The sequence below is a fragment of the Accipiter gentilis genome, chromosome 14 (assembly GCF_929443795.1).
Source record: "Accipiter gentilis chromosome 14, bAccGen1.1, whole genome shotgun sequence".
Taxonomy (NCBI): Eukaryota; Metazoa; Chordata; class Aves; order Accipitriformes; family Accipitridae; genus Astur; species Astur gentilis.
Window position 1 is genome coordinate 13151831 of NC_064893.1, and position 131342 is coordinate 13283172.

A 131342-nucleotide genomic window follows, 5' to 3' on the forward strand; every position below is an offset into this window, starting at 1 on the left:
TGCAGGAGTGAGAGGACAGACCGACGTCAGGTAAGACTTTGCTCTAACTAAACATCGCTGGTCTTTTGCACTCATGAAGCCTCTCTTGTTCCTCAGCAGGATGGCAGCAGCCCCCGACCTCCAGAGCTCCCCACCAGCCCTTTTCCTTCCACCAGAACCAGCCTGGGATCAGCTCAGCTGGCAGGGCAGGAGTGAACCCCGGATCCCAGCTGTCCTGCACCCCCTGCTCCAACATTCCCCCCAGGAAGGAAATCAGGTTGCTGTGCTTTCATAGAAGGCCTATTATAAAGCCATTCACAGAGGTGTCAAGGCACTAATGCCTGATAAATAAAGAACTAAAGTTCATTAAGGCCTCTTGAGGATCCCTAGAAGGATCACTGTTATTATTACTTGCTAACACAGAAGTAGGAAACCTTTATGTTAACAAAAAACATCCACACACCTCAGCGATGCAAAGGATCTCTTTCCAAAGAAGCAAATCTAAAAATAAAGTAAGCATCACCTCGAAAACCTAAATATCTGTGGTTATATGGGGTTAAACACAGATCCTGTTTTGCAAGTTGTATTTTTCACCTAAAAGGACTGGACCTGAAAACCAATAAAATATCGAAGTATAATAGCTAATAAACCAATGAAAATAAAGCATGCTTTTTTCAGCCAACACAGAACTGTCCTATTCAAAACTGCAAATGTGTACGCATATGTGAACTGAAAAGCTTCTAGTCTGGGACTCACAAAATACAGTTTGGACTGGTATAAAAAAAAAAATTCCCCGTAATCCAAACCATTGTAGCTTGCCAGTAAGGAGGCTTCCACTTAAAAAACAAAGCTGTCCCATCCTCACCCTTACTCTCGGTCCATTTGACACTGAAAACAAATTGAACGACAGCAAATCCGGGTTCCTTGATTTACCTTGCAGAATGAAGCTGCTGAATTCTTCGCCTGCTCTCTTCCCAGAATCCCTCATACAGGATCTGTCCAAAAATTCATCCAAAGTATCCTCCTGGCAAAGGCTGTTTAGTTGTTGGTACAATTCATAGCAGTCCATCACCAATTCATTAAAACAAAGATCTGATGACACTGTTTTTGATAGCAGGTTTTGAATAATGTATTGTTTTTCCTGCTATGTGGAAAAGTAGTAACACTGGCAGATAGCTCCAAGAACTAACGCTACAGAAGAGACAGCACAGAATACAGCAGTTACATCATTAAAATACACATGCACCCCCCATGAAAGCCCCTAACCTGAAAAGCTTTAAGCAATAGTTATGTGCAACTAAGGGGCAAAAGTCGCCATCGGTGTACACCAGCTCAAATCCATTGAAACACACAGGAACACCCTCAGAAACACCAGCAGATCTTTTAATTTCAAAATATACATTTTGGAAGATGTTCGTGAAGGAATCTTTGCCGATGGCAAGTACGTACGAGCTTCATTTAATGTTACAGAAATCTGTTTGTTTTCCTTAAAAACTGGATTAACAACCAGCAGAAAATATTTTAAATGGAGAGTAGGATTTTCAAAGCTAATCACTGCAAAAGCCTAAGTCATACCATTATTTCACAGAAAGTGATAACCTAAACCCCTTGTTGGTGGCTTTTAAGATCCCACTCTCATCCCACTCTCTCATCATAAAAGAAATACAGGATCATTTTCAGTGACCTTCACATTCAGCGGTCTGTTTTGGCAATTAGAGAACCGATTCATTTTCCTGGTCATGAAGGGTCTTACCTGCATATCTTTGTTCAAATTTCCCTCATATTTCCTGCAGCCTTTCCCCAGGTGAACTGTGTACATACACACAGGTTTTAGAATACACTAATTTTACAACCTTACCAGTTATTTGCCATTCATTTATGTGAGGCTTCATCTGCCAGGAGAGGTTTATTACTGTTACATTCGAGCATCCAGCTCTGACTGCTTATCCCTTCAACATTAACTGTGTGAGTTATGAAAGCTTTTAAAAAGAAACTTTCATAAAATTCTGGTGTGGCTGAATAATTGCTCAGAGTTATTTACATGGTGGAGCAGTTTTGCTTTTATTTCTTTTAAGGGATTCTCCTCCTGTCCCATTGCTAGGGAATTACAATGCAGGTAGGATAAAGCTAGCACAGAAATAACTGGGGAACCATCACAGGAATGTTACACCCTGGCAAGGGAAAAGACTACTTTTTTTTATTATTATTTCACTCATACAGCTTCGTTAGATTTGTCCACAGCATTTTGGAAAAAGTTCAGTTTTTCTTCGTCTTGTTTTTTTTCCCCCCACTTTTTTCTTTTGTATTATTTTTTTTCTTTCAAATGGTGAGGGGCTATTTTACATGGTGTCTGTCTCTCTCTTTTTAAGGTACACAGAAATAATACCCTATCAGGACACATGCTGACCTTTATTTAGCCAAACAGCCAACATACTCGCATTTTTAAGGACACAACTTCCATTTGAAATACTGGTTGATAATACCTCTTTCACCTATCAGTCACCATGTGAACATTATTTTGGCCAGCATGTTTCCAGCTAAGCTGAAATGAATAAAATGTATTTGATTGCAGTGGGTTGACCCTGGCTGGGTGCCAGGTGACCACCAAAGCCGCTCTAATCACTCCTCCTCCTCAGCTGGATGGGGGGAGAAAATATAACAAAAGGCTCGTGGGACAAGATAAGGACAGTTTAATAAAGTGAAAGCAAAGGTCGCACGCGTGAAAGCAAAGCAAAACAAATGATGTTATTCTCTACTTCCCATCAGCAGGCGATGTCTAGCCGCTTCTCGGGAAGCAGGGCTTCAGTACGCGTAGTGGTTGCTCTGGAAGACAAAAATGCCCCCCTTCTGTCTCCCTTCACTTAGCTTTTATATCTGAGCTGACATCATATGGTATGGAATATCTGTTTGGTTAGTTTAGGTCAGCTGTCCTGGTTATGTCCCCTCCCAAGATCTTGCCCTGCCCCAGCCTGCCATTGAGGGGAGGGCAAAAATGTTGGGGAGACAGCCTTGATGCTGTGCCAGCACTGCTCAGCAGTAGCCAAAACACTGGTTGTGTTATCGACACCTTTCTAGCTACCGATGCAGAGCACAGCTCTATGAGGGCTGCTATGGGGAGAATTAACTCCCTCTCAGCCAGACCCATTTAGTTCCATCCTTACACTAAGCACATAGGTTTCTTTTGAGCATGTCAAATAATAAGTTTATATGCTGAAGCATTACAATGTCATTAAAACTGTCAACATTGCAAGCTGGGTAGTTGCAATTGCTTTGGATCACAAAAATGCATTCTTTTTGAAAATCCAGCAATAAGGTTTGCTTGACAACTTACCATAGCAGTTAATGATCACACTTCCATTTTCTAGAAAACTTGTTTTCATTGCTGAAATCCTTGACAAGTAAAGATTACCTAAAATGTTTTATACTGAAATTCTTCATGAGAAATTATGCCTTCTTACAATAAAATGGTTGTCACTGAAATCGAGAAAGCTTTACCAACTAACACAGCAATGACGATGCAGGAATAAACTTTTGTTTATGATGCATCACATTTTCCTAGTGATTAGAAGGAGCACCCCTTACTCAGTCCTGCACTCCCTATGCAATATAGCAATTTCAAACACTTTTGGAAGCTGACTGTTGTAGCACCTACTTATCTCTAGCAATGTACTGCATGGCTCGGTGTTCTCGCTAGGTCAAATATTGCTTGAATTGCTGAAACACTTACTACAGGAATAATCCTGCATTTCTCTAAATCTTTAGATGGTTCCAGCTCTTCATTTCATTTTCTGAATTCAGAAAACAAAATATATTTCCAGAGACAGTTTAAGGTTATTAGCTTTACTTTTTTTGTTCTTCCAATTGCTACATTATCAAAACAGCTCTAATTTCAAAAGATAAAATTCTGCAGGAATACATCATCTGTTTGTAACTCAAGGCAACAGAATTAATCAGCAAACTGGATGATACAAGGGGTCATCTCTTCTTTTCCAAAGAAATAGCATGTAGCAGTGACAACTTTAATGGCCCAGTTTTTAAAAAATATTGCTGGACTCTGACTTTAACTACTAGTGACACATGAAACACAGCTGAATCCTACTCCTAGCAGCAAATCATTACATCAGAATTAATTAGCTGCCTATACATACCATGTAAATGCAGTGCAAAAAAATTTGTGATTATCATAAGTCAGTCATTTCTTACAGTCTACAGTTATTCTAAGAGTAGTGAGGAGGCTGCCTCCTCTTTTAAGTACCAATATGTAATAAATGAGAGCCTGTACTAATTCTCACTGGTAGCCACTTTATCACACATGCTGACATCCAGAAAACATTTTTTTATTTCTACTGCTTCAGCTGATACTGCAGGCCTGCAGCAAAATACCTTTTTTAATAACAGAATGAAAATATACACAAGCTACTAAGAAACTGTGTCCTTTGAAAAAGCCACTTTTGCAATCAATTCTTTCAACTAGGATGCCTGTTTCCACAAATAATGCAAATATTTTTCTAAACAAACTTGAATTTTACAGAATAAGGATTAATGATGGGAGAATTCAGTTCTGTGTGCATCAAGCTTCAACGAAGTTAGCTCTGCTTGTCATGATTGCTCTAACATCATAGAAGACGTGATTAATGCAGAACAGGGACAAAAATGGTGTTAGAATGAATCTCAGTTCCAGTTTTGCAAAGAATTGTATTGGTTTTGATGGGATGACATGCAGCAGCAAAGAAAAACACATGTAAGCATTCAAAGGACTGCAGCACTAGAATGGGACCTTCTAAGTGTAAATGAAAGTACACGCAATACTTAATGAAACTGCAAACTTTTCAAAACAAGCATTTCCCAAATAGATGAATTATCAGAAGAAAAAAAAATCCCAAAATACTTGGCTATGCAATTGTTTCCCCATTTATTGGAAGGAATATTGAAGTATAACATCCACTAAATACTTTGCCTTTATTGGGGTGGGGAGGAACAACCACTTTTCTGCTGAAGTATATAACATATTTTAATTTAGAAAATTATATCTTCAGCCTAGTTGCAAATAAATCATATTGTAGAACAAACAGAGCCAATATACACTGTCAGCCCAGTTAAAGTGCTCATATTCCCTTCAGGAGTAAGAATGTCAACAGTAAAGATTTGTACTGGTAGACTCAAGAGAAGACAGAAAAATGCATGCCCAGAAACATAAAAAACATTTTCCATACATTGCTTTTAAAGAGAACTCTAGGCGACAGAGGAAATGGTAGAAGAAAGACTTCAGACTGATAACTTACTTGTCTTTGGGAAGATCAGTTCATAAGCACAGCAAATTTAGTATATTCTCAAGCAGACTGAATACCACCACAAATCTGGATACTTGCAGAACAGCAAGCAGTCAGCTCTGGAAATTTCACTTTCACAATAGGACCATAACCCAAAAGGCCCAAACTCAGAGGGTAACATCCCACTACCTCTCTTTCACCCTACAGCCAAAAAATTGCAGTAACAGAAATATGGAATGCCCACCTATAATGCCAGTCAGAATAGAGATGGCAGATTTAATGGGGTTTGAGTTCAGCTATTCCCTAGAGTAGCTAAACAATCTTAGATGAAGAAGAGGGATCCCTGAATAAAAGAAGTTAAAGTGTCTGTGTCTCAGAGGAAACAGAGTCTCTGCTGTACTGCCAAGTTTCAATCACAAGCCTCTTGGGGACACATTTTTAGATATTAGGTGACTAACAATACCAGCAAGGACCAAATTCCCATTGTTCATTTTAAGGCAGTTATGCACTATGCAGTGTGAAACACTAGTATCTCTTGCACACTTTCAGATGCCTAAATACTTTCAAAATTTTTTGCTCATTTCCTACAGTGGCACCATTGCTATTTCCCATTCCTAAGGCCAGAATTTCCTGAAGAAAAACATTAATTTGTGAAGATTTCACCATCTTTCAGTAATGGGAGTCATCCAAGAGAAGAGAGGTAGATGACAATAGGTAGATGACTGGTAATATAAAATAGCTAGGTGAGGTCTAGGATCAACGAAGTGTAATAGCATACATGAAAGTGAAGAAGTGGACCTTGGTGGACAAATGGAGGGGGAGATCCAGGGACCACTTTATCTTCAGACAGTGGAAAGTCTACCACTGGAGGGAGCTACTACTTCGTTTGTCAGTCCACAGGCAGTCACTAAAAGCCTGGACTTAAATGTTCAGAAATTCCTTACACAGCCAAGGAAAGTTTATGATGCACAAAGCTAGTAACACTGGCTTTCAAGGATGTTCAAAATGCTTCATAGGACATTTTGGCTGATCTCTGGGAGTAGCACATCCTCACATAGACCCCAGCTATCCTGCAGTGACCATCTTTGTCACTACTGTAGTTGAAAGTTTTGACTATGCTTTAAAGTGCTGACCCAGTAATAAAAAAAAAACCCAACAATATAATAAAGCAACTCTATGAGGCATGTGTGTCACTAGGAAATGAAATACTGATGACCCAATTCTATATGTTTGGATCCTGGTGCCTCAAAATTCTGAGAAGTCTTACAGTTAGGGCATGAAAATATGAGAGTGTGCTTAAAAACTGCAACCAACTAGAGAATAGCCAAGCCTATGGGTAAAGATGACAGAGAGTCAAGGTCTCTGGTTTCTAAATTGAGAAAAATTTTGGAATGTCAATACCAGGTATGAAATAAACCTGGAATAACTAGAGCTCAGTCAGGATCTCTGGTTGTAAGATAGGAAATCAACCAACACTTTTAAGAGGCATGAAAGGATTCCTACTCAGCTGATTTGCAAAAGCTTGCAGGAAACAAACAGGTTCTTCCCTTCTGTTGCCTTAGACTTAGCAAATCCTCTGTAAGTGGATCTTTTCTATTCAGGTCTGCAATATGAATTAGCTTTTGGGTCGGGTTTTTTTTGTTTTTTTTTCGTGGTGGTATATTCTGACTTTCTTCATAGTTAGTACCTAAGGAGCTAGGGACACTGTAACTTGTTTTATTCAGTGGAATATAAGGCCATATGAGAGTAAATCAAAGATTTAATGAAGGGCAAGGAGGGATATTTCTTCTTCCTAAGGAATCGGCAAGAACTTGGTCTCTGTGAGACTTTAATCTTCCCCAGCTTTGAGCTTCCTCAGACTTCCTGTAGACATCAGAACCAATCAAGAAATGCAAGCGTAAGGGGAAGATGACTGTAGAACCCAAGGAGACAGTAATCTTTAGAAAAAATCTCAGGAAAGGAAGCAAGAACAGCAAAAATTCTCATTCCTAGAGTGTGAATTTGGTTCATGTATCAGAAACTATCTTACAGAGTGTAAAGATCAGGTCTGTGTTGGAATGTCATACAGTGGGAAGAGAAAAGCTTGAGAAAAGGCAGTAGGAGATGAGGGGACACTGGAGATCTTTGAGACCAATAGGGGATATTCACCTTTTTTTCGTCTGAGTCCTCTCTAATCTTACAAACTTTCAACATCAGCAAGCAATGCTTGAAGCTGAGCTCTCCAAAATTGTATGTGTTCTTACTGCCTCAAGCAACTTAAACCATAACGACTGGGGACCTAGACTCCTTAGAACTGCACAGAGGTAGAGCAAGAATTCTGCAAGCAATGGGAGAAAAGGAATATCTAAGTAGGAGAAAGAAAGAAAAAGGCAAAAACCCTGAGAAGAACCTGGAAGCTTTTTCAGCCTCCAACCTGAAGAAGGAGGGCCTAATGCCAAATGTCTATTAGCAACACCAACAAACCAGTCCCTCAGCACTGCCACAGCATGGTTTGTACTTACAGATGCAATGTGGTGACAGTACACAGCACAGTCCATATCCAGTCTGTCTGGGACCCAGAGAATGTGAGAGAAAAACAAAATCTTTGAAAAAATACTTACTTTTATATTTATTACAAGTAAATTCTCTATCTTCTGGACTATGAATGAGGCTGTAAACAGGTTCGTAAAGGTGAAAAAGGCAACTCATAACAATCTCCAAACTGTCAGATTCACTGCTGATAAAATATTCTTTTTGTCACTTCAAACTTTATTTCTAAATGACTATATTAAAAATAAGATAATTACAAAATATTATATTGCAAGTCAGAAGCTATTTTTCCAGTTTCCTACCCAAAATAGACTTAAATTAACAGAGGAGAAGTTATTACTAGTACTCAAAGACCACGCAATGCTTTTAGAATATTAGGTTACACATAGCCTTAACTGAGGAAAGCACTTAAATCCATTCTTGTTTGCAGGAAAAGGGAAAGTCTTCCTGACTCAGGGCCTCTAAAGGAGAGGTATGACATATCATATAGATACTGCTTGGGCATACAGTAAAGATTTGACTGGTTTGTTTCACAAATTCTTGAATTCCACAGCAAGTCTTATTCCAATATGTATTAAAAATAAGCCAGTTCAATTGAAAGTGCAATTCTTCTTTAAGAGCCAAGCTGTCTCTACTTTTATCCATCATTTTTGCAGCAAAACAGTCACAAGTTGAAACACAAACATGATGACAGTACCCCACACATTTTGGTAATTCAGAAAGTTCACACAAAATATTAGCACTCACCAAAAATAACATTCTGGTTCATATAGTTATGAAAATGTTCTACTGATTCTGAAATGTTTCTGACGTTTCTCATGAAATACATAGGCAGAGCAGCAGCTCTGCAACTGTAAAATACCCTCATTCATTTCTACAAGCTATGAATTCAATGCTAATACCACTGATATTTTAACATCGATATTATTTGCTAGTGCATGGAACTTGTGGACAAAGCATTATAAAACAGACAACTCAAGTGATTTTTGGATTTGATTAGTTAACCAAAAATTCTGAGATCCAAAAGCTGTTCTAGGTCATGGCCCTTCTCAGGACTGTATTTCTTCCCCCAGGATTTCTTTAAAAATGCATCCAATCAAATTACAAAAAACATATGCAATGAAGAATCTGACACTTCCCCTGGGAGACTTTTCCATAGCCAACAAGTTGTTGTTTTTCCCCAAGTTGAATTGTAATGTAATTTCATTGCATTGCCCATTCTCATGGAAGCAAGGAGAAAGAGGCCCCAGAGAAGGCAACAGGGAAAAAAAAAAAAAACCAAAACAACAAAACCAAACAACCAAACAATTGCTAAACTACACTGAAAAAGTGTATAAAAGCAATTGAGCTGTGAAGTGTATTGATGAAAGGGGAACCATGAAGGTAAGGGTTAACTTAAGTCACAAAAGCAGATTCCCAGCTTTCTCTTCTCCATCAGCACAGAAGAGCCACAGATGCATGAGGATGTCTCCTAAGAAAAAAATAAGTATGAAAAAACACTTGGGTTATCATTCCATAAATACACCTTTGGGAAAAGAACCAAAGTTCCCTTAGAACTGCTTGACTTCCTACTTCCCAGAGTAGGAAGAAAAGCACTTTGAAAGCTGTTATTACAGTCTTGAAAAGGTATCAGCCATGATATCTTCCTACTTCTTCTCATAAACAAAACTACCATACTAGACAGCACTACCATAGTTTTCACAGATACATTGTACAGTCTATTGCTCTGTCCATGAGAACATCCAATGAAAGATGTTGCCAAGTGAGATATCATAAAATATCTGATTTAGTCTATAAAGATTTTTCTTCCCTCACAACTTAATAAATAGTATCTTGCTGCTTATTTAACATATCCTACAGCTAAAAATATAATTACTTTTTTTTAAATTCCTTCACCTTCTCTATTGCTAGCAAGAATCGGTGAAAAGACAGTTTAGAGAATTAGTGCAGGATGTGTAAGCAGACAGCTATTTTGAAAACATTATAAACACAAAACATTATAAACACAAAACTCCTGGAAGTTATCATACGAAGAGAGACAAAAGAAAACATTTCACAGTCATTGGTAGTGTCAGCCACAGAAGCAAATATTTGTCATCTAAAAGAGATACATAATGTAAAAGCCCAAATCAGTATTAAAAAAAATAAATAAATAGATACCCTCCAGGACATATCTAGTCCCCACTGCTGTCAACAGAGAGACTCATAAGTAACATCAGAGGGAAGTAGATGCAAATTTGATCTCTGTCCTTCAGAATCTCAGAATCAAAAAAAAAACCAGCATAGCAATGGCCAGCAACAGCTATACAATAAAGGCCCAATTAATTTAGAAAAGAAAACATAAATAATTTGTTAATCAATAAAAAGAAGACTAAAAGAGCTTAAAGACATTTCACGTGTCCTCATCCACAACTTCCTTCCGGCGCTGGGCCCGGAAATGACGCTCGATGTTTATTGTCACTTCCCTCTGCAAATTTCTGCTGTTAGTTTTTCCAGCTGTTCTGATCCAAGGGTGCTGAAGCACTTGTCGTGCTGTGTAGCGTTTCTGGGGATCCACTATCAACAGCCTGGTTATGAGATCTTTTGCTGCTATTATGAAAGAAAGAAAAGGAGGGAGGGGAGAAGAACAGTGACGTAATGAAGCTGACAGTTACACCTATACAAAAAGTCTTTTTTATTTTGTCTTATTAATTTTACCATAATGACTTTTGTGACTATCTCCAGGAGATACTCTAACAACTGAATTTAGAACTAGTGACAAAAGACATTAAATCTCCAGCATATCTTTTACTGATATCATTCCCCCCTTCAGAAAGAGAGGAGAAAGTGAAGGGGTTTTAATCTTGAAAGCATGCTGAAGGCATCAGGCTAGGTGTTCAGATTCACAGGAGTTCGCATTGGGTATCTCAACCCTCAAGGAGCATAAAAGTCGTAGAATGCTGTTGAGCATTTTCTTTAAAAAGATTGTATAGTAAGAGAGGGGTTTTCCGGTTTCCGACTTCAAAGAGTACACAAAAGACACTGTACTAGCCTATAAGAAGAAAAAAACTACTACGTGCAGACACCATTGATCTCAATAGAAAAATCCACACTGCGTTCTGCAGAACAAGGATTTCATTCTCAGCTTTTAGGATTTTTGCATACAACTTTACAATCTAACATAAACCTGGAGATTATTTTGGTACCTTTTTCTACAGAGACAATTCATATAAGCAAGGTGAAGAAAACCTTGCTCTTGCCTCAGAAAGGGAGCAATCAATTAAATCAATCAGACCTACTATTCAGATTCACAGCCATCGATACTACCAGAGGACTAAATTCAGATTTAAAGCAAACACAGAATCACACAAAAGAGACCTGTAAGACACCCCCAAGCTCATTGAGCTCACTGTCCTGAGCAAAAGGGCATTCTTCCCACTCCAGGAAGAAGTCTGTCACTTCTCAGATCTGCTATACACGCTGAATCTTACCTGCAGAAATATTGTCCCAGTATGGGGAAAGGAACTCATAGTGACCCAGCTGTATGATCTGAAACAGCTCTTCCTGATCACGATCCTGACTGCGAAAAGGGGGAAAACCGCAGAGCAGAATGTAAAGGATCACTCCAGCTGCCCACATATCTACTTCGAGCCCATAGCCTAAGGAAGAAAAGACAAACCAAAAGTCCTGTTTTAGAAAGAAAACTCACAACTGGTAGAGAACTGTTTCTTTTTCATTCTGTCTTCCAAGAGACACACAAGCTCTACTCAGTTTCTCAAAAAGATGAGGTCAGCAGAAGAATAAGTGGCTGGTACACCATGCTTAGAAGCTGAGCTGCTCTGCCTGTTAATAACTACAGCTCTCACAAAGTGCCTCTCTTCTTCGACATGTTTCACAAACACTGTCTCACAAGGCCAGTGTCAACTGGAGACTAACTGAGAAAACAGCATATATTTCTAAAATAGTTCTCCTCAGATTCTCTTTGAAAAAGCACTAAGAGTGCCAAGTTTCCATTGAAATTGGATATAACTGGAGATGTGCAACCCTGCTCCACAGAACAAAAACCATAAATACCTTTCCTTGAGTCATCAGCAAAACCAACTCCTTTCCAGGTCTGAATCTTTTTGCATATGCTATTTCCAAAATTTCATCTGATGCAAAACATGTTTTGGCTTCTTACATAAGTTTAACATACATGTTCACAACGTTTTTGCATCATTAGGGGCCTTGGAAAGTTTTTTGGGTTACAGTCATGAAATGGGGCTGACTAGCCTCAGGTTGCAACATGAGCTTTTGTTCACTTTCCCACTTCAGCAACTACCATCTATGATATTTTATGGCTTATCTGCTTGGAAATCAGTGTTATATTACCATAGACATTAATAATGCAAACATGACTGATGTCATGCTCGTGTTTGTCAGAAGCTAAAAGGTTTCCTTTCATTTCACAGATTACTCTGCTAGCCAACCTCCTACCCTGTAAAGACATATCAGTAGGCTTAAACATTCTGGAATATGTCCATGATTAGAAAGTGCAGAGTAATCATATGATTTACAACAAATTACATATATATGCACTCACCCTTCTCAGCAAGTATTTCAGGGGCAACATACGTTGGTGTTCCACACACAGTAAATATGGGTTTTGTAACTTGCTTTGCAAGGCCAAAATCTGCTAGTTTCAGTGTAGTAGACTTATCTGCATTATGCTGAACCTACACACAACAAAAAATACATATATTTAGTCCAGATGCATTTTAAGACAGCAAAAGATAAAGGAAGTAGTTAATAATAAACAGGAAGATGTTCTAATAATAGCACCTTCAAGTAAAGCAACATGAAATGGGATCAGTATTTTGATAAACAGTATTCAGAAAGTGGTTTTTTTCCCCCCATATACTAAGAGGGCACATATATTTAAGAGGGCAAGCAATAATGGGAAAAAAAACCCCAACCTTTGCTCTACTAACTCTGTTACACTGTAATTTCCAAAAAATGAAAAGGAGGAAGACAAAAAAAAATAACCAAGAGTCAATTACATGCTATTATTTCCTCTTGGGAAAGTAAATTCTTCTTTTCCCCTGGGAAAGCAAAGAAGAATGCTGTGGGTGTCTTTACACTTAGACATGATATTCCCAGGTAAACTACTGACTTTACAGTGTCACTTGAAAAGCGTATCTCCATCATACCAGTCTAACAAAAAAGAAAAAAATCCAAAACAAACAAAAGCTTTACTTTCTTTACAAATTACTCTGCTACTCTACCTGCTGTCCTGAAAATAAATAAGTCACAATCATCACATAATAAGAGTTGGAGAAATGGATCCATGCACAACGTCCTCCTAAATCGGTCTTTTCAGCAGTTCCCATCTCCTACATCCACCTGGAAAGTAATCAAAACACTTCTCCCCATTCTAATTTTGTACACATGGGTCTTTAGCATTAATCTGTAATACAGTTAATGAAACATTATTTTCGGAAACAAAATACATCAATGACAGAGAGAATGGGATCAAGTGCACCCTCAGCAAGTTTGCAGATGACACCAAGCTGAGTGGTGCAGTCGACACACCTGAGGGATGCCATCCAGAGGGACCTGGACAAGCTTAAGAAGTGGGCCCATGTGAACCTCATGAGGTTCAACAAGGCCAACTGCAAGGTCCTGCACATGGGCTGGGGCAGCCCCTGGTATCAATAGAGGCTGGGGGATGAAGGGATTGAGAGCAGCCCTGTGGAGAAGGACTTGGGGGTGTTGGCTGACAGGAAGCTCAACATGAGCCAGCAATACATGTTTGGAGCCCAGAAAGCCATATCCTGAGCTGCATCAAAAGTATCATGGCCAGGAGGTCAAGGGAGGTGATTCTCCCCCTCTACTCCACTCTCATGAGACCCCACCTGCAGTACTGCATTCAGCTCTGGGGTCCCCAGCATTGGAAAGACATAGACCTGTTGGAACGGGTCCAGAGGAGAGCCACAAAGATGATCAGAGGGCTGGAACACCTCTGTTGTGAAGACAGGCTGAGAGAGTTGGGGTTATTCAGGCTGGAGAAGAGAAGGCTCCAGGGAGACCTTATTGTGACTTTTCAATACTTAAAGGGGGCTTATAAGAAAGACAGGGACAGGCTTTTTAGTAGGGCCTGTAGCAATAAGACAAGGGGCAATGGTTTTAAACTAAAGGAGGGTAGATTCAGACTAGATAGAAGGAAGAATTTTTTTATGATGAGGGTGGTGAAGCACTGGAACAGGTTGCCCAGAGAGGTTGTGGATGCCCCATCCTCAGAAAAGTTCAAGGTCAGGTTGGACTGGGCTCTGAGCAACCTGATCTAGTTAAATATGTGCCTGCTCATTGGGGGGGGGGGGGGGGGGGGGGGGAGGGGGGCGGGTTGGACTAGATGACCTTTAAAGGTCCCTTCCAACCCAAACTATTCTATGATTCTATATTCAAAGGCCAAGTCATGAAGAATGTAGCAGTGTAATTAAACACATCAGTATTCTTAATACTGGTGACTGATATTCAAATATTCTTTAAGAGGTAAAAAAATGTCATGAATTTGCTTTAAATGAAAAATGGTCTGTCTCTGAAACTATGGGGAACAGATCAGCAGCTAAAATGTCTACAAGGAAGCCAAGGAAATCTGGACTCCAGCTTTGAATAGACAAACTGGTGGATAATGCAACAGGTATACTCCATATTTTAACGCCTCATACTTTGCCATCAGACAGTACTTGAGAAAGTAAAAAATTAAAGACAGTCTCTTTTACAAGAAAACTAAGGGCACAGATGGGACAAAATTTGCTCTCCTACAGTGCAGCTAAGTAATCCCTGTTCACCATCATTACAGAAACTGTAAGCATTCATCCAATTTTCATTTAGCAAAAAGTTTTGGGGTTTTTCCCTTTTTTTTTGTTTTGTAGAAAAAGTGTTGCATTACAAAATAAAACATTATAACTTACTAATCCCGTTTTATCATCTTTATAGAAAATATAAGCACTCTAGTTTTGATTAAGCAAAACATTTTGGGTTTTTTTCTATTAAAAAAATATTTTTCAGTATGAAACTGAAAATAAAGTTTACTACAACCATGAAGTCAAAACTTCTGCAGGAGAAAGCTAAAAGGCCATAACCATTTTCTCTAGTACATTAGTCAACTTCATGATGATTTTTGCCATGATGCACTGTGGACACAACAGCTGACAAAAATGAAAAATAAATTAGAGGTAACAGTTACTTTCTAGAGCAGCATCTATCCACAGGATGTTTATTCTAACAACAGGGGTAATAGTGGTAGAATGCTAAAAAACCTCACAATTTAAATACTCAATTTTATATATATTATGAAAATATGAGCATGACTATATTGCCCTATTGTATAAATAACACTTTTAAAATTATATAAGAAAACTAGGTCATGTGGAATTTCAGCTAATAGCCTGCATGCTACTGGACTAAGACAAATAATACTGAAATGTTTGTATAAATTTTTAGAAACCAGCAGGGGGGTGGGGAGAGTGGAGAACACACTGGTCTTAATCCCAATCCCAAAATCAGCAGGAAATGTCTTGCTTTCTAAAATACACTGTTGTACTTTTTCTTTTCTTGGGATGCCAGATTCCTAATCTCTCATCACAGCACAAGGTGGCAACACCACACCATCTGTTCTTCCACGACAAAACCACTGAGTTTTCATTTTACTTAAGAACCAAACAGGTAGGAACAGCATGCACCATGGGTCTATTTTCACAGCTTTGTGACAATCATTTCAGAGACAGCATGTAACCTGTCAGTACACCTGAAAACCTTAGCCCAGAACTCCTCAGCATCTTCACTAACGCTATGCTCAGATCAGCTCAAAGTCAGCTCAGGCAGAATGAGCATTCCCTTCATCTCCAGCTTTGTACTCTCCAGCCTACATTTCCATCACCTGGCATCACCTTGAGCATGCAAATATTCTTCACTGTAGAAACAAAATCTTCTCAGGTTGCTTTTATTCCTTCCTGAGGCCAGACTACTTACTCATAGCAGTTATCACAGAAATGTACAACCTGCTCAAGAGAAATCTAGCCTCTGACATCTACAGTATGTGCTCTATGAAATGGTGAGAACAAAGCAAAAATGGTAACATTAAACAAACACACTAGCCTTACTGTGACACCCAAAAGACAGCTATTACTGTTTCTGCATTCAAGACTACAAAGAATGGTTTCAAATGTCCGTTTAAAAGTGTTGCCTTGTCTCACCTGCCTATAGAGTTAATTGAGATAAGAAAGACCAGTATTCAGTAAGCTTTCTATAGACAACCAGTTTAGGCCATACAACTACTTCTGTCCTTCAACTGCAAGGGAAGCCAGTATCTGGCAGTCTTAGATTAAAGGCAGTCAGAATTGCTCACTACTCTCTCAAATACAGACACCATAGCATAATATTAGAATATTGTCTGAGTATTTCTAGCTATCCCAGCCACACATCCAGAAGATTATAATACACTAATACAAAGCCAAGTTCATCTTCAAAGAAGGGATGAACTAATCTTTTCCTTTTCTCCTCTCTGTTGATGACTCCTAGTACTTCATAGTCTTGTATGTTTTCACACCTACCTTGTGAAATCCATCAGGGTGTTTAAGATGATGATTTCTAGCATTAATATTTCCCTGTATGCACATACATATGGTAGCACAGATTCTTCTTATAGACGTCATGAAAGCAAGCTAGCCCATGGGATGTTTTGTATATTAGAAATAGAGCTAAAGAAAAAGTACTGCCTACACGTTTTGAGTTTCAGGCATCCCTTGCTGCTAGCTAGAAGAATGTCTATGAAAAAGTCTTACAGAAAATTCCCTATGTATGTTTATCATACCAAAAGCTCTTGACAGGTAACTGGTTAAACAGGCTTTTAACTCAGAAACCTCTGACAGCACTTTGTGTATACGTAGTGTCACAAAAGCAAAGTTAAAGGACAGAAAGGCTATACTTCAAGTTCTCATACATATATGAAAACTGGAGAGAGAGAAAAAGGAAGGGGGGGGGGACCTCAAACACATAAAAAGCTCTAACACTGTGTCCTGGTTTCAGCTGGGATAGAGTTAATTGTCTTCCTAGTAGCTGGTGTAATGCTATGTTTTGGGTTCAGTATGAGAATAATGTTAACACGCTGATGTTTTCCATTGTTGCTAAAGGAATGTTTAAACTAAGTCAAGAACTTTTCAGCTTCTCATGCCCAGCCAGCAAGAAGGCTGGAGGGGCACAAGAAGTTGGGAGGGGACACAGCCAGGGCAGCTGACCCAAACTGGCCAAAGGGATATTCCATACCATGTGATGTCATGTCCAGTACATAAACTGGGTGGAGTTGGCCAGGGGAGGGTGTATCACTGCTCAGGAACTGGGCATCGGTCAGCAGGTGGTGAGCAATTGCATTTTGCATCACTTGTTTTGTATATTCCAATCCTTTCATTGTTATTATTATTATTGTCATTTTATTACTGTTATTATTATTATTAGTTTCTTCCTTTCTGTTCTATTAAACTGTTCTTATCTCAACCCACGAGTTTTACTTTTCTTTTCCCCATGATTCTCTCCACCATCCCACTGGGTGGGAAGAGTGAGTGAGCAGCTGCGTGGTGCTTAGTTACCAGCTGGGGTTAAACCATGACACACACTGATATTATTAATGAAGCTGAGTGCTAAACAACTACCACATTAGTATGTTTGGGAAGCATACAAGGAGATGAGTATACAAATACAACCCTCCCCTTTTCCCCAGAAGGAGGCAAGTACGTGACTTTGTATCTTTTACAGGTGTAACTTGGAAAAACCACTACTACACTTTGAAATTAATTTTTCACTCACAAGTCAAGAAATGCCAACACCTGTAAAATTAAACAGTCCCTTAGCTAAAAACCTTGCCAGCAAATTCTGGTCCTCCATGTAGCATCAAAGAAGCGACTGGCTTCTTTTCTGGGACCAAACATACCACATTGCTCATCCTTGGTAGCAAAAGTTTACTTGCTGAACACCTAGTCCTAAATGAGGTGATTCTATTACCAGATGGGAGGGAATTGGAGCAGCTGTCTTCACACCAGCTGTCAAACAGATTTTGTTTCTGTAGCGCAAGTCACCACCCTTCTGCCTCACAGCTATGCTGCAAGGAGCCTGATCACTGTGGGCAGATAGAGCAGTGAAAGAGAGGGGGAAAACAAAAAAGAATGGCGGTGGACTGTTACAGAAGTTTATAACCAGAGGACAGTTCCATAAGAGAAACAGTAGTGCAGTGAACTAATAATTAAACCAGGTTTCCAACTTTCTCCTGTGCCAGTAATTTTCCAATTCACCAGACATGAAAGTGTATTTCCACCTTTTCCTCTGCAGGGACAGAAACAGTTTTCCTTCCTTCCCCAGCTGCTTATTTTTGTGAAATTTATGGAAATTTTTTTTCCCCCAGTTTGCTGCTTCTCTGTCAACTCTGATGGAAATTAGCCAGGACGTTCAAAAGTCATTAGGATCAGGGTTAGATTCTCACACAAAGCACGTTTACAGTAGACAAACACATTTCCTTAGTAAAACAGACCAAGGATCTTATCTCTTCCATTTCCTCTTTGCTGGAAAGGGTTAGGGAAAAACTGTTGACAAGAAAAAACAAAGGACAAGAAGAAAACCCCAAAGTAGGACAAAGAAGCCAACAGCCTAAAAGTACATACCTATTTCTGTCCTCTGCATACAAATAAAGTCTAGGAAGACTAATTCAGACTTAAACATCTGCAGTGTAGGAATCTGAAGAGAAGCAAGAGGTATCCCAGAACCATGGACATCCCCTGCAGGAAGCCAGCACTTCCAGCACTGTGTTTCCTCTCCAGAAGGCTGCCCCCAGTCCCTGAGCCACAAATAGCAGAGTAACCCGTGAAATTTGCTTCAGTACTGTTTGTTATTGTTCAGCACTGGCTGACGTTAGGATTAGTGACAGCTCTCCTTCCTACTCCACTGCTACTGCCATAGTCACTCTGAGGAGTCAGAAGCAACACATTAAAAAGTCAGAAAAGCCAGAATCTTGCTCAAATACCCTGTATTTATAGGGATGCATATTAAATAGCACGTGAGCTATCCAACACTATCAAGAGCTTATAAACTCATTCGGCTTGTTGAACAGACTAACTTTTCAAAAGGTTGCTTTATATAAATGATATCTAATACAGGTGTTCACAGCCAATTAGCAGCAAGGTGAAACTGGAACAGGTACAATTTTCTTTCCCATAGTGTTTGGGTAACACTGTTCTCATACAACAAAATACCTGCAGGCTGGGGGCCAGTCTGTCCTTGAAAAATATTTTCTGTCAGAATGGGCAACATGATTATTTCAGTGCTACACAACTTTGCCACTGCCCAGGAATCTCTGTTTTGCAGTGCTGTGAACTAAATGTGAAAAAAAAAAAAAAAACAAAAAACAAAAAACAAACCAACCAGAATGGACCCATATCTTGCCTCTTTTTGCTTACCTGCATTGCTGCGATGATTACATATTATAGAAGGAAATGAAACATCTGGTCTCAGGTGTTTCACATGCCCTAGCTTATTTTCAACAAATAGGAAGGAGCAGCGCCTGGTTCATAATGGAAAATCAGCTTCTGGAAAAAGCCCTGCAGTTCTAAGTGAAGTTTTGTTCTAATGGCAAAATGAGGCATGAAGGCAGGGCCTACAAGCCTACTTCTTCCTGCAGCAAGCCAGCCACTTGCCCTCACTACCTTTTATTTACACACAGAGCACATATCAAGGATTTTCATCAGACTAAGCAGGATGCATCGCAAGACCTAGTACAGATCCTATTGGTTAGTCAAAAGGTTTGGGAGCAAACTGTTGAGGCCCAGCCTTGTTCATTCAACCTCTGCACATCCTATAGGCTACACTGCTGCTCTTCTCCATAAATTCACACTGATTTCTTTCCAAAATTAATTCCCTTAAAGAACTGAATGGCACATAGGACTAAATCATTTATTACCTTTTTTTTCTGCTATGATCTTCCACCAGCAGATAAAAATCTGATTTGTTAGAGACGGGCAAATATTTGGTATCTATCAGGAAATTTGGAACCCTAGTACAAGAGTGTAACACATGATTAGCAAGGGAGAGTTGCTTACTGTTACTGTTCTACAATGGGTGTCTTGTCAAGTGTCAATACTGCAAACATTTCTATGCATATTCACACATGTGAGTAACTATTGACTTCAGTGCTGGATGCAAAGAATGTAGCCTCAGAAATGTGATAGAAAAAAGAACTTTTCTCTTTGGCATGAAGTTAGTATTTGAGCTGACTTTAGTGCTGTATTTCACCATAACACATTTTACTGTCAGAGTATTTCAATCAACTGCATCATACTTCTGCTCCTAAGAAAATAAATTGTCACAAGATAGAAATCACTACAGTAGAGGACCAGCACAGCAGTCTGCAGGATGTGTGATTGCAGTGGGCAAAAAGTCCACCAAATAAATAAGTTATATTAGCAATTTTAATAAATTTTGGTCTGCAAGGAAGATGCCTTGCGATACAGTGCATGCTTCATGCAAAAAAATTCATCCTTGCATACCTAGAAGTTAGATGCTAAGTAACAGGCCTGATTTCCAGAAAAATACAAATGCTCACTACCCCTGAAAGCCAGGTCATTTTTATTTGAATTTCTATCTGCAAGCACTGCTATCTGCAATGCACAGCAGATCTACATGAAGTAAACTGTAATGGTAATTTCACTTCAAAATTGTACCCCTTTTCCCAAACAGTCCTGCCACAGCACATTATCTCTGCACAGTATTTGCTTAAAAATATTCAAAGATCCACAACTAAAAGAAAAATAAATTCAACTCCTGCACATATGCAATGTGTTTGCTAATACTTACCAAAAGATTCTCTGGTTTGAGGTCCCTGTGGACAATGTTCTTGCTGTGGATATAAACCAGTGCTTCACACAGGTCAGTGATCATGACAGCAGCATCATGTTCTGTGAACTTCACACTTTCTATGATTGCATCAAATAAGTCTCCTCCTGGGACATACTCTAGGATTAGGTAGATCTCAGCTTCTGTCTCATACACTTCAATTAAGCTTACTATATTGGGATGAGAGAGACTTCTAATGATCAGAATTTCACTTTCCATCATGTCCTCTTTCCCCTTCAGCTTGGATTTATCAACAATTTTCATGGCATAGATCTGATTGGAGTCACAGTGCCGACATTCCTTCACCACTGCAAAGTTTCCATCCCCGATAGTTCTGCCAATCTCATAGTGTTTTTCCACATCAGCTCTGTTTTTAATGGCATGCCTCCGGCTTGTGTTTTCCAATCCCTGAGCCCTGTTTTCTTCTTTATTCACTCTGCGCTCCCCTGTTTTTTCTCGTCGCATCATGTCACTCTCTCTACGCATAATATTCCCCTCTCTTCTGGCACCCTCCTCTTTAGCCCTTTGTCCCTCTCTGCCCTCTCTATGTGTTTTAGATGGTTTCTCAGCATCCCTTAGAGTGTCTTTCTTTAGCCAACCACTTTGGTTCATTACACAGCTACTTCCATCCTCTTCCTTTGCTTCATGAGTTAGCTGCAGCCCTTCTAGAGCATTCTTCTTGATTTTTACTACTTCCTTCCCATGGTTTTCATGTTTCTCCACATCCCTTTCCTTCTCAATGCTCCTTTTTTGCTTCTCCAGCCCTTCATTAACATTCCTATGCAGTGACTTCCATGTCCTCCTACAGCCATTATCTTTCCAACCAACTTCCTCACCTTCTAGACAAGTTTCTGAAGATTTTCGGCAATTCCTGATCTTTGCATTTCTTTCTACATGGTACCTCTGACATGCACCTGTGTTCAGGTCTCTGTTCTCAAACGAGGCCTCAGCCTGCCTTTCCCTTTGTAACTTTTGTCTGGCCTGCCTTTCCTGTTCGCACTTCTCACACCTCACCACCTCCTCTGAACTCTCTTCTAATCCCTCCTCAGGACTCCTCTCATGGTTAAAGTACCTCTCACTTTCTCGGGTATTTCTAGAAGGCTTCACTCCTTGCTCACTACCCCAGCTCTCTCTAGTCCACTTTTTTTTGAATCTCATTTTTTCTCCTTGCTTTGTCTTGGCTTGACTTTTTCCTTCACGTCTAACTACCAGTTTGGGAGACATGTCTTCACTGCAGTTCTTGGTAATTTCTGTCTCATCAAAGCCACTGTCCACTTTTGAAGCCTTGTCATACAGCCTGCTCTTCAGTTTTTGGGACTGCTCGTCATTCTCCTGAATGGCAGCACTGGCAGCATATGGATTTTCAGGATAAAGTTCTTGTAATACCACCTCCAGGTTCTTCAAAGTGAGGGGCTCCCTCCCCATGGCTATGAATGCATCACCTTCCCTGAAGAAGTCAGAAACGCTTCGGATTTCTCTGCCTCTCAGATTGTAAAGCTTTCTCACACGGTCATTCTTCCAGCGTGGAAATCCCAGAGCTTCTGATATGTCAGCCATCAGCTGTTCAAAGGTCTGGACCGATCTCCTGTTGAGAAGCAAGGTTATCCTTCTGAGTGTGTGTCCGCCAGGTTTCACCACTGTAATAATCCTTGGCTTCACAGGGCTGTGTTCTGAATGTATCGTGTGAAAACTATTACAGGGATTAAAAAATGGGGACCTATGAGCGCTTTCACCCAAACATGGTTTTCCATAGTTTCCACGACCAACAGAAGGACAAGTCCCTTGTAGTTTCCTCTCTTTTACTTTTGCACTTGCATTGTGTAACGAATGGCCAAACAAGCCTCGGCGTCCTAAAGCAAAAGAAGAGCAGGCATATTATTAATTTTGCATCATCAGATCTTTCTGATGTGCTACATATCACTGTAAGTGACCTCAGAGAGTAAGGGTAGGTGCATTCAATGTTTATAAAGAACTTTAAATGCCACTAAGGAGTAACTCCACATACATGCAACTACAAATATTTTCAAGTTTGTGAGAAAATGTAAATGCGCTTTGTGACAGAGAAATGGTATTAAAAAAATAATAATACTGGAAACAAATAGATCCTTCTCCTAAATCCTCCCATCTTCCAGACATCCTAAAAAAAAAAAAAAAAAAAAAAAAAAAAAAAAGACTTACTTGTGCCAGGATTGCATCCAGATTGTTTAGCATTTTCTTATGAATCTACCTACCATGAACTCTTTCAATTCCTTTCTGAACCCAATTACAATTTTGGCTTCTGTAAACTCTGTGGCAACAAGTTCCGCAATTACATTGCATTAAGTAAAAGAAACTAATTGCTTCTGTTTTAAAATTGCTACCAGATGGCTATGCGTGTGCAACCTTATACTCTTATAATTATTTCCTCTTCACTTTCCCTGGACCATTCATTTAGTTTCTAGACTTCTATAACAAATTAAGTAAATGAGATTCTTTTTAAAATGCATTACTTTAGCTACAATTTTACAGCAATTTTGTATTACATTTAAAAGTAATGTAATTTATTTTTTTCCCTTAAAGAAAGGCTATCTTAGTTTTGTTTGATAATTGGAATCCTGGTTTTCCAATATTTTGGTTTGACTTTTCTTTTCTAAAAATTATGTAAAATCAAAGTCCTTTATATCCTCCACACACATTAACAATTTTCCCTCCAATATTTCATCTTAGAACATGAACCAAAGAAAACAGCACCATTTGTTACATGTAATTCTGAAAAGGAAGAACTGAAAACAAAACACGTGGCTAGGGAAAAACCAAGCTATAACATAATTCACAGTCTATAAACACAACACTAAGCTAAGAACAAAAATGTCCCCTTAAAGTACTCTGATTTCTTGTACTTATTAAAACTTGATTACAATGTAAGTCTTTTCAGCATCAAGAAAAAAACTTTCAGAATGAGATCACAGAGCGTTTCCAACTCCATTTAACAGTCTTGCAGTTCAGTTGGGAACAAACATTCAATATGCATGAACTAACAGGACCAATCCAAAAGAAAGCAGCCAAAATGATTACCAAACCATTACCAGGAAATTCCCAGACACAAATGGCTTATCTCCCAGAGAATCCCACCCATTTTCATACATTACTATGATTACATAGTCAAAGTACAGTGGACAAATCCACAAAGGAAAATCTGTACATATGAGTGTCCCTCCTGGTGCTGGGGTTAACACACTTGTTCAAGTGTTCTGGCAAGCTTAAGCCTACTACATTTTGGTTTTCAACTGCTGAAAAGCCATTTTCAGTATTTCCAGCTATGTTTTTTTTATTTGTCCTTTTCATCAAGGCATAATACAATGAAGAGGAAATATGCCTCCTCATCTAGAACAACAAACACAAGGGAAAACTACAGTAAGTGCTGCAGCATTCACTCGCTTTGCCTCAAAAATAGCATATCCAAAAGGCCAGGGGTTGAGTGGGGAAAGCGCACGAGGAGACACTGCTGCAGACCTCCACTCTGCTGTTGGCTTTGTTCAATGTACAATGATGGACACTTCTTAGCTGTAATACTCTCACCAGCTAAGCGCTGTGTGCCCCCCAGCATGTCCCTTAACTCTTGGCTTCATTTTCTTCCTCTGCCAAATGAGGTAGCTACTTCTTCTCCAAATAAATATTACAAAGAAGCCCAGCTGCCAGCTCGCTGATTGAAGACATAAGCATTATATAAGAGCTACGTGTGACTAATGCCTGGTGGTTGTACAAGTTATTTCTGTCTTAATTCTGCTTTTTAAGGATGATCTCTTGTTATCAAAAGATGACTACATATGTGCTAGTGATTTTTCAGTAATCAGATATTTACATTCCACTCAGAATAAAGCCTACTGTGAATGGGGAAAATAAAAAAAAAAAAAGAAAAAAAATCAGATGTAATAACAGTTCTCTGAAATCTAATTCAACTCCAGAACATGTTGGTTACCAGGAACTGCTAAAGCTCTGAATTTAATCAACATTTCCAGATTCTTGCGTACCCACTGTCATCAAAGCATTATCTTGCTTATGGGAACAGTGTGTGACATTTTTACCGCTTATAATCTTGGTACAACATAAAAGCAATTCTGCACTAATAATGACTTTTCCCACAGATTATGTTTCTTCCAGCTATGCTGCTATTATCACACCTTTCTATAAACCATTCATTTTAAGTGCCTGGCTGCACAGTTGGTTGGTTCAATTACCCAAACATTAATTATGTTTCCTTTCTTCACTAAATCTGCTAGGCTTTAAACAGAAACTAAGTTTCTTTTTTAATTCTATAACTAATGGAATAAGAGCAGTTTTATGTAATTACTAAGAACAATCCAGGAATGTGGTTTTGTGCTTTTTAAACTGGCTTCATTCCTAGCCAAAACCAGTTTGACACAAGCCACAAGTTTATATATAATCATTTTAGGAATATGAATAATATTACATATTTTTCTAAGATGAAAAAGAAAGCATGAATGCTTAAATCGATGCATAAAGGAATCTCCTAATGTTTTTTGAGAAACAACGAAGTGTCAAATTTTTCAAAGTCGTGGTCACAATAACTATATATTACATAAAATAAAAATTTAATTTAAATTGCCTATTTTAATCATAATTTCTGATATTTTCCAGTTATGCTATATTTATTTTAATTGATACACAGGGAGCAAGCCTCAATCTGTCAGGAAAGTGCACACACTTAAAGCAGTAACAAGCATTTCTAGAAAGCCTTCAAAGGTCACACACATACACAAGTTCTATAGCTACAATTTATATTGCTTCAAAATCTTGTTTCCATATTTATACGCAAGTGGGAGAGGGAGGAAGAGGGAGGTGGGATCAGAAAAACACTTCAATGAGTCTGAGTACTGGCAAATTATACAGCAGAGAATAAAATGTGGTTTTTCTCTTACTGTTTTACTCGGAGCTAATGATTATCAAATATACCTATTTCTTATAAACATTAATATGGATGGGTGCATGCATCTGTCTATTTTTATCCATATACACATCTACCTACATATGCTTGTGTATCACCACGTATCAATATATAGGATGATGCAAAAGATTAAGAAGGCAGAAAACTGTAGGGGAGCAGCGTAGCCGAGGAGGCTGCTGAGAACGGTTGCTGTGGAAGGGCCGGGGTAAGGCAGCACAGCTGGTCAAGGGTACCATGCATGCCACCTAAGCTGTGCATATGGGCACAGAGAAAAGAAAACTGGGACTCACTGAGCAATACAGAGTGTCAGATGATGAAGACATGACAGTCTTGTAGGGTAAACAATCACACCAAGTCCCTAGAGAAGCAGGGAGGATGGGATGAACAGGGATTTAGGAGCTTGAACAGGCAGCAGGAACAAGAAGTTTAGCACCTACTGACCAGAGCACAGGTGCTCCCTGGAGAGAAAATGGTTGCTGCAGGGAGCACAACTTCTGTGGTTCATTTTTTAAAAGCCAATTCACAAACCATTTGTGATAGTCACAGACAATGCCACCGAGAGGGGGAGAAGGAATAGGGGGGAAACTACAAAAATTCCTCTAGAAGACCTTTCCTTATAAGGTTTTGGCTCATACTCTGCACCTGGAGTAAAATAAAGTGAGTTCAGAAGCTCTGAATAACATCTATATACAGAGCTTCAACCAATGTATATCTTAAGGAATTGCCCGGCTACACGCCCTACAGCAGCATAGTAACAGAGTTTGCCAGAGGTCACCTATTCTTGCAATTAAAAATGGTATTGCTGCCATTTGTCCTTCAAAACTTATCCCTTTCCTTGACCAGTCTACAAGTTTTTGTTCATTAATTAAAGTTATTTCCATTCATCTTGCATTCCTTCTTGGCTCTCCTGCTTGAGATCACAGTTTCAGTAATTAACTGAATGGTTTACCCAGCAGCTAATTCTGCTATCAAGTCACAGGCTGCAGTAGAATTAAATTTTTTACGAGTATTACAACACAATTTAAAACAGAAGGCAACACTGAAATAGGATCTAGTTATGGCATTGCTTCCTGTGAATACGATGATGTTACTTAAGCCCTGCAATTTCTTTAGAGGGCCTTGGATCAATATGAAAGCCTCCACTTACAAAAGCAACCATGAAAACTCCCCAAAACTTCAGCAGCATTCTTCACACAAGTAAAGTTGCACATGACAAACTGTGTATCTGGGAGTCATTTTAATATATTGGTCCCAATATAGCATAAACAAAATACTGTTTCAAATGGGAAGGGAAAGAACAGCACTAAAAATATCTGTTTTTCCTTAAGCCCCAGCAATTCCTGCTGAGGCCATGCAACACAAAGACCATAGGTAAAAAAAAAAAAAATTAATCTTAATTGGAGCCCAAAACATTTAATTCTTGTCAAAGTATCAACAAGTATCTTAAAGTACTTGAGGATGAAGAACATCTCTGGCCTTTAACGCAGAGCAGCCAAGTATGTAGTTCACACAGGTTACCAGTGTGCATCAGCAGTCGGCTCCAGGATGCAATCTATGTCCTCTAGAAGCATGCAATCTTGATCTCCTCTACTTGCTGCAAATTATTAAACGTTGCAACTTGCAGGGCTAGTGCACATTGTTAGTGCCCAAGACTGAAGTAGTAGTATGACAAGTCTCAATGTACTAAATTAGTTACACGGAAACAAAATATGATCACAGGCATCCTTTTACCACAAGTAAATTTTGCATGGGTATTATTTACAAGCCCTACTGTTGGAAACGCTACTGGTGAATTTTTCTCTAAAGACCCGTAGCTGTAGCACTCTCTCTTGCCTTCCCTCCTGCTCAACCTTACCTCCCTGCCATGCTTTACAGCATTTTAGGGCAGAGATTTTGGTTGAGTCAGGACTAGTGGTTATTTCAGCAACAACGAAAGGCAATCACACTGTGTCAGTTTTATCCAGATAAAATCCTGAGTAGAAAAAGAAAATCAAATTTCACAAGGACTGGATCAAGACAGTGTCAAACATAGCAGGACAGTCCCTGCCAGTTCCAGCCTGAGCAAGTTCCAACAGCTCACACAGCTCAGAGGTATGGTGGACCTTGAGGACCATAGCACGCTTCAAGCCAAGCTTCAAAAATGTCTTTTCCCCTGTAATAGCTACTTCAGTAACTGCTAGAGGAGGGTCAAGCACCAGAACTGAGAATACAGTTTGTCTCTCTGTCCTCTTGGAAATCCCATGGTGCTCCTCTATGTAGAACCTGTTTAATCACGAGGGAAAGGAACATCTGAAAATGGGGCATTCAGAGGTATTATGCAAGCCATTTTGGTGGGAAGTCAGTGTCTGGCTGCTTTCAAAAACCCCACCAGCTATCAGACCAAGAAAGTAACGTTAATTAGAAAAAGCAGAAGCTGAGCGGTTGAATCAAAAGTTTGGGACTGAGTAAATGTGGCTGGACTTCTCACACAGAGACTGAGAGTCAATAGGGAAACTGAGGAGACTGGAAACGGCATGTCAGAAGGGAGACTGGAAGAAAACACGGAGCACAGGAATTTTGCTACCAAAGGAAACTAAGACTATAGACAAACATGTACGGAGACAGATAAACAGGACTAGGGAGAAGGGGGTCACTCTGCCCTCCCACATGTTATGGAAGACAAACTGGCCCAGCAAAGAGACAGGATTAGAAATTTCTTATAAAACAGGGTATGGCAAAGGGATTAAAATGGAAGCTGACTGGAGAAATGCCAAGGAGAGACACGATGCAGTAGGAGCTGGGAGAGGGAGCTGGAACTTGCAGGGAGAGATAAGGAGGCCTGGGCATAGGAGAGGGAACTGGAAGGGGCATTGCTCTTCTGATATCACTGTCCAGAAGCCAGCCAGCATGTAGCAGGGCTAGATGCTGAAACTGAAGAAGGAAACCTAGTGAAGAATTGGACTGGGAGGATAAGAGAAAAGAAGGTTTAAGAGGTACTGGGACAGACTGCAGAGAATGGAGTAAATAGGGCCATACTTAGACATTGTCTGACAGCAATTCCTATGAACTTTGACACTGGCTGATAGCAATTTCTATGAACTTTGCTGACACAGTAGAAGCAGATGGAGACTGTAATAGGGAAGCAGTAAAATGTGAGGGTGAGAATAAGAGCAAGTTGGGAAGTCAGGCTGGATGTTGAACTTAGGCAAAGGGTTGGGACTGGGAGCCAGCAACAGAACTGTCTTCACATGGTCTGCTCCTTTGCAGTTTTTTGCAAAGGATATCTACCTGCTTTTGTTGTCACTTACCATATTAGTTCCCCCTGATTTTTTTTTTTTAAAGTACAGGGGAAATGACATGCACACAAACAGGTGACTACATAAAGAGAACACTACCAAGGTCATCATTAAGACAGGACAAAATTAAAGCTGTCAGCATGACTTCAATTCACCTCCTCTTGCATACAAGATAGTTGAGAAGGGCATACAGTTTTTCCTATGTCTACTCCAGGGTACAGTGGATGCTCTTTTATAGATAAACTGGAATCAGGACTGTGGCGTAAAAAAAATCTGTAATTAAAGAGCTGAAAAGTGTGTAGTGAAAGAATACAGGAAGAATAGTTTCTCTGCATAAGGCAGTGCAGCCCTGAAGAACTGGATTTTCTCTCAACCAGTTCCATAGAGTTTCAAAGCAACGGACTTAATCCAGATTTCTCAGAGAGGATTACATTCTAATGGCCAAAGCAACATCCTGAGACCTGATCTGCAAACCTGCTCAGCTCTCACATCTGCAAGAGAATATACTAGAAGAGGTACTCCAGATGCAAGGTAATATGACACAACACATAGATAATGCTAAGTCATCCCAAAATTCAGGATTTGGGCATCTCAAGTTGCTTTCTTTCCCTTTAAAGTACTTTTTACTTTATTTTTTGCACCTTGACTCCCACTGAACCCTGTTCATGCCCCCTCTCTATAGGTATCACAGAGATGCTAATCCATGTTTGTTGCTGTAGCAATAACCATGACAGAAAAGCCCACAAGTTAATAAGCCTGTATTAACAGCAGGGTTCAAAAAGCATGCAGTGAAAGGCATGAACAGCCAGGGTAAACAGTAAGTAGATGCTCATTAGATAAGCTTTGTCCATCACATACACTGATGGAGCCAGAGACCCTGGGGAAAAAAAAGCAGCATCTGATAATGCAATTAATGTTTATATCTTAATGCACAGGAACACAGGTTGCGGGGACAGTGCTACTAATCAATAGTCATAAAGGCTTGACTTTGTAACCTGAACAATGTTAGATTTTAAGTACCTGGCCTCGTAGAAATAAATTTTTTTAATACATTGAACAAATTGTATGTGTTCAGAAGACGTTTGATGGTAAGGCAGTTGTAGAATACACTATGCAAGAAAATATTACTGTGAATAATATGGTATTATAACAATGGTTTACTAAACCAAATAAAATAAGCACAATCTAAGTATTTTTAGAAGACCAAAGTGTATTTTATCCAATTATATTAACAAAGTAACTCATCATGGTATTTGCACAAATTCTTATCTGCATTAGCTACTGGTGCAGAAGGAAAACAAAACCATGTTCAGTATTACAAATGCCATTTATCAGCCAGAATCTTTCAAAAACAGTTTTAATACTGTCACAATGGGGGGGGGGGGTGGGGGTGGGGGGTGGGATGTGATCAGTGTAATTCTGTAACATCATTTCTGCTACCCTAATGGGCATTTCCAGTCACACTCATGCCAGCGCATCCATGACATCCATGTCCAATTTGCACTAGTGTAACGGAGATCAGTCACTGACCCAGTCTAACAAAATTTGTAGAAAACTAAAAATCACTTAGCAGCTCAGGCAGTATTCTTATTTCACCAAAGAAAAACTAATTTGGGCTTATCTACAAAAAGGAAAACACCACCAGAATAATACCTCTATCTCATAAATATACAGTTTTAGCCTTAAAAGATCCTATAAAATCAGTATGAAGGAATTACAAGCTCATTATCTTTCACAATTTCACATCAAGCATGCTTAAGTTTGCATGCGATATTATTTTTCCTTTAACTGTCAGCCCTGCAAACTCAGCTGTGTGTCAAGTTGGGTTCCTTCTGTCCCACATGTCACCAACAGAACTGAAGTTTCTCCCGGCCAAACATGTCTGGTCCCATTAAGTGAGTGCCAAAGTGTCAGTTGCAAGGAAAGAAAATGTCCTTACTGGTTACTCCTAGAGTGCAACAGTATGGGGGAGACACACCTTTATACCCACTCCCTGCCCTCATAAGGACAGGCAAGAAGACTTCAAAACTTTACATCATACACCGTATCTTCAACATATCTGCTTTTTATTTTAAGAATAAAATAAACATCCATTATGTCATGCAAACTGGAAACTAGAGATCTCCAAATCTTTCAATCCCAGAAAAGTCCATTCTCATTCTTCCCCAGTCTTTCACTCTAGAAAGAAATAAGAAGGGACTCTACACCCTTCTCCCTGCCCATTTCTCTTACTCGTTTTTCACTGCCAGTTTTGGGACATAGACTCCTGAGTTTATGGGAGATCCTAGAGGGCAAAGAGTACCAGAGCAGCTAAAAAGCAGGCAGATGTTGTAGCAAAGGAGTTCCTAAGATGGGAAGGATGATCTGGAGGCACAGCCTGGGGGGATAAACCTTGCAGCTGGCTGGATGTCAGCACAGGGAGGGAACCTGAGGGATGTCCACATTGGATCCCTCGCTATGGCTGGATAAACTCTGGATTTTTTCCATTCTGAGGATGGATAGTGCCTCTGTGCCAACCCCAGCCCCACTGTGGGTGCCATCGTGCAGTGAAATGCATGTAGGAGGCTCAGTATGCAGCAACATGTGACCGTATTTACTGTATGAGAAGCACAAGGGATGAATGACATTTAGCAGCCACCTTTCCTTCTTTCTCCTCAAAGAAGATAAACTCAGAGTTTTCCTGGCCACTCCCTCCCCCCACCTTCTCCTTCACTAAATGTTCAGAGCCCCTTTGTAGCCTGCCCTGGCCCTCTCCTGTCCAGCTCCCCCCAGGATGGAGCAGCAGGGTCCAGTCTTAGCTCTCTCAGTCTTACACTCCCTTTTCCAACCTGACAGGAGCGGTTGGGCAAAAATTACCTTCCCAGGCACTCACCTCCTTCCCCTGCAGGCCCACAGCCACCCCACTGCACGGTTTAAGATTTTCTAAATCAAGACATTTGTAATTAAAAAATAAAATATTTACAGCAAACACAGATGGCTATTACCATGTGTTAGTGTTAAACTGTGCTGAATCACCCCCAGAGCAGCAGATGAATGTAAAGATTTCACGTAGTCTGGTAATGAGTCACAAGTGTCATTTTTTATTTTATTTTTTTTTTGAGAAGAACCTCACTTTCATTATCTTCTTTCTGACATTTTAAGGGTAGCAAATTAAAAAGCGAGCATAAAGAAAGCCCTTTAAAGAAGTATACAAATGCAGACTCTGTAAAGACCAAGTGAAATGTAAGACTGCACGTGAAATGAATCAGTGCCTTTGGAGGTGTGAGGCTCAGTCTAAGTTGTTACCCTGCATAAAACCAAAAAAAGAATATTATGAAACTGCTCATTTATTTCATTTCTTTCAAAGATGACAGGCTGTGTATTTTATTGGGAACAGCCATGGCTGCTTTCTGCAGTTTGACAGCTTTAGGGTTTGCCCCAGTAACCAGGGAAGTGAACTCTGCAGTCCAGGACCTTCAATCAAGAATCTTTCAGGAGAGGGACAGAACTGACAGAGGGAAACAAAAACATCTTACACAATTGCGATATTTGCCAGGATCCATCTGGCAAAGCCCTCCATGTGTTTAAGGCTCAGTGTATGGGGAGTTTCACATTGATGCTCTTGACTCCTGAACTACCATATATTTCAAATTAATTATTCATGTTTCACCACAAAGTAAGCTTTCACTGCTTTTTAATCCTGTTAGCCAACATTGCCTCAGTCAAAGGAGCAGGATGCTGTTTCTTCTTGTGAGAGATTTTATTTGCATTGCTTCCTAAATCTCAACTTGATGACTAATTGGTTGCAACTGAGCAAACCCAGTGAAAATAAGAGAGCTTGCAGAGGTGTCACTGAGGGTTTAATTATGCTTTCAGATCCTTTATTACCAATAACCTTGTTGCATAACTAAAGGAAAGACCCAGCCAGAGTCTGATTCTCCATCTGGTTTGCAAAAGGGGCAATTACCCAAAAGTTTGCTTTGGAAATTTAGCACATTTAAGAGATGTTAACTTGCATATAAATGTAGAATTCCCAACCCTATTATTACAGAACCACTTTTTCAGAAGAGACTCATATATTAAAGTCAACATTGTAAAATAAATTGTTTTGCAGAACTTATAAAAGAAAATGGGCTTCTCAGGGAAAACTCTACACCAGTGCTAATTAGACTTACAATCATGATGACAAGCAGAAAGATCAGAATTTTCACACCACCAGACATTTATCAGCATTTCCACTAGCTACATTATTTGGGGTGACAAGAAAACTAAAAAATTAGAGTATATGTGCAGGCTAGCAATACTGAGTGGGAGATGGTGTTTTTTAGAATGACTACCGAGAGCTTCTTCTAAGAATATATGACATAAATAATTGTTTTGCAATCTTACAGTAATTAGACACAGTAAACTATACTAGTGACAGAGGGAAGAGGTAAATGTGCCTGGCTTTCTTTTACAGTGAAGGCAAACTACTGCTGGGTAAGATGAACAATTTGCAAGCATTACCAAAACTCTAAATTTACATTAGAACCAATCGAGCCAGTAGCTCCCCGTGCTTTTTTCATTGTTTCCAGTATCTGGTGAGCACTCCAAAAGGACAGACCCCGTACCCTGAAAATGAAAAAAAAACCTGGAAAATGGTATACTGTTAAGAAGTGTCAAATTCGCCTTTCAACTACTACATTTTCAGCTCTGTTCCAAGTTGCACTGAAGCTAATTAAAAGTCACATTACCTTCAGTAAGGTCTGGATCAGATCTAACTCAGGCTGCTGAAGCCACCATAATGTTCTGATACTAATTATATGCAAAAGAAAATCTATATAATGCTGATTTCAAACATTGTTAAATGTTTAGGAATCATCAAGTCAATGGAAAAGAGGAAAAGCAGTAATGGCAACCAACTCAGTTCACCCTAGAACTGTCGGAAAGGAAGGAAGTACCACCAGCTTCCCTGATTTCTACAAAACTATAGATGTTTCTGCAGAAAACAAACTAAGCTAAGTAATCTTAGAAATGGGGAAATGAATCCCACACAACTTCCCTTAGTCACCACATGCTGAAAGTCCCGCAGATGCCAAAATTGTGAAGCTCTACAGAATAGGACTAGAAAAAGCAGCAGTGCAGACAGATACACAGCATATAGTGACACTACCAGATCAAGATACATTCAAAACCCAGGTTAGCATGCCGAAGGTAATTAACTTGAGCATAAAAAAAACCCCAAAACAATAAAGACAAGGTAACTTTAGCACAGCTCAAATTCAGAGGCTTGAACAGCTGCTAATACCTTGAATTAAAACCAAGTTATCTTATCTTTGCTGACAGTTTAAGTCCAATTAACCCATTCAGGTTAATGAACCACAGATGGAGATTTACCAGAAGCTAGCTCTCAGCTGATGTGTCCTAACTTCCTACAAAAATTTTCATGGAAAGAGTCATGCCATTTCAGGGGATCCCCACCCATTACACTACAAGAAAAACTCTAATTGTGCAGGATCAGTTTTTTTCCAGAGAGCCGCAGAACAACATCCTGAGATACAAAATGCAACCACCTCTTGAGAAAAGCATGACAGAGTTGCTATAATAACTGTACTTCTACTACATGAAAGTAGCTGTAACATGTTTTGTAAGTTTGTTTTCACTTACTGTTTTGGGACTCTACTGGCTCCCAACATTTTAAAGAGTCAAAAATGCATTTAGACCATATAAAAATCACAAGAAGCATCAAGAGGAAAAAAGGGGGGCTAAAGAAAAAGGAGACAAGGAGATAGGAAGATAAAATTGTATGCAAACATGCATACACATACATTTTAATTTCTATGTAAAGCGAGTAGCAAAAGCATGCATAATGAACTGTCAGGTTTGGTGATAAACTCTGAGATTATCCCCTCACACAATCAGGTTGCATGCTAAAAGGCTCAGAGGAAGAAGCCAGAATTTTGTTATACTGTTGCAAGCAGTTTGTTTGTTTGTCTGTTTTTAAAAAGGAAACGTTTCAGTACACAGGGTAGCAAAAGTTTCAGTTTATGGGGTTGTTTCCAAACACAGCCTCTAACAACCTGAAAACTGTTCCATTAGCCCAAACCAGTGGCCCGTCCAGTCCCGCTGACATTGTGTACTGAATGTTCCCTGAGGAAGGCAGAAAATAACGCTTTGCAGTAAAGAGTTATGGAATAGTTTTCCTATAAATATCTGTTCTGCTATTAAATAGGAGCAAACGTAACCGACATAACTACAGAAGGCGGGGGACACAAGGGTGCAATCGGCATTCTTCCCCAGAGAGGTTTGGCTACCACATGTCACAGCATCCCCATCTGACACAACAGCCCTCCCCACCCTTTGAGCCCCTGCCTGTAACCGGCGTAGCTCTAGTTGTAGCAGTTTCCCAGCTGAGGGAAAATTCACCACCCTTAAGTATGTTTTAACACACAGCTGTGCAACAGCTTAAAATCTTTGCCTCACATGCCATTTACTTTTATGCAGAGCATCGGTGCTCTCTGAGCAGCCCACAGCACTCATCCCAAGTGAACTATACTCACACCAACTATTAACGTGGTCCAAGTTACTTCTAATCATCAATTTTATTGCAGTACAGATGACGCTGTGTGTGCCTTTCGGAATAGTAAACACTAACTTCACACTCAGACTTCAAAGCTTGCTCTCGTACCTCGCACAGCTGCTGAGGTGGTCTCTCAGCCTGGGAAAAGGAGCATAGATCGCCTGACCCCCACCCAGCTCCCCCGCGGGAAGCAGCACAGACTCGCCCTCCGGCTAGTAGTAAGCCTCTTGTTCCGCTTCCCCGAGGCTGTGCAACGAATCCACTTCATTAGTTTCCCCTGCGATACAACGCAAGGGTGGCTGGGGGGCTACTCTTTAATCGAAAATACGAGTAATTGAAGGAGCACGGTAGAATAGCCTCCCCAACTTCACGCCCCACCCCCCACTCCCCCCTTCTTTAAAGCCTTTCTTCCCTCTCTTCGATCCCACCGCCAAGCTGTGTCCCTCTCAAGCCCCCGTTTCAAGCCCAAACGCCACCGAAAGCTCCCCCCCACCCCTACCCGCTCACCGCAACCCCACAGACACGCGACGAGCCGGGGAGGACGTTTCGGCCCCCCACCCTCCTGCCCCCAGCTCGTGCCCCTCCTCCCGAAATGACACACACACCCCAACCCCCCTCCCCCTCCCGCCAACCGGCGACCTGCCGGGCAGGGGGGCCCGGTGGTGTGGCGCGGGGGCTACCCGCCCCCGGGAAGGGGGGCGAGGGGGCATGGAGGGAAGGGGGCACTCACCCGCGCAGTGACCATAGGGGCAGCCGGAGCCCGCCGCGGGGTGCAGCGGGGGCGGCGCGGCGGCCGGCATGCCGCGGAGGGCTCGGCTGGGGCTGGGGGCTGCCCGCACCTCACCTCACCGCACCGCACAGCGCGGTCTCTCCGCGCCGCCTCCCGGCTGTGAGGGCAGGGAGAGGGAGGGGCGCCGCCGCGTAACGGTCACACCAACGGTCACACCTCCACACCCCTCCCCGGCGCAGGCGGGCGGGGAGCGTTCCGCCCTCCCGGGGCAGCCCCGAGGAACGGCACCTCCCCGCCGCCATCTCCTCAGGCGGCAGCCCGCCCTCCTCCCGCCTTTCCCCGAGCCCCCCTTCTGTCAGCTCCCAGCGGAGACGTCGTGTTCGGCCCCAGCCACCGAAGAGTCCGCGTTTCCCCCCTCAGCCGGACGCCCACCCGCCCGGCACGGGAGTTTGTTATGTGGTGGGGCTCCACGCATCCCCGCGGCTGTTGGCGGGAGGCGAGGCACCGCTGCAACCCCGCTCAGGAGCGCAGGCACTTCTGTTGTAGCCCCCTGCATGCCCAGTACTCTTGGTAAATCATTCCATTTGGCTTGGATTAAAAAAGACGCATGCTAAGCCATGTAAATAAAGCGTACGTTGGACACGCAAACAACTGGTTGCCCGACGTCATTGTAAGGTGTGAGAAGGTGAGGAGCAAGGAGTTCATTTCATCTCCCCGTGCTGCAGCATCCAGGCCACCCGTGGGATGCTGGCTACGCATCTGGCACAGGTAGGCAGGCAGGGCTGAAAAACACGCGAGGGTGAAGCAATGAGCTGATTTAAGGACTGTATAAGAAGAAGTTGGACCACTTACCGTACTGAGAAGGAGACGCAATCTGATAACAGCATGTACATACCTTCATAGGGGAAAACGCCAGGAATTAAAAGGCCCTTTAATCTTGTAGAGGAAAAGAAAAATGAGTCAATGTCTGGAAGCTTAAATCGGACACATTCAGATTAGAAATATTATTGATGGGAGCGAGTAAACATAGGCACAAATTATGGAGGCAAGCCATGTTTTCTTCCCTGGAAATCTCCAGATAAAGCAAGATATCTCTGTGGAAAATATACTGTATCCCAATAGAAGTAGTTGGACTTGCCACAGTGATAATTGGATAAAAATTTAGTGGCCAGGGCTACCTAGTAGGTTAGACTAAAAGACTTAGTGTTCCATCATTCTGACCTCAAATTGTATGAGCAGGACAAAGCAGAACATGCTAAACATATCCCTTATACTCTGATTTCTGTCTTTTACTGAAAGTTTTGTCCAGCTGCCCCGTTTAACTAACTTTTCTTCTATGATTTTATTTCCAAAGTATTTAATCATTTTTGAGGCAACACAGTCTGACACAAACACCTTTTTAAATTTAGATCTTGATCAATATTTATCCTGAAATGTATTTCACTGTGCTCTTAAAGAGTTGAGTGTACAGACATGGACAGAAAGCTCAAATACCTTTTCTGGCTCTTTGACACAGAGCAGTTATATTTTGCTAGACTACCTGGTGAATGAAACCATGTAAAATAAAAGTATAGCCATGAACTGTCACGTAAACTAGTCAAAACCCAGGCTGTCAAAACCTGCAACACATTATAATACCAAGTTAGCCAGTTGCTATCTAAAAATGTAGCATAACTTCACTTTCATTTGAAATCTTCCAGTTTGTCTAAAATATCAAAAACTCTCTGATTCCATGTTTATTTTCACCTTACCCCATTGTCTAGAGCGTGTTAATCCTACAGTCATCATTATCTGTTTGCCCTGAGTATTGAAGTTATTTTCAAATAATAGGTTTTCAGGATTAGACCTGCCTGGAGGAGTGTAACTAAAGTGTTGCTTTTCAGTCATTTTTTACATGTGCAGCTTATATGGTATAACAGGCTACCTCTTCTATCACACTCAATGCCCATGTGAAATCATGGCTTCGCTAAAGTCAATGGGAGATGTCTTCTGCTATTCCCCATCTTTCACGTGGTTCTTTAAACAATGCTACAACTTGGCATCTCAATGACTTAACACTGCATTAAGAATTCAGGGACTGTGTTCAGTTCCTGGCTCTGGGACTCCTCTGTCAGGTTATTCCACATTTCTCTGTGTGATCTTTTCCACCTGTAAAATGTGGATAATGACACCAGTTAAAGGGATTTGCTGTCTATAGATGTGAAATCCTTAGAAGAGCTAAGTATCAATCCTAATTATCTGGTATTACTCCCTGCAGTTGGTTTCCAAAATGAGAATGTAACACGACTCAAAAATCAACCCTAAATCGGTAGTACTCACATCTCTTATAGTAGAATGAAAAACAGATGAAGAGTGAATACAGACTTCTGAAGACATTTCATTCCTACTAGCCTCTGGAAATTTATCACCTCTCTTCAACAGTCAGTGAAGCTGATTTTCCTTTAATCAACTCTTTAACCAGCCAGTGCTCTCAACCACCTGCAACTTCCTTACTACTTCTTAATAAGCACAAACAAGAACCACAAGATTTGCTTCTCAATAATGGCCTTTTAACCTGTAAGAATGCTTAATTTCACAGACTGAAATTGCAGGTTAATGACTAATTAGCAGGAAGTTGTCAATTACATGTCTCTGTGTGTTGCACACCCACGTCATACCTAGTATCTACTTATGCCTATGACTGACAACAGGTATGTTGGTACACCCTTGGAAATGGATGTTTAGCCTCTTTTAGGAAGAAATCCTGCTTTCTTTTGACGTTGTCCTAAACTCAGTGATTTCCTTCTGCCCTAGAAATCACCTGTTCTTGCTCTCCCTTTTCCCCTTCCTTGACACCCAGGATTCTGCTGGCACCTGTTCTGTTTCAAGGGCTATACATAAATCAAAGGCGATCTGTAAAATAAAAGGTCCTAAGTGATCCTTGTGAGAATTATTCTCTCTAAGTGATCATGCTCAGAGATTACATTTTGTGTGTTTCTCATCACATTCTTAAGAAAATATTAAAATAGAATCCACATTTTTTTATGGTGGATCTATTAAGTTGTACCCCAGATATGATCATCCCTTCTGATGTCAAAACAACTCGTTGTTTTGAAAATTATAAATCACCTGTACATGCTTACCATACCAAGTGAGGAAAAAGTAGCAGAGCAGAGGAACAACTGAACTATATATATTTACATGCCTTTGTTTTACCTATGTTAAAAGATGTTACGATTGCCCATTGACAAGACAAAACCAGCTACTTTAAGCTTAATCAGTTTATTCGCAAAGTCTGATGAGAGCTGTCTTCCTAATGTCCAGAAATCTAATCTAGACTATTGAAGAAATCAGCATAAAAGTAGCAGTTTCATAATGTGGTTTCAATAATAAAAATGTTAGCTTGTCATTTGTTATGTGAAAGTCAGTCATTTTCCAGCTTGCTAATAGTCCTTGAGGAAGCAAATTAGGTTTGAAGTCTTGAAGCCCAGCGCTGTAATGTAATCTGTCCTTAGTCTATAAAGAAAAGTATACATATCCTTTTCAGATGAATCTGAATACCCCACGGCGCTGGGATATTCTAAACACCCAGGAGCCGATGGTTGCTTCAGGCACATGAAACTTTGTCACATCATGTGGCGTAGAGTAGCTCTCACTGACACAGAGCTTGAAATACAGACATATGTGACAGGCATCCTGACGCTGCTGCTACTGGCAGAACTAACAGGGATGATTTCATATTTGCAAAAGTATCTATATTGTAAATAAGAGAGCAGTTAATATGGCTCCCTTTAAAAAAAGAAGCCCAAAGCATTTAATATAAAAATAAAGACAAACACCCTGACCTTTACAGAGGACTGAAAATAAGACTGAGTTCTCTCCAAACTGCATTTCTATCTCATGTTCTATGGCTTCAGTATATGAAATACAAGGGGCAAAAGATGAAGAAATTAATCTGAATAAAGGTGATAGTAGCTAACAGTCAGCTGCTGTTAGAACTCTAGAAGCAAATTTTTCAGACCTCCTCAAGAAGAAATCAAAAGCCATCAGTAAAATTATTCATTATTCAAAATTAGGCATTATTCAAACCACACACACAAAAAAGCTAAACTATATGTGACCAATACAGGTTTTACTCTCCACCTTCAAAAATAAATTTAAAAAAAAATCAAAGAATTTACAGCCATGCTACCCCTTAGATGCATGCTAAATGTAATGAAGAAAATAGCTCCCAATGGAAACCAAGTCCTAATACCCGAGTGGAACCAAGACAATATATCATTTTGCCAGAACAGTGATATTACAGTAATTTACATAACAACAGCACTGAACAAATTCACAAGAGCAAGAAAAAAGATCAGGATCCAAACCTTCCTCAGCCTTAGTCAGCAGACCAGCAGATACTCAAAGCAAAAACCACACTTTGGCCACTTATTACGTAACCAAGAATAATCATAATGAACATAATTCTGTACTTCCTTCCAGAATTACCTTTTTGTTTAAAGGGCATATTTAGAAAAAAAGCACAGTAGCTTCACCAAAGTAAGTTGTGTTATCTTCCTCTAACATACTGCCTTATTTCAGTTTCTAAGTCATGAATATACTTAATCAGTGTCAAATTTAGATAATTAGAAGCTGCAATGGAAAAGGGCATTGATAATAGATGTATTATAAATGGCAATTTTTTGATGATGTGGGATAATTCTCAATGACTTGTTTTAGAAACTGTTAATGTATTATGTTGAGAGACTCGTTGGTATTAAATGGGTAGAAATTTTGACCGTCTGACATCTCCTGACACTCTGGATTTGTGCTTTACCTGTGCTAAACTAATACATACAGAATTATGACTCTTACCTTCTAGGAAGACTCACAGAATGGCATGTTTGTCATTAAGACACTTCTCAAAGGAGATATTTTATATACTAATAATGCTTTTCATTCAAGTATCTCAAAGCTCATCAATATTCAGTGAAATCTCACACAATGATGTAAGGCAGGTAGGAACTTCATTAATAGGTGACCTGATCAAAACCTAGAGCTGGAGAAAAAACAGTTAAGGTACATAAACTTTATTTTATTATCTTAAAAGAATATTAGAAGTGAGAAGATTGAGGCACAAAGAGACTTAATGAGTGTCACGTAGCAAGTCACAGAAATAGAAATAGAAACAGAACCCAAAATGCCTGACTTTGTGTGCCTCAATATTTACTACTATTATTACAATATTTGATGCTGGATGCATTTCTTGAAAGTACCCTGGATATTTCGACACCTACATACACACATAAGCTCCTTGTGGATTTTTAGGAAGCCAAATTCCCTGGCTGACAGCATAGCCTTAAAAATATACTCCCTTCCTTGCTTAGAAGTTTTGAACATTCTCCCTGCTGTGAATACCTCCACTTGCTATATATCAGCTTATTTCATGCCTCATGTAAAGTGAAGAGGAACCTTAACTTACAGGAGACACTGATTTTCATTGCCTCTAATGGCTCAGGCAACAGAGAATTTTGCTACAAACAGTGTGAGACAGTGTTTGTACAGATACATTTTTAAATGACACAATTCATAGTATTTCGAAGCAGACGGTTTATACTTACTAATCATGTCAATATTCTTACTGTAGAAATGGAATACTACCAGAAAAATAAAAATAGATGGGAGAAACAGATCAGTAAGCCAGAAATAACAGTGCCAGTCTGACACCATCTTTTACCTCAAGGTCATTTGATCTAACACAGGTCAGTACTGATGAACATGACTGACTTCTGAGTGCTGCCAGAGTAAGGCAGCTGCTACTGACAAGGAGGAGAGGCATCACTGATTTTCTGGGTGCCTCTTCAGGTAACTGGATGGGCAATATAACTTTCTCTCCCCGTGTTCAGCAGCTGGGCTTGATGAGTAAATTCAATTCCTCACCTCTGTATTGAATGAAAAGGCTAGACCAAGGAAAGTGTTTCTGTTTCCAGGAGTGGGTGAACAGGACTCGGATTGCAGAACCTCTGCTGCATCTTTGGGAAATGTGGCCACAGCCTGTCCTGTTCATACATGCAAAATCATTGAGATTCTGCAGTCAGTCTTCTGTGTAATACAGCTGTAGCTCTTTCTTAAATTAATTCTCACTTAAAGCTTATATTCTGAAACAAGGATTTGTCACACAAACAATGCCCTGGCCTATGATTGGTGGGAAAAGCAAGAATTCGAAAACTGCAGATGTGATCTGAGAAGCTTCCCAAATAATACAAAATGTGGGCTTTACCATCATCATAAGAAACATCCCATCTTCTGTGCCTTCATTAAGAACCCTTGAAAACTGCCTTTTTGCACAAGGTCCAGTCTAAATAATAATGCTTATGATTCTTAGGAGAGATGGATAAGGAATCCATATTTTCCTCCTCACTCTTGAGTACATTGCACTGCAGTTAAAATTCAGACAGCAAACAGAGCACTATCACAATTGCTTTCTGCTTGCTTGCAATACCACTTTTCCCTTTCTTCCCCAGGAGAGAACTTGTTGCTTCCCCATGCTTTTGCGGTGCCAACCACAGCAGAGTTCCTGGTGGCCTTCTCAGTCTCTCCATAAGAAACACACATGACATGGAGGGAACTCGGGCACACAGGGGTTCAGCATTTCGCCACCTCTCCCCAAGGAGAATTCATGGGCTAAGCCTACACAGGCAGTGATCTCATGGACACAGACCTCAGTGGGACTTCTCAACAACCACATCAGGCAGGTCAACCACCTGGGAAGACAGGCTATGGGACCAGCCTGCTCTTACTGTATTCTCATGAGAGCTGAAAAGAGCCAGACTTCTGTACAGAAATATAAAGCCCCTGCAACAGGAGGTGACCTGTTGCTTTGTACCCAGTAAGGAGGAGAATTCAGAGCATGTAACTTACCTTACTTGTACTACCCTAACCCCTAAAAGATTGCCTTGCAATCCCGGTTATTCGATCCATGATTGTCATAGTACAATAATACTGAGAAGTGATGTAAAGTGGCCTATCTGCACCTGGAATTATACGACTGCATTGGAACACATAGGTCTAACAGTCTGATGAGCTGGGTCCAAAATTATGCTTGAATTAATCATGGTTTGTCAGTTATAATAGGAAAAAAGGACAAGGTTAAACCACATGGAATAAGAATGTTTCTAATGGATTACAACCCACACAAGGAGAAGTTAACATATTTTTGTTTGTATGACTCACAACCCCTTTCATATCCACAGGAACCTGCATTTAGCTATTTAGTTCAGAAGAACAGGGAAATAAAGACCATTTGTGATGCAAGTCAGTAACAAAGAAAGAAAAGTCCTACAAGAGAGAATTACCTACAAGATGAGGAAAAAAAATGTATCACTCTGACAAGGCCAAGAGACAAGACAAGCCTGTGCATGGTAAATGCATGGATTGTTCACGCATTTATACTCAACATAAACGCAAATATACTTAATAGGAATATAATTCTCATGAGAGGTCACAGCAGCATGACAATTTATGAGTGCCTGAAAAGCATGTGATGAAGCAGAATCCTTGAAATCAAATTACTTCCCCCCCCCCCTTTTTTTCCCTTGTCTCGATAAAGATTTTAACAAAGTTGCATAAAAGTGAATGAATACTGCTCAGCCATATCCCAAATCAGTGTATTTCAAGTGTTTTGCAGTTTTCTATATTTATTAAGTATTCATAATGTTTCCTTAAAACTTTGAGGTTTGTAACACCATATTAAAAATGCAACATTTTATGTGGGACCTTGCGATGTGGCAGGGGACTCCAGGGAAGAGATTCCAATGGCGAGGCAGGAGACTGAGCTCTCTTCTCAGCACAGACAACACTGATCTGCTCTGGAGCCAGGCACAAGTCACCTCATTTCGTGGAGCCTGTCTTTCCTCTTCCAGTCTTTGCCTAATTAGCTGTGATATTTTTTGGTGGAAAGGGATAGAGGGGAACTGGGGACAGGATTATCTCCTACAGCATGTAGATAAAAAATAGTACCTTCAGGCTCCACTTTCAGCTAGGACCTCTTGGTATTACTGAAGTATAAATAATAATATTACATTGCAAAACACCCTCTAGTATTTAGAGGAGGACAGTGTGTAAAAACAGTCACCAGCTGTTCCTTTTCTGCATGCTTAGAACGACTGGTGCTACTCCATAACTTTTGGGAGCCCTGGTTACAATTAGCTATTTATACTGGATTTTGATGGACAAGACACTAAATCAGCAAGAGAACCAAAACAGGAGAACCTGTTCTGGCAACTTTTTTTTTTTTTTTTTAAATTAATCTCACAGTATAACAATGATTTTTTGAAGCCCCAGCTGCAGTTATATGAGAATTTGTATTACCATAAAAAAATTCTCAGCCCTCCTGATTGAGAAAGAGTATCCTGAAAATATCAACCTTACAGGTTAAAGAAGGAGCAGACAAATACACAATACTGGCACTAACTGTTTCAAGCCCAAATTCCCAAGGAAGAAAGACTTTTGAGGCTGTGATTTTATCTCCAGTTTCTTATTTGTCACTTTCCCTCTCCTCACCCAATAATTTTGAAACCACTGGCTAATTTCTACCAAAATTGACAAGAGGGTAGACACTTGAAATGTAAGTCTTGTACGCATTTTGTGAAAACTTAAAGCCGGTTAGCACACAAACCGAATTATTTTCCCTCATGAGGGCAAAGCAACTAGCATGTAGCTGCTCTTCACATATGCAACTGCTGACAACCAACTGGCAGTCAAACATGAGTAACCATCCATGGGTAGCGTCACATTAGCCCTGGCCCTGTTTTTCAGGACTAGCATCGACAGCTGCTGCATCAACAGCACATGGTGGAGATGGGACATTATTCAAATAGAAGGAAAGCATAAGGGGGCAGATAAAACATGGGAGGCAAAGTACAATTCAGAGGAAACCAGGGTTGCTTAGTCCCACTGCTCACAGGACCACTTGCTTAAATCTCACTGATTTTAAGATAGGGGCCACACCACAGACATGCTGTCAATTTTACAAGAACACAGTAATATGAGCACATGGCATTAATTTTGACCCCTCAGAGAAGCACTTTAAAAGTCTTGCCACCTTTTTTTTGATAGCACTTTCCTTTGCTTCCTGTGCCAGTATGGAGTATTACATTATTTACAAGCTTTTGAGCTCTTTATGCTTTAATTTTATTGCTATCCTGACTTAGCCTTGCGAAACAAAAATGCAAGAGATGCACATAACTGGACAAGGTGAAAAAAAATGAGAAAGTATGTGGATTTCCACTGGCTCTAATGAACTTTGCTCAACCCCAGAGAACACAGGGGAAGCTGAAGTACTGAAAGTGCTTCTATACAGCTGCCAATCTACCCATACACAAGTAAAGGAGAAAGATGTAAAAGGCAAGAGCAGGCAGTTAAGTGCTTTATTAGGATTTTGATGGAGATAATGTTTTAGCACACAGCCACATGGCAGCAAGCCAATTCTCTTCTGGTTTTGCCCTTCTCCTCATGGTGCAGTAAAAGGAAGTAGAGAAAAAGTTGAGGGGCGTCCCAAACCATGGCTACTCAGCCAAGAGGACTGTACGTAGTATAGCCTTTCCTCTGCCATGTGTCCTTCAGACACAGCAGTAAGCTCCTTTAGAGGGCGAGGGAAACAATCCCCTTTCCCTGCTTCTACCCATACATGTTACACATCAAATGGTATGGGCACAATCCCTCACCCCACCTCCCAGCTCAGTCAGATCAGAGCTGCCCCTATTTCAGACATATCTTGTTGGAACAGAACTTGGCAAAACATACTCTGATTAAGAAGTTTTCTGTCACTCCTTCCCAGGCACAGATTTGTGGTCCCAGGTTATTCTCTAGTGCTCTATCCAATGCTATTTGTAAGTGCTTTGTCATGGTTTAACCCCAGCCAGCAACTAAGCACCATGCAGCCGCTTACTCACTCCCCCCCACCCAGTGGGATGGGGGAGAAAATCGGGAGAAAGAAGCAAAACCCACGGGTTGAGATAAGAACAGTTTAATAGAACAGAAAAGAAGAAACTAATAATGATAATGATAACACTAATAAAATGACAACAGTAGTAATAAAAGGATTGGAATGTACAAACGATGCGCAGGGCAATAGCTCACCACGCGCCGACCAACACCCAGCCAGTCCCTGAGCAGCGATTCCCCAGCTCCCACCTCCCAGTTCCTATCCTAGATGGGACGTCCCATGGTATGGAATACACTGTTGGCCAGTTTGGGTCAGATGCCCCGGTTGTGTCCTGTGCAAACTTCTTGTGATCCTCCAGCTTTCTCGCTGGCTGGGCATGAGAAGCTGAAAAATCCTTGACTTAGCAACAACTGACAACATCAGTGTTATCAACATTCTTCCCATACTGAACTCAAAACATAGCACTGTACCAGCTACTACGAAGACAATTAACTCTATCCCAGCTGAAACCAGGACATGCTTGTTTTCACAGGAAGCTCAAACTGAAACCGTTAATGTCAGTGCACCGTTGCAGAGATGATGTTACAGGGTTAAATTAGCTGTTCTGCAAGAGATGAAGAACACCTTTCTACCAGACCTCCACACAAATTTCATTCCTAAACAGCTATACTAAGATTTTAAACTGCTTTGACCTAAGACACCCAAGACTAGACCAATTTTCCTCCTGCTGAAAGGGATGAAATTTTTCTGTACTTGTTGAATAATGAGGAATAGTGCATTGACGTGAATGCTTTTTCAGTCTCCTCAGGCAGAAGACATGGATGAAGTATTAAGTTTACAGACAATGCTGTTTATTGTTATGGCTACAGATGGCTACAACCTTTTATTTATACTTTTCTCATTTGCCAGTGTTCCTCACAGTCTCTGTCTAAACCAAGGAAAACTAGACTTGACATTTCAACAGTGAAAAGGTAAGAAAAAAAAAAGAGGTGGCAATTGCCTTCCTACCGAGAAAATTCAGTCTCTTCAAAGCCATCTTAAATCCATTGCAGATCACTTAACAAAACCCCACGCGGCACCTCACTTCACACAAAGGCACCACAAAGCAATGAGGGCCAGCTGCCTGTGTCACTTCATCTAGTCAAGCAGTAGTTTGCCTAGAAAACATGCAAAGTCACCCCAAAATTTAAGTTCACTTCAAAAATGTCCCCTGCCAACACCACTTCTCCCTTCCTTAAATGATCCATAAATCTCTCTCAAGTAAGGAAGCAGGAGCGAAACAGTTCAAAGTAAGCAAAAGGTTTCTAATCCCTCTATACTTGTTAGGAACAGACCTGCGGTGGAGTATTTGCTTGCAGCCTGGGAGCCTGGGGATGATATTTTGCTACCCAGGCAACTTATTCACATCATCGGTAAAGCCCTGTGGATAGTATCTGCAAACTAATCTGAATGAAATATCCTGCATCTCACCAGCTATGTCTTTTATTTACTTAAGATACAAATACAGCATCTGTCTGATGGTTTTTTTGAAGGAAGGAGTGAAGTTCATAATGAAAACTTGATTGGCGTTGTTAGCCAGTGCTTTATCCTCCTGTGCCCGTGCTGAAGATCACTGTGAGACTCTCAAACGCACTCCAAGGATGCATTTCCCTTGCGTGAAGCTGGTGCTGAAATGTGGCATACCTTAACCTTTGTGTGAAACTGAAGATGTGATTCAAAACACCGTCTTTGTATCAGAGAGTAATTAGAATTATCTGTTGAGTTTTGCCATCAGAGATGAATAAAAGAGCGAGTCAGCCTTAACTAAAGATGTAAAAACTCCTAGCCCATTTGCTGAAACCAAGCAGATGAGATGTTTTTATGGATAACTTCGCTCATTTTAGGGACAAACATAGAGACTCTACTCTTGAAAGAGAAAACAGGATAAATTTTACCTACTTCAAGTAATTGATTGAGGCTAACTGGAGTTTCACGTATTTTAAAATATTGAATATATTAAATACATAGGTCATACATGTGCCAATGCACATGTTGGTCATACATCAATACTGTCCACTGTGTGACAACTTCCCAAGACTCAGAGCTGAGGAAATGAATTCAGTCTGTGCAGAACTGTCTTTAACATTATGTTCTGAAAAGAGTGCAGGTTATCTGTCCCCTGCCCTTTCCACCGGAACATTTAAGGAGGCTATACCCATTATTTCACTCTAATCAGTGCTTCATGCCTTGTTGTGAGTGTGAACTGCACTTGAAATCAAGACTGTAACAAAAAATTGCCTCTCCAGCAAGCTGATAAGGGAAAGAGCAGTACCATGTGAACAAATTATTGCTTTATATTTTAAACTTTTTTTTTTTTTTTTAAGGCAGGAATGGGAATTCATTTATTTTAGACATTTAAAAACCCAAAAGTTTCAATCAAATTTCTTTGTGACAGTAATACATGTACCTATATTGCAAGGGCACAGAAAATAACTGGAGGCAAGGTTACCAGTTTATCAGTTTTGAATATTCAGTGACGACCACAAAGGAGAACAATTTAGAAAGAATCATGCTGTGGTAAATACTGAAAGTTTTCAATAACAGTTCTTTCAGAATAGAGTCTATCTGAGCCTGGGGCTTTTTTATGGCCACTTTTCCAGGTGAGAATTTAAAGGGAAGCTGAATATCTCTCTCTCTGTTACAAAGTCAATGAGTGTGTGCTGTTAATAACTCCGGTAGGTTGGGGATGATTGCACATGACTTACAGCTTTCTTTATTCACTACCTATTTTTTTAAATGACATGGCATGAATCCAAAAGGAAACAGTATCCGTGTGCTGAGAAACAAAGCAGCGCTGGCTCTTTTACTCCAAAACTCTCAGAGGAGTGACCAAGAACTAGATTTAAGAAAGAGCTGAAAGTCACAGAAGTGAGACTTAAGTTCACCAAACCAAAATCACTTTCTTGAGCATCTCCCCTTTCTCTTAGCCACCTCTAAATGCTCTTAGCATCTCCATTTTATCCAGAAGCTGTTTAGTGTAAAATGCATAACCATTGAGAGGCGAGCAGGCTTCATCACTGAGTGACACCAGCGGTAGGCTGCAAGGTCTTAGTCCCTGTACCCCCTCCTCCCCTTCTCATCCAGTAAGTCTCTTAATGACTGTTTGCATGGAAGGCCCAGGTCCAAGACGGAACCTTGTCTCCAGCTTGGCTTTGTGTCATAGTCTCAAGGTGGGAGATGTTGATCTGAATATTCTGGGTGAGGAAGAGGCTGACCGTGCTCCCATTTTGTGTCCAAATGCTCCCACCATTTCAGTGGTGTCTTCAGGATGGAGCTTCAGGAGATGCTTTAGAGAGATGGATCCCATGTAGTCACCAGGGCACCTCAGAGAGAGGTTCGTCCTTCTCTCTGCTCTTCCCACATGCCTAGCGTGAGTCAGCTGTACATTTTAGCTGATCTCATAAATCAGTGTAATGGCTGCACTGGGTCACATCCTGAAGAGTTTTATTCTCTACAAGGACTGCATATGTTTCTGAACAGAGGATTTGGGATTTCACTGTGGAGCCAAGCACCTAGTATTTGAGTGCCTAACACATTCACTGAACATTTGAGGTCACCACATCATTTGAGGTCATCTATTAATTGTTCATTACTCAACTGATAACCAGAAAGAAAACCTAAAAAAAAATAAATTCACAAACACAGCTATCATCAAATGCACACAAAACCTACAAGAGCTCAAAGAGAAAGGTAACATATGGGTAAGGCTGAAAAAGCTAATTTTAACATGATTTAGTTCAGCAAAGAACACATCCTGATGAAAAATGTGGCTTTATTCTTATCTCACATTTGTTATACTTAGTTATTTTTCTGAAGATTGATTCTCACTTCTAGCAATTATTAAGACATGCTGTTTTGCAAGTAAAAGTGAGGTGTTTTTACTAAATCTGGTACTTCTTCTTTGGTAACTAGAAGAATGTATAATTAGGTAACTTAATTTTTAGACTGTATTCTATTAGAAAAAGGCAGATAATGCTTCTTATTTCTAAGGGGATTCCTTTTTATTCATGATCTGATTTAAGCTAACTTTGATGGAAATTTCAATTACATATAAAAGGCAAAAACTTGATATGCTTTAATCAATTAAATATAATTACATGTAATACTATGAATAATAAAAAAACATTTATTGAATTATATTTTGAAGTTAAAACTATTTGAATAAGGAAGTCTTTGTGGCCATCTGTCCTTCAAGATATCTAAAAGCAGAGGAGGTTAACTCCTTTTCAAGGTCTTCTCATTAGGTTGTAAATTTTCTTCACGCAGGTTTCAACTCCCAATCAACTTGTCAAGTTCTAATGGTCCTTGTACTGAATTTTTTTTTTTTCATACAGCAAAAAGTAAGAGTATCTGCACATAATTTATTACCTCAGCAAGTCCTATGCACAAACACTAGAGGTGATTTCACCCATTTCATTGACTGGACTTTTGTGACTGACAACAAATACAGACTTTTTCCTAGGTGTTATTTACAAGTATTTCATAAATCTGCAATATACATTTTCATGGCAATACTCAGGTCATAAGCTGTAAACACATTTTAGTAGAAAATATTCATGACAGTGGACCCAGTTGCATGTCTTTTTTGAAGCCACCATTGTTTTATTCTGTCTTTTCACACCAAGGCAGAAAAATAAACCATCAAACTTAACATTTTAGTTTCTTTGTTAATCTACTCCTAAATTAGTCTGGAAATGGGTCAGTTAATGCTCTTTCATTCTGCTTAAGATATTTTTCTTCTAAATGAAGCAAAAGAATTCTCTATCTTTGTTTATGAAGCTGTGTTAGCTCAAGGCTCTTTATCTCTTCATATCAATCAGCCAAGACTAATATGTGTGACAGAAAGTAGGACAGAGATCCCCAAAGAGGGACAAAAAACGAAATGACAAATAAGCCTGAAAAGATGCAGGGTCATTTCCCTTTCAGCTTCAGTGAAATACCTTGCTTTATGAGTCAGTACTGAAGACACAAATAGTTTGCAATTATAAAAATAGTAAGATGATGAATGCCAGACATTTGCAGAATGTATTTTGCTACCCCAGTTTAGCAAGGCAGGAACAAACAGAACTGATTGGTCTGAGATATCACTGTTAAAAAGCATAAACTCAGGAGATGAATCTATGTTTTGGATACCTAATCAAGCAGCCAGAACACCAGGCCCTTGTGCGACACAGGCAGAATCACCTCACAAAAAATACCAGCCAAGTCTAGCATTTCAGAAGCTTAGCTTAAGAAATCCTCATACGCACAGAGACACGCTCTCCTAGCCACAGAAATAAACACTTTCTAGAACCTGAGAAAGCAAGCAGGATGTTCACTGCCCTGTAGACTTCACCAGCAGTTCAATACTATTGATGTCTAGTTGAACCGCCAGAGAACATCCCTTTTTTGATTTCTGACTGGATGAACAAGTCAGAGTAGTTCAGAAGGTCCACCTCAGCTTGTGCATCGAGACCTGACTGCCCAGCAGTAAGACTTGAAGAATCTGACTCTGGTTTTGCTTGTTTTCCTTTTGTATCAATGAAATTAATCTGATTTTCATCAGATTTACTCCACTTTCCCATCAGTATGTGTCTGGAAGCTTTTATGCTGGGTACAAATATACTCACGTAGTTACTTCCAGTGCATGGACAGCAGAACTTACAGATCTCTCTGAGCTCATGTTTAAACATTTCACCCAAATACATATCTTCACGTAACCATGACTTTGGCCTTGCTTTAAAACAGCAGCCCGTTTTTTGAGGAAATGTGGAAAGCTAATTAACTTACATTGCAACAAGTTATCAGAGATGGTTTTTTCCCCATTTGAGACAAATGTTGAGGGGAATAAGTAAGATTTTGCAGGTGGAAACAGTACAGATAGTCTCACTTAGCAATTCTCTCCCTGCCATTCTCAGATGAGAAAATTTGTTTTCCAGGAGAGCTTTAAAGTAATCAGTTCTAATGAAAGTGACAGGTAAATTAAGCCTGATCAAGGAAAGTAAATGACAGTGTATTCCAGGGGAAGGCTGTGTCAGGCATATACAGAATTGTCCACGTAGATGCCAGGCAGCTAGTCTAAGACTGAACAACATATACAGAGGAGTGAGGTCCTATACTGAGAGCAGAGGATGCTGGTAGCATGAGGTCCAGCCCTACAAATCAATATTCTTGTGCACCTAAAGCTTGTCATATACTCTCTATTCCCAAATCTCTCCATCTCTAAATAGGAATGATCGATACATGTCCACTGGGATATCATAAAGCTCAGCTGCCTAATGTTTGTAAAGCATTTTGACAGTCGCAGATAGAAGCTGCTCCACAGAGAGTTGCCTCTGCCTCCTCAATGCTGCCGCACTTTTTAATCCACCCTTTTATCGACTGCTATTTCATGCACCCTCCCTTGCAGCTGAAGCAGTGAGCGAACAGAAATGATAAAGTGCGCTTCCAAACTTCCCTCCCACTCACCTCTCCTCCATCTGTCGGAGAAAGAGATTTTATTTGCTGCAGAAGTGCTGTCTGGCTAAAAATGTGAGCACTTTTTGCAGCACGATCCCACTCTCTCCTCCACACACACCCACTGCCCAAGTGCTTCATTTTGAAATATGACATCGCTTCTTAGCTAACACCATGTGTAAGAAGAGGCTTCTGCGGGACATTTTATTAGGTGCTGCCTAAAAAGCTGCTATAAAATCCCACATGGTGTTCACTGCCGACCATCTTCATCCTACCTCTTAAGAACTGAAAGGAACATAAGATATCCGACAATAAAGACTATTTTTCTTTCTCTTTTCCCTCTCACAAACAGTCCAGTCATATGCCTCACTATTTCCAAATTTTGAAGTTTAATCCTGAGTCTTATGACCAATTGGTATTTCTCTTTAATACCTGGCTCCTGGAAGGAAATGCTCACTTCAGATTTTCTGTTTCTTTGAAAGAAAGCAGTAAGTTGAGCATGCCTGGCTGGGGAGGAAAATTAGGTTTAGCTGAAGACACTCTAAAAGATTCAGGAAATAAAAGTATACAGAATGCATCAAAATTCCTTAAAGACACAATGCGATCCTTTGGTTTTAAGCCAGTGTGCAACACTTCTAAATCTGTGGAACTGGCACTATGAGCAGGGAAAGCTCATGGTCATGAATACAAGATTGTCCACCATGTGTCACTAAAGGGAAAACAAAAACCTGTGTTCAGACAGTATTCTCATCCAGATCTCAAGGTCTGGGCTTGAGATACTGTTTAAAGATAAAGCACAAGAGTAATTAGATGAAAAAGGGAGATATTGCCTCATTTATCATTGAGGTAAAACCTCCCAACTTCAAAAATCTCCCAACTTCATTCTTGTTCTGAATATTGCAGCTTTCATGAAGAGAAAGGTTTGTACAGTTTGGGACATCTTTGAGTCTGAATGGTCAAAGGAAGTATCTTTCCCAAGTATGTATAATGGTCTGTCTATCAATCAAACCCAGTAGATATATAATTTTATTCCACATTTTCAGCTAATTTTTTAGTAATCTTTGCAGAAAGAGTACAAAACGGGGATGGCTGGAAGATAAGCATCAGACAAGAAGAGGCATTTTCTCTTTGCTTTCACCCCAATTTCGGTTAGCAGCAACGTAGAGATGGAGGTCCATACAACAGCTTTGAACCAGGAAAGATTATGTCCTTTCTTCCATAAGGATGCAATTTCTTCAGATTGTGTTCTAGCAATTCCTATCAAAAGGCTTCAGCTATAAAAGCAGATGCATCACTGGTGCCAATTAAAGGCCCAGGCTGTATTACCAGGTGATTACAGTTCATATTAAAAGCTCATTATACCTAGAAGGAAATTTTGCCGGTTGGGGAATGGTGACCAGTCCCCAGTAGTGACCCCAGCCTTGGACAAGCATCAGTCAATCCTGACAGCTGCTCAAGAGAGTTATATCTCCTCCTGGCCAAAGGGGGTTGTCTAACCTAGGTCCCCAAAACACCACTTAGTGAAGATTCAGCATCTTTACCCTGATGACTCACAAGCCACAAGAGCTTCAAAAAGATCCTCCAGCAAAAATAGGCGGAGATAGCGATTTCTGAACTAGACAACACAAAGTGGGCAAGGTGAGGAGATGAAGGACTTAGGTCCTTAGGGCTGGTGGTGGAAATAGGCAAAATTCTCTGCTCCACACCCATATTCACAGTTCAGTAACAAACAGCGATCTGATTGTAATTCCCAACACAAAAAATATTCCACAGAACAACCAAAGTCTTTTCTTCCCCCCTACAACAAGACTGCTGCTGAGCATGAAGCTATAAATACCTCAGCTCACAGGTACAGTTCATTGTACTACAAGATTATTCCTTTTTTAAATATCAGACTCCTCCAGCCAAAGTAAAGAGTGGTGAGAAACTGGGAATGCAACATTCGGAAATTCCTTCATATTAGCTGGTGTTTAATCTTGTCTGAACAGCATCGGATTGAACGCCGGACACATTCAAAGTGACAGGGTCAAGACAAAGTGAGAGTTGCCCAGGCTTGTTATTTACAAAGACAAGCAGAGCATCTTGGAAGCTGACAGTTTTTTCATTACTTAATCACTCCAGCTTGATCCCTCTGTTCTCTATGCAGGTCTCCAGCCAAGAGTTCCTTGTTAACTGCTTAATGTCTATCTTTAAGGAAACTTGACCATGTTTTATCTAGGAACCGTGGAAAATTTGGTTCTGCATGACTTGTTAAATTATTTAAATGCTTTATATCTGCCTGATAATCATGGTTCAAATAAATACAGCAGGACTGCTCACCTACTCCAGCACTTTTCAATGAAAAATTACAAGATTGCAAAACACCAGTTGTCCTAAAACCTCCCAGCTCTAAAAACTGATGGACTGATATAAGCAATATTAGCATCTGCATTTAATGGACATAAGGGCAGGAGTAGCCTCAGCAGCATTCCTCGCCTTGAAGGTAATGTCACTTTGAACTTGACCCTGTAAAGGAGCAGACTGATTGGGGGAAGGGAAAAGGCTTCAGAAGAAAACGGGTAGCATTAGCAATTGGACAACACCAAAGCCAAGATATCAGGCTGCACCACGCTTGGCCTGACCCAGCACCTCCATTATACACCCAGAACTGCCGTATTTTGACAAGGCTGAGCAGCTCAGCATGTTACCTACCTGCAAGTCCAACCAGGATCCAGAAAATGGGCAGCTTTTTCATCTTCTACCTTAGTCCAGTAAAGTACACCCCAAGGTTCTTGCACACCATGGGCATCCCCGTGAAACACAAAATGGTCACGATTGACTAGCTTCTGAATCAGAGCGTTCTCCCAGGGAACAGGAGAGCCAGGTTTAATTCCACCTGGGCTGCTGGCATTTCCACCTGTCCTGCTGAAGCTGTTTCACTGTGTAATGAATTCAGAGAAAGGGGGCTCAACCCTGCCCTGGCAACCAAGCGCCACTATCACTGGAGCTGCAAGTCCCCTTCCAAGGGCTGGTTGCTTTTTCACATGTAGGACTACTAGTGTTGACAGTTGCAACTGCAATGCATGTCTTCCCTTCCTGAACGGTCCCTCTTCCACCCTTTTGCTGCCCCTCAAAAAATCCTGAATGAAGTCACCTTCAGCAGCAGCTGCAGTGAACGCTCCTCTGGGCAAATCAGCACATGGCTCAGAGTATCCTCCTGGGAGGGCTGAGTTCAAAACCTGGCTGTCTCAGCAGCCTAGAGCACTCCAGCCACTCGGCTGTTACAGAAGTACTCATTGTCACATCCTCCTCCAAGTAAACTTTTTTTCTGGCTGTCTCCTTGTGATGATAAAGAATTCCAATCTGTTCTTTTGACAGAGAGACTACTGAAGGTTGTCTGAAGTGCGCAGCATGGAAATCCCCTGCTCCCAGACTCCCCCAGTCAAAGCTCCAACGATACAGAGGGTCTGACACCCACCTGTATTCAGTGTTTTCCTTTCTGCGTGTTTTTTGACGTCTGAAACACCATTTCAGATCACCAGTACCTCAGTGCTCAGTGCTCTTCTGCTCTGTATCCCATACTGAGGTACCCGACTTTCTGCATAGGAAATAGGCACCTGATCTACCTCTGCTTCAGAGTCCTTTTAAGCAACTCCATGTTCAAGGGCTCTTCTCCTTATGGAGACCCTGCCCAAAACTACTAGAAATGTGAACTTCCTCAAAGAAAGGCTGTATAATGCATGTAGAGTGCTCCAAACTACACAGATACTGAGCTTGACTGAGACATCACTAATAGTGGAAGAACTCAAAGCTCAGCTAAGCTGACAAGGCAAGTCAGCAGCAGATCTCCTCATAGCGTTTTGCTCTAACTTTTCTAGTTCCAGGGAAGCAGCCAACATTTAAACAGCTCAAATGTTCTATCCCTGATTGTTCGAAGGCAAAAACCTCATCCCATGATTTCATAAAGCATGTCTAGCACAAGACAAGCAGATGTTGCAATGAATAGTTCACAGAGAGGCATATAGCACTGAAATGGCATAACGTAGCTTCAGTAAAGCCCTACTCACCCCTTCACAAGAGGGAATTTCAAGGATTTACTTCTAAGAGACTTAATGAAAACTACTTTCTGGCATCACTATTATTTATTTGCCTGCAGAATGCCTTAGAGGTAACCTAATTCTGTCAATTGTTTGCTAAAGTTTCAGCATGGGTTTACACAGGACAATTTAGAAACCAGTTGATCAGAAGCCCAAGGAAAGTAACTTATAAATGTCTGGAGTATTGATCTTATTTAAATCATTACAATGGCATCTTTAAACCACAAAACTTTCTGTGCGGACTAAATGGAAGATGGGCTGTAGGTAGGCAAGAGTCTTCTACCAATTTCTTTCCAAACACCATTTCTACAGATCCAGCAGCACAGAATGATCGTAACAGACTTCAAAGCCACTGAAACCCCTCGTCTTGCAACAAGGCAGGATCAACACAGCAAAGATGACAGCACGAATACACACCACCTATGCACAGACACATACCATGCTCAGATCACATGCTGAAAACAGTATCAGAAGTCCTTGTCTGAAAACCAAAATAAATGCTCTAATTCTCACAGAGTGTTTGTTTGTAAAGGCTATTAATCTGAAAATTCAACTGCTTTGGTGTTTAAGTATCTGACTCTAAGTGTTTCACATTGACTTTGAGTCTATATACAGTCAGAAATCTTGGCATACGAATATAGTAATGAAAACTACAAAACAAAATACATAAACTCTTCCACTCCCCACCACACCAGCTCTTACAAATGGGCATTAAGACACTCAAAACTTCTGACATCATCTACACCAAGATAAACAAGTAAGGAGTACGGGTGTTGCCCGGTACTTTGCTAATGTATTTCTGAGTTATGTGCTAACTGAAAGCCTGAATGATAGATATGCCATAAATGTAATACACAGCAAGACCTGAAGACACTTTAGTAAGTGCAGGTGTGAAGGTTTTCATGAAAACTGAATGCTCCAACCACAAAGGTAGAAGCTCAGCAGCAACGGCTGTGGCCTCCTTTCATATAAGGAAGGGAGCTTCATAATTGGTTTTCAGCAAATAATGTCACGGGGACTGCCAGCAGGAAAACCTTTTATGTTGTTTACACTGAGATAAGACAATTTCTTCCCTCCTAGGTTTCAAGTGAGCATAAAGGCAAAGGGCTTCCCTTTAGGAATGAAAGCAAAAAAACCTTAAAAAACATTGAGCGTTTAAATGTTTTGCTGAGTCAGAGTTTGTAACAGCTAATTGTTAGGAAAGTGCTTTGGAATAAACTGTGGGCAATACTATGAAACAATGCTTTTAACAGGAATAAAGGGAAAAGGTGGAAAGTACCCACCACTTACCACACAGTCCTTTGTATTAATATGAGGTTCAGGCAAGCAAGCAATTTTTTTCTGGAGAATTTTGGAATTTGGAGAACTGTCATCTTTTAGACCACACCTCTGTCTTCCAACTACAGTAAATAGTTCGTTCTTCTTTCTCATTTAGGTGTCATTTTTGTATCACCAGGGAGCAAGATTTTAAGTCACCAGCTTCTGTGCTTTTGAAGCCTTTTCTAAATTCTTTTCAACTCAACATGGCTTAGACAGGCAGAAGTGGGCGGATTAGCTTGACAGCCTGCATCCACTACTCAGTTCCAAGGTTTCAGTGCAATATGCATCTCACACGTACCAAGGCACCTGTCATAGCTCCTAAGCCCTTTGAGTCAAAGGCGTTAGCTGGTGCCAGAACACTGGAGCTTCCACCAGGGGTGAGAAAGATTTTTAAATAAACAGCAAAAAACCCCAGGGTATATCTGGGCAATCCCTTTTTACTAATTAAACATTCAAATAGGATTAATGTACACAGATCACTATTACCTGAAGAGCCTGCCATGGAAAAGAAAGGTTTATGACTATTTATGCATACCATCATAGGGGAAAAAAACCTTTAAGCACTGATACTGGACTGGAGATCCAACTACACTTCCCATCTCTGCTTGAACATTACTGAAATCTTGGCCTAATATAGCTCTGGAACCACGAGCCCTGAAATTTGAATTGCCATTAATTTTGACTAACAGTCAGTACTTCAGATGTTACTGAAATTAAGTCCATCTGGGAGTGCTGACTCAAAGTCAGAGAATGACCAGTGGTTTGTACAGAACCATACCAAGGATCATATGTCCCTGTACCTATGGAAATGTACCCAAGATGAACTTCTCGATGCAATATACTTCTGTTCTTACTTCTTTGTTGCTTTCTCTTTGTTTGGTGTTTTGCAATAATGTTTTTAAAGCTTCATTTTTCACATAAAGAGAAAGAAAAAGTATGATCACTAGATCTTTAAACTGTGGCCAGCAAGGATTTCTAAACTGTAATTGTTCTTAAAAAGTTTAGATAGCATTTACTGCCGCAAATGTAAATACTCAAGCCGAGAAATTGATCAGGAAAGCTTCTTGGAGTAATCCCAAATGCAAAATACACATAATTATAGAAAACAAAGCCAAATAATGATCCAAATTTCTTAATTCTTGATTTCTATACAGTGCAAGTGACTAGCAGTACATTTCATCAATGCACATTTTTAATCTTCTAAACGCTTGCTTAAGCAACAAGGCTTCTTTAAGAAGCAGCACTTAGTAAAGAGTCTTCTGGCAGACAAAAGCAATTACAATGAAATAGATAACTATTACTGCTGCCCACGTTGCTCTATTCTACAGTAGCATTTCATTTTTACCCATGTAAAGGATCCCACTTCCACAACATTGAGCATAATAACAAGTTACTAAGTTTTTGGCAAAACATAATTTTTCGAACAGTTTGTTATGTGTACAAAGTGGCTCCCTTTTCAAGACAAAACATTTCAACAACTAAATAATACTCTAATTATGTTTAACATGCAAATGCATTAATGTAAAAGGTTGCTAAAGGAGACTACAGTATGTTGGCAACATTGAAATCCCAGAAGTAAAACAGTGTCAGTATGAACTGATACTCTGGACCCAACTTGCAAATCTCACTCATGCAGTCAGTCACATACAGCTTTCAGAAAGCATTCAAAAAATAAGACAAGATCAAGTGATTTTAAAAATCTTACAGGTTTTATAAAAATGTTATTATACATTACAAAAAGCCTTTTACCAATTAAAACTTACAAAACACTTAAAATGTCTGATAGTCTTTTAAAGAAAGATTATCTGTATTTCAATATGTACAGGTAACAGTTTATATCAAAACTTGATCAAATAGAAGACAATCCATAACTTTCATACCTATCTAATTAGAAGTATGAACTGTTATACTGTCAAAAAGATGTGTTTAGAAATTACTGTCCTTGTCTATAAAAATAGAAAAGAGATACACTCTAAGTATCTCACCTGAAGACTCAAAAATTTCCAAACATAATAAGACTCAGAACACAGCAGGTTTACAATGGTAACCTAAAAACACCAATTAAAACCTCTTAAAATCAGAGAAACTAAAAACATAGAAACTATTTTTCTGAGTATTCCAGCTCAGAAGAATGATGATGTAAATTAACAGGGAAGAAGAAAAAGAAGACTGGAAAAATACCCCTGAGATAAGGCAGAAACATTATTATTTTTTCTACTTGTTTGTTTCTTTGGCTTTTTGTTACTCTCAAGCTACCACATAGGTTTGAAAGGAAATTTGTTCTGTGGTAGGTTTTAGCAGTTACATCATCACCACATAGGTAATTATTCTGACACAATACAAGTGATACAAAAAATAGCATTAAGTTGCTCTTTTTCTTCAGACTCTTCCCACTTCTGACCCCATCCCTCTATTTTTCTTTTTAACAATTTTTTAATCCTGCATATTTTTTCTCATTACCATTTCCCACATCTTCCTTTTTTTCTTGAGGGTTTTTTATAGACAAGTTCTTCAAAAGTCATGCTTTCATCTTCCACTTCATTTTCCAAGTCTCTGTCATGCACAAAGCCTATATTGAAAACAAGAAATTAATGCAGAATGGAAAACCCCAACACCTTTTCCTCTTAATAATATGACAAGCTATGTCATTGCTATTTTATATGTCAGCAATATACCTTCATGTGTGTATAATCATGTTTCAGAAGTATTGGGCTTAATATGACAATGTGCTTAAGAGCTCTGCTAGGAAGCAGAGACTGCTAAGCCACTTGCTGCACTTGTAATTAATTTTTACACTGAAAATCTGTTTCTATTGTTACTGCTTTTGACTTTTTTAAAGAAGTATGTCTCTCCTCTCTCAAGGTTCAGATTCAGCAGAAAATACATTTGCTTACTCACTTGAAGGACAGACTGTATTGTTGCTTGTGAGACTATGAGAGCGCTCTTGTGTAGTCTTATTAACTATATCGTTCTTGGAATAAGACAGTGTTAACACAAGACTTTATCACAATCAAATTTTCTAAAATAGAGCTACTTTAATGCTTTACATACAGTGCAATTTGTAAGCCTGATCACTTCATTGCTGCCTTTTTGTGCAACTGTTGCAATCCCACCACCTAAATATGTGCTTAAACCTAAACATACCGGTAGGCACAATGAAGGCTTAAACTTGTCCTCAGAGGTCTGTGATGCAATAAACTGCATCAATGTATGTTACTTTTAGTGTGAAACCAAGTGAAATGGAAGTGAAAACAAAAGAAAACCAACTGCATATAATATTTTTCCACAGAACTCTTAAAAACAAGCTAAGGATTAGTTCTGTTAGGAAGCTAGTTTCTGAGAACTTGGATGCACACTGCCCATAAATGCACTGCTGCAGCAGAGTTAAGAAACAGCACTGTCTTATTGGTGAAGATGAAGTTAGCTTCTCTTCTGTCCGCCCCCCCCCCCCCCGCCCAAGTTTCTATCCTGAAGACTGCACTTGAACCATAGTTACGTGTGCATCTGTGCGTGCCTGTGTGCACAAACTCCTGTATATTTTATGCAGGCTGCGATCCACTGAGGGCCAGGGAGGAGGTTTGCTCCATTCTGGCCACCCTGTAACCAGCTGCGAGGCTCATGCTCTGTTTTAAAGAGCCACTGAGGAAGGACTGGTTAACTCATGTTTTCCAGAGTGCCCCAATGGAGGTGCCTGTTTCTTGTTGCCTAGAGGGTAAGTGAATATCCACAACACTGCTGACTTGGAGACTAAAGCGATGCTAAGAGACCGTTACGGAACAGTGATCTCTAGGGGGCACAGAAACCTGTGTAATTTGAAAACATACCTTCTTCTTTTATCCTGTGAGAGTCCATTTTCTTCAGCCACTTACGAGCCTCATCAATGGTGGCAACCAATTTGTTGGCATGTTTGGTTATTATTTCTTCAGCTGAAATGGAGCACAATTAACATTCTGTAAGAACACTAGTGGAGAGATGGACAGTGGCTAAAAGCCAAGCACAAAACCAAGTTACGCTGAGCTGTGTTGTATGACGATGCTGCAAAGCAAGAAGTCTCAGCCACCAGTGATCTCACAGGCAGGCAAATTCACCACTGGGGATGAAGATGCTGTATGTATTACTCCCCATTCCAATGAACATTACTAGCACTATGAGAGGAGAAGCTCTCCATCCTTGTGTTGTCCCTTTTAAGGTATACCTGAAACTCCTGCAAACATTCTGGTTTATCTGGTTTGGGTATTAAAGTTCCTGGCTTTCATTTCCCCTCCGAAATTATATGAGTCAAAGTAAAACATGGACCCAAAATGTTGCAGCCCTTGCTTAACTGCGCCATTAAGGACCTGAAAAATGCTTGTTATAAAGTGAGGAAAAAGTAATCTCAAAGGCAAATAATTTCGGTAAATATATTTTCACTGAGTGGAAAAACAAGGTAACATTCATCAAGCAATTGTCATAACAAAATCAACTATTACCTAATTAAGCCTACTACATCTATCATATTCATCTCCATCATAGTTCATTGACCCTAAAGCCAACTAAATAATAAGCAAAACTTTTGGAGTTCATCCATATGTAAAAGCTTTTCACTAGGAGTAAAGAAAAAGCTTACACATGAATACCACAATTTAGTTACAAATTTAACGTATTTCACTGATCAGAGCAGATGAACATATCAAATATCACAGTTTTTCGCTACTGTCAGATATCACAGGCAAAGTGACAACTTGACAGGGTTGGTGGATTTCTACAACTAAAGCCAGTGACAGTGTTTTGATTTAAGATGTCACTTTCCCACATCAAGTACCCCAAACAATTTTGCTCCTAGGCCACTCATTCAGTGGTTCAATTTCACTTGCAAAAATCAGTGTAGAATAATGCTTTAAGCTTATGAAGAGAGAAAAAAAAAATCAAATATCAAAATATGTATCTCTTAAGTACCGTAGTTTACTGGACTTCATAATACCGGAGTTGCCTTTGAGTGCCTGACACCCCACAGATTTGTAGTTAAGTATCCACTTTTATTCAGCCCTAGCAAAATTACAAGTTCAAGGGCAGACTAGTCAGAGATATCCTTAACCAAATACTACAAGTATTAATAACACTCTAGCCCTACATATCCAAATTACTATGGCTGGCAGAACTAAGTAAGTACAAAACAGTATTCACTTTACCCATACTAACTGATGTATTACTTTGTGTTTGGAACAGGTGAGAAAATATTTTTTAGTATTTTCAACTCTCTCGGTTCTTCTTTTCCTCAGCTACCTGAAATACCTGAACGCACCTTTCCCTTGACCACATTAAGATTTTCAAATGGAACTTTGTCAGGTCTAGAAGTTTGGCCACAAATGACATACTAAATTGTTTAAAAGAAAACTGGAAAGGTCCTACCTTTAGCCCAGGCTTTTCTCTCATAGATTTCCTCTACCGCATCTGAAATCTTCTTAATATTCTCTTTGATTTTTCTCTGGCGTAAGTTGGAACCTTCTTTATATGCTAAGTAGTCTCGGGTGTAAGTCTTTTCTGTAATGGCCTCCACTACTTCCAGTCCATCATATATTATTGGATCTATCTTTCTTCTAAAGAAGTCGGCGTAGTATTTGTAGGCAACGTTATTATTTCTGTGTTCATCTGTGCTTCTGTGCTCTACGTAAGCCTCATTGGCCACAGAAACTGCATTTCCTTCTGCATGCAACTTTTCTTCCCCGCTGATCTCTGTTGGTGTCACAGCTTCAGAAGTGTCTGCCTCTATGTTTTCTGACCGGCTGAAATAGTTCTCAGAGCTCTGGATAAATCTGACTCCACAGAGGTCACACTGGGTTTGGTCAATATCTGCTTTTTTGAAGATCTCTGATAAAAATTCCTCTCCTTCCATTGCAACAGGCTCAGCTTTGGAGCAGGCCTTCCTTTTCCACCTCATGCATACAAAAATGAAATGGAAGACACGACGCAGCTGGCGTTGAGCAGATGCTTTCTGCTCTTGCTTCTGTTGCTTGCTGAGTGCAATGACTTCCAGGGGATCCTTTTGGTCCTCTAAGCAATGAACCCTTTCAAGTTCCTTTTCTAGCTCATCAGTGTATTCTGTCTTATCCAAAGAGGTCATAAACCTGTCAAGGTTTATGGTTTCATACAGGATGCCCCGTATGGGTGGATGCCCCTGAGTGTATGCAGAGTCCCACTTCCATCGGCAGTCAACCAAGTACTCTGCATCTCGCTCTGTCAGCAGCTCTTGCAGGCCTGCAGCGATTTCTCTTACATGTGTCGCATCACTCACTTGTTCCACAACCCGTAGCAATCTTTCAGGCACTTTAGAGGGAGAGTCTTTTCTCATTGATTTCAGCATCACCTTGATTTCAGGGAAGTGGTGGCGTAAGAGGGATCTATATCTAGAATTCTGTACCTGGTCAGCATTCAGTAACATCACTAAGCACAGCACTACGGTCCGCTCAGCCTCCCCTGAAGTTATGCAATCAGGATCCTCAAAAGCATCCAAAAGGACATTGAATTTTCCATGAACTCCACACAAAACTTCTGCTAGATAACAGAGATGAAATCTGAAATTCTGTACAGCTACATATGCATCCTTTGGTCTATACTCCTGTATAATAGAAAATGTGTCTCTAAGTTCTTTGTTATGGTCCTTGCTTCTGAACAAAAACTCCCAGTAATGAATGAGAGCAATGTAACTCTTCGGAAAGCAGAGAGTAATGTTCTTGGAGAGACGCATCAGGACAGCACAACAGAGCATATACTGGAATTCCAACAACATCACCGTGTTTCCTATGCTTGGAATCAGGTATCTTGTGCATTTCTTGACCAGGACATTCATAAAACGGAAAAAAAACCTTTTACAGTTTTCTGGGTTCTTATGAACATAGAATTGCTCAAGTGAATTTTCAAGAAGTCGAATGAAGCACAAGTGCGTTCTTCCTGCATTTTCGGCATTTTTGTCAGGCAGCAACATACCATGTCTGCCCTCTATTCCTTTGGCCTTTCCTCCTTGGCCTTTACTCTTTGGGGAGTTTTTTGCCTTTGACAACGCAAAGTTTAGCTCTTTGTTATAATCATCCTCTTCCTTAAAAAGAAGTTTCTCAAATTCCTCAGGATATCCTGAAGATAAGATGAAAACTTGCATGGCCCTTAGCCACAAGTCAGTTGATTCTCTTCTAGCTGCAGTGTCTTCATTTTTAAACTTAAATGTGATGTACTCCTTCAACACTGCTCTACAGGGTTTGGAAATAATATTACTGAATTCCAGTATTTCTTTGCATGCCTTTGGGTTCTCAGACAGTATTCTCAAATGAAAGTGATTAGGAAAAAACATTTCTAGGAGGGCTTTACATGATGCATATTTGTCAGCAGTCAAAATATCATCAAAGCTTTTGCACTGATTCAGTAGCTCTTTAGGGAAAGTGCGTGTAGCTTCCAACAGCAGTCCGTTTATTGCCACCAGATGCATTTTACACTGAAATATTGTCTTTGCTTCATGGCGCAACAAGGGCTTATGGTAATCCTCACAGGTTTTATCTTCACAGTTCAAGCCAACAATGAACTTCATACAAATACCAGGGTAATGCCTATTCAGTAACACATGGGTGATAGAGCACAACCTGCTTAACAAGTGCTGCTTCAAAGCTGATTTTACCTCCTCTGTGCTTACTGAGAGATCACCTTTTGTCTTCCTCTCTTTTAGACTTGGCTTGTCTGGCAAAAACTTGAGAATGGGTTCACCTTCATTTTGAGACACCTGGCAACTGTCACCTGTTGGGACAATCCCAAAATAAGCAAAGCATGACTTCACCATATCTTTCTCCGCATTGGTGGCTGCTTTCTTCAAACCCCTAACGAGACTCAGAAGAGCCATTAAGCCACGTGTTGCCATAAAGAGGATGTTCTGGTTATGAGTGCTGCAGTGACATAATGCAAAGAGAGCTTCAACTGCACCAGCAGAGTGATTCAGAGACAGGAACTGACAGTATGCGTTGCTCAGCTTTGCAAAGTCTCCCTTCAGAGTTCCCTGCAAAAACACAGCCTCAGCAATGCCAGACTTCTGCTCAGTTTGTTCACAAAGTTCGAGGGCTTCTCTTAGGATGACCTCCAAGTCCACCAGGTCCGATTCTGAGCAGCGAGTCACACCGGCACGTGCTGCAGCAAGCAAACACAATGCACGAAATTCTTTTATAGCTGTGAGGTTGGCTGCTTCCAGAGCAAACCCGTGTTGTTTCATTAACTTTGCAGCTTCTTCCTCTCGGCCTTCCCTTTTCAGCAAGTCTGCTGTTTGGCGCAAGCATCCACGAGACTTCAGAAACTCAAGCTGATCCTCTATATCAAGTTTTGAGAGGACTTGCATCATTTCCTCAGTTCTGTTCATACTCAGGTACTTTGCAGCTGCTTCCAAATACAACTGATTTGCTGTACATGAGAGTTTGGAAACCATTTGTCCTTTTGTATTTAACATCTCTTCATATCTGAAATAATAGATACATCAATTTACTACCATAGATGACTAACCTAGGCAAAAAACCACTGCATTTTTAAAAAGCCCCTAAAACACTAAACAAATAGCTGCCCCCAGAAGCCCTTCCTTCAAAAAGGCCAACTATTTCAAATTATATGTCTGTCATGCCAAAAACAATCACAACATCTTAAAAGATCTAGGGAAAGAATTTAGTTACAGCATAAGGCTGTCTGAAGCAAGATCATTAAAACTTCCGGTACAAAAAAGATCACAAGGTTTATGGCATTAGTGAATCTTTCTCCACGCTGTCAAATCACTGTACTAACTATTTTAATCACATTTTGCCAGTGATAATCTTCTGTTTATTAAAGTTAGCCTCAATATAGAATGGTTGTTTGCATGAACAGAAGCCAGAATGAAATAAATGTGTATTTCAATAAATTCTCCATGGGCCAATATAGATAATATTATGTAAAATTTACATAAACCAGTCAGTTTAGAGAACTCTTTCAATTCTGTCATGTGTATCTAGATATACTTTGCTGCTTACTGAGTGCCTCAGCAAAGTACCTGGTTGCATCTTTCAAAACATGCACTTTAAAACACTCAGTTATTAATTATTATTGGCTGACGTGAAATTATTAAGATATCCCCTAAGCCTGTCTTGCAAAAGTATTCTCTCCTGCATGCTGAGAATGAGTAATCTTTTCCTGATGGGTGAGTAAATTATCATTAGCCTTTTATTATCACCTTTTTCATGATATACGTGGGAGTGCAGATTTTTCTACCTATGCTGAAGAATTTGCATGAATGATTTGGGGATGCTGACTTAAAAAAATCGTTAGTTGGTAAGGTGACTTTAATGTTTTAATTTTTTGATCAAACTATCTCTACATATTTAATAAACTTTAATCCTTCAAAAAAAAGTTGCCATTACTAAAGGCACTTCACAAAGGATTTCAGTGAGGGTGTGTAACTGTAGGCCTTGCTAGAATTCTAGTTGGTGTACATATTCTTTAAAAGTCATCAACCAATTTAGGTATAAAGAAGGGTGTGGCCAATAAATTAACCTTTTATGCAATAATGTGCTAATGAGGACACAGGGATGGTGCCAGATGCAAAGTTTTGTCAAAAAGATACTAATAAAATCATTTTATCAAGCACAGTGCAAGGCAGTTCTTAACTGCCCTGAGCCAGTACAGAAAAGTTCACCTCACAGACTAGGACCAAGAAACTGTCAGGCAGCGCAAGCTGCTCATTTATATTACTATTCTTTGCTCTTAAGTTAGAGATTTTGAGACAAATAGTTCATTTGCCACAATGACTGCTGCATTATATACCATACATCCAATGCTTATAATCCTACAGAAGTCAGTGACTCACTGGCTACATCCGTTACTATTTCACCCTTAAAAGAGAAGTACTTAATACTTCCATTAAATGTTTTTGTCATATTTACCATGAGAACCTAGTTCAGAGGGCTGGCTGAAGGAGACCTTGCGTGACTAGTAATACAGACTGGAAAAAATTCCCAGGAAAATGAAGCTAGTCACTGCTCCAGCTGTGAATACATTACAATGCTTTCACAGTGTTATCATTACCCAAGTGAGAATTCTGACAAAGTTAACCTCATGTAAAACAAAGTCACCAGCCAAGACTCTTGTGAAAATTTTATGGTGAGCCAGCTGTATTATGCTGAATCTGGAAATGGAAAAGAGAATTATATTCCAATACTGTCTTGGAAGACATACCTTTCAACTGCCTTTGCTGCCTCTTCATAGAGTTCTTCCTGACAATACATTTTAATTGCCAGATCAAACTCCTCAATTTGTTCATAACATTCAGATGCTTCTTTGTAGCACTGGCTTTTCTGATAGTAAACTGCAGCATCTTTCATCTGCAACGTAGAAATCAGTAATGAAACTGAAGTGCTCTAAACAGTCAAAACTACAGGAACAGAACAAATTTAGTAATTCCATCATGTAGCTGTCTCAGAGACACACACTTTGATAAAATGTAATTAAAGTATCTGAATATAATCAAATACATATTAAAGTAACTGTCCTGGTTTCAGCTGGGATAGAGTTAACTGTCTTCCTAGTAGCTGGTATAGAGCAATGTTTTGAGTTCAGTATGAGAAGAATGTTGATAACGCTGATGTTTTCAGTTGTTGCCAAGTAGTGTTTAATGTAGAGTCAAGGAGTTTTCACCTTCTCATGCCCAGCCAGCGAGAAAGTCAGAGGGGCACAAGAAGTTGGCACAGGACAGAGCCAGGGCACCTGACCCAAAATGACCAAAGGGGCACTCCATACCATGTGATGCCACATCTAGTGTATAAACTCAGGGGAGTGGCGGGGGGAGGATTGCCGCTTGGGGACTAACTGGGTGTTGATCGGTGGGTGGTGAGCAATTGCACTGCACATCATTTGTACATTCCAATCCTTTTATTATTGCTGTTGTCATTTTATTAGCGTTACCATCATCACTATTAGTTTCTTCTTTTTTGTTCTATTAAACTGTTCTTATCTCAACCCACGAGTTTTACTTCTTTTCCCGATTTTCTCCCCCATCCCACTGGGTGGGGGGGTAGTGAGTGAGTGGCTGCGTGGTGCTTAGTTGCTGGCTGGAGTTAAACCATGACAGTAATCGTCATTAAAACTGAACAGATTTTAAAAAACCCTTCAAAATATTTATGTCCAAAAAACTAGAATGTAAATTTAAAGGTATTATACAAGAGTTCCTAAGTACTTTTTATTCACCCAGCTCTGCCTGTTGTTAAAAAACACCACACACACACTTCTGTTGACTTTCAAATTTCTCAGAATCCACAGGATTAAAGTAAAACAGTTATGGATGCAGAATGGGAACCCTAACCTTGTATCTTAAATATTTGGGAACAATTATTTTACATTCTTGTAGTGGAAATGCTCTGCAAATAAAAAATGTTAAATATCCTCATACACTTAGAAAATTGTTAGTACATTACTTAACCCTTGCAAGTTTCAAGGTTTCATTTAGATGGCTGTCATCAGTGAAGTTTCAGTATCATCAGAGTATTGAATGAAGTAACAGCTTAAGTTTCATGAAATCAGTCACTGATTAACTTTCAATTGCAAAGCAGAAATGACTGATGGTGACATCAGAGCAAAGCCAAAGAAATAAACCTAGACTGAGTAACTGCATCATTGTCCTCTTCCTTCCTCTTCTGGCTGTTCTGTGACAAATGCTTCCTCTTGAACAGCCCAGCTTAAAGAGCTGTTTTAGTTCAGCTACTACCATGTCACAGAAAAGTACTATTACCTTATGAGTAGTATGAGGGGGAAAAAAGCTGTAGGAAAAGGAAAGTAGTACGGAGAGGATAGTTTAGAGGATATAATACCTTTCCTAACTTTCTACACAGTTCTGCACAAAGCCGGAACTCCTTTGACTGAAACAGACATTTTAGTGATAGTTTTGGTTCTCCACATTCCAAGTAAGTTTTAGCCAATGTCATATATTCCATCTGTTTTTCCCTGTAGAAAGTAAGAGAAAATTACCGCTTACATCCAAATTAGCTTTAGTATCACATTATCTGTCACTGAATCCGACCAGCACTGACATCATGTATTCTTCTTCATACATAACCTGATGAGGTATTACCTTACAATTAGTTATATTTTGGGCTGACACTGTTCTGTCCAGAAGTCTGTTCCAGAATCAAACTGCTCTGGCAGTAAAACCCCCTCTTTTTATTTTTTTTTATTTTTTTTTTATTTTTTTTTTAATTCTCAAACTAAAGCATACTAGTGTGGTTTTGTGCTGCTTCTCTTTTCTAACTTAACTTGCTCTTCTTCCTTTCTACTGTTTAGCCCCAATGCCATTAAAGACAACAATCAAATTTGTTCTCAGCCTTTCTTCTATGTAACTAAACAAGCCCAGCCTTTCTGGTATCATCGCAGCATGTCTATTTTCTTTCCAGACCTATTCTGAATTCATCATCCTTGAGCCTGGAGGATCAGAACTGTAGAGAGCATTGCTTATCATAGAGCACACAGGAATCTTACTTATGCTTTGTACACCAGCATTAATACATCTACTAAAAAAAAAAGCCACTTTCACAGCTTCATTATTATGTATGTTCTGTCAACTTAACACATCCCAACATACCCAATTTCTTCTCCTCAAATTTTATCCTGTTGACAAGCACCCCAGCTTACAGCCAACTGAAAAAAAGTTTTTTCAGTCCCATCAACAAACTCTCTATGATCATGAAATTTTATGAGTATCCTTATACTTCTAGCCAGGGCCACTAATATAAAACAGGTAATTAAAAAAAGGTAAAACCTTGATTAACTTCAGTAATAACATTTCTCCAGACCTTCCCCCTTCTCCTTTGAGTGCTAGCTTCCTCTTCTCTAGTCATTCCTTACCTACTGTGCTATCACTGATAGTTTTTGGCCTCCCCAGCATGAACAGGAATTAATTCACTTAGGTCTAGAGTACTCGCCATAAAGTTTTTTCCTGTCCTATTTGAGACAAGTCCCAAACAGTTTTTCAGCCTCTTCAGGAAACTACAAACTTTCTCCCTTGTCAAACCCTTCAGCTATTTTGCCCAGCTGACAGCATGAACTAAATGATTCATCTCACAATCTGTCCCTTTAAAACTGCCCTTTGGTTCAGAGCTCGTTCTGCTTGTTTAATTTAGATTGACTCTAACACTAATTTTGCCTCAAAGCTCACTTTTTGTTAGCAGCTTTTCTTCCCAAATGTACAACACCATTCCTTCTTCTTTGTTAAATGAATATGCAGTGGGATTAACCGGAGTTGAGCACGGCTGATGGCATGTGCTCCTCTAACTATATCTAAGAATATAAAGCTTCTTGAGGTAATGCAAATCCTGTTGCTTTTCTCTCACATAACCAGTAAGCCCTTTCAAGGGCCACATTTGGTTTGGACAGCCTATGGCATACAACTGCTTTCACTACTCCCCAAAGGGAGCAGCGCCCCAGATCCTGTTGGAGCTGTGCTAGACTTTCCAATTTCATAAATCCCTTTTGCCACCCACAAACAAAGAGGTGAAGACACCTCGCCTGTGTGGTTCTCCGAAATCTCTGGTTCCGCAACTGTGGTGGGAATCTTCCCCTGCACACACCCATGAGGTCTGGCACTGCAGAATGACACTCGTTCATCTGTCTTTATGCTTACCTGGGGCTGCTTTTCTTTGAGTGCACTTTGAGAACAGCATCGTGTGCCAGGGCCAGTTTTGACTTCTCCGCTGCTCCTCCCTTTTGGTAACATTTGGCTGCTACCTGGGGTGAAATCATACACAGCATTCACACATGTGCATCCAGCCCATGGCTTATCACATAAAAGCAATACTTTATTTTACAGTCACTGTAATGGAAATAGAAAGACTGGCAGGGTGCCTGGAAGAAGGAAAAGCTAAAACATTGCAGTGTATTTTTAGGACAAAAAGAAAGGCTTTAAAGTCAGTCCACATGTGACTATCACAATTAGACTTTTAATTACAAAGTTTACATGGAAGTAGTGAAAGCAAAATTCCTGGTAGGCTGATAGAACAAATAGCACATGCAATTTGAATGATGGCCTAAGCCATTAATTGGTAAGTCACCAGGCATCTACCACATAAATTCTATTAATAAAAGTTAGGAAAACCAATGTATGCAAAGTTAAACTGAAAAGCATGGAACATTTATTCATGCTTTTACCATACCAGGCCCTTTCTGTGATAAGCTAAAGGGAATCAGCGGGAGCTACCATGCTCCTAGCAAGGTTTGCTTCATTATCACCTTGCTCATTCTGCAACACCATTATTTCTTTATTCTATCCATTAATTTAGTAATTGCTTCTGTTTGGAAATTGCATATTGCAAGCCACTCTTAGAACTGCCAAATTCACCAGATAATTTCTTCTTAATGTACCAATGATAAGCAAAGATCAGGGTTATAAAGAAAAAAGAAGAGCAGATAATGCAGCTAATACATTTCAGATTTGAAGATTAAATTTTTTCAGCTGTGTGTTTTTTATCTTAACACTTTTCTGTCCACTTAGGAAATTGCCTTTTTTTTCCAAGGGGAGATAAAGACTGTCTGTATAGTGGCAGGTGATTATTTTGATTTTTGCCTTCTTATAAATATCTGGTTTCCAAACAAAAAATTATATATTGCTATCAGCAAAAAATGGAAGCTTTCCTTCTGCCATGATCAAAAAAGGCATCCAAAATTTTATTTCATAGACTCACAAAATATCTCAAGTTGGAAGGGACTCACGAGGATCATCGAGTCCAACTCCCTGCTCCTCCTCACCTAAAACTAAACCATATGACTGAGAGCATCGTCCAGACGCTCCTTGAACTCTGATAGGCTTGGTGCTGTGACCACTTCCCTGGGGACCCTTTTCCCGTGACCGACCACCTTCTTAGTGAAGAACCTTTTCCTAATGTCCAACCTGAACTTCCCCTGATGCAGCTTCATTCCATTTCCTCGTCTCCTATCGCTGGTCACCAGAGAGAGGAGATCAGCACCTCCCCCTCCACTGCCCCCCCTCCCCGTAGGGAAGCTGTAGACTGAGATAAGGTCACCCCTCAGCCTTCTCCAAGGTGAACAAACCAAGTGACCTCAGCTGCTCTGCCTAAGTCTTGCCCTTGAGACCTTTCACTATCTTCGTCACCCTCCTCTGGACACACTAAGAGTTTAATGTCCTTCTTATATTGAGGCACTCAAAACTACATGCAGTACTTGAGCTGGGGCTGCACCAGTGGAATGCTGAGTGGGACAATCACCTCCCTTGACTGCCTAGCTACACTGTGCTTGATGCACCCCAGGACATGGCTGGTCCTTTTTGCTGCCATGCCAGGGCACACTGTTAACTCATATTCAACTTGCCATCAACCCAAACCCCCAGATGTCTTTCCGCAGGGCTGCTCTTCAGCCTCTCGTCCCTCAATTTGTATGTATAACCAGGATTACCCCGTCCCAGGTGCAGAATCTGGCACTTGTTCTTGCTAAATTTCATACAGTTCATGATTGCCCAGCTCTCTAGTCTATCCAGATCTCTCTGTAAGGCCTCTCTATACCCTTGAGGGAGTCCACCGCTCCTCCTAGTTTAGTATTGTTGGCAAACTTACTTAATGTACATTCAATTCCTTTGTCCAGATCATTTATAAAAACATTAAAGAGCACTGCACCTAAAATTGAGCCCTGGTGACTGGCCACCAGCCTGATATAACACCATTTACTATAACTCTTTGAGCCTGACCCGTCAGCCAATTGCTCACCCAACATATTACGGACTTGTCTAGCTCTGTGCTGGACATTTTGTCCAGAAGGATACTTTCCCCTCGTGAACCTGTGCTGGCTATGACCAATGACTGCACTGTCTCTCAAGTGTTTTTCGGTAACTCCCAGAATTTTATCAGGCACTGAAGTGAGACTGAGACACCAGGGTCTTCCTTCTTACCCTTTCTGAAAATTGGGTCAACATTTGCCAGCTTCCAGTCGATTGGGACCTCTCCAGACTCCCAGACTGTTGAAAAATAATGGAGACAGGTCCCGCAATAAAATCAGCCAGCTGTTTCAGTACCCTGGAATGAATCCCATTGGGACCCATAGACTTATGTGCATCCAGCTGGAGCAACAAGTCTCAAACAAGTTCAGTCAGCTGGGAGTTTATCATCCCCCCAGTCACAGTCTTGCAACGCAGGGCTCCAGGAGTCCCAGGGTCCACCATCGGTGTTATAGACAGAGGTGAAGAAGGCATTAAATGTCTCTGTTTTGTCTATGTCCCCATTTGTTAGGTGACTGACCTCATCAAGTAATGGACCAATGTTATCTCCAATCCTCCTTTCACTGTTAACGTATTTAAAAAAAGCCCTTCACAGTTATCCTTCACAGTGCTGGCCAGCTTGAACTCTAATCAAGCTTTGGCAGTATCAATTTTCTCCCTACAGTGCCAAACAGAATCTCTGTAGTCCTCCCATGCCACCTGTCCTTCCTTCCAATGTCCATACACTTTCCGTTTCTGCCTAAGTTCTAGAATAAGATCTCTGCTCAGCTAAGCTGGCCTTCTGCCTCACTTGCTTGACTGCCGACACTTTGGAATTGCCTGCTCCTGTGCTCTTAAGAGATGGCTCTTAAAAAGTGACCAGCATTCATAGACCTCAAGATCTTCAAAAGCAGACTCCCAGGTGACCTTACTAACTAGCTCCTTCAGCAGGCGAAGTCTGCTCTCCCCATATCCAGGGTCAAAGTTTTGCTAGCAGTTTCTCTCCTATCACCAACAATTTGAAACTCAACTACTTTGTGGTTACTGTGACCAAGACAGCCACCACTTTGCCCATGAGTCCCTCTCTGTTTACAAACAACAAATCTAGGAGGGCACCTTTCCTAGCCAGCTTCCTTAGTACTTGCACCATGAAGTTATCTTCAGTGTGCTCCAGAAATTTCCTGCACCTGTTTGTGTCCATTGTATGGTATTCCCAGTTGCTGTCTGTCCCAAATCAATGCTGGCTTCCCAGTTGATATCTGAGAAGTTAAAATCACCCATAAAGACAAGGGCAGTTGGTCTGGAGATATCCCTTAATTCTTTGCAGAATAATTCTTGGTGGTGTTGTCCTGCCTGGGTTTTGCTTCCATTCCATTAAATGTCATCCCATATCTGGATTGTATTAACTATCAATTTAGGAAATAAAAGACTGTAAAATCTCTATGTTCTTTAAATAGTGAGGGAATGAAACCATCATTTTGCTACTCTTTCTGTGGTCTTCTTAGTGCTCCCTTGCTTCTTACATGCTGTTCCTTAATGTGTTTTGTACCCATCCCTAATTATTGTCCAAAAAACCATACAAGGGCTCTGAGATCATCACACAAATCAATATACTTCCAAGAAATGTTTTTATTTTCCTGCAGTAATGTGTAATGATATTGTCAAGCACGTGGTTTAGATTCACAAATTCCAGTCAATGCCAGTTGTTGCTAATAATTGTTTTTTCCAACCATTTTTCATTCGTGCACATTAAAATGTTTTTCCCTTGTTGAACTGCAAATTTCGAAGCACTGAATTTAAGATTACAGACAATAGGCTTGCTCTCCCTGCTTACTTCTTGCAAGTCATTTACAAGCAGTCTGTAGACACCTACGCAACTACAAACCAAAAACTAAGACTGCTACAGAGCAACTGAAGGTATACAGATAATTTTATAGATGCAAAGAAAAAAACAAAAAACAAACAAACAAAAGGTTTCAGAATAGAAAAGAACCCTTATTTCAGATAAAGATATGCTCCTACCTCCCAGAACTGATGTTTAGCATAGTAGTCTCCCTGTGCAATCCATTCTTCTGGAGTTGAAGTTTTAGCAAACATGCTGTCATCTAAGTCTAGAAGGTCAGGGGTAATCATTTTTATGTTAGAATGGATAAACCACAGAAACCACTTACATACCAAAACTAAGCATTAACATCTCATAATACTCCAAACTCTAAGAATTGTGCTTATGTCAGTAATGGTAACTATTAGTTAAATACATTTTATCCTTCTCAATCAGCACTGAAAATCAACAAATTGAGTTTGGTTTTGAAAGACCTTTAAAAATCATGCTTGTTTTTTGGACAAAATTTTGAATAAATCCACTGCCTCTATAGAAACCAAATTCTTTCATTTGATAAATCTCTTTTAGCTGGGATGGTTTTCCATGAACAGCCTTCATTACTATGCAGATGTGACAGATGCACTCCTCCTGTCCAAACTAACTGAACTTTGGTCCAGGCAGATGCTCAGCAACTAGGCCTATTAGTTAACCCTATTGTGTGAGGCTATCAGTGAGAACACACCACCAAAAGAAACAAAAAAAAAAACCAGTTTGGCTGGAGACTGGGATGGTAAGTGGCTGAAACTGTATAAACACAGTAGAAAATCTGACTACAAATCAACCACTTTATGCTATAAATATCTGCACCCATCACGGTCCGTTGAGCTCTGGCTGGCTGAGTGGCAGTGACCTCCTGTTGAGTAGGGACACCTCTCAGGTAGGGTTACACCTCGAGGCTGAGCAATCCCTTACCTGACAGCAGGCATCGACAGGTTGGTAAGTGACATTTTTGCATGCATGTAACATTTAAGATACCTATAGTAAGCTTATGTGACAATCTTTGTATCCCATACTAACTTTAAGTGTAGTAAACAGTAGAGTATTGACTGCCAATCCATCTGTACTTATTAAATATTTTACATACATAAATTTACTGGTTAGAACTCAATAAACTAACTACTAGATCAGATCTGTCTGAATGATCTCTGACTCTTCTCCTGTGACGGCAGGAAAACTTATATTAATGAATTAGCAATGAAGTTATGTATTAACATATACAACCGACCTTTACAGACAAAAGAAATAAGACCCACTGAAATCAGTGGAAAATTGCGAGGGCAGTTATCGATGAAGGACGAAGGAATTTAACCTTCTTTATTATACAGCCTAAAAGCTGAGTAGACTGTCCTGTTTGAGTCTTGTTTTAGGATAACTTTACCTTTCTTTTCATCTGCTTTGACAACCTGAACAAATTCTCTTTTGATGAAATACTTAAAAGCTGGAGCCCGTTTATCATTGTCTTCATCGAAAATCCAAAGATTGACTCTGGCCCTTGTAATGGCAGTATACAATTGCTTTAGTTCTCCATTCAGCATCTGAAGCAGAACAACAACAAAAAAAAAAAAGCAACACACTGAAATAAAATGAAATAAATGAAATGCCAGATGAGCTAAATTGTTAGAAAGAAACATACTTTGCAGTTATAAGAAAACAGTTAATATATACAGAATGAATAAGAAATAAGAAAGTATCTTTAAGTAAGCAAGTCTAAATATTAAATATGTGATTTTTCAATTACATAAACTATTGTCCAGCTAATTTGCAAGGAACTACTGCTACAGCAAATGTAGCAGCTGTAGGTGTGACAGTCCTTTTTCTTTCTAATCACTTGCACATATAATTATTCATTTTTTCCATACAATCCTGAAAATATCTGACTCGCTAGATTCTAAGAAGTTTCATAATTTTAAGAGTGACAGCGATCCGAAACGAGACTGAAGTAATAATAAATATTGACAGGCTGATTGCTATTCACTTTAACCACAGCTGTTCTGTAAATACACCTGTCTATTACAGATAGTTTTTGTTCTGTTATCAGATTATATTTGCAAAAAACCTCTTATCTTTCAAAATCAAGATTATATTATACAAATGTGAACAACTACCAAAAAGATAAAGCAACCTCGATAAACACAGAACTACAGGATAAAAAGATTTCTTGAAGAAATTTCCCTACTTTTAAGATTTAAGAATTTAGTTCATCCTATTTCCAGTGTTACCAAAAACTCACCTTGTACATTTCTACATTAAAAGGAGTTCTTTTCTGCATACCAGTAGCATCCTCTAAAGGCATTTCAATTAGCAATTTGCTTCCTACTTGCACATCCGAATCAGGAGTATAAGAAGAAATTATCTTCCATTCTTTACTAGCCTATAATGTCAAGAGAATGAGGTTTACTCATATGCAGCAATCACTACTAACCACATAAGCAAAAGATAAGGTCTTATGTTGTGATCGACAATGCACCCCCACAACTGAAGAAGGCTCAGAGGAAATGAGCGGGGGAAAAAAATTATCTCAGGGAAGAATGTAAAGAATAACCACCAATTTTCATCAACAAAGCTGAACTTCATCTCAACACAAGTGGGACTCTAGGGTAACCTTTGTTTGAGATACATGTCTGTGCCAGGAGGTCATCAAGTTGAATAAACAACTTTCCCTAAAATAGCTAGTAGAGAGTAATGTCCTCCAGAGCCACCCAGACCAACGTGGGGCAAAATGAATACATGGTTCAGTCCAACAGAATGTGTAAAAACTGAGCAACAAACAAACACCTGGAAGAGTGCAACTGGCTTGAGCTGGCTTCAAGCTCTGTATTACTTCCCAGGGACTGGGGATGCCCAGCATCATTATGGTGGAGCACATAGGAACCGCTAAAGGGAATCACATTTGTATTGTGATTCTGCTGCATATTGCCATTGTTATATTATGCGTGTCTTCTGATTAAGGGATATTGCTATATCACTCTTCTAAATCCAAGTCACATGCAATGCCTAATATATCAAATGAAAACCTCCTTGGGTGAACCATAAATTTTCAACTTGAAGATACACCCCTACATGGCCCACCTATGGGGAAAAGGAGGAAATCAGGTTACCCTCACCATGGATGAGGTTCAAGGTTTAGTCCTAGAGCCAGGGATTCTCCTACAAACCCCAGTACTGCAACAGGCAGACTCACTGTGGGGGTGCACTGACTGCTGGACCAGGCAGCTCCCTGCCAGCTTGGGGCAGGGTGAAAGGTAAATGGTGGTGGGATAATGCTCATGAGTTGCAATCTGTCATGCTAAGATCTGCTATCTAAAACATCTTGGATTGATCTTAGCCTGTAGGTCAGGATGGGCAGCCACCAAGTCTTGTTGGCACTAGAAGACTGATGAGCTCGGTGAGTTGCAGACCAGCTGGTGCACAACTCATCAACCTCCTTGTCACTGTAGCACTAAGGAGACTTGGAGCAAGGAGGATCCAGACAAACAGAGCCAAGCAGTTGCTGTCCTTTGCCTAGTGCCCTGACAAGGCAGTTCTCTGAACAGGGACCAGATCATTCACCTTGGCAGGAAAAGGCAGTGGATTAACAAGAGGGACATTTGAGACATCATCTTTGGCTTGCAAGTCATCACCAGCGCTTGTGTAAGCCATGACGTGGTAGAGCCCATGGACAAAACAAAGCGGTTGAAGCCATGGAGGTGGACCCACCAGTATCCCATACAGGCATATATTCTCACCCTCATGGTGCCCAGGCAAGAGGGCTGGTGATTCATGCGATTAATGTATTAAGGTCACTGTGCAACACCAGTAATCACTAGTGCTGGTCTGAGCCAGGGAGCAGAATGGCATCTGCCAACACACCCCCTTGGAAGAAGGCTCAGAGATGAGCAAAAACCTGCTCATGGGGAATATCTAAAAAAGCCTGGTTAGAGAATACTGGACTCTGACATGTGTACATCTGAGAAATGTCTATAGATATGCACAGACATACTTAAATATATGTTAAGTGTGGTGGCAGATTGGTGGTGTGCACTCTCGTGCCATGTAACAAATGCCAGCTCCTGATCACACCATTATGCAGGTTCCTGAACCCCCACAAAACTAACAACCCAGAAAATCCTAAGTATATTTTAAGTTATGTCCATTTTTTTCCCTTTTTGGTATTTAATTGAAACCTGATTACATAGTGCCAAGTTTCTGAGAAAATGAAAAATACTCATAATAAGGCTGAAGCAGCTTCTTTTTTAATCTATGTAGTTCAGAGCTTTAAGCAACCTGATAGAGGTTAACTATCTTCCTATGGGGAAAAAAATGTAGGAAACTTTTCTTGCAAAATGTATTTTGAAGTTAAGATTACAATAAATCAATCAAAACATTCCTAAGCCTGTCATAGATTACAAAATAACAACCAGCTACAGGTATCATTTTGGTCAACAGCTTGCTGGGTTTTGGGGGTTTGGGTTTTTCTTGCTTTTAGATTCTTCATTCTAATCTGCTTCTTGAAACAAGACTCATTTCAAATCTTGTTTTCAAGCCCAATAAAAAGAAAACCCAACACATTACAAACAGCACACAGCCACACTTGCTGTGTTTACCACAGTTCACACATTCAGCTTTTCAAAACCAGAATACCTCAGGGTGAGCTGCTTTCTTGCCTGCTTGTTTAACTGCTCAAATCAACTCAGTTTCTTGGGACTCGCAGGAAAACAGAAGAATTGTATGAAAACAGTTCTCCAGGCCTGACATACATTAGTCTAGGTTAAAATGCTCTACACAACTCAACTCTGTTAAACTGATTTTGCTAAATTCTGATAAACAGTTCACTGTTTTTCTGAGTACAACTTGTATCACCAAAACCAAATCAACTTTGAGAAATCCACCATGACAGCCAGTATTGTACTGTCCCCGAATCTCAGACAGATACAAGGTCATTTACCTCAAGCTCCTTCCTTCTGCCCTCATCACATAACATCCACTAAGCTCCACAAAAAAGCCACCAGTAAGCTGCCCTCAGTTTTCCTGTGGTTTTCATCTGTTGACGACAATATCTGAGACACTGTTTTGAAGACTAGAGGCAGAGATGTTCACACTGAATGTTTAATTGCAGAGCAACTAAGTAGTGGGCATTCTCGAGTCTCTGCAGGCATGTTCAGTAAGGATGCTGCCTGCTGCCTGGCTGGGGGCAGGAGTGGGGTGAGGGGGGCTCAGTGATGCTCCAGCAACAACAGGGAGGCTGCTGTGGTTGATAGCTCTTTGCAAGGAGCCTCGAGGACCGCATCCCTGGCGGGTCTGGAGTTACAGGAAACCCTGGAGAGACAGGATCTGAGCTCCCCAGACAACCACAAAGGGGGAAAAGGGAGTACATAAGAAATACAAAACACAACACCTCCAGGAAAGAAAGTCTTCTTTATCTGAGGCCATTTTATGGGCGATGGTATCCACTATAGACTGTGGGACCTTCTCAAGTTTCCTGACAACTCCTGAGCTAGGCCAGAATGAGTTTGCTGGAGCTAAGTTGTGGATGGCTACAGAGCATGCTCCTCCCCTGCCTCAACCACATACACACACTATTTGATTCTAAACATAATTGTTTTACAATTTTGTGCTGATGCAAAGCAAGGGGTCTAAGGTGCTTTTCTGGGACCCAGAACTCCAGTATAAATTAAAGAGTATGAGAGGGTGATGGAGTGTCCCTCCACCAACTGTTCTGACCTCAACAGGGAGCAGCCAGGAGGGACGTGCCATAAGCTAGTGTAGTCTTGGTATGCAGCAGAAGTGTGTGTGTGTGCATGCGTGCATGAACTGCTGTGTGAACCCCAAGGCTCTCCCTTAAATTGCAATAGCCAACCTGAAGGAAAATGCAGCACTAAGGGAAGACAGTCTCAATTCATAAACCTATGAGCCCTGTTTTCTACTGTGATACAACCACCCATCTTCAGAGGAAACAGGGAATCCTTCCCCAGCTTAAAGCCAATTAGACCACATGTAAAATCAAGACTTAAGAAAAAATGAAAAAATGCAGAAAATGGCTAAGAATTATATACCTCTGAGTCTGTGAAAAAGTTGTAAAGGAGTACATCATCAAATTCCAAGCCCTTTGCTTCATAAACTGTCAGTACAAGTGCTAAACTAAGTTCCTCAGGTATCTTCTCCTTTGCAGTTTCATTTGCCACTAATACCACCTGTCATAAAATAAATTAATAAAAACAACATATTAGGAAGCAAAAAAAAAGGTAACAGTTGCACAGAGAAAGCATACAAACATGTCATGATAATGCAAGAGCCTTCTCAAAAACAGGCAACATTTAACTTGGACATTCCAGCACACTCCGCAAAAAGGTCACAAAGCTGCCACTAGAAGACTGACAAATGCATAGTATGTGCAGATAGCTGTAGATCTGATGTAAGTAAATTTGGAGTTAGAGAGGAATGGGACAGGCAACACCTGATGCAAAAAAGAACAGAAAGAGCCAGACGTGTATTAAGAAGAAACAGAAACCAACACAATAAAGGTTTCTAAGTTTAAAATGCATAATTTATCAGTGAGATACATGGGCTTAAAAAAGAAAGTTGTGGGTAGTCCATATAAAATGATGATTTAGAAAGAGAGCTGGAAGAATCTCCAAAAAGCCATATACCCAAGAAAAACAAACCTGATGCGCTCCAAATTCAATGGGCTGTGTTTTCCTTTTGTTGCCCCTCAGCAGAATTGCTAGGTCACTAACACTGCAGGACTCTAAGACCGTAGGTTTCGGTCCATCAAAGAGACCGCAGTCCTTAGGAAGCCGATCAAAAGATTCTGGGAAATAATGCTGAAGCAAATCAACCACTCCAGATGCTAAACGGAGAATACCTGTAATAAGCAGAACAGAGACTTTAAACTTCAGTCTGACTATCTCATACACTCTCGCAAACACACTTTTAAAAGATTTTGTTAGAATGTTGAAATCGAGAAATATCATGACAAAAACACTTATCAAGAGAAGAGAGAAGCTGTAAGGTCCACTTTGTTTCTGCCATTTTGAATGGCCTCATTCTTGGGCCTGGAAATACCAAAAGCATGCTACAAAGGCTTAGCAGCATCCTCACAAAACAAAGGTCATAAATAAGAAAAGCAGAAGTAGCACATCAAATGCTGCAAAGTCCTGCGATTTAGGGATGGGACAACAGAAATGGGTACAATTATTTCAGTTTTCCTTCAAACAAATACCATCAAAACATGCAGTAAGCACGAGTGTTCAAAAAATGACAATTTAAAAAATGTTCATTCTGGGTTTTCCAGTTGAGCTGTCAAAATACAGAATTTGCATGTCAGAAAAAGCTGACCATCTGATCTCTTAAAAAAATAAGCCGCTTAAAGATGCTTTGAATTGGCCAGTAGAAAACTTCAATCATTAGTGATATCTGAAGAGCCCAGGCACAGATTATAAATAAATTTGTTACTCTACCTGAATGGGACCTGTAGTTCTGGTACAACTGATATATCCTTTTTGGTTTTCTAACACGCTGCTTCTTGTTCATGGAGTTCTTGCTTGCGTAATGAAACAGTGACCTCAGATCACTAAAACGAAAAGCAACTCCTTTCATTATGCTCTGGGCAGTGTCACCAGTTAGAAACATGGCATTAGGATCATTGATGCATTTCATTAACAGTGCTAGCTCAGCTTGGGTGAAATCCTGTATCTCGTCACCATAAAACTCATGGATGGACCACGGCAGCTCCCTGAGCTTTAAGAGTCTTTGAGATAAATTATACAGCAAATCTTCTTCATCGAAGTAACCTCTCTGTGATCGTATCTGTTGATAAAGACAAAAGAGGTGATAGATTTCACTCCTGTCTTCTGTGAAGTTCGGTGATCTCTTTCGGCCTAGCTTTTTGTACTGCTCCTCAGTAAGTTTACCTCCAGAGCAACTCAGTGCCTCAAAAGAGCCTTTCAGAAATGATTTTATTTCTTTCCAAACCAGTGCTGGATTGTACAAGCTTTTACCTTTTATCATTTTTGGCCACATTTCATTTGCAAATACATCGTAAGTCACAAAAGTCCGAGGATCACTTTCCCTAGAGTACACATCTGCAGCTCCTTCATCATCACCATGTTCTGCTTCAAAATTACTTTCTTCATCCTCATCTTGCCAATTTGGTACAACCAAGTCTTCCTGAGGACTCCAACCAACAATGATTCTTTTAAGGCTTCCATCCTCGTTTCTTGGAAAAAATGGGTCAGGCATGGATGCATCCAGTAACAGCAATAACTGCTTGGAGGTGACAAATAGAGGAAAATTTTCATCTTTAATGTCTTGTAGCTTGTGAACATTTGGCTCCAGAGGCTTGAAGTGACTGGTTACCTTGGAAGACTTGCTAAGTTCAATGAAATTTTTCTGAACTTCCTGGCACAAGACAGGATTTTTTGTCACAAAGATCTGGTGCAGGTGTTCCAGCCTGTTCAATGCTTCTGCACTACACATTTCGTCTTCTTCATGGTCATCACATGAATTCATTTCTGCATCAGCTGTGCCTGCAGGAAAATTTTCATCCTCACTGTCCCGGTCTTGCTCGTCGCTCATCTGTTCCTCGCTTGAATCATCACTGTCCTGTTTTAGTTCACTCTCTTCCTTCTCTAACCCAGCTTTTTCAACCTCACTGCACTGTCTTTGCTGCCACGTTTGCCTCTCCAGCAGAGGACCATTTGCCAAGGTGGATTTTTCCCAGTACGAATAGAATTTCTTCCAAAGCCTATACAAGCAGCAAGTCGTCTTTCCTGTCCCGCTTCGCCCTATTAAAATGATTGGTTCCGTGGGCTTTGGATTGAGATCAATTACTGCGTACTCCAACTCCCCAACCCTGAAAGGGTATTCAACAGAAGAATGTACATCATTTATAATGTTAAGTGCCATGTTAGTACTGAAGCTGTGAAATTTCATTATATTGTATTCCAACTCTGCTGCACTGGCTGGAGGGAAATACTCAGGTATGGTATGTTCTTTTGACTTTTCTGCCTCTGGGTCTTCAACATAACAACGTGGAACACGCTTCTGTGTTGTCACATTGTGGTTCTGACGCCCTTCATTTATGCCCTTGAGCTTTTTCCTCAAGATGCAGGATAAACCACGATTGTAGGAAATACATATATTATCTAAGACACGGTTCAGCTTGCAGTGGTCAAGAACAATGGCCCAAATTCTGATTATTTCCGTGTAAACTCTACCAGAATTTTCTGGAAGACATATTCTCTGTTCTGTCTCCATGATCTTTTCCGCGCTCTCGCTGCAACGAGGCGAAAAGTCAATTGCAAGTTCCCATAGCATTCTTGCACCTTTGCCCAACTTGGCTTCATACAGTTGGATATCAGCTTTCAAGTGTTTCAGTGGCTTCTGAAGGCCCCTAGTCCATTCTCCATTGCCAAGCTGCTTAATTGTCATTATAGTTTTAGTTTTCAGATAATGAGGCACAGCTTTGCTGCCCAATGTCTTCAGCATTTCAGGAGTGCACTCTATTTCCCAGGTCATATTATCAAACTCCTGCACATATGCCTCAATATCCGGAATCTTCCCCTTCTCTTCCTCTGGTTCTTCCTTCTCTCCATCAGGCAGGTCCATACTAAATTCCCCTGCTCCCTTCTTTTTCTCCCAATCATCTCCTTTTCCTTCAGGATAAGCTATGCTTCCACAAGGTTGCAAGGACTTACTTCTTCCCTCTTCCAAATTAGTCTTGGCTGAAGATGGCTTTTGTACCAGAGGATGATCCTTTCTCAGGGTGTCACCCAATTTTAATTGCTGAATTAAAGCTGTGATTGCCTGCACTAGACTTTCCTGCAGCGTTAAGGGGCTATTTATTCCTTCTGTTTCCTGCTTTGCCAACTGATCTTTTTTTGTCTTTACAGAACACGGGGTTTTTAAATCATTATGCACTGCACTGCCAGATGGTGCCTTTAATGAGGACCCAGATGAAGAACGCCCTGTGCTCTTTGGCTGTGAAATCTCAGAGGCTGGAATGGGCTTAGATGTTTTAACTGACTGCCCTGCTATATCCTGCCGGTACTTCTTTTTCTCCAGTGTAGCATTATTCCAGGCAAGTAGCAGTGGGTCATTTTTTTTAATTCTATGCCTCACATCTCTTCCTAATTTGTTTTTTATATTAAAGTTAACATCAAATCTTGCCAATGACTCCATTATTCTCTTAGCCTGTTTTGAAAATCCTCTCTGAAAAACAACATGCATCACTGTATTTCCATTGTCATCCTGTATGTTTGGATTAAGATATGGAAAGTCAGAAGGTCTTGAAGCAAAGAGATCAAGCAGATAGTTCAGGATGTTTAAACCAGTGCCATCTGAAAGCAAGAGAACAAATAAAAATTTAAAAAAAAAAAAAAACAAAACAAAAAACAACAAAAACAAACCACTTGATTTACAAGTCTGCTTTGTAGGCCAACGATTTTTGATACTTTTTTTCTGCAGCTATTAAATTAAAATCAATTTATTTTCAAAAGAAAAGAATCTACATTTCATGTTTGTAAAACATGCTTATTTGGAATGGCTCAAAACTGAACTTTTCTAATATTCAGGGAAAACAATACCATGGCAGCAAAGCTTTAGAAATCCCTAGTGTTGCAATTGTTCCTATAGCATCAGTCAATTTTTAACCTCTGGGTGCAGACAGATTCGTTCATCTTCCAACATCAGCCCCAACTGCGACCCAAAGTAGACTGATGACTGGTTATCTGGACAAGCAGCAGCTCTGGGTACTGCTCTGGGGTCATTTCATTCATTTTAATATGCCAACCAGAAGTAATCTGCTTCAGATGACTCTGATTTACTAAAATAACCTGTGGCAAATCTCAACTATTTCCTGATATCTGAGGTCCCTAGAGCAACCTCCTACAAAATAAGATTAGTCCAATACCACCCTGGGGAGAAAAAAAGGAAAGAGATATTCTACAGCTTTCTGGATTTAATCCAGATAATGTATGTGATTTAAACCAGATAATATATGTGAAACATTTCTTTCCTAACTGTAAAATAGTGGCACAACAAAATAACTGTAAAGAAATTCCACCTCAAAAACTTTACACAGTGAAAAACACTTAAGAGAAGATACTGTCATTGGACTTCTTAATCTTTTAATTTAAAATTTACAACTGGCAGTATCTATGCTTTTAATCTCTCTAAAGCCACTGAGTGAAATATTTCTGCTTTAAAAATAAATGAATTCAGTATTTTTAATTATTTTAATCCTTCAACTCAAAAATGCATTTTCCTTAATTTAAAATCAAACCTGACTTTGAGGCTTAGTTTGACAGTTTATCTTAATTTCTTACATTTTTACGCAAGCCCTACAGTCCTCTCTTATTCCTCCTCTAAACAAAACTTTGCTTGACTTACAACTGAACAAAAACTGGGAAACAGATTTCAGGTGGTGTTGTAGGATTTCCTTCAAACTCTGCTGCCATTGTTCTGCCTTTACCTTTGTTTCTTCCTAGATCCTTCCTATTTACTTCATTCCTACGTAGTATGCATTTTACCGGGTTTCAAAGAGGAGCCTTCCTTTCTACATCAGCTTGATTAAACAAGAATATATTCACAAAACAGTAACATTACACCTGCTTGGGTCCCTCTGGTCACCTGAGCTGCCATTAACTCTCCTCATAGTTCCAGCCACTGCAACCAGAAAGCAGAACACATCAGCTCAACAAAGACCAGTGCGTATCCTCTGGCCCGCAAACTTTGGGCGCTCAGACACAGTCAGACATCCAGATCTGCTGCCTCTGCTATCATATCAGTAAACAGCAGCAGAAGGGGCAGTGGGCTGGGCAGGTAAGAAATGGGATGTTTTCAACAGCGGCTGTGAAATCACACCATGCACATATGCTGGAGCTCTCTGTGTCCCCTAGGCCTGGGCACACACAAGCCTTACCTCTATTATTTAAACAGATGGAAACTGCAGCATGCAAAGGAGTATCTCCTTGTGCAATGGAGACATTCTGAGGATCTGCACCTTTGGTCAGCAGCAAATACACTAGTTCAAAATAATTCTTTTTGAGGCATATTTGCAGTGGTATTTCAGAGTTGGTTCCAATCCCATCTGGCAGAGCTGGTGTGAAGGACATGAAAATATATGGGGTTAAATCTAATGGGCCAGATCTGAAAACTACAGAAAGTTCTAAACAGACAAAGGTACATGCTGACTGCTGAGCAGGTGGCTTTTTTTTTTTGTGTGTGTGTGTGTCAACTTTTTACATGTATCTGTTAAAGAGTTTTTGACTAAGAAAATCTTCAGAATCTCCTCTTATCTCCTATTAAGCTGAGCAACCAGTCCTCCTGTTGTGATAGGAAGACAGAAAGGCCTCAACATATCTGCTTCAAGTCAGTCAGTCACTGACCAAGACAAGAAGCCTCCTTGCACCTCTGGCACTCACAAGGCTGCAGCAGGACTGTGTGTCCAGAATTTATAGCTAGCATCAAGTTATAAGATGAAATGAAAAACGCCAGAGTAATCCTAGGAACAAACCTCATGCAAAACAAGAAAAATTATGATGTTTGCACTAAAAAAAGAAACACATCTGGTCATGCCTTTGAAATCACTGAAGTAGTCAATTACTTGTAACGTAACAACAGGCTGAACCCAAAGACTGTGGCTTACAGTTTCTATCAGGATTAATATTGTGGCTGAAGACAGAGAAATTAAGAAACAAAGAAACTATAAGCGAAGGAGCAACAATAATCTTTGGCCTTTTACCAACCCTGACAGCCAAATTTAATTTGAAAAACATCTTCCATCCCATGCAGCCTTATTAGCTTCCCCATGTCGCACACAGCAGATACAGCCAACGGACTGCACTCCAACAAGCCGCTGTGCTTACACAGAGCCACAAAACACATGTGTTGGTATTTCTGAAACTATGTTGCTCCAAACATGCCAAATAAAATACCGGATCTTTTATAACACATTAATATTGCACAGTTTTTCACCTCCTCGTTCAATCAAGCATCTTATGAGGTGCACTTGCTTATCCGATCTGTCACACTGTTGGATAACGTTGCCGATGTCAACATCTGAAAGACTGCAGTTTTTGAAGAGTCCTCCACCTGACGGCTTTTCCCCACTGGCTTTCCCTGTTAGCAGCAGCAAAACTTTATGCCACATTTGCTTCTCCAGCAACTGTTTTATGAAGCTGTTAGCGCAGGCATGAGAGATGTTACAAACCACCCCTTCAGGGATTTCTGCAAGACAGTCAAGACAATGTAACTCACTCAAAGCCACATAATAAAATCCATCTCACTGTAAACTAATTTCAGAATAACGAAGGCAATAAATTCAAAGTACAGAGCAGCAAAATGCAACACTTGCATCTTTCCATCCTTATGCTGACAGCCAAGTAAGTTTGAACGTTTTGATTCATCATACTGAATTTTTGTGCATATTCCGGTGGTTCTAAGTTCAAAACACAACAGTAAAAATAAGTAAAAGCACATTGTTCCAGTAATATCAGCTGCAGAAACAGGGAAGAGAAGGAAGGGTAAAAGAGCAAAAACTGTATGTTAGCATCAAACACATTTTTCACAGCAATTAAGTTTTGTGAAGGGGAGAAATGGCAACTCACTGTACCTTTCACAGAAGATAGCAGTTTCAGAAATCGCTTAACTGCATCTTCCTTCAAGACATTTTTATGATATGCTCCATTTTCAAGCTTGTAGAACTGGACAAACTGTTCAAGAACATCCAGGAGAGAATCTGTATCAGCTATGGCTCTGCTTTCATTCCCCCCTGCAAAACATTACAGAAACTGAAAATCCAGTCCCTTGGTGGCATGTTTTCAGGGCAAGACTTTAATACATTGCATCTCAGGGCTCCAAGAAATCTGTAGTGGCAGGTTAAAATCAGATGGCTGAAACTCTTACTGCCAAAGCCAGTCCTGTGATGGATTTCATATCCCAAAGGATATTTGATACACTCATCAAACACATTCTTTACCATAATACACTAGATTGAAAATTGTAATAGTTCACAAGTTGATCTGAATGCAGGCAGGACACTGCTGCCTTGTAGTGATATCTCCATTCAGAATTTTTAGAGAAGATGACTAAAACCAGTAACGTTTTCAGCATACAGTTTTAATCAGATGTCCTGAGCTTGTCTGATTCCTCTGTGCCATTTAAGAAATACAGCCATAAAATAATTTGTCCTCCTAAAACTAAAAAACAAAACCATAAAAACCCAACACACCAAAATGATACCTACAAATTTAAGAGATACGTAGGTAATGGGAAATGGCAGATTTTAGATTATGTCCCCATAAATGCCCTTAAATGAAAATTAAAAGACTTGGCCTGACTCCTAAAAGCTTTGAAGAATTCAAGTGCATCAAAGGCCAAACAAAACAGTAGTTTTACCTCTTAGGACACAGAGACAGACAAGGCTGGTCATCTTTTTAGCAACAAGGATTAACCTCAGACTGTTACCTGTAAAGCAGTCGCTTATTCTCCAACCTCTCATTTTGCACCAAGCCTAGAAAACTCTTGCAGGCTGTGCATTGCAAAAAAAAAAAAAAAAAAAAAAAAAAAAATTGTCCATAAAAGACAGGCTGAGCTACCTAGAACACCAACCAAAGCAATTACAACTGCAGGGGTATTGGTGTTAACATCCTAACTGAGAACCACTGGGCTAAAACCTTCTCCAGGGCAGAGATCTCTAGAGTAAAGGAAGAGAAACTGTGGGAATATGCTTGCCAGGAGCCATAAGGTGCAAGTGCAATGAAACCCAGTGCTTTCCACTAAACTTACATGCAGTACACACATGAAAACAGAGATGTAGCCTAAAAACTTTGCTTTTTGCCAAGTTTGGTCTACCTGTGCAGTCTTTTGCTCCATCTGTGCTTTGAGATTTGAATGACACGAGCAAGTTCTGGTTTAAAAAGGTTATGTTTTGGGCTAATACAGTAATGCTAATACAGGTGTTACCTTAAAGTTCTGGCTGGTTAGTGCCAGGGAAAACAAGCAGATCAGGCACCAAGCCATCTCAGAAAGACTGTACTGAAGAAATGCTTTCAAGATGAACAATGTCCATGCTTGGGACTTATTTTTAAACAGTAGTCTAAACCATGGCTTGAAAAGATCAGCTGCAGGATCTACCTCCTCAGTTTGTGAACCTCAAAGTCCTGCAGGAGCATCTTGCCTCACCGGCCAATCTGTCACTTCTCATGTGGATACTCCCAAGAGCTTCTCCGAATGACCTCCTACGACTGGATCCTCTGCTGGAAATGTTTGTGGCCCACTACAGTCTCTTTCAGAGCTAGGATATAAGTAGCAACTGTAGTGCCATACTGCCAAGAGGGTGCACCCTACAGGGACCCTCCCAGTCCTGAGGGTAGACAGCTCCCCATCTCCTGCCACAACTAGCATTTCTCTGACCATACTGCAGTTCAGGCAGCTCAGGCTCACTCCATTTGTTCGGGCAGACAAAAAAACTATATAAGGGTTAGCCAGTCTTGATACTGTCACACTGGGGTGGTATTGTACAATTTTTATGTTTTCTCATTCTCATTTATTGGCATGGAAGAGGAAATTCCCATTATTTGGGCAAACACACTTGATACAGTAATTTCCAGAATGGAAAATTATAACAAAACAGACAAGTCAGAACCCTTTTCAGAAATGACAGGCTATTATAAAAAAGCAGACTGGAAACCAGTTTATCACTCCAGTTCATGAAATTTCATATTAGCACTGGGACAATTAAGATTTGTGCCCTTCTGTATGACAACAGGTCATTTGCAAACTGCCTAGAAATATCATTACTAATTTTTAAAATGCACTTCAATGTTTCCCCATATTTCAAGAGCGGAACTAAATTTTAGCTCCCCTATTTTGGTTATGAGAGGCTCTCATAGCTTTAGTTTGACAGTCTGCTCTGCTACTCTTTTCCCTTAACATGTGCAGAAGTTAAAATTTTCCAAGGAATACAGGAGTTTTAGCTGCTTATTACCGACATAGATCAAAGATGGCTAAAACTTTGTGAACAAAGAGCTCATACTAAAAAGTTATTTTGTTTTTTAAAAATGTCAGCAACTTTTCACTTACATTTACATCATTTCAGAGCTTCTCTTTTTTTTTCAATATTTTTTGGTATTAAAAGCATTTTAAATGTGCCACCAATATTTTAACAAAATGTTTCATTTTCCAAAAAATAAAGTGAAGGTAAAAAGTTAAAACTGAAAAAGCATCAAAAAGAAGCAGTTTCTATGGCAGGAGGAGCCTCATGTTAAGGGTGAGAAAGAAAAACAGTGGCTTAGAGTAACTTAGAGCAACTTGTAGTTACTTATTGCATGATATACTAAGAACATCAGTTGGACAGCAGTCACCTTCAGACAAGGATAAAATGTTCATCATTGATTGGCAGGAGATCAAGGTGACAATACGTAGCTAAAGTTACATAAAAAACATCTACTACTACCAATTACAAATAAAACAATTTTTTATCTAAAGGATAAAATTTTAAAACGGGAAAAGCACACAACCCATGTAGTACCTGTCCATTTCTCAGGGGAAGGGTGTTTCTCAATGTGATTGCTGACTGCTTTTACAGCATCGAAGTTTTTGTTCTTTTTCAAGATATCTATGACATATCTTGACCGCACATCTGGAACAGTGGGATCAACCCCAAAATTCAGGAGCATGATCACATCTTCTGTTTGGCCTAAAACATTACATGAATAAACATTAGAGGAAGAATAATTCTCATTGTTCAGGGGTTTATGTTCCGTTTTCCTCTGTATTTTTTACTTCCTGGCACAATTTCTAGCATAATTTTCATTTAAAAAAAAAATCTAAATTTTTCAGCATCATAAGAATGAGGTATTGTTAGGTATTTTTCCCCGAAAGAAACCCCTTCAAAAAATTTAAAAGTCTATCTTCATTATTATTAATTGGGAAATGGGAGCACAGAAACAGAAAGTGACTGGGTGCCTCATGAACATCTCAACAGCCAGAGGCAGTATGTGCAATTCACCTCCTCCCTTATGCCCCAGCCCTGTTCTCCAGGCTCTAGGCAAACTGCTCTGTACATAAAGAAAAAACAAAACAAGGGATTTTGCTACTGTTTGGAAGGTGACTCAATAAACCAAAATAATTCATATATTCAGGCACGAATATACACAGCTATGCACTGAGTTTATTTCCTATGCAACACAGAACACATGACTTTCTTGGTAATAAGCCTTATAATAAAGACACCTTGTTGACTAATGGTAGGTACCATTGCCTTCGACAGAAACTACTATCCTCTAAAGCATTTCAAAAGTATTACAGATTATGCACAAACACAATAAATATAATAGTGATTTAAAGCCTTGACACAGTATCTAATATTCTGGAAAAGGACACGCTCGCTTCTTAGTATGTCACACTGTGCTACTAGGGGAAACTTTACAGCCCTGCAAGCAGCTGCCTATACTCCCCTTGCCTCAAAGAGGCACATTTGCTATAAGCCATGCCCTCAGAACAGCTGGGAGAGTGCAGGACCACCAAACCAGCAAGTCATGCAGGAGAAGCCTGAGCGATGGTGAGCAAGTTAAGTGTCAGACCACCACCCATCCCCTAGGCACACCGCTGTAGCGCACAGCCTCTGTTACTGCATGTGCCAAAGGCAAAACCTAGATGAGGAAAAAATCATGCAGGCTAACACAAGTGCCTGCTTTGTTTGTCTAAGCCTTACCATTCAAGGTGCTTTAGGGATTATTTTTTGTTAACAGATGGGTGCAAGGGTTTATTTTTATATTTGTATGTACATTTTTATATATTTAGAAATGTACTGTATAGTTTATATATATACACTAAATATAAACAAATGAACTTTAATAAATACATATAAAAATATATACACTATATACAATATATATGCTATATAAATGTAATTATACATAAGTAAACTTTTTTATATATATATATATATATATACACACATACACACACACATATACACGGTCTCTCCTGGAAATGCAGGAGTCATTTAGCAACAGATGGAACTGCTGTGAAAGATGTGTTACACCTTTCCAGAAAATGAAATTATTTAGCTATAGGTTGTGCACATTTCATTCATAGTATTGAAGAGAACCACCAGAATGTCGTCGCATTTAACGACCTAGAAGTCTGGTGTTACCTTGGCATTGATGCTTATTTCTTTTTGCCACCTAGTGGGTAGAGTAAGAAATACAAGAAAAAAAAGCCAGGCTAAGTTAACATTAGAGAAATCCCACAGAAAACGTGAAGGAAAGCATTTCATTTTCCTCCTCTATCAAAGTATGCTGCTACTTAGGTTTTAAATCTTCACCTATTTAAAAAAACAGGATAGGTCTCCAGGTGGCCTACTATGATTTTAAGGGCACATCAAACTGTAAAAGGTAACGTCTATGATTCTAAAAACTGCAGCATACTTGTGGGAAAATCATAACCAGTCAAACCAAAGAGCAAAGAAAATGGTCACAAATCAGGCATACAATTTTAAAAGGGAATTGTTGAAACGTTTAAATATTAGTTACCATTACAAAGTCTACATTCAGATAAAAGGACTTTCTCATCTTCTTCCTTTGCATGAAATAGTAAACACCAGGGGCTGAAATCTTCTTCCATTATTAATTTTTTATATGAAAACAAAACAACACACACAAACACACAAACAAAACCCAAAAAACCCAACAAACCCAAAAACTTATATTTACTGCGTTTCTGGGAATATTCACTGGAAGATGCCACAATATGCAGGAGGGTACACCCATCTCTGTCTTGCTGGTTGAGCCTATCCTTCAAGTCTGGCCTCTGAGTCAGTAACCACCTGAAGAGATGGTTCTTTCCTGGAATGATAAACACACCCCACTTGTTATAAATGGTAAACAGATACAGCAGAAACAGATGCTGGTTTTTTCCCCTATGGAGTGGCAAGATGCATCTGTATAAAACTTTTTCTCAAAGACATGGAGTAGGAGAGGGAAGAAATATGTGAAAGAAATCATGGTAAGAGCCAGCTGCATTGTGGGAGACATGATCCTACGTTCTCTCTGACTCGCAGCAAGTGCAAATCTGAAGTTGACTCACGACTCCTTAGCACATATAGAAACTGTTGCTCCACACTGAGGTGGCAGGAAGAAATACTGTATTTTTGTCAAGGCTGATATATTCAGGTTATGAAAGACCCACATCAATCCCACTTTCACTTCAAACCATGGAAGAGAACAACCAGATTAGGTTTGTACCACTTTTAATATAGTGCCTTATTGGCACATGCAAGGTTATACCCAGATGATCTGATCTCATTAGTTTTTAAAAAAAAAAAATTAAAAATCCTCTAGCTGTCAGTTCTCTGATGAAGGCCACCACTGTATTATTGTAGCTGTAGATGTCACTCACTTGCTTTGATACACAGTCTGATAACAGCATGAAGCGGATACACTCCAATGGTTTCAACTTTTGCCCCAATGGAAATTAGCCACTTGACTAACTCCGCTACTTCTTGCATCTTCTCGCCATGCCCATACAACTCAGAAGTCTGATAACAAAGAGAACAATTACAACACATTATTTTTACATACACAAAAGGCATTTTTTTTAATCCTATTTCCATGCTTTTTATGACAAGAATCAGTGTTAACAGTAACAATCAAGCCATATCCACTATAAAATGAAACATTTCTTATACATGTAACAATTCCAGTAGAAGCTCAAAACAAACACTCTTCTCTTACGGGATGTTCAAGAATCTTAAAAGAATCTTGTCCTACTCTGAAGAGCACTGAAATTAAAATCTATTTTATAATATGTTTTTCTATATTTCTCCTCTGTAATTGACTGCAACTTTCTGCCTGATGCTTGTCTATTAAATGTTACTGTATTTCAGTGCTGGATATTGTGCCTTTTAAGCTTGGATGAGGCAGCTTATGCAAGCACTTACCCCAAAGCAAGAAAAGACTGGAGAAAATACTTGAAATTGGGAAAATGGAGTTAAAGACTGAGGGAAGGAGGTTTAGGGAACTCAGGTAACCAAGCCCTACTCTCATCCAGCTCAGGAAGCATCTGGCATTAAGATGATAAGATGACTGCTCACACAAAGAAAAGGCGTTAAGCCTTAGGAGACAGATTTTTGGCCAAATAAATTCCTAGGTGGTTATCTGATGAAAGTATGGAATTTACAGGGGAGTTCACAGACCAAGACTGAGAGCACACAGCCTGAGCAGAAGGTAGCTGAACCGAAAAAGGATGTTCTATCAAGGACTTAACATGAAGCACAGTCTACAAGAGGTACAGTAAAGTGGGGAACTCTGGAGGTGGGCAGAGGAAGCTCAGATGGAAATTGAGACAATATGCCAGAAGGATCAGGACATGAGGGGGTGGTCGGAAACAGTGCTCAGACATAATTTCTCCATTTGTGCCAGTCATCTTTTTAAATAGCAGTATTCACAGATGCTTCCAACATCCACAAATAAGTCTTTTTTTCTAACACCTCATGCCAAATTTTGACTGGCAAGAATTACTGTTTGCGCAGTTACAAAATCAAAATACAACAAATTACAGGGAGAATGTAGTGGCAGCAGGGGAAGTTCGAGTTGTCAGAAAGCCACATTTTCTAATTTTTGCAAGAGAAGCAGCACTTAGGGATTGTTCATCTTGATTCTTTCAATCTTCCACATGTACAACAAACCACTAGAATAGCTAAGACTGGTGGGGTCAATTCAACAACAAAGGGCATACTGTTTTGCAAAGGCAACCCACTTTTATCCTCCTCTCTCAATGAGGCATTTTGATTTGTTTGCCTAGGAAGGAAGATTTTTTGCTAAGACACCCTACATGTGTCCTCTAACTGCGTTGCCATGCTTTACTGTCAGTGTGAGGAGCACGTTGACCCCTTGCAGGACTGCTTTGTTGCTGTACCCCAGGCCAGGCTGCTGCTAACCACGTGCAAACCACGGCAGTGGCAGTGGGTACCTTCACTTGGGAGCTGCTTTAAACTGAGGCTCTTTTACCTTTTTCCACACCACAGTTACACTGCCCCAGCCACCACAGCTATGTCACCACCTGGCCATGGGCCTGGCTGATCTAGGACTGAACCCTGACCCAGCCTCCCCTCCCGCAGAAAACTAAGCAAACACATAAGGGATGATGGTAGGTAGCATAAAGTCCCGTATGGGCTACTCTGCTGGCACTAACACAACCTACCTGCCTAATGATAGCTAACCAAGGCATGCTTGCATATATTCATCCACTAATTGTTCTGCTATCACTATAAACAAGCCTATGAATAGATGTCAGTTCATTTCCTTTGCATTATCCTTTTTCAGAATTATTCCCCTCACTCTGTCAGGCACCTAACTGTAATACATTTATGGAAAAAGCTCCAACTTGACATTATTATGACAAAACTACCACAAGCACTGCCGCAGCCAAATGGGGAATTCTGGCACAGTCCATCAATATGACCTAAACTGTCAATTTGCCAGCCAGTAAATGCCAAGCAAATGTACTGCGTAGCCTACATTTAACAGCTTCTAAAGCTTCCATCAGGAAAACCACAGTGCTGTTAAGAAATCCAGTATATTTCAGCATAAAGCCTAACAAAATTTCTCAATGAATGTATAACTGTATCTTTTAAAAGTAGGTTACATACAGCAGAACTACAGTTAATTAACTTACACACACAAAGAAATGGAAGAATAAAACTGAAAAAATGTACACAGAGAAGAATTTTTTAACGATCCATAAGAAATGCTTTACTTAACTGCAGTTGAAACAGGCTGGGCATCCGCTGTGGGGTAACAGACACATACATTGTGAGATGCCTTTGGAAAGTTGGTATGTTACTGCTACAGACACCGGCTGCTCCCGAGTTGCAGAGCTGGTGAACTTCCAGCAGCTCCTGGTTCACAGACAGCCTCCAGCTACACCCTGGTTCCCATGGGGCCAGAGGCAATGGCTGCGCACCCCTTCATGCATTCAGAGCATTTTGGTGGGATACCCATGCACAAAGGCAGGGGTTAGCAGCAGCGAGCCCTACAAGGCCACCTAGCTCACACAGCGATGTGGGCAGAGCCTCTGGGCTGTACCAGTGTGTACGGCATGGCATATGCACCAGGCAAGCACAGCCCAACAGCAGCAAAGTATGAGTGAGCATGGCAGTTTCTGACAGCTGGAAGATTTTATTTTATCCTGCCAGAAAGCTTTGGAGGTTCCCAAATGCTGCAGAACACAAGGAATCACAAGATAAAGAAAAGAGCAAGTTTCAGAAAAGCAACATAAAGATCAAATTCTGCTGCCTGCAGATGCCATATCTCAGTGATAGGCATTAGGAATTGTGGCTACTTGGTCTACGACTACATGTTTCCATCTTGCCAAAATCCTCTAAGTCATTTGGAAAGCATCAAAGCCTTTAGGGAGAATGTTTAGCAGTTGCTGCCTAGGTATAAAGCAACCTACCAAAAATTTGAGGCATTGAGGGAAGGGAAAATTTCAACACTGCCCCCACCTCAACTCCCTGTAATAATACTCAGCACCATGAAGCAGTCGAGAGACAGACTAGCTATCCTATCCTCAGGATATCATAAATTGTCCTGGCTGGAAAACATATGCAACTTAACTGATGGCAAGACATTTTTCTACATTAAATTCTCAGGTTCCAAGCATGACGTGAATAGCTTGCTGTACTTGAGAGGAAGATGACTTCTTTTGATCAAATTACAGGAAACATTACATTACATACAGAAGTTACGCAAATTAAAGATTTTTTAACATTCAAATGAAAAGGGGAAAAAAAAGATGATTTAACATAATCATACAAAGTCTATGTATTATTTTCCATTTTGTTTTTCTTCAGTCTGTTTTGGCTTTGCACACAAGATGGAAAATCTCTCACTAAACTCAAGAGGAAGAAAACAAATAGACACAGGGGGGAAAAAAAAAAAAGGATGCTACTTTACCTCAAAGAGATTCTTCAGTGGTAACTGGTTGACTCTGAGATTGGTGGGCAACTCTTTCTTCTCTGACAACAACAACAGACAAGACTGGAAAAAAACCAAACCATCAGTGACCTTATAAGCACACTTAGAAACTTTGTTTTTTACTGACTCATCAGATCTTGTAGGAAAGCAAATGAGGGCTAACAATATTTCAGATTATTTTTTTTTAAGATTGTAACAGATTACTGAATCTCCCTTTCCATTTTTCAACTGAATTAATGTAATATACAGTGGACTGTGGGAAGCTATGACTGATGAAAGCTTCCTCAGAAATAAAAACCATGTAGAAAGGTCAGGCTCTGAAATTCTCTCCCATACACCTTGTAAGTGGCCCTTCGCTTTAGGAGTGGACCTTTACGTTCATGGGGATGAGACTCCCCAGCTACATCAACATCCTGAGCACAAAGCAAGAAATGCATACTGTATCTTTTCCCATTTTCTCAGTTTCCCTAAGAACTTTACCTTGCTCCTTAAAAACCCACCTAGCTTCATCAGAGGACAAAGGAAGAACTACAGATGTCATCTGCCTGGACTTCTAGAAGGCCTTTGATACAGTCCCCCACAACATTCTTAGCTCTAAATTGGAGAGACATGGGTTTGATGGATGTACTGTTGAATGGATAAGGAATTGGCTGGATGGCTGCCTCCAAAGAGTTATAGTCAATGGCTCGATTTCCAAGTGGACACCAGCAATGAGTGGTGTCCCTCAAAGGTCTATACTGGGACCAGTATTATTTAGTATCTTCATCAATGACAGACAGTGGGATTGCGTGGTGCACTCAATCACTCAGCAAGTTTGCAGATGACACCAAGCTGAGTGATGCAGTTGATACACTTCAAGGGAGGGATGCCATCCAGAGGGACCTTGACAGGCTTGAGGAGCGGGCCTATGAAGTTCAACAAGGCCAAGTGCAAGATCCTGCACCTGGATCAGGGCAACCCACAGTATCAATACAGGCTGGGGGATGAAGGGATTGATAGCAGCGCTGTGGAGAAGTACTTGGGGGTACTGGTGGATGAAAAGCTCAACATGAGCCGGCAATGTGCACTCACAGCCCAGAAAGCCAACCGTATCCTGGGCTGCACCAAAAGGATTGTGGCGAGCAGGTCGAGGGAGGTGATTCTCCCTCTCTACTCCGCTCTCGTGAGACCCCACCTGCAGTACTGCGTTCAGCTTTGGGGTCCCCAGCACAGGAAAGACAAAGACCTGTTGGAGTGGGTCCAGAGAGGGGCCACAAAAATAATCAGAGGGATGGAATACCTCTCCTATGAAGAAAGGCTAAGAGAGTCGGGGCTGTTCAGCCTAGAGAAGGTTCCAGGGAGACCTTATTGCAGCCTTTCAATACTTAAAGGAGGCTTATAAGAAAGACTTTTTAACAATGCCCGCAGTGACAGGACAAGGGGCAACAGTTTTAACCTGAAAGAGGGTAGGTTTAAATTGGACATAAAGAAGAATTTTTTTTACAATAAGGGTGGTGATACACTGGAACAGGTTGCCCAGACAAGATGTGTATGCCTCATTATTGGAAGTGTTCAAAGTCAGGGTGGTCAGGGCTTTAAGCAACCTGATCTCGTAAAAGATGTCCCTGCCCACAGTAGGGGGGTTGGATGGGGAATGTGGGGCTGCAGTCAGTCCATAGCAGTCCCTCTGTCACTCTGTGGTGGGTTGACCCTGGCTGGGTGCCAGGTGCCCACCAAAGCCGCTCTTTCACTCCTCCTCCTCAGCTGGATGGGGGGGCGGGAGAAAATATAACAAAAGGCTCGTGGATCAAGATAAGGACAGTTTAATAAAGTGATAGCAAAGGTCGTGCGTGTGAAAGCAAAGCAAAACAAATGATGTTATTCTCTACTTCCCATCAGCAGGTGATGTCTAGCCGCTTCTAGGGAAGCAGGGCTTCAGTATGCGTAGTTGTTGCTCCAGAAGACAAAAATGCCCCCCTTCCGTCTCCCTTCACTTAGCTTTTATATCTGAGCTGACATCATATGGTATGGAATATCTGTTTGGTTAGTTTAGGTCAGCTGTCCTGGTTATGTTCCCCTCCCAAGATCTTGCCCTGCCCCAGCCTGCCATTGAGGGGAGGGCAAAAATGTTGGGGAGACAGCCTTGATGCTGTGCCAGCACTGCTCAGCAGTAGCCAAAACACTGGTTGTGTTATCGACACCTTTCTAGCAGAGCAGAGCACAGCTCTATGAGGGCTGCTATGGGGAGAATTAACTCCCTCTCAGCCAGACCCAATACAGACTCCCTCCTCCTTATGCTTCTCCCCTGCTCCAGTGTGGGTCCTCCATGGGCTGTGGTTCCTGTCAGGAGCCTGCTCCTGCAAGGTCTCTGCACAGGCTGCAAGAGAACCTCTGCTCCGGGCCTGGAGCACCTCCTCCCCCTCATTCCTCTCCTTCTCTGACCCTGGTGCTCGCAGGGCTGTTTCTCTCACTTCCCCCCCCGCCCCATTCTGCCAGGGAGGGTTTTGCCCCTTTTTAAAAGACCCTTTCTCAGAGGCACCACCATCGTGGCCGAGGGGTGCCCTTGCGGAGGGGGCCACTGCAGCCGGCTGGAACCAGCCGTGTCCAGCACAGGGCGGCCCTGGCCTCTCCTCACAGAGGCCCCCGCAGCCCTCACCGCCAGCACCTCACCACCAACATCCAATACAGGAGTAATCATGACAACGAGAGGGGTTTGGGTTTTTTTTTGTTTTGGTTTGAGGGTTTGGGTTTTGGGGTTTTTTTGGGGGGTGGTGGTGTTTGTTTTGTTGAGGGTTGGTTTGTTTGTTTGTTTTTTACACAGTCACTATACAAAAGAGGATTAAAATTATTTCAGGTGAGTCACCTTCTGATGTTTCTAAATGATCTGGTTTTGTTTATTAACCATGTACTTCCACTGAGATGCTCCTTTGTTTGTGGGGCTTTCACTGACAGCTTCAAAAATCCAGCTTGTCATACAGAAGGAAAAGTAAAAGAGACCACAAATAAACATTATTTTTTTTCCCCCTCTGATTTCTTTCAAGAATAATGACTCTAGATGGCACCATAATTACAACAGAGACAACAGCAAGAAACAAGCGGGATTTCAAGTTCATTGTATCACTTCGAGAACTGAATTTCTGAAATTATTTATTACTAAAAGTATTTTTCAAGTCTGAAAAATCAAGACATTTGAAGCAGGGAACAATAAATATTCACTGTTTTGGATTTTAAAACGTAACGCAAGCTTACCCTGAAGAGGTTAAGACATGAGTGCCTACTGCACAGCAGTAGGTAACGCAGCAACAAACTTACCCGCCACTTCCCTTTCTGGGCCAACCTTTCTATCACCGCTTGCCAAATCAGTGCATCAAACCTTGCACTGAAAACATAATCATATGCAGGAGGAAAAGTTGGTGGGAAGACTCGTTCATCTGCAAGAATAAGCAATTGAGAAAACTATTTAGTATACACGAGAACTCTTTAGTATACACAGCACTTTTAAAGTTGAGGTCTCCAACTAAATTACTTCATTGCACAGTGACAATTTTAGCACTGATTGATACCCAGGAAAATGCCAAATGTGCAAATAAATACCCCTGGCCACCCAAGTGATAAGGCACCTTGTTATCAGTGGCCAGTTTTCATTAAACAAGGGGAAAAAAAATTAATCCCTGCCCTCCAGAAACACCTCTAAGCCCCAAGACACTGTGAACTTTGTGGTGGTTTTTTCACTTGTGGGTGAACCCAGCTACGGACACTACTAAAGCTAATCAACATCCTTAACACAGGGCTACAAGCTCAATTAAATGCAGCAGGGACACAACCCAAAATCTCCTGGCAGGCCTGCAGGTCCCATCAGGCAAAGCCTGTGAACTGGACAAAAAAGCAAGTAGAAGAGCAAAGACTGAGGAGACAGCAAGGACACATAGGGTAGACATTGCTCAAAAAACCCCACACCATACCACAGAAAAGTCAAATTCCCTCTTTTCACTGCTGCCCATTACTAGCTGAAGGAAAGTCCCCCCACGCTGGAATATACTGCACTGTAAACTCAAGTATAAGCTGAGTGTCTTCTAATTATTTTCAAATCTACAGAGCTAAAAGAAAAGCTGAGTGGTCTGGACAAAAACCACGAAAGCCTTAGGGGTCTGGGCTCCCAATCTCCAACCTTGTCTCCCTAACTCTGAATTTCGACCTTCTCTAACTGTTCCACAATGGATGTGCTCCTGTGAGACAACACACTCCCCTGCACAGTGTTTTGGGATTGTTGGCATCTGCTGTGTGCAAACTGGACCAAGTTCACCACATCCTTATTATGCCACTCAACATATTCATGATCCTCAAACAGACCTGAGGCACCAAGGACCAAATGAACAATCTCATGAAGGACGTCCTACCAAGTACTTGTGTTGTCATCGCTACTGAAAGGCTATTAGAAAAAATAAGCTCTTAATCTGAGTTTACCGTTGACACTCATGAAGATTCCTGCTACAAAATCAGCAACTTGAGTTCGATCTGCAGAAGCATTTAGGAGAATCAAACCTTTATGAAACATAGAAATTGCTTCATAAGAGTCTGATAACATGATTAAGGAGTGGCCAGCTCTGTAATAAGCCTGAGAAAAAAAGGAGAACAAAAAAAGACCATTGTAGAGAAAATATTCAGAGATCTTTACTACAAAGCAAAATGTTACCATTTTTTCCTAAATGCTCTAATTATGCTATAAAAATGAATTGTAGTGCTATTTTTACAGCTTCTTACACACAAATCTAAAAAAAGTGCAGTAAACATCCCTTGAAATTCACAATATGCTACTGATGTCATCACAGATACTAAGAGTGATAAATCCTGGAAAACAAGACTTGGAAAATAACTACAGGATGAAAGACATACTGTTAGCAACCTGCTCTGGAAAGGATATTTTTTTTTGGCACAGGGTCCAGAATATATATTTATGTCCCCATGCCACTGCATTTTGCAATATTTACCACAATGCACGTATTCTTCAGCCAATGGCACCTGAATGTGTTCATATTCACCACTGAACTAGGTTGTACTGGCTCAGAGTCAAAGTGGAATCAATTTGTTCAAACCAGGTAACTGGCATGCTGCAATACAGCGCAAGTTAAATTGGTATCTGCATGCAATTTTACCATATCTAAATCAAATATCTTCTACTAAAGTCTCTGGGATTCTGTAGTGGTTAGTCCAGAAGACCATTTATTGTACATAAAAGTCAATCCAAGTGTATGCCTCCATATCATAAATACTGTACAACCACTACTTATTCCTAACAGATGAGTCTTTGAGTCAATGTGTACTTAATCACAAGCGTATGTGTAGTGTATTCTGTCCACTGGAAATACAATATGACCTTGATCACCATACACTGTTCCCAGGAACTGCAGGCTTATTAACGTTTAAAGAATATTAGGGCACAGTGCCCAAGGGAGCCTTCAAAGGTAAGTCCCCATCCCACACCTGACTGCTGTCCGTGACTGATGAATCTGTACCATAAGCCAGGCTCTGGAAGACTACAAGTGAACACAGAGCTGGTGAACCTCACCACGGACAGGATCTGTGCAGTGTGCCATTGACTGACTGGAGACCTGGCCGGTGCTGCGTCATTCCCAGGTCTTCAGCATCACAAGGGCACGTAAGATTTTATTCCTTGCTATCGCCTTGTCTGGGATATTAATAAAATAGTTATCTTTCTTCAAAGCATTGGTGCCTCTCTTGTTGGGACCCAGAAAGAACCAGCATCTCCTGGTACAAAAGAGAGCTGCTTCAATTTATTAAAAGTACTATTACAGTAGTAATTCTGATGCTCATGCACAGAGTCAGACACCAGTTCTGGAATTTTATGCTATATTTGCTCATCACACCTCAAAATCAAAAAATAACAAAAAGCAGATATTCACAATTGTTTTAAAAAATAAGGCATGCAAAAACTGCCAGCTTAAACATCTGAATACCTTAACATACTCCGGATCCCAGTGTAAGCTCTGGTAGGCTGAAAACACTGCTTCTCTCCATTTACCAAGACTGTACAAGGCAGTTGATTTGTTGCAGTGTAACACAGCTATGTCCCTGGAACACCTAAAAATATGTTTTTAGCATAACTGTTTATTTGCTTGAAGAAGAAGGCATTGTACTTTACAGTTAGCAACAAGAAAAAAAGAAAAAAGTCTATGTCCTGGTTTCAGCTGGGATAGAGGTAATTTTCTTCCTAGCAGCTAGTATAGTGCTGTGCTTTGGATTTAGTGTGAGAATAATGTTGATAACACACAGATGTTTTAGTTGTCGCTACATAGTGCTTGTGCTAAGCTAAAGATTTACCTAACAAAATTAGAGGTAAAAATGGAGTTGCAGAAAATAAAGATCATTTGAACATCAGCTACAAAATCTCTTAGTGACATCCTAAATGATACCATAGTGATACCCTTAGTGATATCCTGATCTCCTCGGAAGCAGAAAGCCAACCCACAGGAATAAAGCAGTATGAGGATTTAGAAAGAGATCAGACCATCTCGACACACCTAGATATGGCTCAGTGAAAACCAGTGGCCAAGAACGGGAGAAAAGAGAGACATGAATGGAAGCTGCTAGATGGAAAGAATGCTAAACATATTTTGGTCACCAAAAACCAATCTAAACACATTTTACTGTATCACCAGTTGATGAAGTCAACAGAATTATCCACATTTACACCAGCTAAGAAATAATGTATTTTAGAGAACAGAATGTACTAAGGTATATAAAACATCTGCTGGATCCAAGAGTTTCTGGAAAAAGCTGCACACAAATTACAGGACTACAGTCCACGGTGTACTGGGGAGCCTGGAAAGCCTGTCTTTCCTGTGCTCAAACAAACAGTACATGCCACAGAGCGGCATCCTTCATCATATTCCTATCTACTAATTTACACTCAAGAAAGTTGTTCCAACTACACTGACTGTGTTCAGAGCACACTCTTGCATGCAAGCAAATCCTGACAAGGCAACCTATGGCAAGGGGAAAGGAGATGCACGGGAGCAGGTCCCTGTGGTATAACAAAATCCCACTGCTTGCAATGGGCAGGCACTGGAGGTAGCCTGCTTGGCTCTGTCCTCATTCGGTCCTCCTCCCTGCATGTGCTCCAGACTTATTTGACTACTTCGTCTAAATGGCTAATAGTCAAAATAAATGAATGGCTGGTGCGAAATTAGGTTAACAGCAGTGTTAATACATGATAGTAATGAATATTTAATAGTTAACATAATACTCAACTATTTAATCACTACTAACATTAGCAAATGATGTTAACTGATAAAAACAAGCACTTAACATTTGGAAAGAAATACCCAAAGAACTCTTCTGCTGAAAAATTATTTTTTAACATATCTGAAAATACCAAGAAAGACTAAAGAACAATAACAAAGTAACTTGCATGAATCATTTTAAAGATAATCAGAAGGCCAATGTTACAACAGGCCATAGACATGACCAGTACATGGCAGAATTACAGCAAGATTAATCCACAGCATGTCAGCTAAGAAACAGAAGTATTTTAACAGAAACCAACATGATTTATGGAAAATTAATTTCAGCTTTAATTATACTAGTTTATAATGGATGCTTATATAAAAATATTCAGATTACAGTCACTAACTAATCTCCCACATATATGTCAGGAAGAGCAATTCCTCTTTATTTATAAAACTGGTACACTGAAGAGTTGACAAAAGATAAAAGAAAATCAGGTGTCAGGGCAAGAAATACAGTTCTGAGCTAACTGTAGTACTGTACAAATTTCAAACTTGTTTTATGATTTACATCTGTTAATTCAAGAATACTTACGGGACCCACTGCATTAAACAACCAAGCATATGTAGAGCTTGATCGTACTTTCTGATGGCCAAAGAGTAATTTCCATTTTTAAAATCCTGGTTTCCATCTTGTCGCATAAGCTGGGCATATTCCATGGCATCCATGCTAATTAAGAGAGAAAAAAAAATCAATCAAACAAAAGCACTGATTTATGAGACACTTCTTTCCCTAAAATCCACTTAAATTTTCACCTTAGTTTTTGTGTATTTGAAAAGGAGGACAACAGAACACATCTGTTTTGTTTGCTGCAGTTGGAACAGTAAAGTATAACACAGGTGACAGCCTCATCTTTGATGCCTTAACTTCCCATCTATTTTTTTAATCAACCTCAGCTAACCAGACCTACCACTGCCATGCATTTTTTTCAGTTTTTCTCCTCATGTCTTAAACCATATTTTTTAGATTAAGATTTCAAACTATTTAAATGTGTGCACACACACTGGATGTGGGAGGAAATATCCAAGAGAACAAACAGAGTTCATATGCTTAAGAAATACATGAAGCTATACATCTCAACTAAACACAAAACTCATTTACTATCTTTTTATTTATCTTTATAACTTTTTTGTCCAGCCTCTCTGGCTAGACATTGAGTAATCCAATGTATACAAAACTGCATTGAAATTTGATTACTTCATGAAAATACTTTAAGTATATTAATAGTGCATGAGAACCTTGAATCAGATTTAAAACAGTTGTTAAAATGAATATAGCAAGCACCTGAAGAAAACAAAGGTTGAAACAGGCATCAACTGCAATTGATTGAAAAAATATGTCACCATTAAAATTATGAAATTACATAAAACTAATCACATGGTCAGGCAGCTAGGTGAAGGAAACAAATACAAGAGGAAAAACAGCTGCGTCTGTTGAGAAACAGCACATCAAAATCACAGACCACGAGAAAAATCCAATGCTAAAGCCTTGTGTAGAATCATTCTTCATAAATGGATTTATGATTAAAAGCCATTTCCATTACCTGCAATAACCTGTATTAATCTCACAAATCTCAGTACTATTAAATAAGATTAATTCACCAAAAAGGAATGCACAGATTTACTTATTATCCAGGCATTAGCAGGCCTGGAACAACACCAGTAACAATGTGTAACTTCACAACCTGCTAACATAACTGGTTTAACCCAGCAGGCAGCTAAGCACCACACCACCGTTCGCTCACTCCCTCCTCCTAGCGGGATAGCAGGGAAAGAATCGAAAAAAAACCCGTAAAATTCCTGGGTTGAGATAAAGACAGTTTCGTAGGACAGAAAAGAAAGGGAAAATTACAATAATAATCATCATAATAATAATGCTACAAGAATTAGAACATACAAAACAAGTGACGCACAACGCAATTGCCCACCACCCGCCGACCAATGCCCGGCCAGTTCCCGAGCGGCAGCCCCCAGCCAGCTTTCCCCCAAATTCATCTACTGGGCATGGCACCATATGGTATGGAATATCCTGTTGGCCACTTTGGGTCACCGGTCCTGCCTGTGTCCCCTCCCAGCTCCCTCTGCACCCCCAGCCTCTGCTGGCTGGGCAGTGCAGGAAGCTGAAAAGTCCTTGACTTACTCTAAACATTACTTAGCAACAACTGAAAACATCAGTGTGTTATCAACATTCTTCTCATCCTAAATCCAAAGCACAGCAACTGTACCAGCTGCTAGGAAGAAAATTAACTCTACCCCAGCCGAAACCAGGACACACAATCTGCAAGATCTCTTCCCAACAAAGCAAACTAGGTATATGAACCTACGGACAAACCAAGAAATACTAGTGACCTATTTTCTCTATAGTCCTCATGACAAACCTGAAACGTCAAGAATCAGCACTCTATTGTGAACACAGAGGTACGAAGAGACTCGCTATGGATGGCGCTGTGCCTCCCTCATTTATCCAAGTGCAAGAAGCCGTCCTGCACTAAGCAGACAGGAGAGCAGCAGCCCACAACTCTGAAGAGGCAACTGCAGAAGAACCAGGTGCAACCACAAAGCTCAGATCCAGACTGCTTCAGGCTGGCTGGGAAAAGGCCTGTTGGATGTTATGTTTTAATTAAACAAATAAACACCGTGTGATGATGTCTGCAACCCAAACAACACCTGCTAATTCTAGGGAAGCACCAAGAACAGATGAAATTCCTGGCTATAAACTAAACTGAAGAAAAATAGGTCCCATCTACATGGGGGAGGTACGAGGACCAGTTACACGAGAGGAGTAATTATGAATTTACCCTAGGCAAATTAAATCATCACTTCATTGAGCAATGTGCATACAGCATGTATTTTAAAAATACTGCTTATGCAGACAGCAAATTAAGTGTACTCATAGCGTAAGTGGGAATTCTTTTTACACTGCACAGTATGAGCACTATTGAGGCGAAGAAAAGGAAAAAAATAGAGCAACAGTGTAAAGAATAAAAAGCAAGTGCTAAAAGATGGTTCTACCTCATATTTTTGTAATTCTTTCAGCTTTCAACTTTTTAGCATCAGAAGGTTAGATAAATTATTTGCACCAAGAATAATACCAAAGCAGTTCAACTACACAGGAGCTTCTTCATGTAGGAACACACATTAAACTGTGGTTTTCTAAATCATAGTTGAATTTCAAGCTTTTTCTTATTTTTAAGAAGGCTATGCTTCTACTTAGGGTGAAATTTTTACCCAGAATTATATTTACCTTACTTTTCCCTGGAATTTACTTGAAGTACAATTACAAATAAAAGGCATTTACTTGACGTTTAAAGGATTGTTTTCCCACAATACAGCAATACTTCCAAACGTGTACTGTGCCGGGAAATTTTGGAACTGAGCTCCCTGTTTCAGATCAGGAGGCAGCATCCCCTCCCTGCTCCAGGTGGCAGGATTTCCAGCAGAACACAGATTCCCATCCTTTTCCAGCACTGGAGTTTCCCAGCCAAAACCCCAAAGTGTCGGTCATTTAAATAACTGGGATGTCTGCTGCAGGCTTTAGCAACTACACCCAAGTTTACAGACCCAAGAGATACACAGACATGCAATTCTGACATCTAAGTTAATGATCCAAAGAATTGCTGTGCTGACTAGTACAGTATGTCTTGCTATTGCCTAACATCTTCCTGAAGTATAAACAATTTTAACTCAAAACTAGTGGAGTAACTGAAGACCTACTGTATAAAGTATACTGACCATGGTGAGCATTAAACAAAAACGTTGTCTATCACTGTGGCTTAACCAGCACAGGTAAAGGTCACAACTGCATCTGAATACAACTACAGAAAGATGTTGTCCTAGCAAGTGCTGTGGGTTAACCCTGGAGAGTAGCTAAGCACTCGCTTCCCCCCCGTCCCCAGTGGGACAGGGAAAGAGGAAAGGAAGAGTAAAACCAAGAAAACTTGTGGGTCAAGACAAAAATTGTTTAATAAGCAAAAGAGCAGTGGAAGGAGAAAGAAAACAAAACAAGTGATGCAAAAGCATCACTCACCACCTCCCACACACAGACTGATGACCAGCCAGTTCGCGAGCTAGGGATAGCTGATCTCCCTAAGCCCCCTCCTCTCCCTTTTTATTGCTGAGCATGATGTTACATGACATGGACTATCCCTTCAGTCAGTTTGGGCCATCCACCTGGTTGTGTCCCTTCCCAGCCCCTTGTGCACCCGCAATCTAGTCACTGGAGGGGGGCAGAGCGAGAAACAGAGAAGGCCCCAACGTTGTGCAAAACCTGCTCAGCAACAGCTATCAGTGTTGTTTTGGTCACAGATCTAAAACACAGCACCATATGAGCTACTATGAGGAAAATTAACTCCATCGCAGCCACAAACAGTAGAGTAAGACAGGTTCCCCTCATTAAGTGGGGACTTCTCCTAAACTATGGAATCCATGAAACACATAAATGTGCAGGTGTTACCATAAGTCGGCACTTCAGAAACTCTCTAAGACTCAATTTTGGAGTTTTAGAAAGCAGGCATTCTTTATTGCAGCGCTGGGTACACGGGGCATTGCTCCACCTATTGTGCACACCCGCCAGGTCTAGTCATACAGTTTATATACAAGTTCTATATGCATATTCATTAGATTTCCAAGACTTGTTATACATATTCATTAATTTTCTGGGAAATTATTAGCATATGTAAATGTCCTTCAGGCTCTATGGTGGTCTTCAGGAGTCCTCTGGTGGTCTTCCACATTCTTCCTCACTTGTCCTCTACCTGACCCCTCTCGATGGATTCTGCGCAGCATGGTCCTTCGTATATTTTGGAACCAATTATCCTAAGGAGTGCTTGTTAGTACAATCTTATCATAAGGAAAGTTATGCTTTCCTTTGTTAGTGCTTCTCATGTTTACATTAGTGATGCTACCCATATGGTACTTCAAGCTAAATTATCTACAAGGACAGAAGCAAGGATAAAAGTTCTTATCTTTTCCGGCCTTACCTATCAAGCAAAGTCCTAGTTGTGTTTTTTCAGTAAAGATCATAAATTCACCAAGCTCCCAGTTTAGTTTTAATTACTTATGCTTCTGTTCAGCTTTTCTTTTTCTAACCTTCAACCTCTACTGTATCACAGGGACACCCTAAGGTCTGGGACACCCTTCCAAGTGCATTGTTGAGACCTTGTCCTTCAAAGAAAAAACCCAACCAACCAAAAAAACCCAGACAAGATGGTCTACTCTGTTCACTTTTTTAATGGTTCCTTAGGCCACCAGCATGAAGGGTGACAGCAAGATGAAGCAGATCAATTTCTACTCAAAGAATTAAAACAGAAGATTATACAGTTAAGTCAGAAACAATCGGCTCCAACCCCTACCACTGCCAGTGGGCAAAACGCCCATTTACTTCACATGTTGCCAACTCTTACATTATTGTGATAGTCAGTGCCCCACTGAACAGCTTCAGTCAGACTGACCTCAGAAGCAGGGCAGTTTGGGGAGTTTACAAGGCCAAGTTTTGACTCCTCTTGCTTCTGCAGATAAGCTTGAAAACACAAACAGAGACTACCCAGAAAACCCATTTGTCATTCTTGACAAATGACAGCTATCAGTCTCAAGAGGCTACATTGTGCTTTTTGAACATCTGAGGTTGGCAACACTAAAAACTTTATAAATCTGAGAGTGAACCCAAGCAGTTGCTTTGTTCTGTCTGCATCTGGTTTACACGATTTAAAAGAGAAACTGTGTGACACTGCTTATTCACAGAGAAAGAGTGGAAGGTCTACACAGCCGTGCTTTTAATTATTGTTGATACTGAAAGTTAAGCTTTAAGGTTCTGTCCCTATGGCATCACTTGGTGGTAGAATAATGTTTTTATTCTTGAGGCACAGTAGCTTTCCATAATGCAAGCAACAAAGGGAAGTATACCAATCTGGGGAGCTCTGCATCTGCATTAAAATGGTGGTAAAAATTAGCATCCTCCTATTTCCAGGAAATCTGACTTCTAAGGGCTGTGCATTCCTCATTCCTATTAAGCAGAGAAATAAATAATCTCTCCTTCTTCCCCCTTAACCTAGCAGGAAGACATTACCAGGTAGGGAGAGAAAAAGCCCAACAACATATCTAAACTGCGGTTGAGTGACAACTAAATACATTTCATCAGCATTTGAATAATGCATGTTTTCTCATCAGGAAACCTCCAGGCTCTCATTAGCTTTTGCCCAACAAAAGCATGCTGGCTCAGAGAGCATGGTGCCACCAAGAAGGAATTGCCATGTCACCTCATGCTGCTACATCAGAGGGACCCCTCCAGCCGCATGCCCACCACTGGCACCGTCCGTCCAGGCAGTCCTGCAGTCATCCAGCAAAAGGACGCTGCATATAGGTCTTCCGAATAACACGTTCAGTATGTCCTGGTATAGATGTATGTGAATCTCAGGGCAGGCCCAAGGAAAGAGGAAAAATATAGGATGAGAAGGCTCTAGCCAGCCATAATTTGAAGAGGCAATGCTCTACCTGCTAGCTGGTTTTGTTTGCTTTCCTGACAACAACAACAGCAGCTACCAAAGACATATTTACAGAATACGGCCTCCTTTGAATGCATATAAGCACAACCCTGACAGTGAAAAGCAGAAAACTGTGCTTCTTTCAGGAGCTTTGCTCTTCCATCAAATGCTGAAATGGTGAATGAAAAATCTTAAAATCACCTGTACTTTCAGAGGAGGTCTTGAAGAAACAGCAGAGACAAAAATACAAGTTCTGCAATCAGGATTAACAGGTTATAACTGGTCAGGCCATAAGCTGATACATTAAGAAATCTCATGCAGAAGAGGGGAAAGACATTGAGATTTAGACACGGCCATCTGCATGGATCTGTTTAGTCTGAAAAAAGTTGTAGTGGTGTTCGTGAGATTATCTGAACATTTTAATTGAATGTTCAGCCAGTATCTCCTGAAGAATGTGTTCAGCCCTTGTAAAATATGTCAGGTCACCTTGGAGAAGCTGGTCAACTCAAATGAAAAGCCTATCATTTAGGTAGCTTCTCATCAGACATCCCCATCGTTAGGGATAGATAGATTCCGATAGATAGGGATAGCCTATCATTAGATAGATTCTCACTCTGCCCTATGAAACAAACAAAAAACCCCAACCCCACCCCCCCCAAACCATCTGTACCAACTCACATTGCCAGATCTATACCAGAGCTTGGAAGTGCTAAAAGACCTTTTCCCCCCAGTAAAACCCAGTATGACTTTCAAAATGAAGAAAGAGATTCTAGAGCAAATTTGAAATAGAGTAGAGCAAGCAGAGAGAGCAGCATTGTGATAATAGCTTCTTATCAGTGTATGTTGCCCTAAGCTTAGCACAAATTGGACCAAATGAAGTTTCTTTATTGCTTCTGGGCCCCACAGCTGGCATTGCAGCACTCCAGAGGTGAAGACAGCATGCATCTCTCTAGCTGTGTTCAGTTCCAAAAGGACAAAAAAAAAAACAATTTCCTAGGTGAACGGACAGAGAGAAAACTTTATCAGGTTGTTTCAGTCTGAATTGGAGACCTGAACACAATTTCCATAACTGAAAACAAACAACCCTCAACACCACTGTTGTGGTTTAACCCCAGCCAGCAGCTAAGCACCATGCAGCCGCTCGCTCACGCCCTCCCCAACCAGTGGGATGGGGGAGAGAATCGGGGAAAAAAAGTAAAACTCGTGGGTTGAGATAAGAACAGTTTAATAGAACAGAAAGGAAGAAAATAATAATGTTAATAATGAAAGGACAATAATAACAATAAAAGCATTGGAATATATACAAAACAAGTGATGCACAATGCAATTGCTCACCACTCGCCAACTGATGCCCAGTTAGTTCCCCGGTAGTGATCTGTACCACGCCCCCAGGCCAACTCCACCCAGTTTATATACTGGGCATGACATTGCATGGTATGGAATACCCCTTTGGCCAGTTTGGGTCAGCTGCCCTGGCTGTGCCCCCACCCAACTTCTTGTGCCCTTCCAGCTTTCTTGCTGGCTGGGCATGAGAAACTGAAAAATCCTCGAGTTAGCATAAACATTCCTTAGCAACAACTGAAAACATCAGTGTGTTATCAACATTCTTCTCATAGTGAACCCAAAACCTAACACTATACCAGCTACTAGGAAGAAAATTAACTCTATCCCAGCTGAAATCAGGACAACCACTTTTAGAGTTTTGCTCCTCCAAATACCCTTCTCTCCTAAGTGTTCAGACAGAACTAGTACTAGGGGAATTCAGCCTACGTTTTCATAGCTCCGCCAGTACAGTACCATGCTGAATCAGTGCATCTTGCCAGCACAAAGCACATCTCACTCTTGAGATGGGATTCATACCCGCACTGGTCTAGCATGCAAGCGCTACATCTGTATTTTGAAAGTCAGCTGTGAGACCTCTCAGTTCTGGCTGTGCTTTCAAGAGATACTAAATGGCTGTGTGTGCACCGAGCGAGACAGAACATCCCAGGCTGCTCTTCGTTTCACACCAAGTTTTCCCCTGGAAACATGCTCTGCAGTAAACTGATGATTGTACGGTATAGACACTGTCAGAAACAAGACATACATCCTTACCAACATTTGGCAAATGCACCCAAGGATATGATTAACACAGACGTCTCAATGGCCTGTTAATACCTCAAACACTATGTCCAAACCAGATAAGGAAGAGAAGTGTGCTACGTAAGGGTAAAACAAGGGGAGGGAGCAAGTGGAATACAAACACAAGAAAACTCAAGCTCTGGCCCAGGACCCTGCCCTGGGCGGGGCTGGCATGAATGACCTCCCAAGGTCTTCCTTCTCCAGATTACCACTGAACACTGGTTTCTGTTTATGCAAACTGTTATACAGCAATTATTACTAATAACTAAGCCTAGCTGCCTGATGCCTCCAGCTAGCCACATAGCAAACTCACGTAGCTGATGCTGCTTAGCAGCTCAGTTCCTCTTCAGATGCATCACCAGCAAACAAGACCACAGAAACAGGACCCAAACCCGGCTAGAAGTACTGGGCCAGCCCTGCTGACTCTCAGTAATCCAAGCAAAACCTCAAGACAAGGACGCTACTAAAATGTTATAAATAAATCCTCTAGAGTAGAGATTTGTAGTTGACTTGCACACAGGAAAGGTACTAGGCCAGGAAGCACCATAGCAAGGAAATGGAAATCAAAAAGCACATCAGCAAGAACAAGACAACACTTTCCACAAAACGAGATGGGTGCATGCATCCCACGACACCGGCTCTTTATCTGCTTCATACCGTGAGCACTCCCAGTGAAACTGGAGTTTTACATCCATGAAGAGAGCAACAGAAACCTGACAGACTGGCTCTTACAGACCACTTGGGATGTCCTGAGCCTGTCCATAAGGTATCTTCATGTGTCGCGGTTTAACCCAGCAGGCAGCTAAGCACCACACCGCCGTTCGCTCACTCCCCCCCTCCCAGTGGGACAGCAGGGAGAGAACTGAAAAAAACCCCGTAAAATTCCTGGGTTGAGATAAAGACAGTTTCGTAGGACAGAAAAGAAAGGAAAAATCACAATAATAATCATCATAATAATAATGCTACAAGAATTAGAACATACAAAACAAGTGACGCACAACGCAATTGCCCACCACCCGCCGACCAATGCCCGGCCAGTTCCCGAGCGGCAGCCCCCAGCCAGCTTTCCCCCAAATTCATCTACTGGGCATGGCACCATATGGTATGGAATATCCTGTTGGCCACTTTGGGTCACCGGTCCTGCCTGTGTCCCCTCCCAGCTCCCTCTGCACCCCCAGCCTCTGCTGGCTGGGCAGTGCAGGAAGCTGAAAAGTCCTTGACTTACTCTAAACATTACTTAGCAACAACTGAAAACATCAGTGTGTTATCAACATTCTTCTCATCCTAAATCCAAAGCACAGCAACTGTACCAGCTGCTAGGAAGAAAATTAACTCTACCCCAGCCGAAACCAGGACATCGTGTCATTGAAATTACACCCCATTTTGGGAAGCCCCCTAGAAAAATTACAAGGAGAAATAACACTACTGAAAGACAAAAAAAAAAAAAAAAAAAAAAAAAAAAAATCACAGCGCTCTCAGTTTATAGGCAAGACCACCTCAACAAGTAGCTGATTAATTTGGCAACAAAGGTCTTGACACAAGGCCATGACACACCATCCTGGATTTAAGGTGGCATCTTGGAACATCCTTCTGCCTTTCCTTGCAAGCTGAGCTCACACCGAGCACATGTGAAGTAGCTTTCGTTGAACACTGCTTCACAGCTTGCACTGGTGACAGTTTGGTCTTGTTCCCCAGCATATCCTGTTTTGGTAAGTGAAACAAAACAGGCTTTTTTTGCTTTCAGTTTCAAATGAATTCTCCCCTCTTTGTAACCTACCAATAACAAGTTACACCTAAGAGAACATACGACTAAGGCAAGTGGTAGAGTTGCATTTTCAAGGAAAACTCTGTGTATACATATATATACTTATGATTTCCGTAATCAGTAAAGTAAGAAAGGACTTGCATCTCCCATTTTACACAGGGAAAAACTGATGCAAAAACTCTTTCAATATTCTGTCTACACAGCATCATTACTGCTTTGCAAAACAAAAAACCTCCAAAACCTCAGGAAACGGTGGAAGAAGTTAACCCTGCTTCTTATCCTCTGAAATAACAGCAATCTTGAAATCCTTACTCTAGCTCAGCCATGCAAGACCTAACTCAGTCCAAGAGGGAGGTGTTTACACTGCTGCAGTTGTTTGCTCAGGCTAGCAATGTTCCTGTCATCAAACAAAGCTGACTGCGTATGAAAGCAATGGCGACAAACAACCTCAATATTTCCTTTGTATAGATTAGCTCAAGATGGTATCGCATCTGGAATGAAAAAAAAAAAAACCAACAAAACAAACCACTAACCCAAAACATCAAGATTCTGCTAAGAGCAAGGTTTTCAAGCTTGTGCAGTTCACAGCCAACGCTTGACAAGTTTAATTGCATGTTGGTAAAAATACTGGTAGGAAACACTCCCTCTTGCATGTTTTCATGGGAAAGCAAAGCCTCTTCCCATTTGCAATAAACCCACCGTATCAGCCTGAAGTTCATTTTCTGTAAACTGGGAAAAAAATTACAAAGACTGACGAGAGAGACCTGTTTGCTTCTTTTCCCCCTCCCGAAGCGCACACCGTGCCCAAACTCCCCTCCAAACGACAAAGTCTGTTGTTTTAAGTGACCACTCCACGACCTCGTACAGGAGTTTCTCTCTCAGGGAAGGGATCCCAAACCACTGGAGGCAACGTTTAGCCCAGGGCTGCGCCAGCGGAGTCCTCTTTCTTCTTTTCAAGCACAGATTCATCACCACCTCTCCCCCGCCTCCTCCCCGCAAGCCGTACCAGGCCAACACAACCTCCCAGATGCCCGGCAGGAGCAGGAATGCACTCTTCCCTTTTCCTCCTCCAGCCACCCCCACGCATTCCCTGGCGGGCTTCCCAGCCAGCACAGCCCCCCCCCGCCCCTCGCCGCCCGCCAAACCCCAACCCCGCGCCCCGTCTCAGGGAAGCACGACCCCTTCCCCCGAACTGCCGGAACCTCCCGGCTTGGAACTTCACGCCAGGGTCGAGGACCCGGGTGGGAAGCCACCCCCAAGGGGCAAAGCCTCCCGCTGCGGTGCAGTGCATGGAGAACCGCGCGGTGCCTGCGTGCATGCGTGCGTGCAGAGTCGGCAGGGCCGCTGCAGGGCGGGCGGATGCGCCCCCAAATCCCGCACGCACGGAGCGGTGGCTTCGCCTTGCCGTGCCGTGCCGTGCCGGCGGGTGGGCACGGGGCGGCCGATGCCCCCCGCTCACCCACGCACATACTCCGGGGGGGGGGGGAGGGTGGGCGCTGCGCGCGCACCTACCTACCTACCTACCTACCTACCTGCCCGCCGCCGCCGCCGCGCGCCGAGACCCCCGGCACTCGCGCCGGCCGCCGCCCCTAAACACGGGCGCCCCGCGCCCCGCCCACACCCCGCCCCCCCTACCCCCCCCCCCCCCGCGTCGCGTCACCTCGGGAGTGGGAAGGGCGCGCGCGGGGAATCGAAACCGAGGTCGTGGCCCCGCCCCCCGGGGGTCGCGCGGAGAGCGGGGGGGGGCGGGGGGCGGCAGCCATCCCCTCAGAGCACACTCAGAAACCTGCGGCCGGAGTGTCCATCCCATCTTTTGTAAATGACGTAGCGGTGTCTTCAGCGTACGTGGAAAATCGGCGCTCGTCCCCGCCTCCGTCACCCCTTCGTCCCGAGGCGCCTTAGATTTCTCAAGACAACCCCTGCTCAGAGGAAGGAGCCACTAGTGCCACTACCGTCTTCCACGGTTCAGGGGAAAACTAGGGAGTGAAGTCTTCTCCTGTTGTAACATTCCTTCCTAATCCATCATCTCCCCGTGTCTTTTCACGCAGGGGAAAGCGGCTCAATAAGCCAAAGATGAATGCTTTGCAAGAGAGCGTTCAATAATTCACTTTTCTGTGAAACACATTTCCAATCAGCTTTTTCTCTGTCGTCAAGTACCGTCGTCTGCACGTCTCTGTGTTGGCTCTGGTGGGGATGGTGTTACTTCACTTCTCCCCCCCCACCCCCCACCCCCGCAGCCCCTGCAGCGCTCTGCGCGTGTCCTCCGTGTCGGTGACTACAAAGGTGTTGATAACCCACCGGTGTTTTGGCCACGGCTGAGCAGTGCTCACACAGCCTCAACGCTGTCTCTCCAAAGTCCGTCCCCGTCCCCCCCTCACCAGCGGGCTGGGGGTGGGCAAGATCTTGGGAGAGGACATAGGCAGGACAGCTGAGCCAAGCTGACCAAATGGATATTCCATACCATAATGACATCTGCTCAGCAGCAAAAGCTAAGAGGAAGGGGGAGGGGGGGCATTCGTTATTACAACATTTGTCTTCCGGAGCAACTGCTGTGCATTCTGAAGCCCTACTTCCCGGGAAGTGGCTGGACATCGCCTGCTGATGGGAAGTAGAGAATAAACCTTTTGTTTTCCTTTGCTTCCACATGCAGCCTTTGCTTTTACTTTATTAAACTGCCTTTATCTTGACCCGCGACCTTTTTTCCATCTTATTTTCTCTCCTCCTGTCCTGCTGAGGAGGGGAGTGATAGAGCGTCTTCCTGGGCACCAGGCATCCAGCCAAGGTCAACCCACCACATTCTCATATAAAAATGAATTTCTGCTAATCATCCATCTTCTGCGCTGAGTTTTCACATAAATTTTCCTGCTACCAATTTAGGGACTGGAGAAACGAAGTAACGTTAACCTTAGCGTGGGTGTTTTTATCACTTTCCTCCAAGTGGAGTGCGTCAAAGTGATGGGCAAAGCCACTTTAGAAAAAAGGTAGTCAAAAGTACAGCCACAATTGTAGTTTTGGAGCTGCATCGATACGAGGTGGGAAAACTGCATGCTCCCCAGTGTAATCTTGTTTGCTAAGTGACTTAAAGAAGTTAAAGTCCATGGGTGGGATTTTGCAGTTCCTACTCAGGCAAAAGTGCTTGCGTGAATCAACAGAACATAAATGTTGAGAGGAATGAGTGGCTGATGTACCTGTCATTTTTCGTAACCTCTGAACTCCCTGTCATCGTTATTTAGGGGCGTTTCACTTCAGTGCAGAGAAACCAAGGACCAACGCACCTCAATCCTGGTGCAGAAAGTGGAAAACACTGCTTTTCAGCTTGGAAGGAACTCCGACCGAAACACTGGCACAACAAACAGTCTTTGCTACATCTGTTTGCAAGCCAGGGGTGTGTTTGTAAAACGAGTCAAGAGACAGAAAACGAAACTTTTTTTTTAACTCAGCTGTAAAAACGAAACTTGGCCGCTTGTAAACCTTTCACCAGTGCGCAGTGGGGCGTTTCCTTCTCGTGCAGAGCAAAATACTTCCAAAAGCTGCGTCCCTGCCATGCGCACACATTATCAGTGAATTACTGACTCTGCAAATTATTGCGTCTCCTGATTCTGAACAAGTGGAGAAGGAACAGAAACTGGAAAGGGTGGACCCACGTGGGGAGGCAGTACCGTGCGTACTGCAGTTCGGCGTATGGGCTGATAACAGGGTGCTTTAGCACAGAAGAAGGAGCACTGGGAGGAGGTTCTTTATAAAGTCCAGAAAGGCAGCATAAAATTATATACAAAGCCCTTTCTACCTAGCTCCTACACCTCTTCAGTTGCAACTGTAGAGCAGAGGTGTTGGTGTGGGTACATCTCCAAGGGAAAACATTTCTACCCGCCGCTTCCTTGTCACTCCACACATGAACCTGCGCATCGGAGCTCATGATGGAGGCGCATCCATTGCATGGAAAGGATGGGCCTTGGCACAAGGCTGATGCTAGAAATCGTGGTTTTTAGCTCTGCTCCTTTTTCAATGATGGGAAAACCTCACTTTGAGGGGAAGACCACGCTTTGTAACACATCCAGGAAAGAGAGCTGCAGCACGTGTCGCAAGACCTCGGCCACGCTGAGCTTGAGCAGCCAGCATCTCCCGGCCTCCGAGAGCACAGTGCCGAGCCCAGGTCAGATACTACTGTGTCTTACCAGATACCTGCCTCTGGTGGGATGCAGGCTCAGCTCCCAACCGAAGGCGTTGCATGTATCATAGTGACAACATGCACCTGACACTGACACAACCTGAACTGGTACATCGACATCATTCTCTCTCCCTCGAGGACCCCAGCAAACTATAGCATACGTCAATCAGCCTGAAGGGCCCTGACCGACCTCACCTGGGTCACCCCCCCAGCCCATGGGCCTGGCGATCACGGGGCTCTGTCTGACGCTGGTTCCCCTCACTGGGCCTGATCCTGACCCCCACCCATAGGCTGACATCCCAGCCTGGCCTCAGCTTGTCCCCATCCCCATGGAGCTGCCCGATGCCCCGTGCTGGGGGGTGTGCCCGGCTGCCCCCCAGCCTGCACGGCTCCCTCACTGCAGGTGGTGGGACGGGCCCTGGCTGGGGAAGCCCCTACCCAGCCAGTCCCCTGGGGATCCCCACATGTCCCCATCCCTAGGGAAGCAGCTGGCCCTCACTGCTCCCTGACATCGTACATGGAAAAACATGTTTTTCCTGGTATAACTGCTCTGCATGAAAGAGTTAGTCAACAAAAATACACTGGCCACAAATGATGTCTGCAGCTATTGCTGCTATGAGGGCAAAAATTTGTGGTGTAGGTGTGGTTTTGTGGAGGTATCCAAGCTGCAGATATAATCAGGGTGATTATTTCAGGATGTTTGCTTGACTTTAAAAGCATATCTCCAAACTGACGTAGTAATACTGGTGTTGAACTTCTGTTTACCCTAGTTTATTTCTGAGGTCAAGAAACCTGTCCCAGAGAAATCAGCTACTTCAGAATAGTAGCTTTAAAAGAACTTTTAATGGAACCTTAAGCACATAATAAGTAAAGGATAACACAACACAACTGACAGCAAATACATGCCTATTCTATTATTTAGTTGCCCTAATGCTGAAAAATCTCTTCACATCTCTCCTGTCTAATGTATCTTGCCTATTATCCTTTCCTGTTACTCCTTTTCCTTGAAGCCTGACTGCTTAACCTTGCCTGCGTCAGCTTCATATAGGCTAGTATACTCGTAAACCATCTGAAAGTCTATCAAGGCGTTTTACAGCCCCCCCAAGAAGAGGTCTGTATCCTTGTACAAGCAGTTGTCAGTGATCCACACACAATTATTGGTGCTCTTTGCAAAACTTTTTGTTTTGTTTCTTCTGTGTTTGCCATCAGCATGGTCCACAGTCATTTTCTGGTGTTGTTCTTTATACACCTCAAAAAGTAGCGGCACAGTATGTCCTGAGCTGTGGCTGAAGTCCTGCTCTAGGGATGTCTCAGCCAGACTTTAACCTGGCTATTGATAGCAGCATTAAAAGCTGCAGAAGCATAAAACTCATTTAGTACCACACAGATAACTTCAGATCTGTGTCCCTGTGCTTCCATACCAGTACGTTTTAATGGGGTGCAGCTGCCTAAGGATGGTGTGATATGGGAATGCCAACCCCCCCGAGATAACAAAGATTGCATGAAGCCAGTCACAATAACAGTAGCAATGAGCCATTGGCTGCTTTGGAGCACAAAGGCAAAGCTTTAATCAGCAAAGAACATGTCCAGCTACAACACCAAGGACTGGATGGGATTTCAGCAAGAGAAAGTAGCATTGAGCCTTACTTAATGAGAAACAGAGGTGACAGGCTTGGTGACAGAGAGGAAGAGGAATGCTCCTAGGAAGAGTCCCTCACTACAGGAAAGACATGGAGGTGCTGGAGCGTGTCCAGTAGAAGGGCACCCAAGTTGGTGAGGGGCCTGGAGCACAAGTCTTATGAGGAGCGGCTGAGGGAGCTGGGGCTGTTGAGTCTGGAGAAAAGGAGGCTGAGGGGAGACCTTATCGCTCCCTACAACTACCTGAAGGGGGGTTGTAATGAGGTGGGTGCTGGTCTCTTCTGTCAGGTGGCTGGAGATAGGATGAGAGGAAATGGCCTCAAGTTGCAGCAAGGGATGTTTAGGTTGGATATTAGGAAAAATTTCTTTACTGAGAGGGTTGTCAGATATTGGAATAGGCTGCCCAGGGAAGTGGTTGAGTCACTATCCTTGGAGGTATTCAGATAGTGCGTATACAAGGTACTCCAGAACATGGTTTAGTGGGCATGGATGATGGTTGGACTGGACGATCTTGAAGGTCTTTTCCAACCTAAATAATTCTATGATTATATGATTCTAAGAGGTGCCCAAAGGCCAGGAGATGTTTGTGCATCAGGAAACCAGCAAAGAATCTGCACAGGCTAACCAGGACAGCTAACTTAAACAAGTTGCCATCCATGCCTCAGCACCAGCACAATCCTAGCTGCACACCAGAAGAGACTGGCAGGATTTTGAGTGTTTGTTTTTGTAATGAGTCCTGGCAGGATTTTGTGTGTTTGTTTTTGTAATGAGTCCATGCCAAGTTTTAAGCAGGAGGTATTTGTTTTTACTGCCAACAGTCAGGACTGCCATCATGGGTGCAGAGGAGCAAAGAGCTTTTCCAAATTTCTCTTCTCCCCTTATGTGATTCAACCTCTCAAAACCAGCTCATGGCAGTGACTACTAAAAAGGACACCTTCTGCCACCCATCCTCCAGGACCTTCCAACTGAGCCAGCGTGATCCCCTCCATCCCAGGGGTACAGCATGGCTGGCACAGCCGCTCCTGCACAAAACCGAGCATCCAGCCACCGCACCCCTATGTCTGTTCCATCCCTGCAGGACATTCCCTCCAGCTGCAGGACTACTTGTTCGGTTTGTATTGAGACTTTTGCCTTGTTCTGGAGTTGCTGGCAGGATTTCTCTTCCTGAATTACTTACTACTTACCAAGCACTATACCCAACACTCTCACTTACATAGGAAGTGGTGAAAAACAGATTGCTTTTGTGCCCGTTCCAGTCTGTCAAGAAAAGAGCCTTATCTGCAAAAAGGCATGTCTGGTTTACACATTTACTATCATACTACTAAAGGAAGACAATATATCTGTGATCTACTCTGATTGCCTTCGAAAGTGGCAGGGATCTCTTTAAGTTAATGTCTGAATACTACTTACACAAATGTCTCAGCAAGCTTTCCACAGCACTTTTAACACTCACAGGCTGACAAACCTATTTAATTACCGCACAAGCAGGCAACAAATTCTGAATTACATGCTGCGGTTAATATTACCTAAAAGCCCCAGAAGTCTCTGCAGAATGTGGTGCAAATTTTACGCAATTCTGCGGGTCACTCTGCTCTTCTGGTTACGTGGCTCCTCTGAACAACAGCCACATATTGTAGCACAGGGTCTGCCTCTGATTGGGCATGTAGCTATTTGCTTTAGACTTCTTTGTCAATGGGAGAAAGATCTCTCTGCAGAAGTGAAACTCAAAACTGAAAATTCGGCAGAACTTCAGCAGCCCATTTGCCCTCCACTAACATTAAAGCTTCTTTTTACCTCTTACGATTTTCCCCTCCTTCCTCTCTTCCCCCTTCCCAATTACAGCACAGTAAGAGGGTAAACAACATGCAAACCCCAGGTCATGTTTATCCAGTTACTGATGGCAGCATAGTCGCTGCAGTGGTGCAGAGGTGCAAACCTCGGTGTATCCAAAACCCTGCATGTGTTTTCAGCTGACTGAAGTCCATGGTGCTCTTGCTAGTCTTGATGTCCATCCAGCAGAAACTAAATACTCTGAAAACAGTGGTGGTAAAAATTCCCCAGACCCTGCCCAATAACTGAAGAGTTACATATTTACTAAAATGTGACTTCTGAATTTTAGAGCATGCAGGTCACTGACTGGAGGTAAGAGACTATGGTTTATCCCCTGTTGCACTTCTTTCTGGAAATTAAGGATTTTTTTTTTTTTTTTTCATTTATTTTACCTTAGGAAGTTCAGGAATGTAGAGATCATTAGAGAGCTCTTGGCCCTCATGAGCTAGTTCATCTACTAAAGGAAAGGCTAAGGTATTGAAACTTCAGAGTATGTATCTTGTCCATTTTTGTAAGGTATTTAAGTAAAAGGGCAAAATCAAAATGGGGCTTTTTCATTCTCTAGTAATCACAACAAAAATTAGGTTAAAACACCCCCAGTATTTACTGCCAAAGAAAATGTTAGAAAATAATTATTTTTCCCTGCAGTTCAGTCATGCAATAATCAGAGAACCATAGAAGATCCCAGGTTGGAAGGTACCTCCAAAGATCATCTGGTCCAACCTTTGGTGGGAAAGGAAGCCCAGATGCAATTATCTAGCACCCTGTCCAGTTGCACCTTGGAAACCTCCAGCAGTGGGGGCTCTTCCGCACCCCTGGGGAGGTTGTTCCAGTGATTGACTCTCATTGTAAAAAATGTATTTCTTATAGCTCAAGATGAGGACACCTGTATATAATTTAAAATATGTTTATTCTTAAATTTATTTATATTAATGTATAATAAATCCATATAGTTAATATAGTTCTTTTAAGTTCATCTTAAGCTTCCTCTAACTGAGACTATGCCAAAAGAACTGATTTTTCAGAATAAACTAAATCCCAGAGGAAAAAAACCAGTGACAGAATACATACGGTGTTATGCAGTAGTATTATACCATCATACAGAAGTTACCTCCCAGACCTCACAAAATGTTTTACAAAGATAAGTCTTACATTCTCCATAATACACAGTCACACAGAAAATAAGTTACAAAAATGAAGGAAAAAACCAGGGCTTTTGTTTCATATTCTCTGACTGGCACAGAAGATTTTTTGTTTCAAAGGAAAAGGTAAGTAGAATATCAGAAAAACTAGCATCATCATGAACAGTAGCTTGGAAAAATCTAAACACTGTGGAACGATGCTGTTACTGGAATGGGGGGGGGGGAAAAAAGTTGGCATGAATTTGGTCTCATAATCTCCATCTTTATACCGTTTTAGGAACATGGAAAATGCTGCCTCTGAACCAATGTGTGATTAATTTACATAAGCGTTCTGCTTGTGACAGTTTTTAATGTCAGATGAAAAGAAGAGATAACAAGTAAATGTTCTGGTATGTTTGCAAAGGACAATTACAGAATGCCTTGCCTACAGCAGTCCCCTCCCTAAGAATCAGGACTTGGTCTGCAGCCAAGTAAATACCATTTTTGCCATTATAAGAGAAAGGCTGAAGGATTTGCCCCATCTTGACAGTGCAGGGTCTCAGCACTTGTCTGGGTTATGCCAGCCTAAGCTGATTTTGCCTTATTTTAGTGGTGATAGCAATTATCTAGCGGTCAGGTTGGGTTTAGGTTAGCTTTAGTTTATTGTGACAACATGTAGTTATTTTTTGTTGACCATGTTGTCTGTTACCTTAGAACAAAACAGGAGGTACCAGAATAAAAAATGGGGTGGTACCAGAGGTCCCAGGCTACAAACACAAACCACAGTGATCATTACAGGAGGATAATCCTGTTAAACCAGTTCAGATACAAAAGAAAGAACAGATAACTGATCAACTGAGAACCAATGAAGAGCAAGTTCAGATCCACAGACTGCATTAAGAGAATATGTAAGAATAAAAGCAGGTAGTCCCCAAGACCAAGGAGGAAAGGACCTCCAGCCCGGCATCATCCTCCTCCCAAGGAAGAACCTGGGATGCTGGTCTCTTGGTGACACCCTCTGCAGACTCTCTGCCTGGAAGAGGGAGCATGACACCAGAGAAAGAGGGTAGGTGCTAGGAAGATTTTTCTGCAACTACTTTAATGGTGCTAGTGAGACTTCTCTATATTAATCTGGACTACAAATGGTAGTAGTATTGCAACTGGGCTAACAATAATGCTTTGTTGGATGTTGGTTAGAATTAGACTGACAATAAATGCTTAACTCCACATGTACAGGGTGTCCCATTTGACCTGCAAGACTTGGAGTGCAACAAGTCTTCAGCTTGTACAGCAGAGTGAATCTTTTTTTTTCTAGGAAATGTGACTATGTATGTTTTAAGGTCTACATAAATAAATGCCCGTATTCTAGGTAGAGAAGTGATTTTATGGTTAACATATGACAAAAAGAATGAACTCTGATTCCAAATTCTATCAGGCATGTCCTATAGGGCCTTGCACAAATCATCCTGCTCATCAGGGTGCTCCAGGGTCCTATAAAGTGGACTTAATAATTCCTTACCTGACAGGACTGCATGCACAGGGTATAATGAGGGGATATAAATACATAGCATATGGACTTCAAAGTTATTTTCTCATCATGAGCTTCCAGAACCTGCTTTCCTTCAGAACTATAAACTACGGTAACAAATCTTAATTGGGACAATATTTTCTAGCAAAACCTTCTCTTGCAATATGTAAATGCCTGAGGCTATGTATAAAGGCATGCAACACATAGTCTTGAGCAGCTCTTCTACCTGCAGAAGCACATTTTCACCTAGTCCTGGACTGTGAGATACCGCCTCAAAATATAATTACTGCAGCTTAACAAGTGATCCTGTGTCAGGTGAGCAACAGTAACCTTCTTGAACTATATATGGGACAACTTGATTTCACTTGAACATGAGTCTGATGCTTTTTTCTGTCTTGGGATGGGTGTGTGTGTGTCGTTTTTTTTTTAGGTAGGCACTGCATTAACTTGGAGCAGCTCCTTCACTGTAAATAGCTTTAGTAATGTATCAGTACTGGCAGTGCTGTTGCTTCTGCTGTTAATATATATAGCCAACCACTGCAGCACAAATTTTGTGTTAATATTTTATTCTGTGTTCTAAAGCTGCATTAAATTCCCTGCAAGACAAGTGCATCTGTATTCAGCAATGATAAGGGTTAAAAGAACTGCCTGGACACTCTGGGTGCTTGTCAAGACAAGCTGAAAAGAAGCAGAGGTCTGTGAATCAAGGATCTGGTTTGCATTCTTTCAGTTATCTCTTTCTAGCCAACTGGAGACAGTTTTAAGAAACTATCATAAACTTTGCTGCTGTTTGGCAGTAAAAACTGTAAGAAGGCTGAAAGATACCATTTCCCATTAACATGCACATCAAGGAACATTATTTAAGGGCAAATGAGAAGACATTTCCAGAGACTGGAATAGTACCTATGAAAAAAAGCTGTTTCTTACAAGGAATTTCATAAAAGTACTAGCTTGGAAAAAAACCTCGTACTTACTAGAATGCTGCTCAACTTGATTTTCTTTAAAAACAAACAACAAAAAAAAACTCCAGGCTTTTTTGCTCAAGCAATCCTCATATTTTAACCTCCTATTCTGCTTGAGCTGCAGTCTAAAACCCTAATAATTTTAACCCTTTAAATTGATTTCATCACTCTTCAGTCCTTTCTTCAGTGTAGCAGGTCCCTGACTTTTTGTAGCCTTGCCTCATGTTACAAGGTGTAGTCTTGGGTTCTTCTTTCGTAAAGGAGACGTTCGTGTTATGCCAACCAGGATTTACTTGTTTCCCCTCTGCTACAATCCCATGCTCCAACTCTTTCTTAAATCTTATTTACCATTTCTTAATACTCTCCCTTAACTGCTCAAGCCAAAAAAAGCAATGTTGACTTTGAATGGGTCACTAACAAATTACAAATAAGTTTAAAAACTGTTTTCAGGGCTTCTTAATACATTTGAGTTGGAATAGTTAAGTACATGCTGCAGATAATAAGTGGGTAAGACTTGAAAATGGTATACAATATAGTAGATTATCAGACCCCAAACTAGACAGATCTTTGCATTTTTAAAAAAGCAAAATAGATTTTATAATAAAAATCAACTAATTCAAAATCCATATTGTTTACTGGCACCTGGGCCACCTCTTCTCAGCAGTGAGAAAGATTTTGGTAAGATTGCAGTTCTTCCACTGTATTTTTTTTTTTCTTTTTAATTAAATGGTCATCTGTGTCTCCAGGGGAAAAACTCACTACATTCCTCTAGTGACTGTGGGGCTGTTTCAGTTTCGTGTGTTTCTAAGAAACTTTCTTGCCTTCTGAAATTTCTTAGCATTGATTGCTAAATATATCAGCTTTCCTTTTTGGGATCTTAAAAAGAATTGAGATTCCAACAGGCTTTTTTTATTCATTCTTCTCCACTTCCGTTGCCCTGACACCACTTCTGAGCCCTGGCATCAAAATACACTAGTTATATCTTCCTAAACTATTCAAAATGAAATCTAGATCATTTGTTTTTGATTTGCTTTAATAAAAAAAAAATCCTATGTTCTTTATTTTCTTAGTGAAAAAACAAATATCTAAAAATCAAAGAAGTATTTTACCATGACACATATGTCTCTACCCTCTGGTGAATTATTTTTAGTGATTAAGTTCTTACTGATGTTTCCCTTCTTTAACGGATTGTCACACAAAGCACCAGTTTAAACTTGAATGTGTCAGAGCAAAGCTTGTAGGGTATGAACAGGCAGGGCTGACCTCCAGTTGGAGCAGTTGTGATGCAAATATGAAAAAGTCTTTTGATGGCTAGTTGCAGCCAAACAGAGAAATAGACTTATTCACACCAGCTTCAACATGGAAGCTGGGAGTTTGGCACAGACCGCATAAGATTTTAAAGCTTCATGCAAGCAACATCCAGTAAAATGAACTGCATCTGTACGATACAAACTCTAACACAGGTATAACTAATAAAAGGTGGAAATTTTCCTCCTGGCTGGTCTAGGGCAGATACTGACAGCACAAATAGCTGTCAGCCACAACAGGGACGACTTTGGGTAAACGTGTTCTGTCCCGGATTGTGCGCCGAGCTCCAGCAGATGCCTTCTGCTTTCCCGCTCCCCTTACCAGCTGCTCTGGTTAATGTTGGCAGCAGAGTGCCCGAGGCCACCGAAACCAGATTCCTCCCCTGGGTTCAGGTCCTGAGGGAGAGCCAGATTCATCTCCTCTGAAGCTCAGTGCTCCCCGTGCTCCTGATGCTCCCCAGGTCCATGCACAGTCCAGGTGGGTGCAGAGTTGCTTGCCCTCTCTTTGTGCCTATTAACCCTTTGCCACCTGTCCTGCTCCTGCTAACAGGGGGGCTTCTACCAAGGTCCCGAACCTCTTCCTGCGAGTCAAAGCAAAAGTGCACCATGGCCTGGGTAGTTGTCACTGCGACCAGAAGGTTCGGGACGCCGGGGCCAGGAAGGTGACAGGGCAGGACTACTGGCCTCCGCCCAGGTAGTTTGCCAAGGACAACAAGTGGGGAACTGGAAGTTGGCCTCAAAAGTGGCTTTTCTGGAGATCTTTCATGCCTGGGGGGACTGCAGGCACCTGTCCATCAGGATAGACAGAGTGACACTTTATAGCATCCACCCTGGACAGCATGGAGGACAAAAATGTCCTCGCAAGGCAAAGCACCTTATAGCGAGGTGCTGCCAATTCACGTTTCACACACTTAATCCTTAACACTCACAAAAAAAATGGTTTTGCTTCATGCTTCACATGTTCCCTGCAGGGCCCATATCTTCTTCATATCCTTGGCTAGGGCACAGCTGTGAGCCTCTTCTTTAAACTGACACCTGTGAAGGCGTACTTCTCAGGTGGTTATTTTTTTTTCCTTCTGCAAAGTGAAGACTGCTTTGTTGATTGCTGCCAACGTTTTGCAATTAATGTATGATCCCAAACACAAAAACAGGCATTGATGAAGAAGGTGAGAAGTTGCTGAAGTTCCATTGCACTAGATGAAGAGATGCCAACAGCAGAGCATCTGCAACCAGAATGATGTCCGCTTCTTGGCATTGCAGCTACCAGCAACTCATAAATGACATGATCATACTGTGGTGTTTTACACAGCGGCGCGCCAGCTACGCCACCCTGACACGGTGCTGTGGTAACACTGCCCTCCTGGAGAAGCTCTTGCTTCGCTGAAGCTCCGTTTGCAGCCTGCCCAAGAGAAGCAGTGCTTAATGCGCTTAGGGAAATGCAGTGAAGAGCTGTTTTGCACCAGCAGATGCTGCTCTGTTACAATCCCAGTGCCAAGAAAAAGACAATAGTACAGGTAATTTTATGTTGCTTTTGATGCTGGGAACCTCAAGTTGTACAGCCCTCCGGTGCATGCGCAGCGCACCATGCGGACCCCGTCCGCAGAAAGGGATACTTCATTTTGGTCATTCCAGCTATTGTAGGATTTTCTTGCAGGAAAACGACTCTGTTCATCACTTCTGCTGTCAAACAGAAAGGATGTTCACATGAGAGCGTCTTGGTGCATTTCCAGATAAGGGCAAGGCCATGCAGGTGGAGTAATGGCCGGTGTGGAGGGGGAGCTTCCCGCAGGATCCTCCATTACCGTCAGCTGAGGTCATCCCGCGGACAAGGGATATGTGCAGCACGACACGGGCCCGAAGGCCCCGCCGGGTGTGCAGCAGTTTGATTCTTACGTGGGCCACTAACTCCTTCGCGCGCAACCATCTCCTGGTCAGGATCGGTGCCGTGAGCCAGCGGGTTTCATCGCACAGTGGCTACGGCCCCTTCCTCAGCTGCCATCAAGAGACGAGGCTTCCCGTCTCTGCCCGTACAGCCGCCATGAGACCCCGCGTGACTGACGGGCCTGTACGCGCTGGCGTACAGCGAGCTCCGCGGGACCAGCGTCCCCACGGCACGAACGACCCCAAGGCGCGGGTCTTGCTGCCGGCTTTTAGCTGTGCTGCGGGCAACGGTCCGCTTTGTGGTCTTGAGCAATTCCGGAGCTTGCGCGTACTGTGACAGCGCGGACGCGTGTCGCGCTGCACGCGGTGACCGGGGATATGAGGGAAAGCTCGTTGTGATCAGAGACATATCGTGGACAGATGGGGCGGGCGGCAGCGCTGCACAGCCTCAACTGCCAGCGTAAGCACGTGCCGCCGCGGCGCGTACTGCCGTCACAGGCGTGCGTCATGGGGTGTACGGTGACACAGACACGTAGGGAAATGCGTCCCGCGGGCGCAGTCTTGTAGCCTAGCCTCCGCTGCCACCGCACCGAGGCCGCAACGCGCGCCCCTCTCACAGCCGCCCGGCGCGCGGCACGCTGCCGTCACGCACCGCAACGCCTACGCCGGAGGATGCACGGCGTCACGCGCGCCGCAACCCCGCGCGCCGCACAACCACCTTGTCGCCAGGTGGCGCGCTCTTCCCCGCCCCCGCCCCCGCT

The 131342-nt window shown here is 41.2% G+C and overlaps 2 protein-coding genes across 7 annotated transcripts; both read right to left on the minus strand.

Moving 5' to 3' along the window:
* Positions 1-10051: 10051 nt before the first annotated feature.
* On the minus strand, positions 10052-36301 carry DCLK3 (doublecortin like kinase 3). Of its 3 annotated transcripts, none has more exons than XM_049817265.1 (5): positions 36161-36301; positions 20634-22522; positions 12340-12472; positions 11249-11416; positions 10052-10364 (listed from the first exon to the last, which is right to left on the minus strand). In XM_049817265.1, the coding sequence occupies exons 1-5, from the start codon at positions 36228-36230 to the stop codon at positions 10171-10173; spliced, it is 2454 nt and encodes an 817-aa protein (XP_049673222.1). In that variant the 5' UTR covers positions 36231-36301; the 3' UTR covers positions 10052-10170. The 3 variants fall into 3 exon arrangements, with proteins under 3 accessions (XP_049673222.1, XP_049673221.1, XP_049673223.1); XM_049817264.1 differs by having other exon boundaries at positions 10052-10367; XM_049817266.1 differs by having other exon boundaries at positions 10052-10367; positions 20634-22257; positions 36161-36266.
* Positions 36302-59624: 23323 nt separating this feature from the next.
* TRANK1 (tetratricopeptide repeat and ankyrin repeat containing 1) lies at positions 59625-118368 on the minus strand. Of its 4 annotated transcripts, none has more exons than XM_049817260.1 (24): positions 117925-118368; positions 106317-106451; positions 104453-104576; positions 102942-103092; positions 101790-101908; positions 98478-98561; positions 94921-95059; positions 94236-94367; positions 92048-92215; positions 89129-89287; positions 88492-88743; positions 87437-87613; positions 82974-85853; positions 82179-82378; positions 81570-81707; positions 77768-77908; positions 76916-77072; positions 75678-75766; positions 71577-71680; positions 69772-69904; positions 68144-68289; positions 63326-66402; positions 61762-61863; positions 59625-60506 (listed from the first exon to the last, which is right to left on the minus strand). In XM_049817260.1, exons 1-24 carry the CDS (start codon positions 117954-117956, stop codon positions 60394-60396), a joined length of 8952 nt encoding a protein of 2983 aa, XP_049673217.1. In that variant the 5' UTR covers positions 117957-118368; the 3' UTR covers positions 59625-60393. The 4 variants fall into 4 exon arrangements, with proteins under 4 accessions (XP_049673217.1, XP_049673220.1, XP_049673219.1 ...); XM_049817263.1 differs by having other exon boundaries at positions 117933-117953; XM_049817262.1 differs by lacking the exon at positions 117925-118368 and adding an exon at positions 117679-117741.
* Positions 118369-131342: the final 12974 nt, after the last annotated feature.

Coding starts and splice junctions, on each gene's coding strand:
- TRANK1 (XM_049817260.1), bottom strand. CDS start 117,956: ATGGGATGGACACTCCGGCCGCAGGTTTCTGA. Junction 103,093..104,452: donor GGGATCCGGAGTATGTTAAG/GTATTCAGATGT, acceptor TTTTTTTCTCAG/GCTTATTACAGAGCTGGCCA. Junction 77,073..77,767: donor TTAATGTAGAAATGTACAAG/GTGAGTTTTTGG, acceptor GTTCTGCTTCAG/ATGCTGAATGGAGAACTAAA.
- DCLK3 (XM_049817264.1), bottom strand. CDS start 36,230: ATGCCGGCCGCCGCGCCGCCCCCGCTGCACCCCGCGGCGGGCTCCGGC. Junction 12,473..20,633: donor TCAAACCAGAGAATCTTTTG/GTAAGTATTAGC, acceptor TGTTGTGTGTAG/GTTCAGCATAATGCAGATAA. Junction 10,368..11,248: donor CTGGGACAATATTTCTGCAG/GTAAGATTCAGC, acceptor CTTTCATAATAG/CAGCAAAAGATCTCATAACC.